Source organism: Phocoena sinus, chromosome 10 (genome assembly GCF_008692025.1).
Source record: "Phocoena sinus isolate mPhoSin1 chromosome 10, mPhoSin1.pri, whole genome shotgun sequence".
NCBI classification, from domain to species: domain Eukaryota; kingdom Metazoa; phylum Chordata; class Mammalia; order Artiodactyla; family Phocoenidae; genus Phocoena; species Phocoena sinus.
Window position 1 is genome coordinate 58,911,572 of NC_045772.1, and position 102,151 is coordinate 59,013,722.

The following is a 102,151-nucleotide window of genomic DNA, read 5'->3' on the forward strand; positions in this document are numbered from 1 at the left end:
GGGGAGCAGCAGAGGAAGCTTCGCTCGCTTGCCCACCACTCACCTCCTGCTGTGCAGCCCGGGTCCTAACAGGCCACGGACAGGTACCAGTCCATGGCCCAGGGCTTGGGGACCCCTGCAAGAGGTCATCTGATATCAGAACAAGGGCTACACCTAGATCCAGATAGACTTTGTGGTGTCCTAAATTTCCCCAAACCCAAAACTAAGTGAGGTTTTCTCTGGCTAGTTGGTTATTGCCAAAATTGGATTCCAAATTTCTCTTTTATGGTCAAACCTCTGTATGTTTTACTAAACAATAACAACTCTGACCCAATTTTATGGACAACATAGCTTTCAAGTCCTTAAAGGAGTTTGATGAACCCAGTGCCCTTAGTCATACCAATAATCAGATTTTTTTTTTTCTTTTTGTATTTGAAAAGGAGGGAAATGCCCTTGGGGTACTCACCCAAAAACATTGGACCACCATTGACCCATTAGTGTATTATAGCCAGAAACTGAACCCTGTGGCACAGAGATTCCCCCCTACCCCCTTGCCCTAGAGCCACTACAGTCACTGCCCTTTTGGTTGAGACTATCAGAAAAATCATTATGGGATCCCCTTTAACCATTTTTGTACCTAATACAGTAGAAACTCTCCTGAATTCTCACCACACAAAACACTTCTCAGTCAGCCACCACAACTCTTATGAAGTCTTTTTGTTAACCGCCCCTCACATTACTCTTTTTATGTTGTAGTAATCTTAACCCTGCTACTCATTTTGTTGTTGTTGTTTCAATAAAAATTATATAAATTTAATGACTCTCAGGGAAGAATTAAAAACACCCCCATGCCCACATATCAGCAGAACTCAATTTATACTTGTTATTCTTTTTTTTTTAATTGAGGTATAATTCACATACAACATTATAATAGTTTCAGTTGTACAACATACATAATGATTCCATATTTGTATATATTGTGAAATGATCACCACAATAAGTCTAGTTAACATCCATCACCACACAGTTACAGAATTTTTCTCTCATCATGAGAACTTTAAAGATTTACTCTTAGCAACTTTCAATAGGCAATACAGTATTAATATAGTTGCCATGCTATGTATTATATCCCCATGACTTATGTATTTTAGAATTGGAAGTTTGTATGTTTTCATCCCCCTTCACCAATTAACCCTGCTACTCTTCTCCCCTCCATTGCCAACAAAGTCCCTCACAATTTCTTTTTTTTTTTTTAATTTATCTATTTATTTATATTTTACTTTTGGCTGCCTTGGGTCTTCGTTGCTGGGCGTTCTCTCGTTGCAGAGAGCGGGGGCTACTCTTCGTTACAGTGTGCAGGCTTCTCATTGCAGTGGCTTCTCTTGTTGCAGAGCATGGGCTCTAGGCACGCAGGCTTCAGCAGTTGCGGCATGTGGGCTGTACAGCGCAGGATCAGTAGTTGTGGCGCACGGGCTTAGTTACCCCGCGGCATGTGGGATCTTCCCGGACCAGGGCTTGAACCCTTGTCCCCTGCATTGGTAGGTGGATTCTTAACCACTGCGCCATCAGGGAAGTCCCTCTCACAATTTCTTAATGCTGACAGATCATCTTCTCACTCTTTGTGATGATCTAAAGGAAGTTCCTTTAGGTAACACTGACTTCTTGTGGTTCACTGCTAGTTCTTATTTAAAAGGTGACAATGGCAAATATTGTGCTAGGTGTGCTACTGCAACTTCTTTTGATGGATTTTCCTACATTTGTAGGCAAATGGATTTCCTACAACTTCCTGTGTCTAATGGATATAAATATGTTTTAGTCATGATCTGTATGTTTTCACACTGCACTGAAGCCTTCCCTTGCAAGCAGGCTACTGCCGCTTCTGTGGCTAAATTCCATTTGCAAAAGATTACCCCTACCTGGGGAACTCTTCTCAAAATTCATAGTGATTGAGGAACCTATTTTACTGGCCAGGTACTTTGACAAGTTTGCACTCTTTGGCCAGTTTTACACTTTTACTGTGTTTACCACCCTCGATCCTCTGGTTTAGTTGAATGCACCACCAACATTATTAAGACTTATTTGGCAAAATTTGTAGAGGCCCTCCAAATACCTTAGCCAAAAGCATTGACACTGGTCCTTCTTATTTCAGATCCACCACTTCTGGAACTCATAAAGTCTCACCCTTTGAGATAGTACAGGATGCCCAACACACTTGGCTCCTGCTTCTTTTGACCCGCAACTGATAAAAGGAGAGAAACTCCAGTATTACAAAGGCCTAATTTTTTCTATTAAAAATAGTCATGTTTTGTTAGAGGAGTCTTTTCACAGTGGACTCTCAGGAGGATGAAGACCTTAAGCATCACAAGTTGCAAAATGGAGATTTCATCTATAGCAAAAGACATCTCCAAGAAGAACTCTCTTCAACCTTGTTGGAGAGGCCCCTACCAGTTACTGCTAACCAACCCTTGTGCCACTGAACCCCAAGGAAAAGACTCTTGGATTCATGTGACACACTTAAAGAAAGCACCGACTAATGAGAACCTACTGTATAGCACAAGGAACTCTACTCAGTGCTCTGTGGTGACCTAAATGGGAAGGAAATCCAAAAAAGAGGGGATGTATGTATACGTACAGCTGATTCACTTTGCTATATAGCAGAAACTAACACAACATTGTAAAGCAACTATACTCCAATAAAAATTTATTTAAAAAAAAGAAAGAAAGAAAGCACCAAACACTGACTGGACCTGTACATCATCTGGTGACCTAAAAGTAAAGATTTCCTGGAATTGAAGCAGATGACATCTGATGAGACAGCTTTTCCAAGATATCTGGGTCAGGCCTATTGGAAGTTTGTCACCAAAACTTTGATGGTGACACTATGCTTCAGATGATCTCCAATGTCTATTTTCTTGATAACATATGGACTTTAGATAAAAAGAAGTGCCTGAGTGGGGCTTCCCTGGTGGTGCAGTAGTTAAGAATCCACGTGCCAACACAGGGGACATGGGTTCAAGCCCTGGTCCGGGAAGATTCCCACATGCCACGGAGCAACTAATCCCGTGCACCACAACTAGTGAGCCTGCACTCTAGAGCCTGCGAGCCACAACTACTGAAGCCCACGCACCTAGAGCCTGTGCTCTGCAACAAGAGAAGCCACCGCTATGAAAAGCCCGTGCACTGCAACAAAGAGTAGCCCCCACTCGCCACAACTAGAGAAAGCCCGCATGCAGCAATGAAGACCCAACACAGCCAAAAATAAAATAAATAAATTTATGTATAAAAAAAAAGAACAAAGCTGGAGGCATAACCCTCCCAGACTTCAGACAATACTACAAAGCTACAGTAATCAAAATAGCATGGTATTGGCACAAAAACAGACATATGGATCAATGGAACAAAATAGAGAGCCCAGAAATAAACCCACACACCTATGGTCAATTAATCTCCGACAAGGCAGCAAGAATATACAATGGAGAAAAGACAGTCTCTTCAGCAAGTAGTCATGGGAAAGTTGGACAGCTGCATGTAAATCAATGAAGTTAGAACACTCCCTCACACCATACACAAAAACAAACTCAAAATAGCTTCAAGACTTAAATATAAGACTATAGGGACTTCCCTGGTGGCGCAGTGGTTAAAAATCCGCTTACCAACGCAGGGGAGACAGGTTTGAGCCCTGGTCCAGGAAGATCCCACATGCTGCAGAGCAGCTAGGCCCATGAGCCACAACTACTGAGCCTGCGCTCTAGAGCCCGCGAGCTACAACAACTGAGCCCACATACTACAACTACTGAAGCCCATACGCCTAGAGCTCGTGCTCTGCAATGGCACCTAGGAGCCACTGCAATGACAAGACTGCACACTGCAACGAAGAGTAGCCCCCATTCGCTGCAACTAGAGAAAGCCTGCGTGCAACAAAGAAGACCCAATGCAGCCAAAAATAAAAATAAATTTTAAATTAATTAAAAAAAAAAAGACTATAAATAACACCATAAAACTCCTAGAAGAGAACATAGGCAAAACATTCTCTGACATAAATCATAGCAACGTTTTCTTAGGTAAGTCTCCCAGGCGATAGAAATAAAAGCAGAAATAAATAAATGGGACCTAATCAAATTTACAAGCTTTTGCACAGCAAAGGAAACCGGGGGGAAGGGTTGGGGGAAGGGATAGTTAGGGAGTTTGGGATCAATATGTAAACACTGCTATATTTAAAATGGATAACCAACAAGGACCTACTGTATGGCACAGGGAACTCTGCTCAATATTATGTGGCAGCCTGAATGGGAGGGAGTTTGGGGGAGAATGGATACATGTATAAGTATGGCTGAGTCGCTTTGCTGTCATAACATTTATCATAACATTGTTAATTGGCTTTACTCCAATATAAAATAAAAAGTTTTTAAAAAACATTAAGAAACTATTATAAATTAGAGTACAGGGACAAAAAAATTAAATCAAAGTGTGATCCTGTATTGGATCAGTTGAAATGGAATGGATAATTCTATGATCCATTTAACTATCTAAAGAATACTACTGAAAGTATTCTGAAATCAGAGAAAACAGGTGAAAAAATTAAAGTGAATTAAAAATTATGCAAATAAAAAAGCAAGGTAGGGAGTTCTCTGGTGGTTAGGATTCCAGGCTTTCACTGCCATGGCCTGGGTTCAATCCCTGGTCGGGGAACTGAGATCCCACAAGCCTCAGCATGGCTCAAAAAAAAAAGAAAAAGCAAGGTAGTAATTAACTCCAAGAAAAACAAAAAAAATCACATGCTAATAATGCAAACACTATTAATTTAACGGAAATGTGATAAAAATTATATTAGAAATATGGGGATAAAGGAAATGGTCAGGAAAGTGGTATAAAAAGCTAAATTCTCATTTACCCTAACAGGAAGTTAATTGAGAATATCTAAAATTAATAAATCAAGAAAAACAGTATGAAGTATATTATTCAGAAATATAGCAGTAAATACCAGAAAAAATAGCTAAAAGTCAAAAGCATTCACCTCTGAGAAACAGCAATGAAGGTGGCGAACTGTTTGTTGTGTTTTCATTTTTAAGCTTTTAAGTATTAACTGAATTTTTAACTATGTATGTGTATATTATTTTGATTTAAAAATTAAAAATCATGGGCTTCCCTGCTGGTGCAGTGGTTGAGAGTCCACCTGCCGATGCAGGGGACGCGGGTTTGCGCCCCGGTCCGGGAGGATCCCGCATGCCGCGGAGCCGCTGGGCCCATGAGCCATGGCCGCTGGGCCTGCGTGTCCGGAGCCTGTGCTCCGCAACGGGAGAGGCGACAACAGTGAGAGGTCCGCGTACCGCAAAAAAAAATAAAATAAAATAAAAGTCATTTCTTTTTAAATAAGGAAGAAATATATCCCAAAACAGCTGGCAAATAGGGAGGAGAAAACAAAATTAAACATTTATTAAAAGTACCAAAGTATAGACCCATTTCAAGTTAAGGATAAACAGACCCACATTTCTCAATAGTCCTTGAGCAATAGTTTATCACAGCACAGAACAGCTATTCATTTACATTAAAAAATAACATCAAAACAAGCTAAATTGTTTCTGGTCTACTCTGTTTAATAGGGCAAGGAAGATTGATGCATTTTGGAAATACTATCATCAAAAAATGGTTAAAATGGTAAAGATTCATCACCTAAAGGTGTAAGCTTTGGATATCTGGAATAAAAACCTATTGGTTCTCTGATGGTGCCAGATAAATGGGTTTAGGTAAGAAAGTTTATTGTTACAAAAAGTATAGATGATACATAAAGATTGTTGGGACACTAACAATCAATTTCAGATTTTTATCTTCTTCATTTCAAGAGCCACCAACCAGTTTTCTTTAGACTGCCTGGGCTGGTTTGGGCCAAGATCTAGTCAATATGTAGTCTGCCACTGATGTAGGTAAATAAGATAGAGGGATGAAGAAAAATTTAGCATCCCAGCCAGCTGAGTATCGAGTGCGGGGATGAACAGATGTCAGGGCATGTTCCATACAGTCAGTAACCAGGTTCAGGTTTGTACTACAACTCAACATCCCTTGTTTCAGGAGATCGTGATCTGTATACAAAAAGAAAAATGGTGGTCAGCAATCTTATTGCTTATATTTTTAAGATCCTGTTGCATGCAGTCACAGAATTCTAATTACATTTAATTGCCACAAGGATTAGGCCAATCAGACCTGTGCTTCCCAATATAACAGCCACTAGCCACATGCAGCTAGTGAGCACTTAAAATACAGCTAGCATGACTGAAAACTGAATTTTGGGAGGGTGGGAGGTGTTGCTGTGCAGCACAGCTTGCGGTATCTTAGTTCTTCGACCAGCGACTGAAGCCGGGCCCCAGCAGTGAAAGCGCCAAGTCCTAACCACTGGACTGCCAGGGAATTCCCTGAAAACTGAATTTTTTAATTTAATTAATTTTAATTTTTAAACTCAATTGTGTTATTGGAAAACTTTTAAGTATGTTTGGAACTATATAGGTATGTGAATCTACTTTTTCAACTGGAAATTTTTTAACATCTTTATTGAGATAATTCACATTCATAAAAACCATCCATTTAAAGTATACAAATCAATGACTTTTAGTATATCCAGAGTTGTGCAACCATCACCACAATCTAAGTTTAGGACATTTTCATCATCCCCAAAAGAAACCCCATACCCATTAGCAATCACTCCCATTTCCTGCCAACCCACCCAGCCCTAGGCAACCACCAATCTACTTCCTGTCTCTACGGCTTGCCTTTTCTGGACACTTCATGTAAATAGAATCATACATTGTGGTCTTTTGTGACTGGCTTCTTTCAGGGGCAAAACGTTCTCAAGGTTCATCCTGTCATAGCATGGAGCAGTACTTCATTTCTTTTAACTGCCAAGTAATATTCCATTGTAGGGCTATACCACATTTTGTTTACCCATTCAACAGTCGATGGACATCTGAACTGTTTCCACTCTGGGGCTCTTATGAATAATGCTGCTGGTAACCATAAATTGTATTAATCCAAATACAGAAGAAGTACCTCCTAGGAAAATTTAGCATGCAAGTTGAGATGTGCTATAAGTGTAAAATACACACCAATTTTCAAAGACTAATAGGAAAAAGAATATAAAATACCTTATTAATAGCTTTTATATTGATAATAAATGTTGAAATGATAGTATTTTGGATATATTGGTCTTAAATAAAATGTATTATTAAAATTTATTTAACCTGTTTCTTTTCCTTTTTTAGAAAGTAGCTACTAGAAAATTTAAGATTACATATGTGGCTCTCATATATCTGTTGGACAGCACTGATCTAGATTATTCTGATCCATGGACAAGTATATGAACAATTTCAACTCCTTAAATCATGAAATACATATATCTCTCCTTTTACATATTGTCACTTCTTAGTAAATTCTATTTTCCTTTGATTTCTATTGCCAAACTACATGTACTCGCAAGGGGAAACGAATTCCCTAATAGTTTAAAACTTTAGGTGGAGAAGAGCTTAGAACAATGGCTGTGCCCCTGACATGTTAGAAACTGTAGTTCTCTAGCTTGAGTTCTGAGAGGCTGAGGAAGTTTTCTGTCAGCTAGCTTTTCCTTGTTCCAATTTCTCTCCCGTTTGTTGATGGTGACCCTCTTATGCCAGATGCACCTAGAAGACAGGGTTGTAGCTCGGGACTCTTCTGTCTGCACATCCCCCTTCTTTTCTCTGTACCGCAATATCACCCAAAGCCAGGGACAGGGCTACTGCTACCCACCACGGGGACTTTTTGTGAAAGGGAAAAGAGAGCTGCTCCCTTTGCCCTTGGCAAGCTGCTGACTTCTCTGTGTGAAGAAAAAGCATCCCTTCCCCCCAGGAAGGTGCAGACCCATACAGTGTGCATGGCTTAATTCTACTTAGAGGACTGCCTTCCCCGTTCCCCCAAAACTGCCTCCTCCTCCAGATCATCAGAATGGCATTCTTATACGAAATTAAACCATCTCACTCCTACCAGGCTCCCAGGGCCTGCACATGAGGTCTAGCCTCTGCGAATGGCCAATAGGGCCCTGCAAATCCGGTCCTAACTCACTTACCTCTCCCCACCTATATATACCCTCCCTCCCCTCACAATAAAACGTGGAGTTTGTGGCTAGGCTGTTACCCAAAGGGTAGATAATATTGAAGGCTAAACTTTAGTTAAGCAGGCCCCCACACCAGTCCTGACAAACTGTGGAGGGCACCCCCTCCCAAGACCCAGAGGCTCCATGCCTCTAACCATGTAATACCTCCCTGGTGTGCAGGTGGCCAGGCTTACAGGTGACAAGGCAGGGCAGGCCCTGGCCCTAGGCTGCCTATATGGCCTCTTCCTCAGCCACAACAGCCATCACCAAGCCAACCATGAAGGCACTGGGACCTTCCTGAACCCCTCTTGTCCTGGGAAGGCTTTGTTTAAGGAGCTTTTTTCTCAGAAGATCTACCAATCATTCTCCACCAACCCTCTTTGTCCTTCTCATGCAAGGTTATCCATTATACCGTCAAAAGAAAAGCTCACAGGTATCAAAAAACTTCTGTCCATAGGACTCCTTAATATGCACAGGGACTTCTTTCCAGACTTGTTTCGCTGCCTCTGAGGACTTCTGCAAATCTGACATTCCTGTTCTGAAGTAGCCAGGTTCAATTATGCTGATTTTCACCCCAAAATGTTGAAGCTCACGCCTAGGGAAAAGAAATCCTCAAGTTAACTCCTCTGATTGAAAGATACCACAATTTCAACGTTCTCAGGGAAAAAACAAAACAAAAAATAGTTATAAAAACACCTTTACTGAATATTTTAAAGAATAAAGAAATGGGGCTCCCCTGGTGGCGCAGTGGTTGGGTGTTTGCCTGCCGATGTAGGGGACGCGGGTTCGTGCCCCGGTCCGGGAGGATGCCGCGTGCCGTGGAGCGGCTGGGCCTGTGAGCCATGGCCGCTGAGCCTGCGCGTCTGGAGCCTGTGCTCCGCAACGGCAGAGGCCACAATAGTGAGGCCCGCGTACAGCAAAAAAAAAAAAAAAAAAAAAAGAATAAACAAATGGAAAGGAAAAAAATAAAAATTTAAACATCCCTAGATGCAACAATTGGGACATGATTATACAAACTACCATAACCATTCAATCCCACACCCACTCATTTAACAGAGTCATTAAGTTTCTACCACGTGCTATACACTGGAAATATGAAAACTACAAAGAATAATAAAGAAAATTAGCATTTTTATGGCACCTACTGTGCTAAGTGTTTTACATGCACAACCTCAGTAAATTAAGACTCTGTTCACCACCCCAAAAAGCTCACAGTGGGTGAGTCTGACAAGTAAGCAAATAATTGCAATACAATTCAAAAGAATTTAAAGGAGAGGTATTCAAGGGGGTACATAAGTAGAGAGGAGGATATAGATTTTTCTGAGGGAATCAGAGAAGGCTTCAGTGAGGAGAAAATGTTTCAGTTGAGCCTCGAAGGATAAAGAGGAAATTTCGCAGTGAGGAAAGAGGTGGAATGGAATACCAGGCAGCAGAAACTGCACACAGAGCGCAGGGGGCTGTGCAAAATTACAGTGTGTTCAAAGACAGCAAGCGACCATTCGTGGAATATGATGTGGGCATTAAAATAACAGGCCATTGGTCATTCCAGAATATTCGGGTTAGTTCAAAACACAGTTCCAAAAATACTTATCAGGAGCTGTGCATGTACCAGGCACTGTGCTAAGTGCTGCCTTCACCAAGTGAAGTAAGATGACATGACGCACCATGTGAGAGGTATTCTCTCAGTACTCCAGGGACAGTGATGAGAGGTGCTCCCTGATCTAGAGGTTCAAGCAGCCTTGTTCGAGAAGATGAAGCCCATGCTGATGTCAAGGAGAAATGTTTGGAACCATGGTCCATAAGAATGTAAAACATAAAGCATCATGAGTCTCTAAAGCCATGAGTGGTTCTCAAAGTGTAGACCCCAGATCAACAGTATCAGCATCTGGGAGCTTGTTGGAAATGCAGATTATTGAGCCCCAGTCCAAACTTACAGTCAGAAACTCTGGGGGTGAGAACCAATAATCTGTTTGAACAAGCCCCTCAGGTGGCTCTGAGGCATGCTAAAAGTTAAGAACCACTGCTCTAAAGGAAAAGCCTCCCTTATCAAACCAAAACCTAAAACTTTCCAAGTCAGAGCTTCAGAAAATGATTCTCCAGGTGCCTGTGCGTGCTGGGGAAGAAGGAGGGGCTACGCAAGCCAGGGGTGCTTCAGCCCTCTACATTGCACCTCCCCTTGCAGCTTTCTCACAGATTCCCAACACGCCACAACATCTCCAGCCCCTCTAAAACTCCAGTTCAAATGTGGGACAAAACTTCCTTTTCCTGTTTAATCCTTAGCACAATTAAGGCAAACTGGAATTTTCTAAAGGAATTAGTGATTTAAAGGTTGGAAGGGCATATCTTTGTTCTTGGTCTGGGAATGAGTCAAGGAATCCAAGAGTCATGAGTGGCAGTAAATCAGAAGGCAGCAGCCCTGTGGAAATAGACAGGATGTTGGGTAGGCAGAAAGCCAGACAAGGTGCCTGCCACATAGTAACAACTCATGTAGTGTCCACGGTTATTTCCCTATTCCCTTCCTGAGCAGATAATATATGCACAATGTATTAGATATATACCAGTCATGGCATGTGGTAGGCTAAATAATGGCCCCCAAAGATATCAGGTCCTAATCCCCAGAACCTGTAAATGTTACCTTATGTGGCAAAGATTTTGCAAGTTTGATTGAGTTAAGGATCTTGAGTTAAGAAAACTGTGCCAGATTATCTGGGTGCATCCTGAATGCAATCACAACTATCCTTATAAAAGAGGCAGAGGTAGGGGCTTCCCTGGTGGCGCAGTGGTTGGGAGTCTGCCTGCCGATGCAGGGGACACGGGTTCGTGCCCCGGTCTGGGAAGATCCCACATGCCGCGGAGCGGCTGGGCCCGTGAGCCATGGCCGCTGAGCCTGCGCGTCCGGAGCCTGTCCTCCGCAACGGGAGAGGCCACAACAGTGAGAGGCCCGCGTAACGCATAAAAAAAAAAAAAAAAAAAAAAAAAAAAAAAAAAGAGGCAGAGGTAGATTTGAAGACCAACAGAGGAAGAGAAGGCAGCATGATCATGAAAGCAGAGATTGGAGTGATGTGGCCACAAGCCAAGGAATGCTGGCAGCCACCAGAAGCTGGAAGAGGCAAGTAATGAATTCTCTCCTAGAGCCTCTGGAAGGAACATGGCCCTGTCAACAACTGATTTTAGTTAGCCCAGTGATACTGATTTCAGACTTCTAGACTCCAGAACTGTGAGGGAATAAATATGTGTTGCTGTAGGACACCACATACCATAAATTACTTGTGGTAATTTATTACAGCAGCCATAGGAAGCTAATACATGGTGCCTATAATATTTATAGCTCATTTCCAAGTGAAACTGCCCTAGAGTCAGCCCCTGCTAAGGGAGAGTCTGTGCAGCACTATTTTGTACCATGTGACTGCACCCTCATGTCTATAGCTGACTGGACCAGGAATGGTACTTGATGGGAGGGGAGCCCCTCTCAGGACTAGACAGTGACTCTGCCTGTTATTACCTATATGGCCTTGGCAAATTACTGAACCTCCGTGCCTCAGTTTCCCTAGATATAGTCAACACAATAAAGATAAAATAATTCCTTCCTCATTGGGTTGCCATGAAAATTAAATGATTTATTAGATGGAAAGTACTCACAACAGTGCCTGACACATAATAAGTGCAAAAAATATCACATGATGCGGTGTCACCCAGCACACAAAAAATGAACTCAGCCAGTAGGAACCTCTGTCTCAGAAATTAAAATAGAAGGGGGACTATAATAAGAAGGAGCAGCTGATAGAGGGACATGAAGCTGAAATGATGTATTTTAAAAAACCAGGAGGTAGAGGCAGGGCAATTAGGGATTGTGGCAAACTGAAGCTATAAGAAAGAAAAGAAGCTATTAGATAAAGAAAAGATATACAGAGTAAAGGGATGGAAAAAGGTAGTTAGAAGCAGATGAGCACCAGAAAGAGTCACTGTGAAGAAACGAGGACAGGTTTACTTTAAGGAGGAAAGAGGACAGTCATCCTCTCTCCAGAAATGAAATTTTCTTAAGGATAAACCTTGAGAGTTAAAATGTGATGTGGTGACAGTAGACAGAGACTTGGGGTCAAAACACAGGTCTGCCAAATCATGGTCGTTGCAGCTGAACTTTGAGAAAGATACCAAAATCTGAGCCTCAGTTTCCTGTATAAAACAGACTAGTAATAATACCTACACATCAGATTTTGGAAGTGATGAAATAAGATAATGCAGATGAGGGCTTCCCTGGTGGCGCAGTGGTTAAGAATCCACCTGCTGGGACTTCCCTGGTGGCGCAGTGGTTAAGAATCTGCCTGCCAATGCAGGGGACACGGGTTCGAGCCCTGGTCCGGGAAAATACCACATGCCACAGAGCAACTAAGCCTGTGCGCAACAACTATTGAGCCTGAGCTCTAGAGCCTGCAAGCCACAACTACTGAGCCCACGTGCCACAACTACTGAGGCCTGCGTGCCTAGAGCCTGTGCTCCGCAGCAAGAGAAGCCTTAGCAATGAGAAGCCCGCACACCACAATGAAGAGTAGCCCCCACCCGCTGCAACTAGAGAAAGCCTGCGCGCAGCAACGAAGACCCAACACAGCCAAAAATAAAATTGTTTTTAATTTTAAAAATTAAGAAAAAGATAATGTAGGTGAAAGTGACTAGCATGGTGTCTAAGACATATTTAAGTGCTCAGTAGTTGCTTTTGTTTTAACTTGAGAGTTACCTCAGAATATCTGAAAAGGCTTCCACTCCATACTTGGTGGAAGAGTAGACTCCTCCAAAGAAAGCAATTCTCCCAAGAATGCTGGAGACATTGACAATCCTCCCCTGTGCTCTCCTTACCAAGGGAAGCATGCTTAAGGTCACCTCTATCAAACCAATGAGGTTCACTTTGAGGGTATCCATATAGGCCTCAATCTTCAGCCACTCAGTGTAGCCATGTGGGTGAAAAACGCCTGCGTTGTTGACCAGACCCCAGAGCCCTGAAACAATAAAAATCAAAGCAGGAGTTCAGTTTCACACAAAAACGACAGACTTCTACCTTGATTGATCTTCCTGCTGAAGACAACTAAAAATGCTAGACAAAACATATTTTTTCAATCTTCTTAAACACATCTATCACTAAGAAGGTAAAGGAAGTTCAGGCCAAAAACTAAGAGAAGGCACAAATCCAGAGAGGATAAACAGAACCCTGACGCTAGCTTTTGATTCGAGGGAATTTGCCAACCAGTGTGAATTTGAACTTTAGTATTTATAGCATCAAAAAACATATACAATAAGAAGACATGAAGTCCAGGGCCCACCTAAGGTAGGGAGTCTAATAAAAGACACTTTCTGCATTAAACTGGAATCCTAAATGGCTACGCTATCACTTTAGTGATAGAGATAGAAAGGACTTGCAAAGGACTGAAAGTAAAACTGCCTATCTTGAGCTCTGGTGTTGGGGGGAGGAGGGAAGAATCGGCCCCAAGGACCAAAAGAAAAGAAGATTTGGTGGAGATGAGATAATAAGAGTCCTTCCTCCTTTAGATTTGGTGAGTTTGAGGTTCCAGCAGAATTTCCAGATGAGAAAGCCAGCAAGTAGTTGGGAATTCAGGGAAGAAATAATTTAGAAATCAAGGACAAAAAGGTAATAGGTTAAACTATGGGTAACTAGGGTCCATTCAACATTTGTTGAGCCCTTAACATGTACCAGACAATATGTCGGAAACTGGAAATACAATAATGGGTAAGAGAGGTCCATGTCCTCAAGGAGCACACTCTCTAACAGATGGGAAAACAATAAAAATAATAATAACAATACAGTAGAAATAAACCACTGTGCACAGCACAGAGGCTATAAACTACCCATAACTACCCATAAAGTCAATTTTCTAATTTAAAGTAAATTTAAAAAAAAATTCCTCAATCCAAACAAAACAATTTTATTACTAGTTTGCAACTCCTAGCATGAATATATATTTAGGGGGTCCAATTATCAGGATCTATTGAATCATAAAACAAGTGGAGGAAAAAGAAGGGGATCAAAGAGGATTTGGATAATATCCAGAGAAAATGAAACTTAGAAAGGAGGATTTATCCATAATTGCCAAAAATTAAAACCAACCAAGATGTCCTTCAGTAAGTGAATGGATAAGCAAACTGTGGTACATACAATGGAATATTATTCAGTGATAAAATGAAATGAGCTATCAAGCCACAGGAAAACATGGAGGGACATTAAATGCATATTGTTAAATGGAAGAAGCCAGTCTAAAAGACTTCATACAATATGATTCCAACTACATGACATTTGGGAAAAGGCAAAACTATGGAAACAGTAAAAAGCTGTGTAGTTGCCAAGGTTTGGGGGGAGGTGGGGAGAGCAGAGGAGATGAATAGGTGGAGCACAGAGGATTTTTAGGGCACTGAAATTATTCTACATTATATTGTACTATAACGGTAGATACAGGATACTTTACACTTGGCACAACCCATAGAACCGTACAACACAAAGTGGATCCTAATGTAAACTATGGACTCTAGTTAATGATAATGTATCAATATTGGTTTATCAATATAATAAATGTACTACACCAATGCAAGATATGAATAACAGGAGAAACTGTAAGAGGGGGGTTGTATATGGGAACTCTGTACTTTTCAACTTTTCTATAAACCTATAACTGCTCTAAGAAATACAGTCTATTAATTACAAAAAGTAAAATAGGGCTTCACTCGTGGCGGAGTGGTTGAGGGTCCGCCTGCCAATGCAGGGGACGCGGGTTCGTGCCCCGGTCCGGGAGGATCCCACGTGCCGCGGAGTGGCTGGGCCCGTGAGCCCTGGCCGCTGAACCTGCGCGTCCGGAGTCTGTGCTCCGCAACGGGAGAGGCCACAGCAGTGAGAGGCCCGCGTACCGCAAAAATAAAATAAAATAAAAGACCAAAGGCTGACTTCCAGGGATGTCTATATTTTAGATAGTAGAAGAATCAGATGTCTATATTTTAGATAGTAGAAGAATCAGATTCTTAAGAACACCTTGAAAATTCTTCAGACATAAAGAATTGCGGTTGTAAACACTCCACTTGCAAGGTGAGATAACAGCCTCAAATCTACTGGGTTCATTTTTCAATGTTACATTGTTAAGGAAATGAAACACTGCAGAAGATCACAACTGTCCTTCAAATGACAAAGCCAGCTTTTCAAGCCCTGCTTTTGAGATTATATATATATATAATATATATATACACATAAAACTTTAACATCTTCATTCCTAAGTAAATGAAAGAAAAAATACTTCTCCATACCTCTGTTCCCCACACGCTCCTTCACCCACTCAGTGGCCGCAGTGATGCTCTCAGTCTTGGTGACATCCAGGATCACCGTCTCCAACCTGTCTGATGTCTGGTTCCTCAGCTGCTCGGCCCCCTGCTCCGTCAGACACGCAGCCAGAACCCTCAAGCCTCGCAGGTCCAGCTGCCTGGCCAGCAGGTTCCCGAAGCCCGAGTCACAGCCCGTGATGAAGACGAACTTGTCCTGGAGGTGGCTCACCACCTGCCTCTCCTGGTACCAGCGCAGGAGGTAGTACAGGCCCACAAGGACCGCCAGGTACAGCCACATGGTGAGGGGACCTCCTTCGAAAGAAAAAGAAGAGGGACTTCCCTGGTGGCGCAGTGGCTAAGCATCCGCCTGCCAATGCAGGGACACGGGTTCAAGCCCTGGTCCAGGAAGATCCCACATGCTGCAGAGCAACTAAGCCCGTGCGCCACAACTACTGAGCCTGCGTGCCACAACTAGTGAAGCCTGCGCGCCTAGAACCCGTACTCCGCAACAAGAGAAGTCGCTGCAGTGAGAAGCCTGCGCACTGCAATCAAGAGTAGCCCTCTCTTGCCGCAACTAGAGAAAGTCCGCGCGCGGAAACGAAGACCCAACGCAGCCAAAAATAAATAATTTTTTAAAAAAAGAAAAGAAAAAGAGCTTTCATTTTATTCCTTCCTTTTTTCTTTCACTAGTATTTACTGAGTATTGACTATGTGCCAGGCATTGCACTAAGTGCTGGGACTCTGTATTAACTAATACCTGGTCCTACCCTCTAGCCACAGTCTAGAGGGGGGAGTCAGGGAAGTAACCAAACAAATGCACTGCAATGTGGTAGGTGCCAAACAGAAGTACATACAGTCTAATGAGACTATAAAGGAGGGTGACCCACTGCCCGCAAAGTTAGAAACGGATTCACAGAGGCAGTGATTTTGGAACTACTTCCAACAAAATAGTTAAGAGTTCAAAAAGTGGACAAGGCGGGTGGCGGGGGTGGGGGTGTGTGTGATGAATTGGGGGATTGGGACTGACATATATACACTAATATGTATGAAATGGATAACTAATAAGAACCTGCTGTATAAAAAAATAAATAAAATTCTAAAAAAAAAAAAAGTGGACAAGGATAAAAGGACATTCCAGGCAGCAATAGTGTGTACATGAATGGAGTGGTGAGCAGCATAAAACTTCCTGATACCTGTGAGAAGTTCAGATGATGCAGAGAGCACACGGAGGAAGAAATGGAAGACGAGGTAGTGAAAGGCCAGACTAGGAAGGGTCCTGTGGGTCACACTAAGGAATCTGGAGGTTATCTTATAGGCAACAAGGGTGTGCCATTAGAAGGTATTAAACTGAAGACTAATGTCCCGATTTAGCTTTAGCAAGATCTGTCTCACAGTGGGAGTGGAGGATGGATTAAACAGGAAGGGGTGTGATGAAGGCAAAGAGATTAGTTAAGAGACCCAGCAGTTTGGGTGAGACATTGCAGCCAAAGCAGTTTGTAAATATAGACCAATCAGATGCATTATTGAAATGAGTGTTCAGAGATGCCTACCTTTCTATACGTAGTTCTAGAGAAACATCCACCACTTGGGGCAATCTATAGTTGTTGGCTGAACTAACATATGACTCATAAAGTCATAGGCAGAGGTCAAAGATGGGTGTGGGCCCACTAGGACATCATAAGGCCTACACAATGCCTACCTTAGCTTGGCTTTAAGGTCCTCCCAGTGCTCTGGCCCTTGATTTCCTTCTTAGCTTTCTCTTTTACCACACCTCTTTTGCACCCTACTCTTTAGTCATAACAAGCACCCTGCAGTACTCCACACAGTACAGGCTTTTCATGCCTCAGTGTACAACTCTCTCTACAATTCCTTCTTTCCCAGCTCTCATCCACTTGACAAATAATACTCATCTGTTAAGCCTCCATTGAACCATCATTTTCATTCAACAAACATCAATTCAACATCTACTATGAGTCAGACATGATGTTAGGCACTGATACACACAAGTGAACAAAACAAGGTTCCATTATTCATTGAATTCACAGTCTAAGTGTAAAGACTGACAAGAAAACAATGCAATATACAGTCGTCCTTTGGTAGCCACAGAGGACTGGTTACAGGACCCTTCACAGATACCAGAATCTGAAGATGTTTACATCCCTTATGTAAAATGGCACAGTATTTGCATATAACCTATGAACATCCTCCCGTACACTTTTTTTCTTTTTTAACATCTTTATTGGGGTATAATTGCTTTACAATGGTGTTTTAGCCGTACACTTTAAATCATCTCTAGATTACTTATAATACTTAATTCAATCTAAGTGCTATGGAATAGTTGTAAACACAATGTAAATGCTATGCATCGATAATTAGTTATAAAAACAATGTAAATGCTATGTAAATAGTTGCTGGCATGCAGCAAATTCAAGTTTTGCCTTTTAGAACTTTCTGGAAAATTTTTTTCTAATATTTTTGATCTGTGGATGGTTGAATCTGCAGGTGCAAAACTCGTAGATATGGAGGGCCAACCACAATAGAAGTAAGGGCAGGATGCTGTTGAAGCATACAGGAGAGGCTTCCAAGCCAGTCCAGGGAGATCTGAGAAGTTTCCTAGTGAGAGTAAAATACAACTTGAGATCTAAAGCATAATAAAATAAAAACAAAAGCAGCTAATGCTTGCATAGCACTTGCTGTGTATCAGGCCCTGTTCTAAGCATTTCACATATATTAACTTATTGAATTCTCACAACAGCCCCATAAGGCAGGTCCTGTCAATATCCCTGTGTGTCGGTTCAGATGCCAAGACAGAACTAGACATGCAAGGGACTCATTGAGGGAAACAACTTATAGAGAATAAAGGGGGAAAGTGCAGGAATAGGTGCCAATACATGTCTGACACCTCTGAAAGAAGAGAGAGAAGAAAGAAGGAATTAAAAGGAAGAAACTTTAACTACAGTTCAGCCCTGAGAAAGTCTCAGCTAGGCTGATGAGGGTCCTTGAGCAAAGATTGCCAGTAGAGTCCCACATTGGGCCAAACCGGTTAGAACTTTCAGTCCCACTTCCAGGGAGAGGAGAGGGGCTGGAGATTGAGTTTAATCACTAATGGCTAATGATTTAAATCAATTATGCCTAAGTAATGAAGCCTCATCAAAACCAAAAAGAACAGGGTTCAGAGAGCTTCCAGGTGAACATATGGAGATTCAGGGAAAGTGGTGTACTTGGAGAGAGCATGGAAGCTCTGCACCCTTTCCCCATAACTTACCCTAAGCATCTCTTCCATCTGGCTGCTCCTGAGTTGTATGCTTTTTTAATAAACTAGTAATCAGATAAGTAAAATGTTTCTGTGAGTTCTGTTAGCCACTCTAGCAAATTAATCGAACCCAAGGATGGGGTTGTTGGATCCTCCAATCTATAGCCAGTCCGTCAGAAGCACAGATGATAATCTGGGCTTGCAACTGGTGTCTGAAGTGAGGGGTGAAGAGAGTAGTCCTGTAGGACTGAACCCTTGGCCTGTGGAATCTGATGCTGTCTCCTGGTAGTTAGTGTCAGAACTGAGTTGAATTGTGGGACATCTAGCTGGTGTTACAGAGAATTGCTTGTTGTAATTGGGTCCAGAACTGTTAAGGGTATAGGGGAATAAAATTAGAGCAGGCAGTGAAGGGGAGAAAACAGTGGATAGAGACATTTAATACTCCCTCCCTCCTCTTCTCTTTCTCTCCTTTTCCCCCTCCCCCCACCTCCCTATTCTCTCCCATCCCCCAAGCTTTCTGCTCTCTCCAATCTGAGAGCTCTGTGTTCTCTAGCCAGCTGCCTCTGTTCTGCCCAACTGTCATTCTCTGGTGCACTGTAGTAACAGAGCTTCATCCTGCTTGTTTACTGACTAAAAGGGTAATTTCCTGATGCCAGTCAAAGATGAAAATCCATTTCCCCCATTAGGAAGAAGCTTGGAACCCACAGCCTCTCTAGGTATTACTACTCAACCATCACAGAGCAAGAAGACTAAACCTGCAGAAGAAATATGCCAGGTCAGGCAGAATCCCAAAACATGAGCCCAAAGTGAACATTAATCAAATACCTGCAGATGCCCTGACTACTTCAAATATCTATATCCCTTGACCTGACCATTTTCTGAGGTTCTGTCCTGTATTTCTAATTTCCTTAAGTACTCTCCAGCCAGCTGTGTAGCCAGAAACTCAATATATCCAAGATAGAACACATCATATTTTCTCCTAAAACTGTTTCTCCTCCAGTATTCCCAATTTCTATTTATATGACTTTTTAGTCTTAAGGCTCTGACACTTCCTCTTCATTGCCCCATGCATTCCCTCGGGAGACGAGGCTGTAGAGTCTAGCTCTCTAGTATCTGGAGCACCTGTCCCCTCCCCTTCATTCCTATGGCCACATCCATTGTTCAAGCCTTCAACATTCAGTACCTTTTGCTTGGCCTATCATAGAAGCCTTCTCACCATCCCCACAGCGTCAGTCCCTTCCCCTCTCCTCCACATGGTGCTGTCTGGTTAATTTTCCTAAAGCACAGCTCTGGTGATGTGACTACCTGAAAAGCATCCAACCTACTAAATAAAATCTAAATCATCTTAATACATGATTGGGCCTCAACCTTATCTCCCACTCCTCCCACTCACATGGCCTATGTTCCATCCAAACCAAACAGTCTGCTGCTCTCCATTTATTCATGCCCTGCTCTTTCCACGCTCCAGATCTGTGGTCTCACCATTCCCTTTGCCCGAAATGCTCTTCTTGCTTATCTATGCATGTCAGTAGACTACCTGTCCTGCAAGACTCAGCAAATCACACTTCCTCCATATAAAGCCATCTCTGAATTATCAACAGCAGGTCTGCTCTCCCGTAACAATCTATTCATACCTCTCCTGTGTAGCTCATCTCTCCAACTGGACTGGTACTCCTGGGGTAGTTCTGTGACCGATTCATCTTTATACACAGCACCTACTTCAGGGCTTTGGTCCAGTATATAGTTGAACTGAATAAACAGTTACCACTTCTGGAAGAGTCTGTTTGTTTTTAACATATATTCAGAAAACAGTGCCACTGTACCCAATTGATCAACTATGGTTGTACATCACCATTTTATTTCCTGCATTATTTTTCTTTTTCTTGAAAGTAGCAACTATAATATAATACATAGTAAGTGTTTCTACACATTTTTTCCTTCTCTACAGATATTTAGAAAGTGTCTAACTTCACGAAGACGCAGAGAAGCAAGTGTAAGCCAAGACTGTGCTTCCTCACCCTGACCGTTCTGCCTGGAACCTGGTACATCCTCACTCATCATATTCAGTCACGTTCCAAACCCTAGAGATTCTTTAATATTATCTCTTACATCTCTGCCCTTCCTTACACTCTACCTTGGTTTTTACCTTCACTCTTCTTACCTGGCCTAAAGCCTCCTAAATTATCTCCCCATTTCCAGTTCATTCTACACACCACTGCCGGATGAATTTTTCTCAAGCCCTGTCATGCCATTCCCTTTCAGCAGTCCCCAGTGGTCCACCAAATACAGGATAAACTCCTCACCAGATGATTCTAGGCCCTCCACTATAGTCCATCTCACAAATGTCAGCTTGCAGTCTAGTTAGGAAACTCACTGTTTCTCAAACCTGCCAGTGTATTTTGGCCTCTAGGGCTTTGCTCTTGCTATTTCCTCTGCTCGTTCACTGAAACAAGCAGTTATTAAACATCAAATCTGCACCAAGTTCTGGGTAAGTGCTGAGAATACAGAGATGAGCGTAACCTAGTGCCTACCCTTAAGGAGCTCACAGAACTAGTGGGGGATATAAAAACAGAAATAAATTATTAAGAAAATGTGGAAAGGACAAGAGAAAGTGCTCATTTTTGCCTAAGGTGTCATGGAAGAGGTAGCATTAGAGGTGAACAGAAGCTCAGCGCACTAAGCAGAATGAAGAGAAGCATACCTCAGGCAGCAGGAACAGGATGGGAGACGGCACAGAGGTTTATAAGGCTATATGCCATGGAGTAGCAAAAGGTGATGCTGGAAAGACAGGTAGGGGCCTGATCATGAAAGCCCTTGGTTGGCATACCAAAGAATGTAGGACTTCCCTGGTGGCACAGTGGTTGAGAGTCCGCCTGCCAATGCAGGGGACACGGGTTCCATCCCTGGTCCGGGAAGATCCCACATGCCACGGAGCAACTAAGCCCGTGTGCCACAACTACTGAGTCTGTGCTCTAGAGCCCACGAGCCACAACTACTGAGCCCATGTGCCACAACTAGTGAAGCTCACATGCCTAGAGCCCGTGCTCTGCAACAAGAGAAGCCACCGCAATGAGCCCATGCACTGTAACGAAAAGTAGCCCCCGCTCGCCACAACTAGAGAAAGCCTGCATGCAGCAACGAAGACCCAACGCAGACAAAAATAAAAAAGAATGTAGATTTTGTCCTCAATTTTGTCATTTATGCATTCAATCAACATTTTTTGAGCACCCACTATGTGCCAGGCACTGTCAGGTGCTGACCAGTCATATACTGCTGATGGCAACATAAAATGGTATATAGCTGCACTGGAATCTTGAAAACATTATGCTTAGTTGAAAAAGATCACATATTGTATGATTCAATTTATATGAAATTTCCAGCATAGGCAAACCTATAGAAACAGAAAGTAGGTGAGTGGTTGCCTAGGACTGGATTGAGGGAGTTGGGGGAAAATAGGGAGGGTGACTGCTAAAGTGTAAGGGAATTCTTTTGGGAGTAATGAAAATGTTCTAAAATTGATTGTAGTGATGGTCACACAACTCTGTGAATATACTAAGAGCTAATGAATTGTATACTTTAAATGGGTGAATTGTATGTGTGAATTATACCTCAATAAAGTTTTTAAATAAATAAAATAGACATAATAAATATGTTATAAGAGGGTATGCAGGGCTTCCCTGGTGGCACCGTGGTTGAGAGTCCGCCTGCTGATGCAGGGGACATGGGTTCGTGCCCCGGTCTGGGAAGATCCCACATGCCGCAGAGCGGCTGGACCTGTGAGCCATGGCCACTGAGCCTGCGCGTCCGGAGCCTATGCTCCACAACGGGAGAGGCCACAACAGTGAGAGGCCCGTGTACCGCAAAAAAAAAAAAAAAAAAGAGGGTATGCACTTTGGAAAAAAGAAGAAAAGCAGGGACTTCCCTGGCGGTCCAGTGGTTAAGACTCCACGCTTCCATTTCAGGGGGCATGGGTTCGATCCCAGGTCAGGGAACTAAGATCCCACATACCACACCTCACAACCAAAAAAAAAGAAAAATAGCAGAGTAAGGGGGATCAAGAGGGCTGAGGGGGGGCAGTTTGCAGCATTAAATATGGTGATCAGAGTAGGCCTCACTGAGAAAGCAACATCTGAGCAAAGACAGACAAGAGGCAGAAGAGTTGAACATGAAACAGGTATGAGCAGGAAGGGAAGAATTTGAAATATGCAAGAGGCAGATGTCCTAGGACCTAGTAATTAGATGGGATAGTCCTAGGAAAATTCCCAGTTTAAAATCCCTGAGATGCAAGGATGGTTGAATATACACAAGAATGTATCAATAAATGTGATATGGCACATTAACAGAATGAAAGATTAAAATCATATGATCATCTCAATAGATGCAGAAAAAGCATTTGACAAAATTCAACATCCTTTCAGGATGAAAACTCTCAACAAATTGGGTATAGAAGGAACATGCTTCAACATAATAAAGGCCATATATGACAAGCCCACAGCTAATATCATACTCAATGGTTAAAGACTGGAGGCTTTTTCCTCTAAGATCAGGAACAAGAAAGACAAGGTGCCCACTCTCACCATTCCTATTCAATGTAGTAATAGAAGCCCTAGCTAGAGCAATCAGGAATGAGACAGAATAAAAGGCATCCAAATCAGAAAGGAAGAAGTAAAATTGTCTCCATTTGCAGATAATACGGTCTTGTACCTAGAAAATGCTAAACACTCCACAAAAATCTGTTAGAACTAATGAAATAATTCAGTAACGTTTCAGGTTTTAAAAAAAGAAACACAGGGCTTCCCTGGTGGCGCAATGGTTGAGAGTCCGCCTGCCGATGCAGGGAACACGGGTTCGTGCCCCGGTCCCGGAGGATCCCACATGCCGCGGAGCGGCTGGGACCATGAGCTATGGCCGCTGAGCCTGCGCGTCCAGAGCCTGTGCTCCGCAACGGGAGAGGCCACAACAGTGAGAGGCCCGCGTACCGCAAAAAAAAAAAAAAAAAAAAAAAAAAGAAACACAGAAAAATTCAGTTGCATTTCTGTACACTAACAATGAACTATCTGAAAAAGAAAAAGAAAAATTCTATTTACCATAGTATCAAAAACAATAAAATACTTACGAATAATTTAACCAAGGAGGTGAAAGAACTATACACTGAAAACTACAAGACTTGACTAAAGAAACTGTAGAAGACACAAACAAATGGAAAGATATCCCATATTCATAAATCAGAACAATTCATATTATTTTTTGGGTTTTTTAATTTTATTTATTTATTTATTTATGGCTGTGTTGGATCTTCATTGCTGCACGTGGGCTTTCTCTAGTTGCAGTGAGCAGGGGCTACTCTTCGTTGTGGTGCGAGGGCTTCTCATTGCGGTGGCTTCTCTTGTTGCGGAGCACGGGCTCTAGGAGTGCAGGCTTCAGTAGTTGTGGTTCGCAGGCTCTAGAGCGCAGGCTCAGTAGTTGTGGCACACGGGCTTAGTTGCTCTGTGGCATGTGGGATCTTTCCAGACCAGGGCTTGAACCCATATCCCATGCATTGGCAGGTGGATTATTAACCACTGTGTCACCAGGGAAGTCCCAAGAATTCATATTGTTAAATGTCCGTACTACCCAAACCACCTATAGATTCAATATGATCCCTATCAAAATTCCAATGGCATTTTTCACAGAAATAGAAAAAACAATCGTAAAATTCTTATGGAACCACAAGAGACCCTGAACAACTAATGCAATTCTGAGAAAGAAGAATAAAGCTGGAGACTTCACAATTCCTGAATTCAAACTATACTACAAAGCTACAGTAATCAAAGCAATATAGTACTGGCATAAAAATAGACACATTGATCAATGGAACAGAATCAAGAGCCCAGAAATAAACCCACACATATATGGTCAACTAATATTTGACAAAGAAGCCAGTGGGGAAAGGATTATCTCCTCAATAAATGGTGGTGGCATATTCATACATAAAAGAAAGAAATTGGACCCTATTTTCACCACTCACAGAAATTAATTCAAAATGGATTAAAGACTTAAATGTAACACCTGAAACCATAAAACTCCTAAAAGAAAACACAGGGGAAAATTCCCTGACATCGGTCTTGGCAACAATGTTTTTGGATATGACACCAAAAGCAAAAGCAATAAAGGCAAAAATAAGTGGGACATCAGACTAGAAAGTTTCTGCACAATGAAAGAAACAATCAGTGAAATGAAAAGGCAACCTATAGAACGAGAGAAAATATCTGCAAACCATATATCTGTCAAGGAGTTAATATGCAAAATATATAAGGAACTCATAAAACTCAATAGCAAAAAAAAATCCAATTAAAAAATGGGCAGAGGATCTGAATGGACATTTTTCTAAAGAAGTCATATAAATGACCAACAGGTACATGAAAAGATGCTCAACATCACTAATCATCAGGGAAATGCAAATCAAACCTATCACTTCATGTTAGAATGGCTGTTATCAAAAAGACAAGAGATAACAAGTGTTTGCAAAGATGGGGGGGAAAAATCCACCTGTGTCATCAGTCCTGAGGCTGAACAACTAGAACCACCTGAAGGAGGTTGGGAGAAAGAAAGGGAAAGCCTGAGAGAAGCCTCAGAGAGATGGGCAATACTGAGAGCTGAGCTCTGCTTAGCAGGTGTCTTCACTGAGCCACCTCCTTGGGATGAAGATGCTCAAATCCAAACATGACTCTGTAGGTGTTTCCCCTGAGACTTTTCTTTACCAACAGTGAAGTCATTGGCCCATTCTGTCTTGGAGATTTCATCCTGGGACTATCTACAATGAACTATAGAGGTCATCTGGCCATCCCCCAGCCTGAGATTCCCTTTCTGCTCTCCCCACTTAGCAGAGTGAGCTCTTCTCCAAAGGAAGGGTATTTATTTTTGTGGATGGGGCAATGTAAGTATGGGGAAAAAAGTAGAGTCTAGGGGAAGAGGAAAGAAAGGTATAAAAAGGTGTGGAGAAGTAGGAAGTGTCCAGGGGCTCCAGGAGGAAGCAGAGATGGCTTAATCTCTGCCTAAGCACCCACCAGGGTGTCCCTTCTTTGTTCCTCCCTCCCCATCATCAGTCTCCAGATCCCATCCTCACCAGCCCAGGTCTTAGTCAGTGACAGGGCCCTAGAGAGGAAGCAGGAAGCTTTGGGGCCCCATGAATTGACCTCTCTGGTTACCTTGGAATCTGGAGTGAACATAGGGTCACAAGCCATTGGTATGGATATTAGAAATGTTAATATTGACCACTACCCCTGATTGGTTTCTCTACAACCTGGAAACCCAACAGAAACTAGCCATGATACTATGTCATCTGACTCTCAGTAGAGCAACCAAAAAGACCTGACACGGGTGTGAAAATGAAAGGGAAAACCAAGGGAAAGTCCTAGGGAGATTGGCAATCCTCAGTGCTTTAGGCTGTCTGCTAAACTGGGCTTCCCCACCTAGTCATTGTGCTTGGGGTGTGCTGAAGACTCTCATATGCAAACCTGGAGGTGTTTCAGGCTTCCATGACTTTCCTCTTCAGCAACAGTGCAGAACATATTCCATTTCTCGAACATTTTTTCTGGAGTCTGTTATAATACCAATGAGACTACTTGGCTAATTCCCTGCCTACTTTTCCTTTTATTCCTTTCCAAGAATCTCTCTGCATGAGTTCCCCTGCCCCTAACCCTGACTTTGTGGATAACATAGAAATATGAGCATGGATTCTGAAGCCAGATTACTTGGGTTCAAATCAGGCTTTACCATTTACTTGTTGTGTGGCCTTGGGCAAGTGAATTAACCTCTCTACCTGTGTGCTCATCTTCAAAATGGGAAAAGAACCCTTCAGTGATTTGTTGGGAGAGTTAAATGAGTTAACGCGTGTAAAGCACTATGTAATTGTTAGATATTATTAGCATTATTTTGGTGGTTCTTGTTTTTTTGTTGTTTTTTTTTTTGCGGTATACAGGCCTCTCACTGTCGTGGCCTCTCCTGTTGCAGAGCACAGGCTCCGAACACGCAAGCCCAGCGGCCATGGCTCATGGACCCAGCCGCTCCACGGCATGTGGGATCCTCCCGGACCGGGGCACGAACCCACGCCCCCTGCATCGGCAGGCGGACTCTCAACCACTGCGCCACCAGGGAAGCCCTGGTTGTTGTTTTATTATTGCCATTCTGGGCCTTTCTCCCTGAGCCCTACCACTTCCACTTTTTCACAATATGTGCAACTCCAGGTATAGCAACATCCTTAGTCATTTCTATCTGCTCTTTATCACGACGTTGGGCCATCCTGGTTCACCCTGACTTTCTTCAGTCTCAAGCAGAGGACTTCTCTCTCTGCACTGTAGCACATGGCAAAGTAAAGAATAGCTTTTACTCCCTTCTTTTAAATCTTCAGACCTGGGCTTGTCTATAAGCTCCAAACAGTCTAGTCACTGATCCTAAGAGCACATGGATTCATGGACCGATAGATCCATCGTGACATTCTTTGTTCTCACATTGGGCATACAGACTAGGTGTTACTTTAAAACAAAGAATGTTGCCCACCTCTGCAGTCACTGACTGGCAGTACATCCTGAAAAGAATTCAGGATGAAAAATGTGATAAGGCACTCTATGGTTTGGAAAAACAGATGCCTTAGATAGACAGAGATATCTCAGGGGGGAAAATTTTAATGAACCCAGATTCTTGCATCTTCTCCTACAGAGAAAAGCACTAAAATCATTAACTAAGATATCTGATCCTCATGATTAGTAGTAACCTGTTACCAAGATGTATGCTTGACTGCACACATTCCCTAGCCAAAATCATACATATACTGGCTTCTCCCCCTACCCCTTTGGAGCAGTTCCTCAGAGCTATCTGAGAGGCTGTCTCCCAGGCTGTAGTCCTCAGTGAGACCTTGAATAAATTCAACTCACAGCTCTTACATTGTGTGTTTTTCTTTCAGTTGACATACTCAAGCCAACAATTGTTTATCACAGTTAGATGCCACTATGCACCCACCATAGTTTTAACTGAAAAAGGCTGACAATGTCAAGTGTTGGCAAGAACAATCAAGCACTGCTATTGAAAGAGTAAATTTATTCAATCAATCTGAAAAAAACAGTTTGTCATTATCCACTGAAGCTAAAGATCCACCTTCCCTATACCCATAGATTCCATTTTAGGTATTTCACAACAACAACACAATATGTGCACCCTAAGATGGGTTTGCAGCAGCATTATTTGTGATAGCCAAAAGCTGGAAACAACCCAAACATGCACAAAGAGTAGAATGGATAAATAAGTTGAGATATGCTCATGTAATGGAATGCTATACGGTGACAAAAACAAACTATAGCTACACACAATTACATGAATGAATCTCATAAACATAATATTGTGACACAAAAGAACACATACTATATTATTCCATCTACACAAAGTTTTAAAGAGACAAAACTAATTTAGGTTGCTACAAAAGATTACTGGTTACCTTTGGGGAGGAGGTAGGGGGTCCACGATTGAGAAAGGTATTAGTGAGTTGTTTACAGTGCTCATAATGTTCTATTACTTGACCTGTGTGGCTGTTAACAGAAGTACTAATTTTGTGAAAATTCATTGAACCATCCACCTGTGTGTTCTCAACTCAAATTAGGAAAATAAAAATACCGCTCTTATTAAAAAGAGAAGAAGAAAACCAACAGTGTGAAGAAAATCACTTCTGTGTTTGTTATAAAATTCTTATCAAGAACATATTATCTTAGAAGTTTAAGGCCAAATTTAATATTCAATCATAGTAATTCTATTAGTCCTTGTAGACAGCATTTTTTTTCTCTCCTCTCTTTCATCACTTCGATTTTCTATTTCTTTTTATGTTTCCATTTGCATTTTAATAACTTTTTTGTATATATGTCTTTTACTATAAGTTACCTCAAACTCTTTTTGAAGATGCTACATTGTCCAAGCATAAAACTTAACAGATTTTCCAACCTCAGTCTCATCCCAAAAGCTGACTCAATCCCTCTGCCAAGTGGGAAAAAATTAGCAAATACTCCAGCAGCTGATGCCTTGTACTGGCATAAATATAAATATAAATATATATATACATATAGGAAATATGATATATATGAAATATAGTAAATGTATATATACACACACATATATATATATATCATACTTCATTTCATATCAGTATATGAGATTCCACAAAGAGAAAGGAAAAATGTTATCTGAGGAATTCTTGTTTGGGAATGTACATCAGATTTCACCTACCTTTGGAATTTTACTTCTTCTCTGTTCTCCACAGGATTAGAAATGTAACAAGTGAGAGGGAATAATGGGACTATTAAACCCTTGTTTACTGGTCACGTGGGTTAAAAAAAAGAAAGAAAAAACAGTTTCGCCACTCCCACTGCAAAGAGCTTGCTCACAGTAGGAGATGGGGGTAGGGTTAAGGCAGGACACAAACTAGGCCACAGAGCTTCAGCAACACAGTTCTCAGGACTTAATTATATAAGGTCGCTCTTGCTTACCCAAAAGTTCACAAACTTACCCCACAGCTCCCAGCATTATCATAAAAGAGCTGGTTTTCCACACTGTCAAGAATTCCAATTTACAGAGTATACCCAGGGGGTCCTATTTATAAGTATAAAATCATTCTCAACTTCTAAACAATACTTTCTCAAACTCCAAAAGAATAAAGATCAAAAAAGCAGAGAACACAATGGCAATGAAATTTCTTTCAGAAATCAAAGTTGAAGGGTCTTTTAAGAAAATTAAAAACCATAATCAAGATCTTTTTAAAAAATTTTTTTTTAACTTAAAAAAATTTTTTTAAAAAACATCTTTCTCAGGACTTCCCTTGTGGCGCAGTGGTTAAGAATCTGCCTGCCAAAAAAAAAAAAGAATCTGCCTGCCAAGGCAGGGGACATGGGTTCAAGCCCCAGTCCAGGAAGATCCCACATGCTGCGGAGCAACTAAGCCCGTGTGCCGCAACTACTGAGCCTGCATGCCACAACTACTGAAGCCCGCACACCTACAGCCCGTGCTCTGCAACAAGAGAAGCCACCGCTCGCTGCAACTAGAGAAAGTCCACGCAGCAACGAAGACCTGACCCAACACAGCCAAAAATAAATAAATTTATTTAAAAAAAACCTTTCTCGGGGCTTCCCTGGTGGCGCAGTGGTTGAGAATCTGCCTGCCAATGCAGGGGACACGGGTTCGAGCCCTGGTCTGGGAAGATCCCACATGCCGCGGAGCAACTGGGCCCGTGAGCCACAACTACTGAGCCTGCGCGTCTGGAGCTTGTGCTCCACAAGAGAGGCTGCGATAGTGAGAGGCCCGCGCACCGCGATGAAGAGTGGCCCCCGCTCGCCACAACAAGAGAAAGCCCGCGAAAAGAAACGAAGACCCAACACAGCCAAAAATAAATAAATAAAATTAAAAAAAAAAAAAAAAACCTTTCTCCAAACAGATCTTATCCCCAAGCCAACATACACACACACACACACACACACGATTTGCTCAGGAAGAGTCCGGTCCTGGAGACTTCAGAGGACTTCATGAATCCCCACTGGGCAGGGTTGCTTTCCTTTCCCCAACGCTGCCCACCCTCCGCTTCCTCACCTCCTTCACAACACCGCCCTCTTGTGGTCAGAGTCCAGGCTGCTCCACTCCTTTGTGCCAAGCCCACAGTTCTCACCAGTGTCATTCTTGCTCAACTGGAGAATCAGATGTGTTACAGCCAAAATTAAAAGTAGAAAGCCCCCATCCTCTGAGTAAGTTGGAGCCTCTGCTGGAGTCAGGGAGCGGGGAAGCAGAGTCCCCTTTTAGATTGCCAACCTGAGATCAGCTTCTGCAAACTGGGGCTCTCAGCCTTAATGCTATCAGACACCTTTCCAAAAGAGCTGCAGCTGGACAGGAATAAAGACGCAGACATAGAGAATGGACTTGAGGACATGGGGAGGGGGGAAGGGGAAGCTGGGACGAAGTGAGAGAGTGGCATGGACATATATACACTACCAAATGTAAAATAGATAGCTCGTGGGAAGCAGCTGCATAGCGCAGGGAGATCAGCTCCGTGCTTTGTGTCCAACTAGAGGGGTGGGATAGGGAGGGTGGGAGGGAGACGCAAGAGGGAGGAGATGTGGGGATATATGTATATGTATAGCTGATTCACTCTGTTGTACAGCAGAAACTAACACAGCATTGTAAAGCAATTATACTCCAATAAAGATGTTAAAAATTTTTTTAAAAAAAAGAGCTGGGGGCTTCCCTGGTGGCGCAGTGGTTGAGAGTCTGCCTGCCGATGCAGGGGATACGGGTTCGTGCCCCGGTCTGGGAAGATCCCACATGCCGTGGAGTGGCTGGGTCCCTGAGCCATGGCCATTGAGCCTGCGCGTCTGGAGCCTGTGCTCCGCAACGGGAGAGGCCACAGCAGTGAGAGGCCCGCGTACCGCAAAAAAAAAAAAAAAAAAAAAAAAAAAAAAAAAAAAAAAGAGCTGGGCTTCCCTGGTGGCGCAGTGGTTGAGAATCTGCCTGCCAATGCAGGGGACACGGGTTCGAGCCCTGGTCTGGGAAGATCCCACATGCCGCGGAGCAACTGGGCCCGTGAGCCACAATTACTGAGCCTGCGCGTCTGGAGCCTGTGCTCCGCAACAACAGAGGCCGCGATAGTGAGAGGCCTGCGCACCAAGATGAAGAGTGACCCCCGCTTGCCACAACCAGAGAAAGCCCTTGCACAGAAATGAAGACCCAACACGGCCATAAATAAATAAATACATTTAAAAAAAAAAAAAAAAAAAGAGCTGCAGCTGCCTCGTGTCCTAATCCGCTCTAGCAAATTAATCAAACCCAGGGAGGGAGTTGTGGGAACCTTCGATTTAAAGCCAGTCAGTCAGAAGCACAGGTAACAACCTGGGCTTGCAATTGGCATCTGAAGAGGGCAGGGGAGTCTTGTGGAACTGAACCCTTAACCTGTGGAATCTGACACTATCTCTGGATAGATAGTGTCAGAATTGAGTTGAACTATAGGAAACCTAGGCTGGAATCCAAAGAATCGGTTTGGATGTGTGGGGAAACACACCCATGCCCCACAATGGAACTGGTATCAGAATCCTACAGCACCCTTTCACAACTCTCTGCTCTCTTGGCTCCTATGAAATCACACTCTCCTAGTTCTCCTGCTTCTATTCCTATTTGTTCTCATTGTCTTTTGCTGGTTTCTCTTCCTCTACCCAATTTTTAAAGTCAATATCTTTAAGAGTTCTATCCTGGCCCTTCCTCTCTTCTCACTGTACACACCCTCCTTGTTTGGGGACCTCAGTCATCATCAGCTTCAACCCTGATCTGAGATCTAATGACTTGCAAATCTCTGCCTTCAGTCAAGATGTCTCCTGACATCTAGCTCCTCATATCCAACTACCTGCTGGGCATCTTCCACTTGAATTCATCCATTCATTCCATAAACATAGAGTCCTTACTATGTGCTAGGTCCAATGCTAGTTACTGGAGCTAAAAGAGGTGCGTAAAATAGACATGATATTTGAAATCTTAGAACTTATTATTTTAGTAGGAAAAATAAACATTAAATATATATTCCCACAAATAAATATATTATTACACACTGTGATGAGGGCTATGAAAGAAAAGCATAGAGAGCTTAGGGAGTATCACAGTAGCAACTCAAACTCAACTTTTCAAAACTGAAATAATGATGATTCAGTACAATCTGATCCTCCTCCTTATTTTCACATTATTTCCTATCCCTACATGTATTCAACAAATACTCAACACATTTAATGATTGCCCACTAGGTGCCAAACAACCCCTTCCAACCAGTTGCCCAATTCTGAAACCTGGGAAATCATCCTAGACCACTTCCTCATCCCCCACATCCAATCAATATTAATTCTCAGTAATATCTCTTAAGTCACTTACGTCCACACAATCACAACCATCTCTACTTTACTGCCTTACTTCAGGCCACAAGTACTTGTGCCCTGGATTCCAGCAACAGTTTCCTGGGATTGCTCTGCCTCTGTTTGCTCTTTCCCCTTCTGTTTGCCCTTTACAGGGCTCCAGAGTTTATTTCTAAAACACAATTCTGATTATGTTTCTCCCCTTCTTAAAAGCCTTCCAAGACTCCCCACTGTCTTCAGACAAATCCGAGTTCCTGTGGAGGAACAAGGTTTGACACTGTGTTTTGATCTGAATCTGCCATCCTTTATTTTAAGCAGTCTGCAAGGAGGAAGCTAGATCCCAATAGTATATAGCTTTATGATTAACAAGAGAACCTATACAATATGTATATTGGCAGGTTATTTATCAAAAATCTGCTAGAGGGGGCCTCCCTGGTGGCGCAGTGGTTGAGAGTCTGCCTGCCGATGCAGGGCACACGGGTTTGTGCCCCCGTCCGGGAAGATCCCACATGCCGTGGAGCGGCTGGGCCCGTGAGCCATGGCTGCTGAGCCTGCGCGTCTGGAGCCTGTGCTCTGCAGCGGGAGAGGCCACAACAGTGAGAGGCCCGCGTACTGCCAAAAAAAAAAAAAAAAAACCAAAAAAAAAAAATCTGCTAGGTTCATTTATAGCTTAGGTGAGAAATTCAATTTCATATATTATATCCATCATATAGATTCAAAAACAATTGCAATATCCTATAACACATGTTTTATCAGCTTTGAAGTCATCATTTGCTTTGTGGTTAAAAGAATCATTCCTGTGAGATTAAACTAAAACTTTGTCATTTAAATAAATATGAGGGTACTCTTTATTACTTTTCAGTAGTTGATGATAGCAAGTGATAAAACCTATCATAAACTGAAATATGACCTTGGCTCCACCTAGATAGTCTCCCTTTGTTTATGATGCTCTTCTGTCAACAGAACATTAATCTTCTTTTATTTTATTGAGGAGGAAAATAACTAGCACAGGAGTACTTCAAATTTTCAATTTGTTTCAACAATATTATTCACTCCCAAGGCTTCTCATCAAATACAGATATGATCAATATTTTATTATAATTTTAACCAAAACTGAATTAAAATGGAAGACGAATAACTTTTTTTTTTTTTTTTTGGCCACACCTCATGGCATGCAGAATTTCCCTGACCAGGGGGAAGGTGAATAACTTTTATTTCCACACTCTTTAGCTTGGCATGCAATGCTCTGGCCATAGCTTGCCTCTTAGTCCCATTTCTCACTATGCCTTCCCTTGAAGTCTGAGTTCTGACCATATGGAACTATACTGGCAGGTTCCTGAAAGCACCATGCCATTTCCGCTTTTATGCCTTTGCTCCCTGTACCAATACTGTCCAAGTCTTTAAAAAAATGCTGATGCCACATTAAAAGGATCATACACCATCATCAAGTGGGGTTTATCCCAGGAATGCAAGGATTCTTCAATATACACAAATCAATCAATGTGATACACCATACTAACAAACTGAAGGATAAAAACCATACGATAATCTCAATAGATGCAGAAAAAGCTTTTGACAAAATTTAACACCATTTATGATAAAAACACTCCAGAAAGGAGGCATAGAGGGAACTTACCTTAAAATAATAAAGGCCATATATGACAAACCCACAGCCAACATCGTTCTCCATGGTGAAAAACTGAAACCATTTCCACTAAGATCAGGAACAAGACAAGGCTGCCCACTCTCATCATTATTATTCAACATAGTTTTGGAAGTTTTAGCCACAGCAATCAGAGAAGAAAAAGAAATAAAAGGAATCCAAATCAGAAAAGAAGAAGTAAAACTGTCACTGCTTGTAGATGACATGATACTATACATAGAGAATCCTAAAGATGCTACCAGAAAACTACTAGAGCTAATCAATGAATTTGGTAAAGTAGCAGGATACAAAATTAATGCACGGAAATCTCTTGCATTCCTATACACTAATGATGAAAAATCTGAAAGAGAAATCAAGGAAACACTCCCATTTACCACTGCAACAAAAAGAATAAAATACCTAGGAATAAACCTACCTAAGGAGACAAAAGACCTGTATGCAGAAAACTATAAGACACTGATGAAAGAAATTAAAGATGATACAAACAGATGTAGAGATATACCATGTTCCTGGATTGGAAGAATCAACATTGTGAAAATGACTCTACTACCCAAAGCAATCTACAGATTCAATGCAATCCCTAATCAAACTACCAATGGCACTTTTCACAGAACTAGAACAAAAAATTTCACAATTTCTATGGAAACACAAAAGACCCCAAATAGCCAAAGCAATCTTGAGAACGAAAAACGGAGCTGGAGGAATCAGGCGCCCTGGCTTCAGACTATACTACAAAGCTACAATAATCAAGGCAGTATGGTACTGGCACAAAAACAGAAATATAGATCAATGGAACAGGATAGAAAACCCAGAGATAAACCCATGCACATATGGTCACCTTATCTTTGATAAAGGAGGCAAGAATATACAATGGAGAAAAGACAGCCTCTTCAATAAGTGGTGCTGGGAAAGCTGGACAGCTACATGTAAAAGAATGAAATTAGAACACTCCCTAACACCATACACAAAAATAAACTCCAGATGGATTAAAGACCTAAATGTAAGACCAGACACTATAAAACTCTTAGTGGAAAACATAGGCAGAACACCCTATGACATAAATCACAGCAAGATCCTTTTCAACCCACCTCCTAGAGTAATGGAAATAAAAACAAAAATAAACAAATGGGACCTAATGAAACTTAAAAGCTTTTGCACAGCAAAGGAAACCATGAACAAGACGAAAAGACAACCCTCAGAATGGAAGAAAATATTTGCAAACAAAGCAATTGACAAAGGATTAATCTCCAAAATATACAAGTAGCTCATGCAGCTCAATATCAAAAAAATAAAGAACTCAATCAAAAAATGGGCAGAAGACCTAAATAGACATTTCTCCAAAGAAGATATACAGATTGTCAACAAACACATGAAAAGATGCCCAACATCACTAATCATTAGAGAAATGCAAATCAGAACTACAATGAGGTATCAACTCACACAGGTCAGAATGGCATCATCAAAAAATCTACAAACAATAAATGGTGGAGAGGGTGTGGAGAAAAGGGAACCCTCTTGCACTGTTGGTGGGAATGTAAATTGATACAGCCACTAAGGAGAACAGTATGGAGGTTCCTTAAAAAACTAAAAATAAAACTACCATACAACCCAGCAATCCCACTACTGGGCATATACCCTGAGAAAACCATAATTCAAAAAGAGACATATACCACAATGTTCATTGCAGCATTATTTACAATAGCCAGGACATGGAACCAACCTAAATGTCCATGACAGACGAATGGATAAAGAAGACGTGGTATATATATACAATGGAATATTACTCAGCCATAAAAGGGAACGAAATTGGGTCATTTGTAGAGACGTGGATGGATCTAGAGACTGTCATACAGAGTGAAGTAAGTCAGAAAGAGAAAAACAAATATCATATATTAATGCATATATGTGGAACCTAGAAAAATGGTACAGATGAACCAGTTTGCAGGGCAGAAATAGAGACACAGATGCAGAGAACAAACATATGGACACTAAGGGGGAAAGTGGTAAGGGTGGGGGGTGGTGTGATGAATTGGGAGATTGGGATTGACATGTATACACTAATATGTATAAAATGGATAACGAATAAGAGCCTACTGTATAAAAAAATAATTAAATAAAATTCAACAATTAAAAAAAAAGAGAGAGAGATGTACCACAATGTTCATTGCAGCACTGTTTACAAGGCCCAGGACATGGAACCAACCTAAACGTCCATCAACAGATGAATGGATAAAGAAGATGTGGCACGTATATACAATGGAATATTACTCAGCCATAAAAAGAAACAAAATTGAGTTATTTGTAGTGAGGTGGATAGATCTAGCGTCTGTCATACAGAGTCAAGTAAGTCAGAAAGAGAAAAACAAATACCATATGCTAACACGTATATATGGAATCTAAAATTTTAAAAAATGGTCCTGAAGAACCTAAGGGCAGGACAGGAATAAAGATGCAGAAGTAGACTTGAGGACACGGGGAGGGGGAAGGGTAAGCTGGGACAAGGTGAGAGAGTAGCATTGACATATATACACTACCAAATGTAAAATAGATAGCTAGTGCGAAGCAGCTGCATAGCACAGGGAGATCATCTCCATGCTTTGTGACCACCTAGAGGGGTGGGATAGGGAGGGTGGGAGGGAGGCTCAAGAGGGAGGTGATATGGGGATATATTTATACGTATAGCTGATTCACTTTGTTATATAGCAGAAACTAACACAACATTGTAAAGTAATTATATTCCAATAAAGATGTTGAAAAAAAATGCTGATGCCAATAGACAGCTGGGTTATAAATTCATCTATAACATGTCATTATACTTCTTGATTTGGATCCATTGCCCCTGCTAGACTATAACTTTCTCGGAAGTAGAACCCATATCACTTTTTCTCCACAGAGCCTAGCTAAATGTCCAACACAAATTTTCAATAACTCTTTGTGGAATTGTGGAATAAATGAATAAGTTAAAGAATGACTGAATGAACTATATCTTTCCCAAACAGATCATCCTTTTACATGCTAAAAACATCCAGAATAACAACAGGAGCTGGACTGCAAGTCCATGAAGTAGGTTCTACGTCTGCAAAGAACTTGAAGAGGGAGAACTAGGGCTGACCGATTACCCAAAGAGGTTGATAGCAGACATAAATAGTAAATGTCAAGGGGATGGTAGATAGCATAAGGCTTGAAGGACAAAGGGGTTTTGCACCTATGAGGATGAAAGCACAAGGGGAAACCAACTGAATGGCAATACTGCCTCCCAGTGGCCCTTGGGATAAAAGCCTCTATACCAGAGCACTTTCACAAAATAATAGCTTTCTCACTTTGAGTGGTTCTGGGCTATGAGCTGGGCCAGGCACCTCTTACTTTATCTCATTTAACCCTTACAACGATCCCTTGTAGACACATAGCTTGTAGATTAGGAGTGAATCACACAGACTCTGGAGTCAGGATGTCTGGCTCTCCTACTTACTAGGTTTGTGACCTGGGGCAAATTAATTCTCAGCATATGTCCCCAACTGTAAAATAGGGATAATATTAGTACCTATCACATACATCCTTGACAGCATAGCAAATGCTATATAAACGTTAGCTATTATTATGCCCTTTTTTCTGGTGAGGAAAACTTATGTTAAATAAATGAAGCATACAATAGGAACTCAATAAATAAACCTCCTTTGCTTTCCCCCCTTATGTCTTAGCTCCTTACAGTGCGCCCTCTTTAATGGTCCTGAAATTTAAATAGGGGACTCCCAAATAGCTCAAAGAAGTCAGTTCCTAAAGGGAGCAATAAGGAATCTCCAGTAAAGAAACTGAGAAACCTCCATTAAAAAGCCCAGGGCATGTGGTTCTGGAAAAGAGAACTCTACTGGCACTCTTGTTACTGTTATTAGAGTGAAGACCTTCCCAGCAATGAAATTCACTCTACTGAAAACAGGATGCACGGAGATTGTGAAAATCAACTAAGATTTGTGCAGGATGTCACATTTCTAGAAATATTCAAATAAATATGATCTGTCCAGAGCCTATTTTTCACAACTTTGCCCACAGAAGCTAAGGGACCATGATCACTTTCAAGACTGGGCTAATAATAACCTACTAGAGAGTCTATTCTCTCGTTGCTTTCCTACTATTATTGTAAAAATAAAATTCATGAAAATGATAGTTTTCATGTGACACAACACTGATGTGATTATCAGACTGCCCACCCCAGTCCACCTTTGAGATGAGATGTATCTTTACCTGGTAAGACTTATTGGCAGATCTGCACATCGATAGCAAACAGGCTCCTTTACATGGAGAGTAAAGCTCTCCATGCTTCTGCAAGCTTCTTCTGATTCAGATTTTAGTATTCCTGGGTGTTCTATTTGAGAGACTGAATATACAAACAAACAATGACCAGACCATATTTAAAAACAGAACTCTGACCCGCAACCTGCCCGAAGCCTACCCAGGAAACCAACCCCCTTATCTATAATAAACAGCCCAGGAAGCCAGCCTGCTTAAGTCAGACTTGTAGGAAGTCAGACTGCGGTGTCTAGTGATAGTCCAGGAAGCCAAATAACCCATACAACAATCCGCTCAAAATAGCCAGGACTTGATTAACAACTGAGAGCTTCCCTAATTTTTGTCCCCACTTCCAACTTAGGACCAACCAGAGAAAGCCACATATGCACCCCTAACCAATCACATAGGATGCCCCTCTCTTGAGTTAGACCACCTACAACTTACCCATGAAGACAGCCTTGAATCAGGACATACCTGAAACCTTCCCTTTTTTCACTATCAATCTTTTCCACTCCTCTGCCTGTCTATGAGTCTCTGCCAAAATACAAGTGACGGTGGCTGACTCCCTTTCTAAATATAGCAAGCTATTGAATAAATAGCTTTTGCTTTTCTCATTTGGTTGGTCATCATTTATTTCCACATATTGGACCTAGTAATTCTACAAAGAACTAATTTCCAAACCCTCTTTAAAAGATATTGGTTGGGTTTCCCTGGTGGCACAGTGGTTAAGAATACGCCTGCCAACGCAGCGGTCACAGGTTCGAGCCCTGGTCCGGGAAGATCCCACGTGCCGCGGAGCAACTAAGCCCGTGTGCCACAACGACTGAGCCTGTGCTCTACAGGCCGCGAGCCACAACTACTGAGCCCATGTACCATAACTACTGAAGCCTGCACGCCTAGAGCCCATGCTCTACAAGAGAAGCCACTGCAATGAGAAGCCCGCGCACCGCAACGAGAAAGCCCATGCGCAGCAACGAAGACCCAACTCAGCCAAAGATAAATTAAAAATTTTTTAATCTTAAAAAAAGAGATATTGGTTAACATTGTTTCTAAAACAGTCATAAAGTTAGCAGAGAACATCTCTTTTACTTCATCTTAATAACCTAAATCTATATGCTCCAAGGCTCACCTTTAGGCAGAAGATATCCCTGGAATGGGCGCAGCCTCCTGCCCACCTGAGCAGTGGAGTGTCGAAGCGGGCGGGTGGAGACCGCGGGAGCGGCTCCCTCGCTCAGGCGGACCTCCGAATGGGAACTACAATTCCCAGTGGCCCCTGCAGACCGCTGGCCGCGGCCACGATGCGCCTGCGCAGTGGCGGGGGCTCCGGCTGTGTGGTTCCCGCCCTTTCTCGCGGAGGCCTCCCTGGGTTGAGTTCCGCGCTTCATGGAGGCGTTTGACCCCGCCGAGCTGCCCGAGCTGCTTAAACTTTATTACCGGAGGCTCTTTCCCTACGCCCAGTACTATCGCTGGCTCAACTATGGCGGAGGTGATGGAGGCGGGGAGCGGGGTGGGAAGTGGGTTGGGAGGGGAACGTGAGGAGGTTTCAGGAGGGTACCTTGGAATGAAAATATGAAGCGCCTCCTGTGCGCCAGGCGTTGTGCCGGGCACCGTCTTGCGTTATCCTGAGCCCTCCCCCTCACCTCTGAGGTGTAAATGGGCCGAGAGAGGTTGTAATGACCAGCCTACCGCTACGCATTGTAAGGCAGAGCCGCTGCGCCTATCACTCCTTGGTCAGACTCAAGTGGTCGGACTCACTTTCGGTTCGGTGTTTATCTGCAGCCAAGGGGGGGGTTACCGGGTCGTAGCATGAAGCTGCAGAGGCGTGATCAGCTCAGGGACAGAGGGGCATCTCCTAAAAGAGGAGAGGTACTTAACTCTTCCCAGGAATTTACTAGTGCCCACCGAGGAAAAAGAGGTGGTATTACATATTGAAAATATTTCTGCATCTTTTTCCTCATTTTTACTTTTCCCTATTAGCTGCGGGATGGTAAACCCCTTCAAATTAGGAACTAGTTCTTGTCTTTTTTTTTTTTTTAACATGTAACACAGTGCTGAGCACAGAGGACTCATTAAAAATATTTTCTCTGGGGTGTGCTCAGAGCAGGGGGTCTGAAGAAATGGCTCATGTGTTTACGACACACCCAACAGGAATTAGGGTTCATTGTGACAAGGGGCACAAAACTTGTGGCCTTCCTATGAACAGATACCCAACACGTATCCCCCCTTCACCTGCACGTGGCTGCTGGGCAGGACCAGTGGGACAGGGCTCAGTACTGGGAGGAAAGCTACAGTATTCAGTGGGGGAGTTTGCCACGTGGAGCCTGCCCGGTCCACCTGTGGCTGGGCCATGAGTGGTGTTAATAGGCATAAAGGCTTTGAACTCCTCTATTCAAGGAAAAAAGAAAAATAGATTCCGTGTATATGCCATTCTGGAAAAGGCAAAACAATGGAGACAATAAAAAGATCAGTGGTTGCCAGGAGTTTGCGGGGGAGGGGAGATGAATACATAGGATACAGAAGTTTTTATGAGCGGTGAAAATACTTTGTATGACATTATAATGATTTTATGTCATCATACTATTGTCCAAACCCGTAGAATGTGCAACACTATTCACTTCATAAAGCAAACCCTAAGATGAACTAGGGACTTCGGTGATTATGATGTGTCAGTGCAGTTCAGCCTTAATTTTTTAAAAAAGGTCTTAAAAAGAATTAACACTCAGGGTAGACGTTTTTGGCAAAACCTTTGTTTCACTTCTATATATGTATACACATTATATATGTGTTTGTTGGACTGTGATGTAAAATGTGCTTTTTAGAATAAAAAAGTTTGCAGGTTACTGTAGTTATACTGGCAAATAAAAGCACAAATTAAAAAGAAAAAAATATATATCTTCTCATTGGTTAATGTTTTAATGCTCTGAGCTGGGTAAAGTACCAAATTAACTTTTAAAGTGTACATTTATTTTGCAGTGGTAAAGAATTACTTTCAACACCGTGAATTTTCCTTCACATTGAAAGATGATATTTACATTCGTTACCAATCCTTCAACAACCAGAGTGATCTGGAAAAGGAGATGCAGAAAATGAATCCGTACAAGATTGATATAGGCGCGGTATATTCCCACAGAGTAAGAAATGGGTTTTTTATGTAGTTTGTTGTTTTTTAAACCAAGAATGGATTGGTGCCCCTAGCATTTTGAGATAAATTTTTAGAGCTTATTTTAGTTGAAGAGCCACAGATTGTCCTTTGATGCTTTACATTACTGACTGGAAATAGTTTGGAAGTGAATTGGTTGTATTCTCACTAGAACAAAAAAAAGAGTATCTGGCTAAAAGACTAGGAAGTCAGCGTGGTTGAGCACAGAGGGCATTGGAGAGAATCATTCTTGATTTCTCTATTTCTCTCACACCTGTATCTGTTTCACTAGGAAATCTCTTTAGCTCTGCCATAATAATATCTAAAATCCAACCACTGCTACTAGTGCTGCTACCATCATCATCTCCATCTCTAATCTAAACTACTGTAAAAACTTTCTAACACTTTGCTCCTGTAGACTCTAGACTCGATTCTCAACACAGCAGCCAGAAGGATCCTTTTAAAACAAGATTGTTATGATTCCTCTGCTCAAAACCATTCTCCAGTGGCTCCCCATTTCACTCCAAGTAAGAGCCCCTCTCTCCTGCTCAGTCACTCCTCACCTGCCACACTGGCCTGTGCTCAAGCAGTTTCCACTGCCTAGAACCCATTTCCCCAAATATCTTATTGGTTCATTCCCTCACCTCCTTCAAGTCCTTACTCAGTGAGGCGTCTGCAGCCTGCCATACCTCCTACCTGCTCACCTCACTGATACATTCTAAGTGCCTAGAATAGTGCTAGGCAGAGAGTACACCGTAATTATCTGCGGAATGAATAAACATACCAAAATTGTCCTCCTTCCTCTCCTTAAAAATACACACATGGTGGGGAAAATATACACATGAAATAATAGCGTTTGTATGGAGCTTTTTCATATGTTGTATAGCTTGTTTTTCATATCAATCCTTACTATTCTTTTTTTTAATATAAATTTATTTTGTTTATATTTATTTTTGGCTGTGTTGGGTCTTCGTTGCTGTGTGCAGGCTTTCTCTAGTTGCGGCGAGCGGGGGTTACTCTTCGTTGCAGTGCGTGGGCTTCTCATTGCAGTGTCCTCTCATTGCGGAGCATGGGCTCTAGGTGCGCAGGCTTCAGTAGTTGTGGCCCTTGGGCTCAGTAGTTGTGGCTCACGGGCTCAGCCACTCTGCAACATGTGGGATCTTCCCGGACCAGGGCTCGAACCCACGTCCCCTGCATCGGCAGGCAGACTCCCAACCACTGTGCCACCAGGGAAGCGCCCTCGTTATTCTTTTTACAAAGGAGAACTTCAATAATTTGCCCTAGGTCACACAATTTCTAAATGAGGGAGATGGGACCTGAATCCAGGTTTTCTGACTCTAAATCCCAGGGGAAGGGGAGAAGAAGAGGTAAGATAAGGCAGGCAGGGAAAATGCTTTGGAACAGTTTACTCCTCTTCAGAGGTGGAGATTAAAATTGAAGTCTCGTGCTTCCCTGGTGGCGCAGTGGTTGAGAGTCCACCTGCGGATGCAGGGGACACGGGTTCATGCCCCGGTCCAGGAAGATCCCACATGCTGTGGAGCGGCTGGGCCCGTGAGCCATGGCCGCTGAGCCTGCGCGTCCAGAGCCTATGCTCCGCAGCGGGAGAGGCCACAGCAGTGAGAGGCCCGCGTATCGCAAAAAAAAAAAACAAAAAATTGAAGTCTCCGTAGAAGGGTCAAGTTGTCACTCTACTCCTTCTCCCTAGCACAGAAGGGTGGGGGGCATAGTGTCATTTTTTTAATTGGACCAAGACAGAGGCATCTGTACACCTTTTTTGTGTGTTTTGTTTGTGATTTTTATCAGTTATATATGCGTGTAAGTTTACAGAATCAACTACTATTAATTAGGCTTTTTTTTTTTAAGGTCTCCTACTTTTCCCCCTAGTTTTTGCTCCCCAGAGGCAAGCATTTTCTTTTTGCTGATTGTTAAGGTATTTGCCTCCTTGTCTCTAAATAACATGATTATATTTCTTCTGTTTTTCCATTTTAAGCATTATCTACTGACCTTCCATTCTGGCAGATGAGAGTTTAGGGTTTTTTTAGTCTCACCCCCTACCCTCACCACACAGAGAACCTTCCTATTACCACATGCTCTTAGTATGTTTGTTAAAAATTAGGATTAGATCACTAATTCAACCCCAAACTGCTAATTATATAAATCTCCCAATGTATTCAGATCCATCAAGTATTTTGTCAGTTTCATCCTGAAGAAATTTCTCCTGCAGCCTTCTTAACTCCTCCTCTCTAAGCCTGACGGGTAAATATGAACTTGTAATCACCCTGGTTTCCTTTCACCTCTCTCCTGTGATCCATGTTGCCTAGATCCTATGTTCTCTTTTTGGTTTACTCCCTTGTTTTGGTGGAGCACATCCTCCAGGAGCTTCCTAAGAAAAGGTACATGGAAGACAAAATATTTCATACCTTCTGTATCTGGAAAATGTCTTCATTCTATCTTTATGCTTAACTAATGATTGAGTTTGTAAATCATCTTCCCTCAGAATTTTGAATACATTGCTACATTATCTTCGAGCTTCCAATGTTGCTGTTAAGAAGACTAATGCCATTCTGATTCCTGTTCCATTGTGTTGGACCTGGAAACTCTTAGGATTTTCTTTTTAAAAAAAAAAATTTATTTCTTTAATGTTGTACCTATTTTATTTATTTTTGGCTGCATTGAGTCTTCGTTGCTGTGTGCGGGCTTTCTCTAGTTGCGGCAAGCGGGGTCTACTCTGCATTGCGGTGCGCGGGCTTCTCATTGAGGTGGCTTCTCTTGTTGTGGAGCACGGGCTCTAGGCACGTGGGCTTCAGTAGTTGTGGTGCACGGGCTGTGGGATCTTCCCTCACTAGGGCTCGAATACGTGTCCCCTGCATTGGCAGGTGGATTCTTAACCACTGTGCCACCAGGGAAGCCCCGCTCTTAGGATTTTCTACCTATCCCCTCTGTCCCTAATGGTGTACATCTTTTTTCATCTATTGCGCTAGATACCTGATGGACACATATGATCATGAGCTCATATCCTTCAATCCTGGGAAATTTTCCTTTTTTTTTTTTCTTTAATAGATCTTTATTGGAGTATAATTGCTTCACAATATTGTGTTAGTTTCTGTTATACAAAAAAGTGAATCAGCCATATGCATACATATGTCCCCATATCCCCTCCCTCTTGAGCCTCCCTTTCCCACCCCTCTAGGTCTTCGCAAAGCACCGAGCTGATCTCTCTGTGCTATGCTACTGCTTCCCACTAACTAACTATTTTACATTCGATAGTGTATATATGTCAGTGCTACTCTCACTTTGCCCCAGCTTCCCCCTCCTACCCTGTGTCCTCAAGTCCATTCTCTATGTCTACATCTTTATTCCTGCCCTGCAACTAGGTTCATCAGTACCATTTTTTTTTTTTTTAGATTCCATATATATGCGTTAGCATATGGTATTTGTTTTTCTCTTTCTGACTTACTTCACTCTGTATGACAGACTCTAGGTCCATCCACCTGACTACAAATAACTCAATTTCATTTCTTTTTATGACTGAGTAATATTCCATTTTGTATATGTGCCACATCTTCTTTAGCCATTCATCTGTCGATGTACATTTAGGTTGGTTCCAAGTCCTGGCTATTGTAAATAGTGCTGCAGTGAACATTGTGGTACATGTCTCTTTTTGAATTATGGTTTTCTCAGGGTATATGCCCAGTAGTGGGATCGCTGGGTTGTATGGTAGTTCTATTTTTAGTTTTTTAAGGAACCTCCATACTGTTTTCCATAGTGGTTGTATCAATTTACGTTCCCACCATCAGTGCAGGAGGTTTCCCTTTTCACCACACCCTTTCCAGCATTTATTGTTTCTAGATTTTTTGATAATGGCCATTCTGACCCTTTTTATTTTTTTAATTTAATTTTTAGTTTTATTGATCTTTGTTATTGTTTTCTTTGTTTCTATTTCATTTATTTCTGCTCTGATCTTTATGATTTCTTTCCTTCTACTAACTTTGTGTTTTGTTTGTTCTTTCTCTAGTTCCTTTAGGTGTAAGGTTAGATTGTTTGTTTGAGATGTTTGTTGTTTCTTGAGTAGGATTGTATTGCTATAAACTTCCCTCTTAGAACTGCTTTTGCTGCATCCCATAGGTTTTGGATCATCGTGTTTTCATTATCATTTGTCTCTAGGTATTTTTTTATTTCCTCTTTGATTTCTTCAGTGATCTCTTGGTTATTTAGTAACGTATTGTTTAGCCTCCATGTGTTTGTGTTTTTTACGTTTTTTTCCCTGTAATTAATATCTAGTCTCAGAGCATTGTGGTCAGAAAAGATGCTTGATGTGATTTCAATTTTCTTAAATTTACTGAGGCTTGATTTGTGACCCAAGATGTGATCTATCCTGGAGAATGTTCTGTGCGCACTTGAGAAGAAAATGTAATCTGCTGTTTGGATAGACTGTCCTATAAATATCAATTAAATCTATCTGGTCTATTGTGTCATTTAAAGCTTGTGTTTCCTTATTAATTTTCTGTCGGAATGATCTGTCCATCGGTGTAAGTGAGGTGTTAAAGTCCCCCACTATTATTGTGTTACTGTTGATTTCCTCTTTTATAGCTGTTAGCAGTTGCCTTATGTATTGAGGTACTCCTATGTTGGGTGCATATATATTTATAATTGTTACATCTTCTTCTTGGATTGATCCCTTGATCATTATGTAGTGTCCTTCCTCGTCTCTTGTAACAGTCTTTATTTTAAAGTCTATTTTATCTGATATGAGTATTGCTACTCCAGCTTTCTTTTGATTTCCATTTGCATGGAATATCTTTTTCCATCCCCTCACTTTCAGTCTGTATGTGTCCCTAGGTCTGAAGTGGGTCTCTTGTAGACAGCATATATATGGGTCTTGTTTTTGTATCCATTCAGTGAGCCTGTGTCTTTTGGTTGGAGCATTTAATCCATTTACGTTTAAGGTAATTATTGATATGTATGTTCCTATTACCATTTTCTTAATTGCTTTGGGTTTGTTATTGTAAGTCCTTTTCTTCTCTTGTGTTTCCCAGTTAGAGAAGTTCCTTTAGCATTTGTTGTAGAGCTGGTTTGGTGGTGCTGAATTCTCTTAGCTTTTGCTTGTCTGTAAAGCTTTTGATTTCTCCATCAAATCTGAATGAGATCCTTGCCGGGTAGAGTAATCTTGGTTGTAGGATTTTCCCTTTCATTACTTTAAATATGTCATGCCACTCCCTTCTCCCTTCTGGCTGAGAGTTTCTGCTGAGAAATCAGCTGTTAACCTTATGAGAGTTGTATGTTATTTGTCATTTTTTCCTTGCTGCTTTCAATAATTTTTCTTTGTCTTTAATTTCTGCCAATTTGATTACTATGTGTCTCGGCGTGTTTCTCCTTGGGTTTATCTCTGTGCTTCCTGGACTTGGGTGGCTATTTCCTTTCCCATGTTAGGGAAGTTTTCGACTATAATCTCTTCAGGTATTTTCTTGGGTCCTTTCTCTCTCTCCTCTCCTTCTGGGACTCCTATAATGCGAATGTTGTTGCGTTTAATGTCCCAGAGGTCCCTTAGGCTGTCTTCATTTCTTTTCATTCTTTTCTCTTTATTCTGTTCTGCAGCAGTGAATTCCACCATTCTGTCTTCCAGGTCACTTATCTGTTCTTCAGCCTCAGTAATTCTGCTATTGATTCCTTCTAGTGTATTTTTCATTTCAGTTATTGTATTGTTCATCTCTGTTTGTTCTTTAATTCTTCTAGGTCTTTGTTAAACATTTATTGCATCTTCTCGATCTTTGCCTCCATTCTTTTTCCAATGTCCTGGATCATCTTCACTATCATTATTCTGAATTCTTTTTCTGGAAGGTTGCCTATCTCCACTTCATTTAATTGTTTTTCTGAGGTTTTATGTTGTTCCTTCATCTGATACATAGCCCTCTGCCTTTCATCTTTTCTGTGAATGTGGTTTTTGTTCCTCAGGCTGCAGGATTATAGTTCTTATTGCTTCTTCGGTCTGCCCTCTTGTCTGACCCTTTTTATTTTTAATATAATTTTTCCTACCTATTTTCTCCGGTCTCTAGAATTCCTAAAGGCGATTTTATGTCTTAGACTGGTCTTCTAATTCTTTTTTTCTTCCTTTTTTTTTTTTTTTTTTGCAGTACGCAGGCCTCTCACTGTTGTGGCCTCTCCCATTGTGGAGCACAGCCTCCGGACACGCAGGCTCAGCGGCCATGGCTCATGGGCCCAGCCGCTCTGTGGCATGTGGGATCTTCCTGGACCGGGGCACGAACCCGTGTCCCCTGCATCAGCAGGCGGACTCTCAACCACTGCGCCACCCGGGAAGCCCTTTCTTCCTATTTTTTAGTCTCCTTTTTCTCTACTTTCTGGGCAATTTCCTTAAAAGTTTTTCATTTCTGCTATTATATTTTCATTTCCAAGAACTTTTTTTTAGGACATCCTGTACTTTTTTCATTGATACATCTTCTCTCACTGAGGATATCAATGATAGTTTTTAAAATTTTTTTCTGTTCCACAGGCTCTTTTCTCTAAAGGTGCATTTTTTTCTGTTTTTTTTCACTCTTTCATATCAGAGGTTTTCCTCATATGTCTGGTAGTTTCTTGCTTGTTGCTTATATTTAAGAATAGAGTACTAAAAAGCTGATTGGAGACTCTGTATACATGGCTGAGATTTCTTTACTACAGAGTGATCTGGCTGGGCTGTTTTATTGGGGCGAATCTCTGATGTCAATTTCTCTAGATCTTTACTAGAATGAAAACTCCAGTTGATGACTGATCTATTCCTAGAGCCCAATAACAGTGCCTGGCACACTTGGACAGAGTCTTCAGAAAGGAATCTTCCCATCTCCTGCCTGGGGTGTTAGTGGAAGGGTACAGAGGAGAGGGCTGGGTTTCAGCATTCCCCATGTAAAGGTCTAATTAATCCTCTGAATATCTGTACAACACATCCTTCTTCAACTGTGCCTGTTGTCCCCTCCCCAGCCCAGAGACCCTCTGTTTTACACTCTGCAGATAATAATTCAGGTATCTTTGCCAAGGAAATGGAAGCACAGTCACCTAGCTCCACGGAGTAAGTTTAGCACTATGGGGAACTAACTGCTTCATAAGTAGATTTTAAATCAATCCTCTTGTTTTTAATCTCACCTCCAGAGATGCCTGTTGTCACCTATTCCTGAGACTTTTGGGGATTCTGAGGTGTAAATTGGGTTCCTTCTTATCCTTCAGTGAGAGCTGAAGATTCAGTTTTTTGGTTCTCCTTATAAAAATTGTGGTGGTATTGTCTCCTCTCTGGTTCTTTTTTTTTTTTTTTTCCAGGACACCTCTTTATTGTGTTAGAAAATGTTGGTTACAATAGTTTCTCTAGACATGGAAGGCAACACTGTCCCCAGACCCAGGGGGACCAGAAATTTTATAGCATCAGACGAAAGCCAGGGCAGGAAGCCAGAGCCTACTGAGGACAGAGCTGGACTTAAGACCAGAATACTTTCTTCCCCCTGCTCCTTACCCGAGCCCAGGGTTCTTGCCCCAGCTTCAGCTGTCCAGACATCATCCTTCACCCCAAGATCCTCCTAGCTACCACAATTCAACAAAGGTGCAGTTGGGGAACTTCAGGGTAGGAGTACAGGCTGTGCCCCTAGCCCCGTGGCCTTTGCTCACCCTGAGGTACCCAGTGCCCGTCCCTCAGCCAGCTGTGCCTCCTGGGGAGGGGCCTGGTCATGCAGGTCAGGCAGGGAAAGGGGCTGCTCAGGTCAGCACCAGGCCCCTCTCTGGTTCTTTTTTAAAAGACTTACGCCAATGAACTTACTTATAAAACAGATATACAATCACAGGGACTTCACTGGCGGTCCAGTGGTTAAGACTGCACGCTTCCAACGCAGGGGATGCGGATTTGATCCCTGGTCGGGGAACTAAGATTCCATATGCCGTGGGGCGCAGCCAAAAAAAAAAAAAGGAAATAGAGTCATAGATGTAGAAAACAAACTTATGGATACCAGGGGGGGAAGGAGGGGAGAGGGATAAATTGGGAGGTCGGAATTGACATATACACACTACTACATATAAAAGATAACTAATAAGGACCTACTGTATAGCACAGGGAACTCTCTACTCAATACTCTGTAATGACCTATATAGGAAAAGAATCTAAAGAGTGGATAGGGACTTCCCTGGTGGCCCAGTGGTTAAGACTCTGCACTTCCACTGCAGGGGGTTCGAGTTCCATCCCTGGTCAGGGAACTAAGATCCTGCATGCCAAAAAATAAATAAATAAATAGAAAAAAAAGAGTGAATAGGGGCTTCCATGGTGCGCAGTCGTTGAAAATCCGCCTGACAATGCAGGGGACACGGTTTCAATCCCTGGTCCAGGAAGATCCCACATGCCGTGGAGCAACTAAGCCTGTGCGCCACAACTACTGAACCTGTGCTCTAGAGCCCTTGAGTCACAACTACTGAGCCTGCGAGCTGCAACTACTGAAGCCCATGCGCCTAGAGCCCATGCTCCACAATGAGAGAAGCCACCACTATAAGAAACCTGTGCACTGCAACGAAGAGTAGCCCTGGTGACGCAGTGGTTGAGAGTCTGCCTGCTGATGCAGGGGACACGGGTTCATGCCCCGGTCCGGGAAGATCCCACATGCCGCAGAGCAGCTGGGCCCGTGAGCCATGGCCGCTGAGCCTGCGCGTCCGGAGCCTGTGCCCCACAATGGGAGAGACCACAACAGTGAGGGGCCAGCGTACCGCCAAAACAAAAGAAAAAAGGAGTAGCCCCCACTCGCCACAGCTAGAGGAAGCCCTCACACAGCAACGAAGACCCAACACAGCCAAAAATAAATAAATAATTTTTTTTTTAATGGATATATGTATATTTAAAACTGATTCACTTTGCTGTACAGCAGAAACTAACACAACATTTTAAATCAACTATACTTCAATAAGAATTAAAAAGTAAGTGAATGAATAAAAGACTTGTGCCTTTCTTTAAAAAAAAAAAAAAGGGCTTCCCTGGTGGCACAGTGGTTGAGAGTCCCCCTGCCAATGCAGGGGACACGGGTTCGTGCCCCGGTTTGGGAAGATCCCACGTGCCGCAGAGCGGCTGGGCCCGTGAGCCATAGCCGCTGAGCCTGCGCGTCCGGAGCCTGTGCTCCGCAACAGGAGAGGCCACAACAGTGAGAGGCCCTCATATCGCAAAAAACAAAAAACAAAACAAAAAAAATTTATTTTTGCACAGGTTTAGAGGAAGCCAAATAAGTATTTGTATTCAGTCCACCTTCTTTACCAGGTAGTCCATCGCCTCAAAGGAGATTACTTACAGCTTAAACCAGACTAATTGAGAGATCTTTTTGAATTATTGAAAATTTTTAAATACATTTCTGTTACTTATATGTCCAGTAACAATTAAAGGTCCTTAAAACACCTTGCAATAGGGCATTAATTATTTGTATGTACTTTTCCTTATCAGAAACCTAAAAACTCATTGTTACGATTTCTATTGATCAACAAATGTTTATTATACAATGTCATATATATCAATTATATCTCAATGGAACTAGAAAAAAAATATGGTAACATGTATTTATCACATCTTGTTTTAAGTAGATGAAAGTTACACTGTCATCAATTCTGGATGTATAGGATCGAGTCAGTGAGCTTCAACTGACATAGACTTGGCATTATATGGTTTCTTCACTTCTCTTTGGCCACTTTTTCTGTGTGGGTAGAAAATAAGCATATCTGGCAGCATGGCAGCTGTTACAGAAACTGATTGTTATTTTGTACTTGTAGCCCAATCAACACAATACAGTGAAGCTGGGAGCTTTCCAGGCTCAGGAAAAAGAACTGGTGTTTGACATTGACATGACAGACTACGATGATGTGAGGAGATGTTGTAGGTGAGTTCCACGTGTTTTGATGGTAGGTGGGTGGTATCACTGACAATGAGTAATGATGATTCTGCTCCAGTTCTGCAGACATATGTTCTAAGTGCTGGACCCTCATGACAATGGCCATACACATCATTGACCGAGCATTGAAGGGCAAGTATTAACAGTATCTGAGTGGGGTCAAATGCGAGAATCTGTTTTCCTCTGAATATTAACCTGTCTATACCATTTTATAGTCAAGTCTCATAAATTCCTAACATGTTTCTTTGAAACATATGGTAGGGAAAATAAAAGATTAGAATAAAGTTGTAGTTAAAACTTTGATAAAGCTATTTATCAAATCATTTAATTTTTTCCCAGTTCAATCTATTGAGCAACTTTTGCAAGCTAGGTACTGTGCTAGATGAGGGAACTATGAAAGATAACAATTCTTACTTCAGGTAGGTTATGCAGTCTAAGGAGGAAACAAGAAAATTCAGGATTACATATGCATTAATATGCACGGGATGCTGTGGGGGTATAGAACAGCAGGAGTGCATACAGGAATGGGAAGAGATTAGATGAGAAAAGGCTTCCTAGAAGAGGTGATGATGAGGATGATAATGATAATAGCTAACTCTTATATAGGGGGCTTATGGTACCAGGCACTGTTCCAAACATTTTAAATTTATTAACTCTTAATATCCCTAGACTGGGTCTTTAGAGATAAATGGCAGTTGGTCAGGGAGAGAAATGGAAGTACTGGGGCATGAAGACATTCTTAGCAGAGAGACCAGGATAGGTAAAGAACTGAAGGCAAGAGCATGGGGGCATGGGAAACTATTGGGTTGGCCAAAAAGTTCATTCGGGGTTTTCTGTAAGAGGTTACAAAAGACCCGAACGAACTTTTTGGCCAACCCAATACAAATAATGTACAGTTGACCCTTGAACAACAAGGGTTTGAACAGCGCATGTCCACTTATACAGATTTTTTTTCAATAGTAAATTCTACAGTACTCTATGATCTGTAGTTGGTTAAATCTGCAGATGTGGAACCGCAAACACAGAGGAACTGATGCAGAGGAACTGTTTCTACGGAGGGCCTACTATAAGTTGTACATGGATTTTCGACTGGGGAGCGTTGGCACGCCAATCCCCACTTTGTTCAAGGGTCAACTAATATAGTTAAGATGAGTACATGTGGATAAGAGGTTAAAAAAATGAAGCTAAAGAAGTAAGCAAGAACCAGGAATTCATAGATTTGTTTTAAAACCTATTTTTTCCCCCCTCGTCAGAGGACTTTGGATTTAAACATCGTCTCTGGGTATATTCTGGAAGGAGAGGTGTTCATTGCTGGGTCTGTGATGAATCAGTTAGAAAACTGTCCTCTGCAGTACGTTCTGGGATAGTTGAATATTTGAGTGTTGTAAAGGTAAGGTCTTCTTAATGATATTTACATTTCTTTGTTTATTAGATATGACCAAGCCTGGTATGTTTTGTAAGAAAATTAAACTATCTTTTAAGAATTTGTATTTCAGAGGAGATGATTTTACCAGGAGATCAATTAAAATCATAGTAGCTACATTTTTTAAGATGCTTCATATTTTGCTGTTAAGCATCCTCCTTTGTGGCATAAGGAAGATTAGTTGACTTTTCTGGTTCAAGTATGTCAAGTAAAGTTAACCCAGAAAGTTACATGTATTGAGACTGTATAAAATGTCATCCAAGGTTCTATACTTTGACAGAATTTAATCAATATCTTTAGAACACGTTAAAGAAAGTTTTAATTATTTCATTTATGTTACATAATATACACGAAGTGTTTTTGTGATGGTTTGTTTTTCAGGGTGGTCAAGATGTTAAAAAGAAAGTTCACCTAAGTGAAAAAATTCATCCTTTTGTCAGGTCTGTTGGAAAAGACTCCATGAAGTTTAAGTTGTGTCTGATTTACCTGCATGTGCTTTTAGAATTACCTGATTAATTTTCTCTGCTGGGGTAGCATTTTACAATAATAATAGCTAGAGTTAATTGAGTGTCTATTTTATACGCTCCAGTATTCATGATAGGTGCTTCACAAATATTCTCATTGGTCTTCACAACAACCTCATTAGATACATGATGGTATCTCCATTTATAGATGAGAGAAGTGAGATTTGGAGAGATTGTATAATTTGCTTGGCTTCACACAAGTAATTATTAAATTCAGGATTCATGTCCTGGTCTGCTTGATTCCACTGAATTCACTACTTCTCCAGGATAATGGAAAGAGGATTTGCATTAGGAGTAGGAATCCCTATTCTGCCAGTTTAATACAACCTTGATAAATTTTAGAGCCTCTGTTTCTTATCAGTATAGGGAGAACAATGTCTGCTCCATCTATCTCACAGAGTTGTGGCAAAGATAAAATGAAACAGTAGAGGGACTTCCCTGGCGGTCCAGTGGTTAAGACTCTGTGCTTCCACTGCAGGGGGCACGGGTAAATAAATAAACAGTAGATGTGAAGTCTATTTTCAAACTGCTAAGCACTATATAAGTGTTGAGATGTTAAAGCAAGCAATTCAGAGTAGAAACTATAGACTGTATCCCACATCCTACTACTGATGTATTATTATGCTGTCCTGACTTGGTTGCTTTCCACCCTTGTTACAAACTAATGATGCTATTACCTTCTAAATCGTGGAGTTTAAAAAGTAAACATTTCTTGAATATCTAATCTAAACCAAGTATTATGCTAGGTTCTTTCCCCTTAGAGTGTCTCATTTAACTCTTATAACCCTGTGAAGAGATGTAATTCCAGTTTCATCTAGTTAAGTTTTAGAAATTCAGTGAAAATAAGTACTAGCCTTCCAAGTGGACAAAAGCCATGTGGCATATGTGTTGCTAATAACTTTGTTATTGTTATTCCTACAGAAAATCTATAAACATAATAAAAAAATACTTTGAAGACTATGCCTTGGTTGATCAAGATATTCTTGAGAATAAAGAAAGCTGGGATAAGATTTTAGCCCTTGTTCCTGAAAATATCCTTTCCCAAGACCATTTCTATGTGAGCTACTTGTATTGATCTATGATATTATAAATGTGTTCTGCCTACATATTCTCATATGTTTGTAAGTCTAATGTTTTTACACAAAACATCTCCTGTGTTTCTGCGTTTTTTAATCTCTCGTCTGGAATACAATAAGAAGCGAGGCCGTTTTTTTTTTTTTTTTTGCGAGGCCGTTTTGTAAATAAATTTACTCATTTTGAAAGTTGATCCTCCTAAAATTAATGACTACTTAAAGCATGTGGGATCATCCTCAAAATATGTACAGACCAGGGACCGGTTTTACTATAGTTATTTTGGCATTCTTTGTTATATCTAATATAGTTTAACAAGGGAATTTCTCTAAGGATATGTGTTTAATATTTGCATTTTAGAAAACAATAATTACTTTCTATGTGAACTTTAGATATCCTTGTGGTAATACATACTGAAAATAAGTTTTTCGTTGATGTGCCCTAAATGAGTGTGTTCCTTAATGACCCATCACCAATGCATGATGAACTTCAACAAAGCTTCCAAAAGCATCACAATTCACTTCAGCGCTGGGAGCATTTGAAGAAAGCAGCCAGCAGATGTCAGGTATATTCCATTGAAATCTGTATTACAAATACAATAATGCAATTTTTAATTAAATTCTGATTGTTTTGCTTACTAAGTTAAAGATGTTTGAAGATCACTTTTTAACCACTTCAAAGAAATCCTCAAAAATTCCTACTGATCCTCATACTGGATTTGCATCTACTTTTAGAATAACAGCAAAAATGACAAATGTGGACCCTGGCTTGAGTGGGAGATCATGCTCCAGTACTGTTTTCCACGACTGGATATCAATGTTAGCAAAGGAATCAATCATTTACTGAAGAGCCCTTTTAGTGTTCATCCTAAAACAGGTACTATGTAAAGAAAGTAAGGAAAATAAAAGAAAAATCAAAGTTATTTTTTGTTTTAGAAAGCATATCACTGGGTGTGAATGTCTGAAATAGTAAAGGTTGAAGACTTGTTCTGTCAGCTAATGCCCGCGTTCACTGACTTTTCAACTGTTGATTAGTAGCTGCCTGATGAGTTTCCACTATGTAAATAATTTTTAGTTGGGTTTCTGAGGTTCATTGTTAGAAGTAGAGTTGGAGAGGAACTTAGAAATCACAGAACAATAGCTCTCATTGTACAGATGAGAAAACAGTGGCCCAGGAGGTTAAAGTGACTTGTCCACAGTCTTAAAACAAATTGTGGGGAACACCCTGGTGGTCCAGTGGTGAGGACTTGGCGCTTTCACTCATGGGGCCCAGGTTTGATCCCTGGTCAGGGAACTAAGATCCTGCAAGCCTCGCAGTGCAGCCAGCAACTTTGTTCACTTTGTTATAAAGCAGAAACTAACACACCATTGCACAGAAACTAACACACCACTGCGCCACCAGGGAAGTCCCATAAATAATTTTTTTTTAAAAATACTCCCAAATTGCCTTGTTTCCTTTAATAATCTACAGTGACTCTGTAGTGTATACATTTATACAGCCCCTTTTCAGACCTGCCAACACATAGGTGTCTTCAATTTCAGCAAATAACTCAAGGTAATGAAATGAACTATTTCCATCTATTCTGTTCCATTTTGAGGACTCTAAATTTGAGACTGTTGTACTTAAATATAGGAGGATATAGGGAAGAGGAAGATAGAAATAAAAGTAGAAATAACAGCAACTAGGTAATAGCTTAACAGTCTTTCACATCTATTTTTTGGTGTTTTGTTAAGAGAAATAAAAGACACACCTAGGGCTTTCCTGGTGGCGCAGTGGTTGAGAGTCCGCCTGCCGATGCAGGGGACACGGGTTCGTACCCCGGTCTGGGAAGATCCCACATGCCGCAGAGTGGCTGAGCCCGTGAGCCATGGCCGCTGAGCCTGCGCGTCCAGAGCCTGTGCTCCGCAACGGGAGAGCCCCGAGTACCGAAAAAAAAAAAAAAGGACACACCTAATGTGCCTAAATACTGTTCTTAACAGATGAGTCTAACCCTCTTTCTAAGCCTTAGATTAAAATTTTAGCCAAAAATAACTCATAGGAGACAGCTTATAATGATCTGTATTCCAGTCTTCAGTTTATAACTTCTGATTCTCACAGGTCGCATTTCTGTGCCTATTGATTTACAGAAAGTGGATCAGTTTGATCCATTTACTGTTCCAACCATAAGGTATGTTCCAGATTACTGATCACTCATTTTTTGTTTGTGATTGTTCTAAATGTGACGTATGTTGGATTAGATCCCTTCAAGAGAGGCAGCTTCTCTGAGGCTGTATGATGAAGCCCTAGCAGAGCAACATTTCCTAGTGAGTTCCATAGAACACAAGTTTTTCAGCTGCTATTATGCAAAAAAAGAGTTCAAATAAGTTTGGGAAATGCTGACTTAAGCAGATTAAAAGTTATTTACTGCAAAATTTCCTGGTCTTTAATATGCTAATGTGCATGGAAAACTCCAAGAAGAGATTATCGTTTTTAGAATATCCCAAATTTAGTTGGCCACACAATTTTTTCACAGAAAATCTTGTGAGATTCATGTGCTTTCATACACTGGGTAATGTTGACCAAGAACCAACTTTAAAATTATCTTATTCTACTATCTGTAGTTCCATTTGCCATGAATTGGATGTTATTTCCACTAAAGAAGAAGAAAAAGAGAATGGAGCTGAATCTGATATCAAACATAGAACCAGAGGTAGGTTAATATATTGAAGTCTCACTTTAACATAATCTTTCTATATAGACATCTTTCTGTGACTCCAGTAATTAACTCGCCTTGGATTCAGACCAGAATAGATCAATGTTTATCCTGAAACCAGCTCAGTAACAAACAATATTATAGCAATGTTTCTGTCCTTCATAAATTGCCCAGATGGTGCTGTTGAATCCAATTTGAGTCAACAAATATTCACAAGTAACATCTGAATGCCAGGATCTATATTGTAAGTTTAAATTGTCAGTTGGTTTTGATAGTTGTTTGAATCTCACAGTCTTTTTTTTTTTTATATACAGCAGGTTCTTATTAGTTATCCATTTTATACATATTAGTGTATATATGTCAATCCCAATCTCCCAATTCATCCCACAACCACCACCACCCCCCGCCACTTTCCCCCCTTGGTGTCCATACGTTTGTTCTCTACATCTGTGTCTCTATTTCTGCCCTGCACACCAGTTCATCTGTACCATTTTTCTAGGTTCCACATATATGCATTAATATACGATATTTGTTTTTCTCTTTCTGACTTACTTCACTCTGTATGACAGTCTCTAGATCCATCCATGTCTCTACAAATGACCCAATTCCATTTCTTTTATGGCTGAGTAATATTCCATTGTATATATGTACCACGTCTTCTTTATCTATTTATCTGTCGATGGGCATTTAGGTTGCTTCCATGACCTGGCTATTGTAAATAGTGTTGCAATGAACATTGGGGTGCATGTGTCTTTTTGAATTATAGTTTTCTCTGGGTATATGCCCAGTAGTGAATCTCACAGTCTTATATTCAACAACTATTTATTTAACAACTACTATATATGCAATATTTTGTTCTCTACTTTGTCTTTATATCTAGATGAGTGTTCTGTTAAATACATGTCTAAACTGTGATTGAATTGTATATTCAAGAATTTGAAGGAGCTGGGAATATAAAACTTCCTGTTAGTGAAAGTCAAATCATCTTATACCAATACCCAAGAGACACTACAGCAGTAGAGTCCAATAGCACTTTCTGTGATGATGGAAATGTTATACATGGCCCAAATGGTAATCACTAGCCATATGTGGCTTTTGAGCACTTGAAATGTGAGAAACTGGATTTTTAATTTTATTTAACTTTAAATAGCCTCATGTGGCTAGTGACTACTGTAATGGGCAGTGCAGATTTCTCATCTCTGACCTTTTTAGTCAAATGTTGCTACCCTTTTTTCAGATTCCAAGTTCAAATATCACTTCATATATTCTAGCTCTAACTTAATACGTAAACAAGTACATTCCACCATCATTATTTGTAGAATGATTACAAGCATTCTGTTTAAAATATTGGAAAAAAGTCTCCAACATAAATAAACTGGAAAAAAGAACTCAGGGAAAACAGACAATGCAAGGAACAAAGGAAACCTTTTTTGTTTGTTTTGTTTTGTTTTTTGTGGTACGTGGGCCTCTAACTGTTGTGGCCTCTCCCGTTGTGAAGCACAGGCTCTGGACACTCAGGCTCAGCGGCCATGGCTCACGGGCCCAGCCGCTCCACAGCATGTGGGATCTTCCCGGACCGGGGCACGAACCCATGTCCCCTGCATCGGCAGGCGGACTCTCAACCACTGTGCCACCAGGGAAGCCCAGGAAACCTTTTTTAAAAAAAATGATATCTGGTCTTCCCTGGTGGTGTGGTGGTTAAGAATCTGCCTGCCAGTGCAGGGACGTGGGTTCAAGCCCTGGTCCGGGAAGATCCCACATGCCACGGAGCAACTAAGCCCATGCATCACAACTACTGAGCCTGTGCTCTAGAGCCTGTGGGCCACGGCTGCTGAGCCTGCGTACCACATCTATTGAAGCCTGCGCACCTAGGACCCTGCGCAACTAGGGCCCACGCACAGCAATGAAAACCCAACACAGCCAAAAATAAAAATAAATATAATAAATAAATTTATATTAAAAAGAAAAACGATATCCTCAGAGAATAAGAGAAGATAGTGTATCCATGAAACAAGACCAAAACGCTATGAAAAAGAAACACTCAGAGAATAAGAAAGAGATCTTAAAAATCAGAAAAATCACCATTTGAATAAAAAATTCAATGGAAGGGCTGGAAGAGAAAAGTTGAGATTTCCCAGAAAGTAATACAAAAAAGACAAGTTAGTTGTTTTTTTAAGGAAAAGAAAGATAAAATTAAAGACTGGTTCAGGAGGTCTAATATCTGACAGAAAAAGAATAAATAAAACAGGGAGGAAAAAATTGTCAAAATTATGTAGGACAACATCCCAGAAATGAGCCCTTTGTTGAAAGGGCTCAGCATAATAAGAATGATGTGCCTACACCAAGGCACATCATTTTGAAATTTAACACTGAGAATTAAGAGAAGATCTTAAGAGCTTTCAGACCCCTTCCTACTATCCCTCCCCAACAAAAAAGCCATAGAGCTAGGAAGAATGGCCTTAGATTTCTAAGTAACAATGGAAGTATTCATTTTTAGAAGTGAATGCTAGGAAAGAAAAAAGTAGTTGCCATTCAAGAAGATGGAAAGGTCAGAATTACGGCAGGAGGCTGCTATTTTTTTCCACTATTAACCTGTTAGGACTATTTTACTTTTTTTAACCAAGTGCATATATTACTGTAACACAACTTTTTAAATTAATATTATCTCTTTGTGGACATCTTTTTCCTTTGTTCAGAGGTTTTGAGCAAGCAAGTTTTGGCTCCCTATAAGGAGAAGCTTTGTAATAAATACAAGTGTTCAAACATAAACTGCACTGCCTATCATTTCAAGTATTCATAAAGGCTAATAGCCATCAGTAAATCAGGGATGCTCTAGAGGTAGTGGGAGGCTGGAATAGGTGATATGTAAGTTCCTTATTATTTCTTTAGTTTCTGTGATTGTAAGCTTTTGTCCACTTTCAGATTAGTACCATTTGCTCCTTCCCTTCTACTTCTCAAATCCTGGAATGTTCTCCACTCTCCTTTCTATCTAATTAAATCTTTTTTCTAAGACCTAGTTCATAGCCACCTCAGTCAACTTTGATTGGTCAATTCCTTTTTTCTTTTTTTTTAAAAATTAATTTTATTTATTTATTTTTGGCTGTGTTGGGCCTTCGTTGCTGCGTGCGGTGTTTCTCTAGCTGCGGCGAGCAGGGGCTACTCTTCATAGAGGTGCACAGGCTTCTCATTGTAGTGGCTTCTCGTTGCGGTGCACAGGCTCTAGGCGCGTGGGCTTCAGTATTTGTGGCACGCAGGTTCAGTAGTTGTGGCGCACAGGCTTTGTTGCTCCGCAACATGTGGGATGTTCCTGGACCAGGGCTTGAACCCATGTCCCCTGCGTTGGCAGGTGGATTCTCAACCACTGCACCCCCAGGGAAGCTCTGGTCAATTCTTTGGACTCATACTTATCCATATGCCTGTTTGGCCTTTAATTATATATTGTTTTCTATCACTACATATAGGAGTTGTTTTTCCAGTTCATTCCAAAACTTCTTGAGGGAATTCCCTGGCAGTGCAGTGGTTAAGACTACGAGCTTCCACTGGGCCCCAGGTTCCATCCCTGGTCGGGGAACTAAGATCCTGCAAGCCACACAGCATGGCCCAAATAAATAAATTTTTAAAAATAAAAACTTCTTGGGCTTCCCTGGTGGCACAGTGGTTGAGAGTCTGCCTGCTGATGCAGGGGATATGGGTTCGTGCCCCGGTCTGAGAAGATCCCACATGCCGCGGAGCGGCTGGGCCCGTGAGCCATGGTTGCTGATCCTGCACATCCGGAGCCTGTGCTCCGCAATGGGAGAGGCCACAACAGTGAGAGGCCCGCGTACCGCAAAGAAAAAATAATAATAATAAAAAATAAAAACTTCTTGAGACTAAGTAGTATGGCTTATACATTTTTATAATTTAGCATAGTACTCAATATATTGTATAATAGGCAGTTGTAAATATTTGTTTAATTTGTAAGTATTTGTTTAATAATTATATGAAGAGCTTATTATATATTCCGCAATGGTGAAACAAATATAGAGGCCTTCATCCAAGGAGCTTACAATCTTGAATTAAAGGTTCAAAGTACAATGTGGTTGAACCCAAACTAAATTGATTCTTTGGTATAAGTTTATTTATCTTAAGAAAATTTATATATTAAAAATTTAGAACAAAATTATAATCTACTTTCATAATTGCCACAATTGAGATATTCATCCTTAATACTCTCATCAAGATTCCTTTTCCAGTCCCAAGTAAGTCAGATAACATTTACTAAAAAAATTTTTAAGTATAGTTTCTTTTTTATGTTTTGTTTTAAGATTTTTTGTTTGTTTAATTTTTTGGCCACGTGGCATGTGGGATCTTAGTTCCCCAACCAGGGATCAAACCTACACCCCCTGCAGTGGAAGCATGTAGTCTTAACCACTGGACCAAGGGCAAAGTCCCTAGTTTCTTTTTTTACTCTTTCCGGTAAACTATTATGAGGACTCTTAATTCCATGCAGACAAAATCCAAATCTCATTTTGATCTCAATTAGATTTTTGCCTCCTTTGGGTATTAATTATAGATTGTTTAATTAAATGGATGATTAAGATTCTGTATTCAAAATTTTATGTACATTTTTAAGACTGTTTTATAGATCAAAGAATACCTGTACTTAATGCATGTGACTATCAACTTCTGATTGTTTTCAGAAGGCATGGCCCTGACTTCACATTTTTAATGTTTTGCTCTGTTGGTAAAACTATTTATTATTAAAGCCACAATTTCTAAAGGAAGGAATGTTTGATGGGACTTAACACACAGCAGTAGATGATGCTATGACTGACTGCTAGAGTAGATGTGTACACGTGGTTTGGATGTTTTAGAGCAGCACTGTCTAATACATTAGCCACATGTGGCTATTAGCCACAGATTTTTTTAATTTTAATTAATTTAAACTTAAAAACTGATAATCGATTCAATTATTGGAGAACTTTTAAGTATGTTTGGAAAAATTAGTTATATGAGCTTTTTTATCTATATATTTTATAATTTAAATCTAGATCAAGTATTTCCAATGATAATATAGTATCTAAATTGAGATGTACTTTAAGTACCAAATTCTAGATTTCAAAGAAGTGTGAAAGAATGTAAAATATTTCAGTCTTTATCACATGTTGAAATGATATTTTAGATGAAATGATATTTTAGATATAATGGGCTAACTAAAATACATTATTAAAATTAATTTCACCTTTTTAATATGGCTACTAGAATGTTTTAAATTACACATTTCTTATTATATTTCTATTGGACAGCGCTATTCTAGAGAATTTTTACAAGAAACTTATACTTTCATGTTATTCTTGCTGCCAAAATGCTAATTATAATTCATGGTCTTCATAATTTAGATTACAAGAAGACCAGTCTAGGTCCTTTTGTAAAAGTTTTTGAGCAGTTTCTTGAAAACCTGGATAAATCTCGAAAAGGAGAACTTCTCAAGAAGAGTGGTAAGATTCTATACCTTTCCCTTATAGCTATTTAGGTCTTAGTACAGGTAGTTTAAAACATCCAGCAAGTGAACAATTTTTAGAGCTGTAATCTTTCTCCTCTCAAAAAAAGTTACTAGTTTATCACTATCCTTAGTATTTTGAAAACTGGGGTCCCTTAATTCAATTCAGCACACACTCATTTTAACACCTTCTATGTGTCAGGTACTATGAGGGAAACAAAAATGAATTATACAAAGATGAATTCCACATGATGGCTCCCCGCCCTTAAGGAGTACTAACTGGTACAAAACAAAGAAGTACAAAATGCTAAGAGATCTCATCTGATTGAGAGAACCTGAGAAGATTTTATATGAAAAGGGTGGTATTTGAACCCTATTTTAGTGAGCTGCTGTACGAATTCTAATCCCCAATGCTAATATATCATACCTTGAGGTATAAGTAGGATTTCCGCAAGCAGAGATTTGATGAGGTAAAGGTACAGGAGTGGAAAAAGGAGACAGGTTGTTCATTCTTGAAGGAACTGCAGGAACAAAGGCATAGAAGCAGGAAAGCATCAAGTCACTCTAGAGGCCATCAAGTAGTACAGCTTATCTGGTAAAAGATGCATCAGGAAGTGATGGGAGAGAAATCCGAAGAAGCAGACTGAAGCCAGAGTACAGATGGCCTCGAATTCCAGTCTTGGGAGTTTGAGCTTAATTCAGATGGGACAGGGAAGCTATTAAAGGTTTTTGAGAAGGGGAATGCCATGATTTGTAGTTTTATCTATAATAGAAAGATAAATCTAGCGACAGTATATCTGGGGAGAAGCAGGGGATAGACTAGAGCCCAAGAGATCAATTGAGCTATTAGTATTAGGACAGTAGAATTGGAGATCTCCAAAAAGTGCAAATACTGGAGCCATCCTTGAAACTTGGTAATGATTTTTTGGAAGTTGAAAGATCTAAGTAAAAGTGTCACAGAAGCCAAGGGAAAGGAAAGTTTCAAGAAGATTATCAAGTGTCAAATGCAGTAGAGAACTGATAAAATCCTGTTGGATATAAGAGCGAGAAGGAGGTGCTAGGAGGATAGCAGTGTCAAAGGAAGAGTTCTTTGAATAGGAGACGCCTGAGCATATGTGTAAGCCAAAAGGAAAAAAATCAACAGTGAATATTATTCAAGAGATTGATCGATACCATAGAAAACTGGCAGTGTTATAAAAATACAAACTCCCTTTCCACTTCATTTTTTAACAAAATGTGTGGTGGTTAAAAAGTAGTGCCTAAGATAATGCTCTAACTCATAGTAGCCACTCAAATATGTGCTTGTTGAATGAACAGTGATGACTCTGAACTTGGAAAGCCTCATTGAAGCTGCCATTCCAACTGGTCATATTAAGTCCTTTGTATTCTTGTTCTGTACTAGCTCAGCCTATAATGTTGGCTTCAGCAAATGTGAAAGCAAATCTTTATGCATGATGTGAATTTAATGGAAGCATTAAGCAAATCAGGATGTGAAATAAATGGGCTTTGTTTTGTTTTCCTTTACTATCCTTGATAAAAATCTGTTCTATTTTAGATTTACAAAAAGACTTCTGAAGATAACAACTCCCTTTTTACCAATGTGGATATCTTCTCCCTTCAACCAAGAATCAACTACTTCAAGAGCCATTTAATAAATATAGCAGAACTGTGTATGTGTCTTAATGCTCAAAGCAAAATTTTCTTTTCTTGAAAAATAATTATGTTGAAAAGATTCCTGAGACCACCAAAGGAGAATATTCAGGTTCCTGGAAGGAGCAATAATAGGAGGATATAAGTGGATTGCAGATTAATTTGTAAAATTTAATATTATAATTCTAAGATTTCTGATATAGGTACTCACTTCTACCAGTTGCCATATATGGAGGTAAGTGAGCAGTAATATGCCCAAGATTTTGATGTCAGTTCACCAGATTCAGCCTCCATATTTCTAGGTGAATGAGCATTTCGTTCTTAAGTCTTAGACACTTAAGTCAATTATACCTGGAGTGTGTATTCATTCACTCCCTAATTTTGCTTACTGATATTTTTATTGGTCAGGCCACACCCTGCTGCTTGTCTTTTAAAAAATTATTTTAAAATGAGCATCTACACCTACTAAAACTTTAGTTCAAAAAATACGAGTTACTATGTTACAATATTAGGGCCTAGTAGAGTATTTTTTACAACTGTTGGCAATTGTAGCTCCTAACTTCTTCCCTCAGAACAATTTTCTAAGCAATTTAGAAAAAATAACTTCACCAGCATAAAACCTTTTGTACTTGTCAAAACACTTGGACTCTCTATATCTCCAGACACTTAAATTTAATTTTAAAGGTTTCATTTCTTCTGTATTTGATTTCATGTGATAGATTCTGAAGTGTCAGATTTTTTTTGCCTGGTTTTACAACCAACCTAACAAAACAGTCATTCTGGTTTACATTCTGTCTTTTGAGAAACACTGAGAAGCAAGCTATCAGGCTGGTGCTTTCCGTGAGTTATGAAAATTTTCCTTCCTTTGCACTATCTATAACATTGTATTCTCCATTGCCACAGTCCGTTTTTTGTTTTTGATTTATATAAAACAGATTCTATAATACAGTCAACACACTGAAATGCCTTTCATTTCTTTCTCTTTTCTAATTTTTTAAGAAAAAATATTAAAGACTATTGTGTAAAATTCCTCATCTGAGCTTCTGTTTACTATGTATTGTTCAGTCTTTTTGGAAAACAGTGACTGGTCAATTAAAACTCCTGAATACAAAATTCCTAAAGACTTGGGACTCCTCTTGTGGTCCAGTGGCTGACTCTGTGCTCCCAATGTAGGGGACCCCAGTACCATCCCTGTTCAGGGAACAGGATGCCACATACTGCAGCTACAAGTTCACAGACCCAGCGCAGCCAAGTAAATAAAAAAATTTTTTTAATTACTAAAGATTCATTAGTCCATCCTAACTCAGAATGAGTAGAAAGACTGGTATTATGCTTTCAGCAAGAGATGTTTTAGGCTTCCAATATGTCTAGCATTAAAACATTTTAATGCTTTAATATTAGAGCCCTTGATAAAAACCGGTATAATTGCCCATAAAATAAATTACAGAATATATTGTGCTTGTGCAAAAGAGTGTTTGGTTCTTGAAGACAACAGAAACATAAAGACTTGACTTCCCTAGCTGATTTGCCTTCTCATCCATATATGAGAATTGTAGAAACAAAGGGCACAGAACTGGTGTCCGTCTGCAAACTTGCCCAGTTTATAAAGAAACCCAAAGAAAGAAAATACGTCCTTCCTTAGCTAATCATTAACAGAGTTAGAAAAGTCAGTGGGCTTGCTGGGAAAGAAAGGGGAATGGTCAAAATGTAGTTTTGTTTGTCTAAGGAGATGGTTGGCTATTGCTGGCCCTTCTGAAGGTAAATGGACTGCATTGACAAGTCTCCCAGATCACTATTAGGTAGAAATTCTATTAACAATTTTAACACTTTTTAAGTAATGTACATAATTTAACCTTCCTAACAATCCTATGAAGCAGCTTCTGTTATCCCCATTTCATAGATAAGGAAACTGAGGCATATATGTGTTAATTAAATTGCCGAAGGCCACCATTAGGTAACCTAGCTGAGATTCAAACAAAGGAGTCTGGCTTCAAAATCCATGTTCTTATTCACTCCATAATATTGTCACTCCTATCTAAAGAGAATTTCAGAATTTTTCATTCCTGGTAAACTCCACTCATTTAATCCTAATTCACTAATCCTAACCCTCACTTCACTATGGTAAAATATCATAAATTTTAAAGTAGCTTTCAAAGCATTGCTTATCTTAAAAGGCAGCCACCATTGTCTTAAAGCCACTAGCTCAAATAGTGTTAGCTGGTTTAGGTAATGTATGTGTTGAGTCCTTTTGGAGAGAGGATATAGGAGTCAGGATCCCTAGCCTTTTCATTAACAAAACACTGTTACATTCTACTTTTCAAAAATCCTACTGTATAAAGCGTGGGATCCTGGGCCTCTAGAACGGATGAGTTTCAGGGTATAATGTCCAAAACAGAAGCAAAAAGAATTGTATATGTGCCTATGTTTTTTTTTCTGAATAGGGAAATTTACACCTTTATAGTAATCTCAGTCTAAATTATGTATTCCAAAAATAAAATTGAGGATTAACCTAGGTCACAGCTATCTTCCAATGGTGTGAATACAACCTCTGGCATTCAGCATTACTTAACACCATATTTTCCTGAATTATTTGAGAAAAGGAAGTCAGAAAGTTGCAGTAATACTGCTGTGGCTACTTTACCGACGGGGGAGCAGAGTTTGCTTCTCCTACAATTGCCCTTCGCGTATCAAAAATGCCTCGACTTGGGGGACGGGAAGGGGTCGGCTATCTTAGGACTGCATGGCTCAGAGAAGAGAGTTCCTGCCAGACCAGCGAGTCCTGCTCTAAATTCATACCCTTATTTAGCCTCGTCACCACCCCAGACTGGAAATACCCGAACGGCTCACTGGTTAAAGGAAGTGACTGCCGGCAGCTCCTGACCCGGAATCGGATCCTGGTCCCGCCCCCTTCCTCAGGCTTCGTTCTGCAACAGGCGTGGGTCACGCTCTCGCTAGCTCTCTTTCTGCCGCCATCTTGGTTCCGCGTTCCCCGCACAGTAAGTGCTGTCTTCGTCACGACTTTTTATCCGTAGCCATCCGCCTTTCTTGCGGGCTGAGCCGCCCCGAGGACTGGGAACTAAGGAGAATTGGAGGTTTTATGGGGCCACCGGGTTCCTGCTTAGCCCTGGGCAGTGTGGCCTTGGGGCCTCCGGACAAAATGGGGTCTGCTGTTGGTGTCCTGGCAAAAGCAGGGCAGAAAGGCCGTAGGCCGCGAGTCCAGGGCTGGGGAGATGGGAGCCGTTGCGGCGTCGGGGATGGAAGTGGGTTGCGTCTGGTGTTGGGAACCGCTTCACGAGAACCTAGAGGAGGTTAAGGGGTCCCAGCCTTGGAACAGCCCCTCCGCATGCGCACACACAAACACACTTCTTATTGTGACAAGCGAGTGTTGGGACCTAGGACACCCTGTTTCTCCTTCTGGGTCCCGAAAGTCGGCAAACGGCAGTCCTTGAGGTCCTAGCCCAGGAAGCGGGGCGGGGGGCGGGGCGGCGAGGGGAGACGACTGTTCAAGGTAGCGTCTGAAGTCTCCCATCCCGTGCTCGGAAGCCAGACCGCGAGCCTCTCCCTCGGGTGGAGAACGCAGTGGTAATTGCTTCTGTGTGGGATTTGGAGTGTGGAATAAAAGGAATCCCTGGGCACTGGGAAATCCGCTCTCTGCAGAGTGTAGAGGAGCGGTAAAAGGTGGTGGTTCTGCTGATCAAAAATGGGAGGGTTACGTCGTGGTTTTCACCTATTCCAGCTGCGTTGGGGAGGGTTGTCCCACGCTTATGGTTTTCTAACAGCCCTCCGCAGTTTGAAGCTTCACTCTGGATTGGGCAGCAGAATGGATCCGAGTCATTTCAGGCCTCCTTTTTATTCCCTTCAGAAATGCCCGGTGAAGCCACAGAAACCGTCCCTGCTACAGAGCAGGAGTTGCCACAGCCCCAGGCTGAGACAGGTAGGTTCCCCTAGATCCCTTGCCCTTGATTAAGATTGTAAGATCGACCCTAAAACTATTTGGTGGGTTAAGTGACAAATAGAATATACTTGTGTATTTCAGTGTTGACTCTCATTAAGGAAGATGGGGCTGTAGCTTTACCAGGGAGTAGAGTCCATAATAGTAGCTTTCCTGAAAGGACTTGCTTAGAGAGTGGAATAAAAACCGTATATTTAAGATTCGGGAACGTTAAAAGCTCCATGGCTTGCTTTGTAGGTTATGAGAGCTGCCTCAAAGGGAGCTCTGTTGTGGAAGCCTCCCCTCACATAGGAAAACTGAGCAGGAAAGGGACTCTGATTCTTACCTGTTGGAACTAGGTGACACACTGGCAGGTCCAGGAGACCTGAGCTTTTGTGAAGTTCCAGCCAGCAGGTTGCAAGGTTTTAGATGGCAGTGCTTGGCATTGTGCCGTCATCACATGCCTGGATAAGATGTTTGCTGATGGTAAATGTGTCCTACTGGGCCCCAGGGCCCTCCTAGATTGGTTAACTTGTTTTATGGATTGGTGCTGAGATGTTTCTAGCGTGCTGGAACAGTGCCTGCATAAACAGCTTATCTGGAACCCAGAATTGAAATAGAGCCTTCCTTTGACTGCTCTTCGGCTTTGGAATTAATGAATGTAGAACATAGTGTAAGGCAGGTTTTGAATTCTGATTAAAATACATTTCTATAAAACTTGAGAAGGGGTAGGGAAAAAATTTTTTTATGGTAGTCTTCTTGCTGATTAGTTGTGCAGAGCTAAATGAAGGGAATTTTCAGGCTGTGACCTCCATCCTCATCTTTTTTATTCCCCCTTTATGGTAAATTCATTATTTCTTTTTAAACTCCACCTGTGACTTAACGGCAATTTTTGTCTCCTTCTGGAATTAAAATAGAGTTTATAGTTGAAAGCATTAAGGTTCTCCCTCCCCACCTGTCTGATTTTAGCAGCTGAAGGGATTAATACAGCTGCTAGCAAAGAAAAAGGAGGCGGCCTCTGAGCTGGGAAGTAAACTATATGAAATCCTTGAACTGCAAGGGACTTAAGGAAGGTAAAAATAAAGGACTGGTCTCTAAAAGATTCTGTAGTTTCAGTGCTAACAAAACTTTAGAGAATCTCAACTTGATTTTACAAATGTGGAGACTGAAATTCAGATGAATTTAGAATAATCTGGATCAAGCTTCAAAATTAATGCTATTTGCTTCTGAAGTAATCCTTAGTGCTGTTAAACTTATTCCTGAATATTTTGAGATTGCACAGTAGGTTAGATGATAATATTAAGTAAGCGCCCGTGATGAACACTCAGAGTTTTTTTAATACATAACTATAATTAAATAATTATTAGAATGTATGAGGAAACTGACTCGGGATTCGTTATGGTGTCTAAAGCGAGTAATTTGGGCCTTAATCCCATCTTGAGGTCCAGTGAGATGAAAACATTCTAAGTTTCAAATTCTGATTAATGTGTTTGAGAACATTTGCGCTGTAATCATAAGATTTTCACCTACCAGCTCTTGAGGAAAAACTGCGTGAGCCACCTGTCTTTTCTGTAGTTGGGATACTTTTGGTTGAGTGAATTTGGATGCTATAAGCTTTTTTTTTTTTTTTTTTTAAATAATACTCCCTTCTAGGTGTTGAGCATTTGTTGGTCTAATCCTGTGTTACCTCCTGATTAGTAAGCATGGTATTTTTTCATCATTTCGAAAACCTTTTGCTTAGGTTTACTCAGTGCAGATAGTGCCTATTTTGGCAGAATGGCATACTCATCCGGATTAAGGGGTGGGGATCCAATGTATTTTCTCCACTCCAGTTCCCTACTTTCAAAATAGAACCACAGTCTGGTTTATCAAGTTGAGTTACAGTTTCATAATACAGTTCCTACCCTTGTGACTAAGCTGTCTCTCGTGGTCTAATTCATCTTAGATTGATGTTTGGAGACTTAACATTACTTAGAGACTGTAGAGTCCACCCATTTATGGTTGGTTTTTTGTTTGACTTGGGTAAGTAAAATGAGGTATAGGGAGGCTAAGTGAAGTAGTATTTAATACACAGTATTAAGGGTCAGATTTTTCCTGACTTAGTGGAAGCCTGAGCATTAAAAGGCCTGTTTTTTATCATTCAGCTCTGATTCCCCATCATTATTGCCACTGACTATCTTCCTTGTTCCAGTTTTCGGTATTTGTTTCAGTTCATGCTCCTTGGGTAGACAGGGTAGAACTGTTCTAGTGGTGATTCAATGGCCTGTGAGAAAGACTTAGGGTTTGTTTGAGGGGGGAAGGGAAGAGCACAACTGGGAAAGGGTAGAAAGCATGCTGTTCCCAACTTACTCCTGGGCCTGTGCTCCCCATTTAGAGACTAATAGGCTGCTCTTAGACTGTTTTTCACCCTAAAATATTTCACTTACTTTAGTAGAACTTGGGAAATGTGGAAGATGAGGAGAGGGATGTATTCTTACTTGACCACTGAAGTATGTTTGGGGAAGATTGCTGTTGCTTGTCACCTTTGTCTAATCCTGTATGGTGACTTTCATTCTCAGATTTAAAATTCCAATGTTTTCTGTGAGGCATGTTGTACCAAGTTGGGCTGTATAACTCACCTTTGTTTTTTTCCTTCCCTTTCCTCCTTTATCCTCTTTTTTTTTTTTTCTTTTCTCCTCCAGCTTTGCTTCCTGTGTCTTCAGCCTTGAGTGTCACTGCTGCTTTAGGGCAGCCTAAACCTACCCCTACGCCTACCCCTCCTTGTTCCCTGGCCTCCCAGCAATGCCCTCTGGCAACCCCTAACCAGCCTTCCTCTTTCCTTTCTCCCTCTACTATTGCCTCAACCCCTTTTGAAGCTCCTTTTCCTGAGTCATCCACTGGGACAGCCCTGCCTTTGGGAGCTGCCCCTCCCCCCGCTGGCACCCCAGCTTTCCTCCCAAACCTAATAGGGCCTCCCATCTCCCCAGCTGCCTTAGCTCTGGCCTCTCCCATAATAACTCCAACTCTGAAAGGTGTTCATTCCTCTTCAGCTCCCTTGGCTCTGGTGGCCTTGGCTCCCCACTCAGTTCAGGAGAGCTCTGGCTATCCACCTAACCCTCCTAGTTCACCTCCTTCAGTTGCTGTGATTGAGTCAGGGTCAGTGACGTCTCTATCAGCTCCAGTTGCTTCCTCAGAACCAAAGCCCTCTCCTCTTCAAGCTCCCTCTCAAGTAGTCCCTAATCCAAAAGGTACCCCCAGTCCTCCAGGTATAGTCAGTGCTGTTTCTTCCCATCTTGTAACTCCTTTGGTCTCTCTTCAGTCTGGACTAGCCTCCTGTCCTCAGACACCACCTGCCACTCCCTTAGCCATTCCTTCCCCTCAGGTCAAAGGCATCCCTATTTCCTCAGCTCTGACTTCTCCACAAAACCCTGCAAGCCTCAGCCTAAAGGGATCCCTTAGTCCACCTGCTGCTTTATCTCTTTCAACTCAGTCTATTCCTGTGGCTCCTCATGCCCCCCCAGTTTTCCTCACTTCTCTTGGTTCTCCTGTTCAACCTTCAGGTTCTAATATTCTGTCAGATCCCACAGAGGATACTGTTTCTGTAGATCATTCTTCCACGGGTACCTCTTACCCTTCTCAGAGATCTGTAATTCCTCCCCTTCTTTCCAAAAATGAGGTGGTTCCTACTGCTGAGGCTGCTTTTCCAGTGGGAGTTCCAACTTCCCCTCTGGCTCTGTCTGCTGACAAAGGCCTCTCTACTATCACTGACATAGCCTCTTCCAATGTAGCTACCTCTTCTCTGTTATCTCCTACAGCCTCTCTGATTCTCAAAGACTCTCCTAGTGCTGCTCATCAACCTTTGGTGGCCCAGATTCTTGGTTCTTCTCCAGGGAGGCCAGGCTTGAAAGAAGCTCCTGTTTCTTCTGTTGGAACCACCCCACTTGGGATGGCTAACTCCTCTACAGTTTCTGCAGCATCTATTACCTTTGAGGTAGCTACTTGTGTCTCTCTTCCAGTTTCATCAGGTCCCATGAGCAGTAAGGGCTCAGTTTCCCAAACTGCCTTGGTTATGGCGCCTGTGGCTCCCAAAGAGCTTCCTACTCCTCAAGTAACCACCACTCTGGGGATACCTGTCTCTCAACCTCTGCCAGCCCCCGAGAACCCCAAAAGTCTCCCTGTTTCACCAGCCCTGGCAGCCCCTAAAAATCTCCCTTCTCTCCAAAGTACATCATCTTCTCTGGAGATAGCTCTTTCTCCTGAAGCCACCTTTGCAAAGAAGAGCTTCCTAGAGCCTCTCCCTCTAGTTAAGCCAGCCAGTACTACTACCTCTTCTCTGGGGGTCAACTCCCCAACCTCTATAATCAAGACAGATTCTTATGCAAGCCCAGATCCAACTAGTCTGCTTCTCAAAAGTTCTCTCACTACCCCAATTGTAACTACATTTCCTTTGGAAAGCACTGCCATTGATGGGATGGCTCCTACAACTGCCAAAGGTACCTCCACTCCTATACCTGTAGCCAGTCCTTTTCTAGAAGGAGCTGTCTCTTTAGATTCTAAAAGCCACCCTGCCAAGAAGAGTACTTCCACTCTTACTACTTTACCTTTGGTCCCTCCAACCTCTGAAAGTTGCCCTCTGGCTCCAGCTGTGACTTTATCTCCCCAGAATGTTTCTGCTTCTCCAGCTACTGTGGCACAGGTCCCTGAAATTCCCAAGTCTGAGTCTTTTCCCCCTCTTCCTCCAGCTGGTACTCCTCAAGGTGCAAAGAAAGTTCATGGTATTTCTCAAACTTCAGCATTGGCACCTGTGGCTTCCTCTCCTGAAGGGTACCCAACTGAGGATTCTGGTGCTTCTGTTACTGCATCTTCCAAAGGAACTTACCTAACTGACTCCCCATCTCCTCTAGGGACTAGTGTGTCTCCTCAAACCAAAAGAACTCCAACCAAGAAGGGTTCAGCTACTACTACCTTAAGTCTTGCTCCTTCTGTTTCTAAAAGTGTACCTGCTATCCCTGATACTCCTGCTGGAAATCTGTCGTTCACTATTTCTCCAGTTGAACCTTCCTCTCTTCCAGAGGCCAATCTTTCTTTTCATGTCCGTAAAGGATCACTAGCCAAGAAGCATTCCCCTACTCCCCCATCCCCCAAAGAGGCTCCCATTCCCCTACCTATGTCTTCTCCTTCCCCCAAAGCGGGGCCAGCAACCCCATCCCCTAAAGAAACCCTAACTCCTCCAGCTGTGACTCCTTCCTCCCCCAAAGGAGCCCCAGCAGCTCCGTCTCCCAGAGAGTTCCCAGCTACCCCATCTCCCAAAGAGGCCCCCAGTCCCTCAGTTGTGGCTCCTCCTTCCCCCAAAGGGGGACCAGCAACCTCATTACCTAAAGAGACCCCCACTCCTCCAGCTGTGACTCCTTCCTCCCCCAAAGGAGCCCCAACTACCCCACCTCCCAAAGGAGCCCTTACTTCCCCCAAAGGGGGCCCAGCAACCCCATCTCCCAGAGAGCCCCTCACTCCATCAGCTGCGGCTCCTCCCTCTCCCAAAGGGGGCCCAGCAACCACATCTCCCAAAAGAGCCCCAGCTACCCCACCTCCAAAAGGGGGCTCCACTCCCCCAGCTGTGGCTCCTCCCTCCCCCAAAGGAGGCCCAGCAACTCCATCTCCCAAAGAGGCTCCTGTTCCCTCAGCTCTGACTCCTTCCTCCCTCAAAGGGACTCCAGCCCCCATAAGAGCTCCAGCTATCCCACCTCCCAGAGAGGATTCCACTCCCCCAGCTGTGGCTCCTCCCTCCCCCAAAGGAGGCCCAGCAACTCCGTCTCCCAAAAGAGCCTCAGCCACCCCACCTCCCAAAAGAGATTCTACTCCCCCGGTTATGGTTCCTCACATGCCCAAAGAGGCCCCAGCAACTCCACTCAAAGGAGCTTCCACTCCCTCAGCTGCATCTCCTCCCTCTCCAAAAAAGGCCCCAGCAACTCCATCACTCAAAGGAATCCCCACTCCCTCAGCTGTGGCTCCTCCCTCCCCCAAAGGGGGCCCAGCAACTCCATCTCCCAAAAGAGCCCCAGCTACTTCACCTCTCAAAGGAGACCCTACTCCCCCATCTGTGGCTCTTCCCTCCCCCAAAAAAGCCTCAGCAACTCTGGTCCCCAAAGAGTCTCCAGCAACCCCAGACCCCAAAGAAGTCCCCACTTCCCCAGCCATGGCTCCTTCCTCCCCCAAAGGGGGCCCAGCAACTCCATCTCCCAGAAGAGCCCCAGCTGCCCCACCTCTCAGAGGAGACCCTACTCCGCCATCTGTGACTCCTCCGTCCCCAAAAAGAGCCTCAGCAACTCCAGCTCTCAAAGAGGTCCCTACTGCCTCAGCTGTAACTCCTTCCTCCCCCCAAAAGTCTCTAGCCCCGAAAGGGGGGCCAGCAACCTCATCCTCCAAAGGGGCTCCCACTCCCCCAGCTGTGATTCCTCCCTCCCCCAAAGAGCCCTGTACTTCCCCAGTTTCAGTCACATGTCCCTTGGGGTCCACTGCACCTCAGGCATCTAAAGGGCCCCCAATAAAGAAAGGCCCCACAGCTCTCAAAGCAGTGCTTGATGCTCCAGCTCTAGAAAGTGCACCAGTCGTCACAGCTCCCACTCAGAAGAAGAGTTCTGTTTCACCTCCTGTGTGCCCAGATCCCTCAGCTCAGAATGGTACTAAAGGATCCCTTCCTGCAGTGGCTGCAGCTCCTCTACTGACAGTCTGCACTCAGAAAGGTTCTTCTCCAAAGGCTCCAAAAGCCCTCCCTACTTCTCTCTTAAAGGGCAAAGACTCTTTCCATTCCCCAAAGGGCCCCTTGGCTCCTCCTGAGTCTGAGACGTCTACCCCTTCAGCAGCAGCTGCCCCAGAGAAGGTCCTTCCTAAAGCTGGATCTGCATCTGTCTCTCCAGCACCTACCCCATCAGTCTCTCTGCCTCTTGCTCCCTCCCCAGTTCCTCCTCTGCTCCCTAAACAGCAATCTCTGCCGTCCTCACCTGGGCTGGTGCTGGAATCACCCCATAAGCCCTCAGCCCCTGCTGATGAGGATGAGCTGCCGCCTCTGATTCCCCCGGAGCCAATCTCGGGGGGAGTGCCTTTCCAGCCGGTCCTCGTCAACATGCCCACCCCCAAACCTGCTGGGATCCCTGCCCCAACCCCCTCTGCCAAGCAGCCTGTTCAGAAGAATAATAAGGGTATTTGCCTTGGTTTGCCGTGTGCATGGTGTGTTGCCCACAACCCTCTGGGGGCTACCCACCGATACTAACCGTAGGATGCGCCGCCTTCTCCAGTATATCTGCTTGTGTTTGGACGTAGAACGATAAGTTTAAATGCAAAAGCTCTAGGAATATGAAACAGAATCTTGGTTTTCATCTCAGATGGTCTGTTGTGTACCATCCTGTGTAATGTGGTTCAGACTAACTCTGGATCTGTCATCTTTTTTACCTAACTGATCTGACATTGAAAACCAAGACCTTCTAGACCTTTAATTTGCTCTAAACTCTACTATGTCACTAACTTTGTCCCTGGGCCTGGGATTTGCTAAAATTTTGGGAAATCTAGAACTACTTGAATTTCTTTTCACATCTTAGACTTAGTAATAACCAGTGCCCAGGGACTCCCTTTTCTTAAAAGACCTATTTTTCCTAGCCTGGGAATGGTGCAGGTGTATGCTTTTTCCCTTAGTAGTCTATCGATGCTTGGCCTTTGAATTGAGGGAAACTTAAATATGTGAATTATTTTTGGAAGAAATGGAAGAGGTCACAAGAGAGTATCTAGTAGAGGTGGCTACAGAACTGTAGATCAGCATTTTTGAGAATCTTCAAGCTGTGTTGATTAGATCAAACTGCTAGGGTGAGTGGTTTGAAAATAAGGCTAAATGTGTGTACACAACTGCTTTTGGCCTCCCCCAACCCAGTTTAAAGGATATGGGGAAATCGTCCCCCACCCCACCCCCAGTCTGCCTCCACAATGTGATCTTACTTTTTTTTCACTTAAGTATATGTGGAGGCACCTTGTTTACCAGAATCTTTCTAAGACGGTTGGGCTCTTGGGTAGAATTTGGCATTACATAAGTCATTGGTGTTTACCTGTGCCAAGAAGTGAAGACCTTGAGGGAAAGGAAGCAGTTACATAAACTGCTTGGCTGTATCTAGTAATTTTCTCTCATTTCTGGGGCTGGGTCTTTAATAGATGTGTACACACTAGTTTGTGACTGAGTTGGGGGCTATCATATCAGTACGAGCTGGCTTCGTACAAGTCAGTTGGTTTACACTTAATTTTGCGAGGTCTAGCATAAGCCAGTGACCTCTAGTCTGGGGAGGCCATGGTGAGGTGCCTCTTCCTTGTAATCTTTACTATAAAATAGTAAGTTACTTATCTTCTTAGGGTCTGGAACAGAATCTGATAGTGATGAATCAGTACCAGAGCTTGAGGAACAGGATTCTACACAGGCAACCACACAACAAGCCCAGGTAGGTATTCTCTCTTTTTTTTTTTTTTTTTTTTAATAAATTTACTTATTTATTTTTGGCTGAATTGGGTCTTCATTGTTGCACGTGGGCTTTCTCTAGTTGCGGCGAGTGAGGTTTACTCTTTGTTGCGGTGCGTGGGCTCCTCATTGCGGTGGCTTCTGTTATGGAGCTGCGGGCTCTAGGCACACGGGCTTCAGTAGTTGTGGCACATGGGCTCAGTAGTTGTGGCTCACAGGCTCAGTAGTTGTGGCGCACGGGCTTAGTTGCTCCGCAGCATGTGGGATTTTGCCAGACCAGGGCTCAAACCTGTGTCCCCTGCATTGGCAGGCGGATTCTTAACCACTGCACCAGGTGGGTATTCTCTTAACTTACTAGTGTAAGTACTAGTAAGTTAAGGAAGTCAAGGAAGCATTGGAGGACCAGTGTTGATCAGAGAAGCTGACTTATGTATTTGGAGCTGTGAACCTTCATGAAGGGAAAACCACATAGGGATTGTGGTATCCAGGTCTTACATTCCAGTTTACTCATAGCTGTTTGATCTTCTTAGCTGGCAGCGGCAGCTGAAATCGATGAAGAACCAGTCAGTAAAGCAAAACAGAGCCGGAGTGAAAAGAAGGCACGGAAGGTAAGAGTTTAAGTTATAAAGAAGGATTAAAGGTGCTGATGAAGCACCTTTTGAGAGGGGAAACTGTGGTGGAACTCTTGGTAGTGGTATAAACACGTTTAGTTAAACTAACAGAAGTTAACTATGGCAGAAAGCCCAGGAGGCCTGGAAATCAATTCTGTGTTGCTATATAAACTTTTCTTAGCCCACAGAAAGTCTTTGCTTAGAATGTAGTTTTATTATGTTCCTTACTTCCTGAAGCTGCTTCTAAAGAAGTTGAAAACCTGATGTTCTTTTTTATTCTTTAGGCTATGTCCAAACTGGGTCTTCGACAGGTTACAGGGGTTACTAGAGTCACTATCCGGAAATCTAAGAATATCCTTTTTGTCATCACAAAACCAGATGTATACAAGAGCCCAGCTTCAGATACCTACATAGTTTTTGGAGAAGCCAAGGTAAGGAAAGTTCTTGGGAGTTGCTCTAGACCAGGGTTTCTCAACCTCAGCGCTATTGACATTTTGGGTCAAATAATTCTTTGTTGTGGAAGGGCTGTCTGTTTAGCAACATCACTTGCAGTGTGATGGGGAACAAAATCACCCCCCCCCCCCAGTGGAGAACCACTGCTTTAGACCTAAGTTATTTCTTTGTCTGCAGTAATATATAATCCAAGTGAGGCCACGTGATTTAAAGATACGTAGTAAGTTAATGTGAAGTGGGTTTAAGAGCGGGAGTTTGGAAAAGATACAAGTGATTTCTTTGATTTGCTGCTGATCAATCTACTCACATGAATCTCTCTATTTTCTGCCTTATAGATCGAGGACTTATCTCAGCAAGCACAGTTAGCAGCTGCTGAGAAATTCAAAGTTCAGGGTGAAGCTGTCTCAAACATTCAAGAAAACACACAGACTCCAACTGTACAAGAGGAGAGTGAAGAGGAAGAGGTATATAAGGAAATCTTTTGTGCTTTTAATCCTCACAAGATAATATTATGTTTGTATTGATGGGTGGATTCTATATTATTTTAGGCTCTTGAACTCCATTGAGTTAAGTAGCTTTTGAGTTATATTAAGAGCTAGATTCAGGAGATGCCTGACAGAACTACTGAAGTTGTTCTTGCCTTTAGTTTATTAAGTGTTTTTTCTCTCTCTTTTAGGTTGATGAAACAGGTGTGGAAGTTAAGGACATAGAATTGGTCATGTCACAAGCAAATGTGTCGAGAGCAAAGGCAGTCCGAGCCCTGAAGAACAACAGTAATGATATTGTAAATGCTATTATGGTAAGTGTCCAAGCCTTTATTCCTTGACTCCCTCTGCCCAACCAATCGTGGGTGACTTTATTTTCTGTGCTTAATATCAGCCAATTAGGAAGCCTCTTTCCAAAGCCTTTCTGACTTGCCTCAGGTTGTAGTGACCTGAATTCTCTCAATTTGCCTGTAACCACCTCTGATGATCTCTTTTCTCTTACAGGAATTAACAATGTAACCATCTTGAAAAGAGGACCTTTTTTTGGTGTTTCAAAAGAGTAACTGCAGCTGGGTTTGAAATTTGTACTGTTTCTATCATTAATAAAGTTATGGCTTCTTGTTGGATGAACTCAGTTGGTGCTTGATCTCTTCCCCCCAAAAAACATGAAAGCTCTAGAAATGAAAAGGTTTAGTACTTCAGGTTCCCCTCTTAAAACCTCAGCCTTTTCACCTCTTGTGAGAAGATAACTGTTCAGGCTATCTATTAGGAACTTCTTGTTCTCAGAGACAACTGAAATTTCTTATTTCTTTCCCAGATGTTAACTAGTAGCAAATCCTGATTATTCTTACTCATTTTTTTAAATAAATTTATTTACTTTTTATTATTTATTTTTGGCTGCGTTGGGTCTTCGTTGCAGTGCGCAGGCTTCTCATTGCAGGGGCTTCTCGTTGCAGAGCATGGAGGCACGCGGGCTTAGTTGCTCCGCAGCATGTGGGATCTTCCCAGACCAGGTCTCAAACCTGTGTCCCCTGCGTTGGCAGGCGGATTCTTAACCACTGCGCCACCAGGGAAGTCCCTGATTATTCTTTATTTAATAATTATCCCCTCCTCTGACCTGCGATCTTTCTGAATACATATTGGGCCCCGTCTGGCTTCTGTGGCAAGCATTTCATGTTGGTTACATCTTGTCATGTAAGAGCTTGGGACAGAGTTGGAGAGAATGCATAGTGGGTGGGGGTGAAATGACAGTACTTTGTAGCAAATGAAAAGGTACTTCACGAAGGAGAGATTTTGACTATTGATATACAGTACAAGCACTCTGCTCTTAGACATACACTGTACAGGTATATATTAATCTACAAAGTAAATTATGATTAGGGTAGCCATAGTTATGCTAGGATAATAAATGAAAACCAGAACTGTACCAGGCAAACTGGTTCATACAATTAGCCAGTTTGTGATAAATATAGATAGCTCTATAGAAGTCCTAAGAAGAATAAAATTTCTGCGTTTAGGTTGTTAGGAAATGGTTTGAGGGAAAGTGGAGGGCTTAAAATTTGGAAATAGGAAGCCTACGAGTAAATGTAGAGTCAAGAATCCTAAAATGAATAAGTGGTAAGACACTTAGAACGCATATTAGGATAAGAATAAATTAGACTAACATTGCTGAAGGCTTTTGGAACTAAAGTTTAGATCTTTTTTTATTATTTTCTCAATCTCTGAGAAAGTAGGCATTATTTTAGCAGTTGTGATTAAAAGCTGAGGACCAAAGAGGTTAAATGACTTCCACAAAGACCAGAGCCCTTTTGCTGTGGCAGGCTACTCTGGAGAAGCACAGATGGGTGTCTGGGGGAGGACGATGATCTGCTTCCATTTCACTGGAGTAGAACAAATGAGATCATTAAATGAACAAAGTCTCATGAGGCTAAAGTCTGCCAAGTCTGAGTCAGCCTAGTAATTCTCATTTCAGGAAGAAATTAGGGATATTAACTCATTTCCTCACCCTTCCCTCTACAGAGTTAACAAACTGCCAATTGTTGGTTACATTTTTAGAGAAGTATCTTGTTGAAGGCTATTACTGCCACTGGTAACTGTAATGCTCTTTATTCCCACCTCAAAGACCTTGCTATTGCTACCCCTTCTACCATGTATTACTGGCAAACCTCAGGGATGTGGGTTCAGTTGTAGACCACCACAATAAACAAATATCACAATACAGTGAGTCGTGAATTTTCTTTGGTTTTCCAGTGCATATAGAAGTTATGTATACGCTACATTGTAGTCTATTAGTGTGTGATACCATTATGTCTAAAAAACAGTGTACAGCAAGTCCCCTACATATGAATGAGTTCTGAGAGCACATTCGTAAGTCCAATTTGTTCGTAAGTCCAATAATTAGCCTAGGTACCCAACTAACAATCAGCTATGTAGTATAGTACTGTACTGTAACAGGTTTATAATATTTTTCACACAATACATAAAAAGCAAGCATTTTTAATCTTACAGCACAGTACCTTGAAAAGTACAGTAGTACAGTACAATAGCTGGCATACAGGGGCTGGCATCGAGTGAACAGGCAAGAAGAGTTATTGGAGGACGGAGAGGAGGTGGGAGATGGTAGAGCTGAAGGACCGTCAGCAGTAGGAGACAGGGCAAGCTGCAATTTCACTCGCCTGACTGATGGCACAGGTTCTGGTTCCTTGCTGGTTTCAATTCCATCTATCCCCTTGAAAAAACAATCCAGTGATGTCTGGGTAATAGCTCTTTTTTTCTAGTCATAGATGACACGGTAGCACTGGATCGCTTTCTGAACGGCTGCTGCAGCCTTCATGTACCGTTCTACGTTCAGGTCCTGTGCCTCAAAAACTAACAGTGCTGCCTCAAGTAAAGAAAATCCCCTTACCATTTCCTGTGCTGTGAATCTCTTCGGTTCTTCAGTTACTTCTTCCTCTTGTCTCTTCGTCCTTTCTCTGGGCCTCCAATTCCATTGTTAACACTTGGTGCTTGTTAGCAGTACCAGCTACATCACCACTGCTTTAACCTTGCTTCTGGACATCCTGGGCTTGGTAAAGATACTGTACTACTGTACTGTATATAGTACTGTACAGTAAAGTACACAGAAGCACAACCACTTTTGGATGAACGCACATGACAACGTACACCAGACACAGGAACTAACTTACATGACTGGACAAACGAACGCATGTTTGCATCTTTGAAAGTTCTCAACTTGAAGGTTCATATGTAGGGGACTTACTGTACAGGCCAGTGGTTAAGACTCCACGCTTCCACTGCAGGGGGTGCATGTTCGATCTCTGGTCAGGGAACTAAGATCCCACATGCTGTGCAGCATGGACAAAAAAATAATTAAAATAGTGTACATACCTTACTTAAAGAATACTTTATTGCTAAAAAATTCTATCATCTGAGCCTTCGAGTCATAATTTTTCATTTTACTGGTGGAGGGTCTTGAAGGCTACTGACTGATCAGGTGGGGATTTCTGAAGGTTGGGGTAACTATTTTTTTGGCCATACCACATGACTTGCAGGATCTTAGTTCCCTGACCAGGGATAGAACCCAGGTCCTCAGCAGTGAGAGTGTGGAGTCCTAACCACTGGGCCACCAGGGAACTCCCAGGGGTAACTTTCTTAAACAAGACAACAATGAAGTTTGCCACATCGATTGACTTTTCCCTTCACGTACGATTTCTCTGCAATGCTGTTTTGATAGCATTTTCACCCACAGCACTTATGTCAAAATTGGAGTCAATCTTCTCAAACCCTGCCGCTGCTATATCAACTAAGTTTATGTAGTATTCTAAATTCTTTGTTGTCATTTCAAAATCTTCACAGTGTCTTCAGCAAGAGTAGATTTCATCTGAAGAAACTACTTTGCTCATCCATAAGAAGCAACTCATCCATTCACGTTCTATCATGAGATTGCAGCAATTCAGGTACATCTTCAAGCTCCACTTATTCTAGTTCTCTTGCTGTTTCCACATCGGCAGTTACTTCCTCCACTGAAATCTTGAACCCCTTAAAGTCATTCATGAGTGTTGGAATGAACTTCCAAACTCTTGTTTAATATTGATGTTTTGACCTCTTCTCATGAATCACTAATGTTCTTCATGGCATCTGGAATGGTGAATCTTTTCCAGAAGGTTTTCAATTTACTTTGCCCAGATCCACCAGAGGAATCACTATGGCAGCTATAAGCCTTACAAAATGTATTTCTTAAGTCATAAGACTTGAAATTACCCCTTGATTCCTGGACTGCAGAATGGATGTGTTAGGTGTGAAAACAACATTAACTTCACTACATCTGTCAGAGCTCTTGGGTGACCAGGTGCATTGTCAATGAGCAGTAGTATTTTGAAAGGAATCTTTTTTCTGGCAGTAAGTCAACAGTGGGTTTAAAATATTCAGTAAACCATGTTGTAAACAGATGTGCTGTCATCCAGGCTCTGTTGTCCCAGTTACAGAGCACAGGCAGAGGAGACTCAGCATAATTTTTAAGAGCCCTAGGATTTCTGGAATGGATGATAAATGAGCATTGGCTTCAACTTAAAAGTCACCAGCTGCATTATCCCCTAACAAGAGAGTCAGCCTGTCCTTTGAAACTTTGAAGCCGGGCATTGACTTCTCTCTACCTATGAAAGTCCTGCATGGTATCTTCTTCCAATATAAAGCTGTTTTGTCTTCACTGAAAATCTGTTTAGTGTAGCCACCTTCATTAATTACCTGAGCTAGATCTTCTGGATAACTTTCTGCAGCTTCTACATCAGCACATGCTTCTTCACCTTGCCCTTTTATGTCATGGAGATGGCTTACTTCCTTAAACCTAATGAACCAACCTCCACCAACGTCACATTTTTCTTCTGCAGCTTCCTCACCTCTGCACCTTCATCAAATCTAAGAGAGTTGGGGCCTTGCTCTGGATTAGTCTTTGGTTTAAGGGACTGTTGTGGCTGGTTTGATCTTCTGTCCAAACCACTAAAAATTCTCCATATCAGCAATAAGACAGTTTTGCTTTCTTTTGTGTGTTACTGGAGCAGCACTAATTTACTTTAAGAACTTTTTCATTGCATTCACAACTTGGCCAACTGTTTGGTGTAATTTAGGCCTAGCTTTTGACCTATCTCTGCTCTTGACATGGCTTCCTCACTAAGTTTAATCATTTCTAGCTCTTGATTTAAAAAGAGAGATGTGGGCTTCCCTGGTGGCGCAGTGGTTAAGAATCCACCTGCCAGTGCAGGGGACACGGGTTCGAGCCCTGGTCCGGGAAGATCCCACATGCCGCAGAGCAACTAAGCCCGTGTGCCACAACTACTGAGCCTGTGCTCTAGAGTCCGTGAGCCACAACTACTGAAGCCCACGCGCCTGGAGCCCATTCTCCACAACAAGAGAAGCCACCGCAATGAGAAGCCCACGCACCGCAACGAAGAGTAGCCCCTGCTTACTGCAACTAAAGAAAGCCCGCACACAGCAACCAAAACCCAATGCAGCCAAAAATTAAATTTTAAAAAAATAAATAAAATGAGAGATGTGGGACTCTTCCTTTCACTTGAACATTTAGAGGCCATTGTTTGGTTATTTATTAACCCTAATTTCAGTATTGTTGTGCCTCAGGAAATAGGGAGCCCTGAGGGGAGAGAGAGAAAGAAAAAGAGAGATGGCTGGTTGGTAAAGGAGTCAACACACATATATCAATTAAGTTCACCGTCTTATATGGCCATGGTTCATGGTGCCCCGAAACAACTACAATAGTAACATCAGAGATCACAGACCATCATAACAGATAACAATAATAATTTAAAAGTTTGAAATACTGTGAGAATTACCAAAATGTGACACAGACATGAAGGGAGCAAATGCTGTTGGAAAAAATGGCACCAATAGACTTACTCGACACAGGGTTGCCACAAACCTTCAATTTGTAAAAAAAAAAAAAAGTGTCTGCAAAGAGCAATAAAACGAAGTATGCCTATAATTCCTTTCTTTCAACCATTTTTTATCCACCATACTTAAAATGTACAACTAACTTCCTCTGCCACAGAAAGATTAAATTTTTAGTTCTCAAATTAGGGAATGTATAGTTTGAATAAACCTTTTAAAGAGGAATTACTCCTTCTTAGTTCTCAAACTGATTAAATATGTGTTCAAATACTCAATAGGCCACGTAAAAATATCTCAAGTAATCTCTGTCTCCATCTGTAACAATAGACCTAATACTCCCCAAACACATATAGGATGGTTAGAAGCATTTGATAAGAATTTGAAATGGGCATAGGTTATTTGCTAAATGACCCTTCTGATTTAAAAGAAAAAAAAATAAGCCTCCTAATGGGCCAGTTTAGTTACTTAGCTAAACTTTCACATGTTTGTACCATTCGCTTAAAAAGTGATTATTGATTATTGGGAGTTTTCTTGGTTTGTTTTGGTTTTGGTTTTTGGGGTTTTTTGGTTTGGTTTTTTTAGGCACGTGGGATCTTAGTTCCCCAAACAGGGACCGAACCCATGCCCCCTGCATTGGGAGCTCAGAGTCTTAACCACTGGACTGCCAGGGAAGTCCCCAAAATTGATTTTTTTTAATTGAGAAATACTTAAAACATGTAGATGAAAGGTTATGTGTACCTACTACACAGCTGTTTCCTTTTTAAGAAACATTACAGATACAGATGGGGAACCCTGTATATTCTTCCTCAGTCCTATTTCCCTCCCTTAAAGGTAAACACTATCAAGAACTGATGTTTTGGGCTTCCCTGGTGGTGCAGTGGTTGGGAATCCGCCTGCCAATGCAGGGGACACGGGTTTGAGCTCCTGGTCCAGGAAGATCTCACATGCTACGGAGCAACTAAGCCCGTGCACCACAACTACTGAGCCTCAATGCCACAACTACTGAAGCCCACGCGCCTAGAGCCCATGCTCCACAACAAGAGAAGCCACCACAATGAGAAGCCCACGCACCACAACGAAGAGAAGCCTCCACTCGCCACAACTAGAGAAAAGCCCGCGCGCAGCAACGATGACCCAACACAGCCAATAAATAAATTAATTTTTTAAAAACTGATGTTTTATAATTCCTGTACATGAGTTCCTACTCTTAATACATATTTATAATATACCCAAAAAAGTTCGTGTTCTGCAAGTTTTAAAACTTTAAATAAAATTATATTGTGCATTACATATCTTCATGCAAATTGCCTTTCATTTCAACTTACTTTCCAAGATTTATCTATGATGATAGATGTAGTTCTATTCATGCTCTTCCTGGTCCATTGTAGTCTGCCTTTTTTTTTTTAAATATTCCCTATTTTTCTTTTTTTTAAAAAGGATTTTATTTATTTATTTATTTGGCTGCGTTGGGTCTTCGTTGCTGCACATGGGCTTTTTTTAGTTGCAGTGAGCAGGGGCTACTCTTCGTTGCGGTGTGCAGGCTTCTCATTGCAGTGGCTTCTGTTGCTGTGGAGCACAGGCTCTAGGCACACGGGCTTCAATAGTTGTGGCATATGGTCTCAGTTGTTGTGGCTCGCAGGCTCTAGATCACAGGCTCAGTAGTTGTGGCGCATGGGCTTAGTTGCTCCGCAGCATGTGGGATCTTCCCCAAGCAGGGCTCGAACCCATTTCCCCTGCATTGGCAGGTGGATTTTTAACCACTGTGCCACCCGAGAAGTCCCTGTAGTCTGCTGTTTAACTCTACCTCTCCAGCAAACGTTTCTTGTCCAGTTCACCTAGTTGCTAATTCCCGTGGATACTCTTCATGCATGGCCGCATTTGTCTTTCTTCAAATTAGTTTTCTGACTTAGCAAGTTCATCTTCTGTTTCAAGATACCCAAAATTAGTTCTATTATCTATCCTGTCAAAATTTTCCCATATGTATTTCCTGCTAACACAGCTAATGAACGACACAGCTATCCATTCAGTCACATTAAAAAAAAAAAAAAAGGTAAATCCCTGGGTCCAGTGCTTAGGACTCTGCACCCTCACTGCCGAGAGCCCGGGTTCAATCCCTGGCTGGGGAACTAACATCCTGCAAGCCACGTGGTACAGCCAAAAATAAATAAATAGGGATATCCCTGGTGGTCCAGTGGTTAGAGGTCCACACTCCCAATGCTGGGGTCCCGTGTTCGATCCCTGGTCAGGATCGAACTAAGGCCGCAACTAAGACCCAGCACAGCCAAATAAATAAATATTTTTTAAATTATAAATAAATAAATATAAATAAATTTTTTTACTTTTTTTTTAAAAAAAGGAACTTGGTCTTTGCAACAAATTGTGTTGGGAAAACTAAATATCCACATGCAAAAGAATGAAGTTAGACCCTTATCTTACACCATATACAGTAAGTCCCCTACGTACAAACTTTCAAAGAGGCAAACGTGCGTTCCATCAGCGTCAGGCGTGAGTGAAATTGTAGCTTGCCCTCCGTCTCCTATTGCTGACAATCCTTCAGCTCTACCATTTCCCACCTCCTCTCCCTCCTCCAGTCAGTAACCCTTCTTTCCTGTTCACTTGATGCCAGCCCCTGTATGCCAGCTGTTGTCCAAGGTAATGTACTGTAAGATTAAAAATGTTTTCTTTAGTTTTTGTGTTTGTTTGTTTTTTATGTATTATGTGTGTGAAAAGTATTATAAATCTATTACAGTACAGTACTATATAGCAGATTGTGTTAGTTGGGTACCTAGACTAACTTTGTTGGACTTATGAACGCACTTTCAGAACAGAACTAATTCATATGTAGGGGACTTACTGTACAAAAATTAACTACAGGGAATTCCCTGGCAGTCCAGTGGTTAAGACTCGGTGCTTTCACTGCTGTGGGCCTAGGTTCGATCCCTGGTTGGGGAATTAAGTTCCCACAAGCCTCGCAGTGCAGCCAAAAAATAAATAAATAAAAAACTACAAATGGATCAAAGACCTAAATGTAAGACCTAAAATCATAAAACTCTCATAAGAAAACATAGGGGGTGGGCTCCCTGGTGGCGGCAGTGGTTGAGAGTCCGCCTGCCGATGTAGGGGACACAGGTTCGTGCCCCGGTCCGGGAAGAGCCCACATGCCGCAGAGCGGCTGGGCCCGTGAGCCATGGCCGCTGAGCCTGCGCGTCCAGAGCCTGTGCTCCACAACGGGAGAGGCCACAACAGTGAGAGGCCCGCATACCGCAAAAAAATAATAATAATAATGAGAGGGCAGATGAAATGAATGACGTTGCCTTCCCTTATTAAAACAAACATACATAAACCTTCAGCTAGTTTTCCTGGGGGAGTTCTAGAATAGTAACTCACAAAAGCATTGTAGAAGTGTACCTCTATTGTTTTACTCCCTGTCTCGTCTCATGTTTCTCCTCTTTGCTGAACTAAAAGCTTTTTCCCTCTTTTAGTTTTCCTCCTTCCCCATGTGAGGTAGACCGTCTGCAAAGATGGCTACCAGTAGTTCCTCTCATTTCTATATATACATGCTGCTCTTCTCTTCAAGAGGTGGCATCTATTTCCCACACACCTTGAATCTGGACTGGCCTTGCTACTTGCTTTAACCATAAGAATGTGTTGGAAATAAAGCGTGACAATTGGAGGCTTAGGACGCAAGAGACTTGGTAACTTCCACTTTTCACTCTTGGAGCCTTGGAGTCTAGCTATCCTGCTTGAGAGTTTATGTGAAGAGAAAAGCTCTGGCCAACAGCAGGGCACCAACTAACCGATGTATTAGGCCATCTTGGATCACCCAGACTCAGCCAAGCCTCCAGAAGACTGTCACATGACTGACCCCAGCTGATATGACATGGAGCAGAAAAACCAGCTGTGCCCATCCAACCCACAAAATAGTAAGAAATAAGTTTTTGCTTTAAGCTACTAGATTTTGTGGTGTTGTTATGCAGAAATGGCTGACTGAATTGTGATGGGCCAGATACATTTAGATAGAATGGGCACATCCTTGGGAGTTGTCCTCAGATAAAGAGATGACTATTCTTGAGATGTCTACAAAAGAGCTTGAGGGAATTCCTGGCGGTCCAGTGGTTAGGACTCTGTGCTTTCACTGCCCAGGTTCAATCCTGGTTGGGGAACTAAGATCCCACAAGTTGCGCAGCACGGGGAAAAAAAAAAAAAAAAAAAAAGCTTGAGGCAATAAAGTTAAAATATGTGGCTGATCCAATTATAGATTTTCCACCAAAAACTAGCATAAAGAAAACCAGATACAAAGATCTTTTTTTCTGACCACATATAAGAAAACATGAATGTATCTCATTTTGTCCAATACTCCATCTGTTGGACCTGAGCCAAACAAGAGAACAGGTTCTCAGACTTAAACATCTTACTCCTTGAATTTGGCTTTAAGGTGCAAGGAGGCTTCTTCCCTCTCCTAGAGTAAGAAACCTACACTTACTGGATGGAGAATATATCAAAATATCAAGCTTCTTAGGAGTTGCACTTGAAATTGAAGTCAATTTCCAATTGTCCATGTAATGGAAGTTAAAGCCAGTAAAATATAATTTAAAACTTACCTGAGGAAAAATATTTTTATTTTTGTTTTGTTTTTCTTTTTGGAATATACTGAGTTTCACTTTTCTCATTATATTTTACCCATGACATGTTATTAAAATGACATCTCAGGAATTTCCTGGCAGTCCGGTGGTTAGGACCCTGCACTCTCCACTGCCGAGGGCCAGGTTCAATCCTTGGTGAGGGAACTAAAATCCCACAATCTGCGAGGAGGCAGCCAAAAAATATATGACATCATCATTCCACCCCAAGCCCAACAGGGAAAGGAAGCCCTAAAGTATCAGAAGAAAGCATTTTATTTTATTTTATTTTATTTATTTATTTTTTGGCCGCACTGGCATAGTGAAAGCGCTGAGTCCTAACCACAGGACCACCAGGGGAGTTCCCTAGAAGAAACCATTTTAAAAGTTAAACTTTGTTTCAACAATAAATTTTAAGCATTTAGTAGACAGCTCCAACATTACCAGTTATCTCATAATTTGGAATGTGGCAAAATCAAGGCACAAAATATCTCTCTTCCTCTTCCCTGCCTCCAATTATGCAGAGAGAAGGGATGTAAGGAATTGAGAGTTGTTTCTCATGAAGTAGAGGACAGGAGGCTGAAGGAAAAACCTAAAGGTGATCTTCAAATACAAAGGAGAGTCATCAGTTTTGCTTCCAAATACAGAATGTGAAGGGGAGAAATGGCAATTGAAGTAGGTAGGGTTCTTTTTGAGGAATGGATTATCAGTTCTCTGAGGGAGTTAAAGTAAGCATAGGAAAATAGATGAGATTACTTTCTTGATTTATGTATAAGCATTTTTCCATATATATATATATTATTTTGGTGGAGGTTCTTTTTATTTTTCAGTGCTTTTTTAAAAAAAATTTTTATGTTGTGTATATTATTTATTTATTTGGCTGCGTTGGGTCTTCATTGCTGCATGTGGGCTTTCTCTAGTTGTGGTGAGCTGGGGCTACTCTTTGTTGTGGTGCGCCAGCTTCTCATTGTGGTGGCTACTCTTGCTGCAGAGCACAGGTTCTAGGCACGTGGGCTTCAGTAGTTGTGGCGCACAGGCTCAGTAGTTGCGGCTCACAGGCTCTAGAGTGCAGGCTCAGTAGTTGTGGCACACGGGCTTAGTTGCTCTGCAGTATGTGGGATCTTCCCGGACCAGGGATCGAACCCATGTCCCCTGCGTTGGCAGGCAGATTCTTAACCACTGTGCCACCAGGGAAGTCCAAGGTGGGGGTTTTTAATATGAAAACTTTCACACATAGAGAAAAGTAAAAAGATTAGTATAGTGAATAGCTATATTCCCTTCCAAATTCAACAATTAATATTTGTTTTGTTTTGTTTTTTAACAATTAATATTTTGCCATATTTATTTATTTGCTGAGCAATTTTAAAGAAAATTATGAAACAGGAGGGAAGAGAGCAGGGCACAACCTTTAAAAGAATGACATAGCCAGAGGACATGACAAAAACTGGTTAGAACGTAACAGGCCCAAGATGGCGGAAGATTCAACTTGCAGTGGACCTTGAGCCTCATTATATGCTCATTGTAATACTTAGCATATGCTACATGACACACCCACCAGGTGCCATGACAGTTCTGAGGATGACCAAAAAAGCCCAAAAAGTGGGTGGTGACCCAATTCCTGGAAATCCCTGCAAAAAAATATAATCAAGGACTTCCTTGGTGGCACAGTGGTTTAGAATCTGCCTACCAATGTAGAGGACATGGGTTCGAGCCCTAGTCCGGGAAGATCTCACATGCCGCAGAGCAACTAAGCCTGTGGGCCACAACTACTGAAGCCTGCACGCCTAGAGCCCGTGCTCCGTAACAAGAGAAGCCACCGCAATGAGAAGCCCATGCACCACAATGACGAGTAGCCCCCGCTTGCCGCAACTAGGGAAAGCCCGCGCACAGCCATGAAAACCCAACGCAGCCAAAAATTAATTAATTAATTTAAGAAAAAAATATATATATATAATCAAATGTTGAAGTTGTAAAGTAGTTCCTCTCAGCCTCCACCTTAGGGAAGGGCCATGGGAACCACCCAGGAATTACAGTATAGTCTGTATTAAAGCTACCACAGAAATGCAGGAAATTATTGCTAGGAGGTAACTTACAATGGAAAGTAAAACAATACTGCCCATCCTCCTGTGCCCTGCCCCTCCAATATTCTCTTGCTTAGGCAAGCAGGGGAGAATAATTTCACCTTTAAGAAACTCAGAAGGGAAACGCTGCTAGAATAGGAGGGAACATTGAAGCTTTTGATCTCCAAGTTTCTTGGAAGCTTCTGTGCTCAATGGAGAACTCTGGGTGGGGCCCAGAGAAGAGGAATAGGGACCTGACTACTTAGGACTATGTCTAGGATTTAAGAAGCTGAGGTAAGGGTAGATGAAGTTTTCTATATAGTCAACCCAGATCATTAGGGTAAGAAAGGAAATCAAGATTCATTCTTTCAAGAATATTGTGCATTTAGGGACTTCCCTGGCGGTCCAGTGGTTAGGACTCTGTGCTCTCACTGCTGAGGGCCCGGGTTCAATCCCTGGTCGGGGAACTAAGAAACCACCAGCTGAGCGGCGTGGCCAAAAAAAAAATTTTTTTTAAATAATAAAAATAAATAAATAAGAATATAATATGTGAAATATCTGAAACAGAAACTGTTAAACACCTATTCCAACATCTCTTTATCTTCCTAAATCATACAATTTCTGATATTAGCTTGGCACATAATCACCTGGGTAAACAATCCCAGTCTCCCTTGCAACTAGATGTAGCCACGTAAGTTCTTGCCAGTGACTTGCAAATAGAAAGGTTCTGTGCCAGCTATTGGCAGATTGATTTAAAAGATTGCTGGGCAATGAGAAGCCCGAACACCGCAACGAAGAGTAGCCCCTGCTCGCCGCAACTAGAGAAAGCCTGCACACAGCAACGAAGACCCAACACAGCCAAAAAAAAAAAAAAAAAAAAAGTAAAAAATAAATTTAAAAAATAATAAAAGATTGCTGGGGAACTTCCCTGGTGGCACAGTGGTTAAGAATCCACCTGCCGGGCTTCCCTGGTGGTGCAGTGGTTGAGAGTCCGCCTGCCGATGCAGGGGACACGTGTTCGTGCCCCAGTCCGGGAAGATCCCACATGCCGCGGAGCGGCTGGGCCCGTGAGACATGGCCGCTGAGCCTGCGCTCCGCAGCGGGAGAGGCCACAACAGTGAGACGTCCGCGTACCGCAAAAAAAAAAAAAAAAGAATCCACCTGCCAATGCAGAGGACACGGGCTCGATCCCTGGTCAGAGAAGATCCCACACGCCACGGAGCATCTAAGCCCCTGTGCCACAATTACTGAGCCCATGTGCTGCAACTACTGAAGCCCGCATGCCTAGAAGCCGTGCTTCGCAACAAAAGAAGCCACCGCGATAAGATGCCCGAGCACTTCAACAAAGAGCAGCCCCCGCTTGCCGCAACTACGCAGCAATGAAGACCCAACGCAGCCAATAAAAAAATAAATAAAAATAAAAGACTGCTGGGATGTCTTCTTTCTCTCTCTTTTTCTCCAATCCTCCATCCTACTGCCTGGAACATGAATGTGATGGCTGGAAATCCAACAGATATCTTAGACCATAAGGACAAGGGCCCTAGGGATCAAGGAGTGGAAAACTTAAAGAATCTGGATCCCTGATGATATCTCAGACTCTCCATACCATTTCCAGAATCCTGTGTGTGTGTACTTCACAATTTTTAAATGGCACTTAGGGTTGTTCTCAGTTTCAGTGAAGATGAAGATAGCCCTGCACTATTCTTGCATTCAAATATTTCTTTCTTCACCCTCACATTTCATAAACCTTGGGTTACCCTAGAAAAATAAAGATTGGCACAATATTAGTATGCTCTTCTTAAGATATGGTGTTTAGGGCTTCCCTGGTGGCGCAGTGGTTGAGAGTCTGCCTGCCAATGCAGGGGACACGGGTTCAAGCCCTGGTCTGGGAAGATCCCACGTGCCACGGAGCAGCTGGGCCCGTGAGCTACAAATACTGAGCTCTGCGCGTCTGGAGCCTGTGCTCCGCAGCAAGAGAGGCCGCGACAGTGAGAGGCCCGCGCACCGCGATGAAGAGTGGCCCCCGCTTGCCACAACTAGAGAAAGCCCTCGCACAGAAACGAAGACCCAACACAGCCAAAAATAAATAAATGAATAAATAAATTTATAAAAAAAAAAAAAAAGATATGGTGTTTAAAAACTGAAATGGTTGAAATTAAATATCACTTCAGGATCATTTCTCTAATGTGGGGAATTAAACATATGAAGCTTGGATGGGAATATAGCTGATAAGAAGTTATGATAGAAAATCAATCTAGATATAGAAATAATTTAGCAATTATCATATCTATCCCTTTACTCATATTGATGAATGCTATAAATATCTGTTAGTACTTAATCAGTGTTCTATTCATGAGCATCAGGCAATAAGCCATACATGCTGAACAGAGGATCAAAAAACATAAGGGCTTCTTTGGCATTTTCCTGAGGATTTCAAAGCCCTTAAAGTTACCCATCTAGAAATATATCTTAGATATTGTGTGGGAGTTAGATATTAGTTTTATTTCCATGTTGCAAATCTGGAAACACAGAACTCAAGTGATCTGAGGTCCTCTGAGGTAAAAAGTGATTTCTATCACAGATCTGGCACCTGATGCACTCCTTCAACAAATTATTTATTGAGCAGGAATCAAGAGAAAGCTGCTAGAAATAGAGACTTCCCTGGTGGTCCAGTGGTTAGGACTCTGCGCTTCCACTGCAGGCAGCATGGATTCGATCCCTGATTGGGGAACTAAGATCCCGCTTGCTGCTCGGTGTGGTTAAAAAAAAAAGAAGAAAAAAAAAAGCTACTAGAAATGAAACCAGCCCTGTAAAGACTGCTGTTGGCATCTGCAGGGGTCAAGAGAGTAACCCATGGGGACTTCCCTGGCGGTGCAGTGGTTAAGACTCCCTGCTTCCATGCAGGGGGCACGGGTTCGATCCCTCGTCAGGGATCTAAGATAGCTCATGCCAGGATCTTAAAATTTTAAATAAATTCTTAAAAATTAAAAATAAAATAAAAGAGAGTGACCCATGGGCTAGGAATTAAGAATGTCCCTCTATAAGCCTGGAGTGGAGGTTCCTGAGTAGTCAAGGGGGACTCAGATTTGTACACTTTAATACAATTTTTTTTTTCTTTGCCGTGCGGTGTGGCTTGCAGGATGTCAGTTCCCTGACCAGGGACTGAACCAGGGCCACAGCAGTGAAAGCCCGGAAGCCTAACCACTAGGTCACCAGGGAATTCCCAAATTCTTATTTTTAAAAAAGTGAGGGAGTCAGTATCCTCAGGGTGAGAACAGCCCTTCTGCATGTCTCCCTACTGACCTCTATCAGCAGAGGTCAAGTGGGTACCCCAGAACTCTTCATGTCCTGGCAAGATTCCCCACTGTGGGACTTCCCTGGTGGTCCAGTGGGTAAGACTCCATGCTCTCAATGGAGGGGGCCTGGGTTCTATCCCTGGTCGGGGAACTAGATCCTGCATTCATGCCACAACTATGAGCCCAAATGCCACAACTAAAAGACCCTGCATGCCACAAATAAAAGATCCTGCATGCTGCAACTAAAAGATCCTGCATGCTGCAACTAAAAGATCCTGCATGCTGCAACTAAGACCCGGCACAGCCTTAATTAATTTTTTAAAAAAGATTCCCCACTGTACTCAATATTCACAGCCTCTCTACCACCATCTCCCTTGAGATCATTATGCCCTTTATCCCTGTGCAGTCAGTTATCATTAGAATCCAGGAGTCCCCAGCCATGCCTTATGCCCTGGACTCTAAAATTCCTACATTCTGTATATCATTGCTTCTAACTCCATTTTACATGCCTTCCCACATTTTGAAATCCTTTCACAACTGAACTCAAGATCAAATATCTGCAAAATCCCTTATATCCTCAATCTCTTCTCTGAACATTTTCTTCACCTTCTTGCTCTAAGTGTAACCTGGCTCTCCTTTGATGGCAATGTTTCCCCTGCAGCCCTCTTGAATGTAGCTATTCTCCTACACTCTGTTACTATTGGGCCTAGAAGTGGGGTAAGTGTCCTCTTTAAATCATAAGTTATCAGACTACAGACAGCCCCCAACTTAGAATTGTTTGACATGGTGATTTTTCAACTTTACAATGGTGCAAAAGTGATATGCATATAGAAGAAACCATACTATCAAATTTTGAATTTTGATCTTTTCCTGGGCTAGCAATATGTGGTACAGTACTCTCTTGTGTTGCGAGGCAGTGCAGTGACCCACAGCTCCCAGTCAGCCACTCGATCACAAGGGTAAACAAGCCATACACTGACAACAATTCTGTACCCATACAACCATTCTGTTTTTCGCTTTTAGTACAGTACAGGCATACCTTGTGTTATTGTGCTTCACTTTACATTTTTTACAAATTAAAGGTTTGTAGCAACCCTGCATCTAGCATATCTATTGGTGCTATTATTTCCAACAGCACTTTGTTTCCATGTCACATATTGGTAATTCTTGCAATATTCCAAACTTTTGCATTATTATCATATTTGTTATAGTGATCTGTGATCACTGATTTTTTTTTTTTTTTTGCGGTACGCAGGCCTCTCACTGCTGTGGCCTCTCCCATTGCAGAGCAACAGGCTCTGGACGCGCAGGCTCAGTGGCCATGGCTCACGGGCCCAGCCGCTCCATGGCATGTGGGATCTTCCCAGACTGGGGCATGAACCCGTGTCCCCTGCATCGGCAGGCGGACTCTCAACCACAGCGCCACCAGGGAAGCCCTGATCACTGATTTTTAATGCTACTACTGCAAAAAGATTATGATTCACTGAAGGCTCAGATAATGGTTAGCAGTTTTTAGCAATAAAGTTTTGTTGTTGTTTTGGTTTGGTTTGGGTTTTTTTGGCCATGCCACGCAGCATGCAGGATCTTAGATCCCCAACCAGGGATCGAACCTGTACCCCCTGCAGTGGAAACACAGAGTCCTAACCACTGGACCGCCAGGGAATTACCAATAAAGTATTTTTTAATTAAGGTATGTACATTGTATTTTTAGACATAATGCTGTTGCACACTTAGGCTATAGTATAGTGTAACCATAACTTTTATATGCACTGGGAAACCAAACATTTTGTGTGACTCACTTTATTTATTTATTTTTTTTTGCGGTACGTGGGCCTCACCGCTGTGGCCTCTCCCGCTGCGGAGCACAGGCTCCGGACGCACAGGCTCAGCGGCCATGGCTCACGGGCCCAGCCGCTCCGTGGCACGTGGGATCCTCCCGGACCGTGGCACGAACCCATGTCCCCTGCATCGGCAGGCGGACTCTCAATCACTGCACCACCAGGGAAGCCTGACTCATTTTGACATTTGCTTTATTGTGGTTGTCTGGAACCAAACCTGTAATATCTCCAAGGCATGCCTGTATTCAGTAAGTTACATGAGATGTTCAACACTTTACTATATTTATTTATTTAAAGTTTTGCTTTGTTTGTTTTTTGGCCATGCCATGTGGCTTCTGGGATCTTAATTCCCCGACCAGAGATCCAGAGATTGAACCCGGGGCTATGGCAGTGAAAGCACTGAGTCCTAATCACTGGACTGCCAGGGAACTCCCTTATTTATTCGTTTATTTTTACATTCTTTTAAAAATATTTTTTCCATTATGGTTTATCCCAGGAGATTGGATATAGTTCCCTGTGCTATACAGTAAGACCTTGTTATTTATCCATTCTAAATGTAATAGTTTACATCTACTAATCCTAAACTCACAGTCCATCCCTCTCCCTCCTCCCTCCCCCTTGGCAACCACAAGTCTGTTCTCTACATCTGTGAGTCTGTTTCTGTTTTGTGGATAGGTTCATTTGTGCCATATTTTAGATTCCACATATAAATGATATCATATGGTATTTTGCCTTTTTTTCTGATTTCACTTAGTATGATAATCTCTAGTTACATCCATGTTGCTGCAAATGGCATTATTGTGTTCTTTTTTATGGCTGAGTAGTATTCCATTGTATATTATGTCCCACATCTTCTTTATCCATTTATCTGTCGATGGACATTTAGGTTGTTTCCATGACTTGGCTATTGTGAATAGTACTGCTATGAATATAGTACTGCTATGAACATAGGGGTGCATGTAACTTTTTGAATTATAGTTTTGTCTGGGTATATGCCCAGGAGTGGGATTGCTAGATCATATGGTAGTTCTATTTTTAGTTTTCTGAGGAATCTCCATACTGTTTTTTTTGTTTGTTTGTTTTGTATTTTTGGCTGCATTGGGTCTTTGTTGCTGCATGCAGGCTTCCTCTAGTTGTGGCAAGTGGTGGCTACTCTTCATTGCGGTGTGCTGGCCTTTCATTGCGGTGGCTTCTCTTGTCGCGGAGCACAGGCTCTAGGCCTGCGGGCTGCAGTAGTTGTGGCTTGCGGGCTCCAGAGCGCAGGCTCAGCAGTTGTGGTGCACGGGCTTAGTTGCTCTGCGGCATATGGGATCTTCCCGGACGAGGGCTCAAAACCATGTGTCCCCTGCATTGGCAGATGGCTTCTCAACCACTGTGCCATCAGGGAAGTCCTGACTTACAGTATTTTCAACTTACCATGGGTTTGACATAACCCCATCGTAAATTGAGGAAGATCTGTATACTACACACTAGCTCTTCTTGTAATTTATTGCCTCTTTCCCTAGGTTACTTCTACTCATTCCTTTAAGCCTTTAGATCCTGGCTCTCTATCACCCTCTCCAGGGACAGCCATCAGAATTCTTGGTGATATCAATAACCCTTCAATACTTTGGCGTTTCAAGTTCCTTGACCTCTTCTCCTCCAATGATATTCTCCTTCACCATACCTGAGCCACCATTTCAATGATCATATGACCTTGTCATCACCAAATAACTGCATCACCAATAACTGCAACCTTGTCATCACCAATTCATTTCCTTGCAACCTTCTTTGGCCACATACTTGAGAATGTGTAATTTTAATATATATTAGATAATTTGGAGGTGATTGTAATTTCTTAAATCTTTTTGTAAAGGCATTGAACAATGCATCTCAGCATATTTCTTGCTTCTTTATTGTCCCCCTCATTAAAATGTAAGATGTATGAGGGTAAGGACTTTTGTTTTGTTCACTGTCTTCAGCATCTACAACAACACCTGGGCCATAGCAGGTGCTCAATAAATGTGTTGAATAAATGGAGGAAATGCCTATTACATATCAGGCCCTAGGAGTACAACAAACAAAACAAAATCTCTGACTTTATGGAAACTACAATTTTTAAAAATATTTATTTGGTTGCGCTGGGTCTTAGTTGCGGCTCACAAGCTCCTTAGTTGTGGCATGTGAACTCTTAGTTGCGGCATGCATGTGGGATCTAGCTCCCTGACCAGGGATCAAACCCGGGCCCCCTCCATTGGGAGTATGGAGTCTTATCCACTGCACCACCAGGGAAGTCCCAAGAAAACTACAATTTTATAGTGAAAATAAAAATATTAAAGTGGTAAAACTTCACTATTTAGATAACAAAGTACCTTTTAAAATTATTTTTTATTGAGATATAATTGACACATAACATTATATTAGTTTCAGTACAAAATCTTTTTTAAAAATTATTCGGCCATTATGCAAAGGTTTGTTTCTGGGCTCTCTGTTCTGTTCCATTGGTCTACATGTCTGCCTTTAAGCCAGTACCACACTATTTTTTTTTTTTTAATATTTATTCAGCTGTGTCGGGTCTTAGTTGTGGCAAGTGGGCTCTCTAGTGGTGGCGTGTGGGCTCCAGAGCATGTGTGCTCAGTAGCTGCAGCATGTAGGCTTAGTTGCCCGGTGGCATGTGGGATCTTAGTTGCCCGACCAGGAATCGAACCTACGTCCCCTGCATTGGAAGGCAGATTCTCAACCACTGGACCACCAGGGAAGTCCAGTACAAAATATTCTTGTGTCTGTGTCTGGACTCTATCAATAATACCCCATTCCTCTTATTGGTTATCATTAATGTTTATACAGAGGTGATCAGATCTGTATGAAATCATCACTTTGATATATGCTTGATCGTCTTTGGCAAATTGTCTTAGGTTAAGCTGCTCTAACAAAGTACCATATACTAGGTAGCTTATAAACAATTGAACTTTATTTCTCACAGTTTTGGAGGCTAGAAGTTTGAGATCAGGGTACTAGCACGGTTGGGTTCTGCTAGAAGCTCTCTTCCCAGTTGCAGACTGTGACTTTTCATTGTATCCTCACATGGTGGAATGATGGGAAGAGAGAGGTCTCTGGGTCCCTTCTAAAAGGGCACTAATCCCATTTATGATGGTTCACCCTCATGACCTAATTACCTCTCAAAGTCCCCACCTCCTAATACCATCACACTGGAGGTTAGGATTTCAACCAATGAATTTTGCAGGGGACACAAGCATACAGTCTATCACACAAAGCCAAAACTTTAACATTCCAGGATTAGAGTACCAAAATAGTTCTATCTATATACACTACATAAGAGATCCTCCTTACAAGCCAAGCCTTGAGTTTTTGTATGTGAAGGAGTTTAGAACCTGTTTACATACTAGTTTAAAAGCCCTTAGACTTTCATCTCCTTCCCTGTTTCCTCTGTGTTTTATCCTCTCCTGCCTCATACCAGACCTTGTTCTCTCAGTTATCCTGTCTTCAACCCCTCCCTTTCTACTAGCTGCTTCTCTTACTCTTCAAACATGATAAAAACAAACAAAAAGGGGCTTCCCTGGTGGCGCAGTGGTTGAGAGTCCGCCTGCCGATGCAGGGGACACGGGTTCGTGCCCCGGTCTGGGAAGATCCCACATGCCGCGGAGCGGCTGGGCCCATGAGCCATGGCCGCTGAGCCTGCGCGTCCGGAGCCTGTCCTCCGCAACGGGAGAGGCCACAACAGTGAGAGGCCCGCGTAACGCATAAAAAAAAAAAACAAAAAAAAACAAAAACTACTCCTCATTTCTAAACAAGCCACAAAAATAAAAATCCTTACCTCAAGTACTAAATATATACAATATTAAACTATCTCTTTTTACTCCTCCATCTGTCCCTTTCAGTCTCAGCTAATGGTGTCACATTTCACCCCCTCTCCCAAACTAGAAGCCTCTTTATCTCTTCCCCGCTTCTCTAACTGGTCTTCAAGGGCAGAAATTTATCAAAATTCTGGGTGAGCATTTCTCTTCAGCCCTTCAGCAACTGCTTTAGTTCTGGCTCTACTCTCTTGCCTAAACTACCATAGCTGGCCTGTCTGCAGTCTTTTTACAGCAAATTATATTCCACAAACTTTTGAGCATCTATTATGTGTCTGGCACTGGAAACAAACAAATATGACACCAGTACCTATACGCAAGAAGCTTGTCCACTCACGCTATAGCATCATTCCTATTAAAAACCCGTTGCCGATAGAATTAAGTACAAACTTTTAAGCAGACATATAGGGCCCTTTACCATCTGGCCTGAACCCACTGAACTTCCTGCATTATCTCTCATCACTCTCCTTTACCTATAGTCTCTCTTAGGCTCTGGCCACACTGAACCTTGCACAGACCCCTGAAAATTCCATTGCCTCTGCTTTACATATGCTATATTCTCCACATTCTCCGCCTGGAATACCCTCTTCTGCCTCTCACCATTGGCCTGGGAGAAATTCATTCAGCCTTTGAAACTCAGCTTTGATCATTACCCCTCTTTGATGCTTTCCCAGATGCCCCTACTTAGTTCTTTGGGTTGCTGTTCCCACAGTACTCTGTTTACAGCTCTAATACAGTACTTGTCACATGCATTATAATTTATCTATTTACTTATTTACCTTTTCTAGAATTCCTGGAGGTCAGGAACAATATTGCTTTGCTGTATCAGGCATATGGTAGGCTCTAAATTCCAATTATTATTTTTTTTTTTTGAGGTACGCGGGCCTCTCACTGTTGTGGCCTTTCCCACTGCAGAGCGCAGGCTCAGCAGTCATGGCTCACGGGCCCAGCCGCTCTGCGGCATGTGGGATCTTCCCGGACCGGGGCACGAACCCGCATCCCCTGCATCGGCAGGCGGACTCTCAACCACTGCGCCACCAGGGAAGCCCTAAATTCCAAATTTTTAAAAAATTAAAAAAAAATTTTTTTTGCCACACTGGGTGGCTTGTGGGATCTTAGTTCCCCAACCAGGGATTGAACCCTGGCCCACAGCAGTGAAAGCATGGAGTCCTAACCACTGGACTCCCAGGGAATTCCCTCCAAATATTTTTTAAATGAAATCTCTTAGCACTTGGTCTTCTCTCATTTTCCTCCAAATGGAATTACCTAGCCCTTATTTCCTAGAAAAGGGAGCATTAAAAAAATTTCAGGTGAACAACTAAAAAATCAGAAAAAAAGAAGCCTCCCTTAACTTTGAAAGTAATCCTATTTCTCCATCATCCCATTATATACTCAGTTATCCTGCAAGGTGCTGAACAAAATGATGTTAATATTCCACCAAAATCTAATGTCTGAATGTATATGTAACCTTTTTCTGGTCACTTCCTACCTTACACAATGGAAAGAGCACAATGAAGTATTTGCTTATGGCAAACAGAGTTACCCGAGAACTGTAATACATTCTCTCTCATGAAAACCATGAAATTAAAAACTATTTGATTTTTTCTGATCCCAGAGAGTACTGCTAATTTACATAGAAATAAGCATATATCACTCTATTTATTGTCTTATTTTCTACAACATGAACTGCTGTAAGGTGATGTTTGGGGTAGAAGACCATTTTTAGAACATTTCAATGTATTTTATTTAAAAATTAATTAGCTTTTTAAAGCTGCTTCCTACACTGAGAGCTGTTCATGCTTTTGTCATCCTACAGTGAGAGACTAGCAGCAAAACTCAAAATATGAAAAAGCTCAACACAAGACACAGTCATTTCTTAACCTTCTATTACTGCCAAACCAGACTGGTAAGGTATGCTTCTAAATTGTAGGAAGATAATGATATCAGAGAACATAAAGTAATTTAAGTTGGTATATGTGATGTTTACATTTAGCTAGGTCATGATGTCTCCTTTAAACTTTATGACCAATTTCTTATTTCCTATACCTAGAACAGGTTACTACTTTGCCCCCTTTCATTTACCTTACAAATACAAAAGTAACAACCTCTAAGTTCTTATCGTTTTAGAAAACCCCCTCATAAAACTGGACTTTTCTCACCTGTTATAATTTTTTTTTAATTTTAAAAATTTCTCATATCAGCCTATAAAGTTCTCTTTTGCTATTAGTGACTGTGGACACATTGAAATTCAGTCCTCAGTAAAATATCAGGGAGAA

At 41.9% G+C, this 102,151-nt stretch overlaps 3 protein-coding genes and 1 non-coding gene across 13 annotated transcripts; 3 read left to right on the forward strand and 1 right to left on the reverse strand.

Annotated features, from left to right (window-relative positions):
- Positions 1 to 5,387: 5,387 nt before the first annotated feature.
- On the reverse strand, positions 5,388 to 39,712 carry LOC116761374 (17-beta-hydroxysteroid dehydrogenase type 6). Of its 5 annotated transcripts, XM_032647279.1 has the most exons (6): positions 39,625 to 39,708; positions 38,451 to 38,583; positions 15,386 to 15,712; positions 12,822 to 13,080; positions 8,521 to 8,684; positions 5,388 to 6,056 (listed from the first exon to the last, which is right to left on the reverse strand). In XM_032647279.1, exons 3-6 carry the CDS (start codon positions 15,696 to 15,698, stop codon positions 5,839 to 5,841), a joined length of 954 nt encoding a protein of 317 aa, XP_032503170.1. In that variant the 5' UTR covers positions 15,699 to 15,712; positions 38,451 to 38,583; positions 39,625 to 39,708; the 3' UTR covers positions 5,388 to 5,838. The 5 variants fall into 5 exon arrangements, with proteins under 5 accessions (XP_032503170.1, XP_032503172.1, XP_032503169.1 ...); XM_032647281.1 differs by lacking the exon at positions 38,451 to 38,583 and having other exon boundaries at positions 39,625 to 39,712; XM_032647278.1 differs by lacking the exons at positions 38,451 to 38,583; positions 39,625 to 39,708 and adding an exon at positions 28,902 to 28,947.
- A 74-nt stretch (positions 39,713 to 39,786) lies between these two features.
- On the forward strand, positions 39,787 to 65,402 carry PRIM1 (DNA primase subunit 1). The gene is made up of 13 exons (XM_032646699.1): positions 39,787 to 39,981; positions 41,469 to 41,626; positions 51,406 to 51,512; positions 51,583 to 51,656; positions 52,778 to 52,914; positions 53,329 to 53,387; positions 54,393 to 54,502; positions 55,016 to 55,107; positions 55,277 to 55,418; positions 56,640 to 56,709; positions 57,143 to 57,231; positions 62,613 to 62,711; positions 64,269 to 65,402. Exons 1-13 carry the CDS (start codon positions 39,879 to 39,881, stop codon positions 64,286 to 64,288), a joined length of 1,260 nt encoding a protein of 419 aa, XP_032502590.1. The 5' UTR covers positions 39,787 to 39,878; the 3' UTR covers positions 64,289 to 65,402.
- On the forward strand, positions 40,582 to 40,711 carry LOC116761421. Its single transcript, XR_004351989.1, has one exon. It is a non-coding gene; the product is annotated as a small nucleolar RNA SNORA11 (small nucleolar RNA).
- A 1,854-nt stretch (positions 65,403 to 67,256) lies between the features above and the next one.
- On the forward strand, positions 67,257 to 78,944 carry NACA (nascent polypeptide associated complex subunit alpha). 6 transcript variants are annotated; one of them, XM_032645595.1, is made up of 9 exons: positions 67,257 to 67,359; positions 68,226 to 68,297; positions 70,976 to 75,469; positions 76,662 to 76,747; positions 77,295 to 77,372; positions 77,660 to 77,806; positions 78,164 to 78,292; positions 78,505 to 78,627; positions 78,818 to 78,944. In XM_032645595.1, the coding sequence occupies exons 2-9, from the start codon at positions 68,228 to 68,230 to the stop codon at positions 78,830 to 78,832; spliced, it is 5,142 nt and encodes a 1,713-aa protein (XP_032501486.1). In that variant the 5' UTR covers positions 67,257 to 67,359; positions 68,226 to 68,227; the 3' UTR covers positions 78,833 to 78,944. The 6 variants fall into 6 exon arrangements, with proteins under 6 accessions (XP_032501486.1, XP_032501484.1, XP_032501482.1 ...); XM_032645593.1 differs by lacking the exon at positions 70,976 to 75,469; XM_032645590.1 differs by having other exon boundaries at positions 67,270 to 67,359; positions 68,226 to 75,469.
- The last annotated feature ends 23,207 nt before the right edge of the window (positions 78,945 to 102,151 follow it).

Bases quoted from the DNA above. Each gene is read 5' to 3' on its own strand.
- LOC116761374 (XM_032647281.1), bottom strand. From the start codon at position 15,698: ATGTGGCTGTACCTGGCGGTCCTTGTGGGCCTGTACTACCTCCTGCGC. The intron at 8,685-12,821 runs GTAACTCTCAAG...TCTTTTCCCTAG, and splicing joins GCCTTTTCAGATATTCTGAG to GCGTGAGCTTCAACATTTTG. The intron at 6,057-8,520 runs GTGAGCTTTTCT...TTTTGTATACAG, and splicing joins ACAGAAGTTTTTTGATACCT to ATCACGATCTCCTGAAACAA.
- PRIM1 (XM_032646699.1), top strand. From the start codon at position 39,879: ATGGAGGCGTTTGACCCCGCCGAGCTGCCCGAGCTGCTTAAACTTTAT. The intron at 56,710-57,142 runs GTATGTTCCAGA...TACTATCTGTAG, and splicing joins TTTACTGTTCCAACCATAAG to TTCCATTTGCCATGAATTGG. The intron at 57,232-62,612 runs GTAGGTTAATAT...TTCATAATTTAG, and splicing joins TATCAAACATAGAACCAGAG to ATTACAAGAAGACCAGTCTA.
- NACA (XM_032645590.1), top strand. From the start codon at position 70,882: ATGTTGTACCAAGTTGGGCTGTATAACTCACCTTTGTTTTTTTCCTTC. The intron at 75,470-76,661 runs GTATTTGCCTTG...TTATCTTCTTAG, and splicing joins TGTTCAGAAGAATAATAAGG to GGTCTGGAACAGAATCTGAT. The intron at 77,807-78,163 runs GTAAGGAAAGTT...TCTGCCTTATAG, and splicing joins TAGTTTTTGGAGAAGCCAAG to ATCGAGGACTTATCTCAGCA.